This window comes from Cornus florida, unplaced genomic scaffold (assembly GCF_030987335.1).
Source record: "Cornus florida cultivar Cherokee Brave unplaced genomic scaffold, ASM3098733v1 CherokeeBrave_3.0.0_Hap2_Chr08, whole genome shotgun sequence".
In the NCBI taxonomy this organism is placed as follows: Eukaryota; Viridiplantae; Streptophyta; class Magnoliopsida; order Cornales; family Cornaceae; genus Cornus; species Cornus florida.
In genome coordinates this window covers 39,452,270-39,569,932 of record NW_026775578.1, presented here as the reverse complement: position 1 = coordinate 39,569,932, position 117,663 = coordinate 39,452,270, and the positions used below count along the sequence as shown (strand labels likewise).

The 117,663-nt window shown below is 34.8% G+C and overlaps 8 protein-coding genes across 14 annotated transcripts; 3 read left to right on the top strand and 5 right to left on the bottom strand.

Moving 5' to 3' along the window:
- Positions 1–13,868: 13,868 nt before the first annotated feature.
- On the bottom strand, positions 13,869–14,610 carry LOC132271412 (uncharacterized). The gene has a single exon (XM_059772777.1). The coding sequence runs from the start codon at positions 14,367–14,369 to the stop codon at positions 14,088–14,090; it is 282 nt and encodes a 93-aa protein (XP_059628760.1). The 5' UTR covers positions 14,370–14,610; the 3' UTR covers positions 13,869–14,087.
- Positions 14,611–18,069: 3,459 nt separating this feature from the next.
- LOC132270091 (uncharacterized) lies at positions 18,070–21,206 on the bottom strand. The gene is made up of 6 exons (XM_059771296.1): positions 20,492–21,206; positions 20,127–20,371; positions 19,460–20,042; positions 18,867–19,049; positions 18,187–18,344; positions 18,070–18,102 (listed from the first exon to the last, which is right to left on the bottom strand). The coding sequence occupies exons 1-6, from the start codon at positions 21,204–21,206 to the stop codon at positions 18,070–18,072; spliced, it is 1,917 nt and encodes a 638-aa protein (XP_059627279.1).
- A 13,396-nt stretch (positions 21,207–34,602) lies between these two features.
- On the top strand, positions 34,603–53,221 carry LOC132271411 (lysine--tRNA ligase, chloroplastic/mitochondrial). The gene is made up of 14 exons (XM_059772776.1): positions 34,603–34,916; positions 36,149–36,367; positions 37,123–37,234; positions 38,680–38,788; positions 43,162–43,219; positions 43,870–43,938; positions 47,102–47,209; positions 47,486–47,578; positions 47,735–47,839; positions 48,480–48,686; positions 48,909–49,003; positions 50,764–50,854; positions 52,193–52,369; positions 52,767–53,221. Exons 1-14 carry the CDS (start codon positions 34,641–34,643, stop codon positions 52,857–52,859), a joined length of 1,812 nt encoding a protein of 603 aa, XP_059628759.1. The 5' UTR covers positions 34,603–34,640; the 3' UTR covers positions 52,860–53,221.
- A 1,591-nt stretch (positions 53,222–54,812) lies between these two features.
- Positions 54,813–65,787, top strand: LOC132271410 (uncharacterized). The gene is made up of 3 exons (XM_059772775.1): positions 54,813–55,485; positions 64,897–64,977; positions 65,301–65,787. The coding sequence occupies exons 1-3, from the start codon at positions 55,327–55,329 to the stop codon at positions 65,493–65,495; spliced, it is 435 nt and encodes a 144-aa protein (XP_059628758.1). The 5' UTR covers positions 54,813–55,326; the 3' UTR covers positions 65,496–65,787.
- A 2,482-nt stretch (positions 65,788–68,269) lies between these two features.
- Positions 68,270–72,339, top strand: LOC132271408 (uncharacterized). The gene is made up of 2 exons (XM_059772774.1): positions 68,270–69,238; positions 71,964–72,339. Exons 1-2 carry the CDS (start codon positions 68,871–68,873, stop codon positions 72,022–72,024), a joined length of 429 nt encoding a protein of 142 aa, XP_059628757.1. The 5' UTR covers positions 68,270–68,870; the 3' UTR covers positions 72,025–72,339.
- Positions 72,340–74,444: 2,105 nt separating this feature from the next.
- LOC132271407 (protein MET1, chloroplastic) lies at positions 74,445–81,095 on the bottom strand. Its single transcript, XM_059772773.1, has 7 exons — positions 80,559–81,095; positions 79,993–80,099; positions 79,666–79,760; positions 79,461–79,537; positions 78,780–78,900; positions 74,971–75,030; positions 74,445–74,879 (listed from the first exon to the last, which is right to left on the bottom strand). Exons 1-7 carry the CDS (start codon positions 80,960–80,962, stop codon positions 74,739–74,741), a joined length of 1,005 nt encoding a protein of 334 aa, XP_059628756.1. The 5' UTR covers positions 80,963–81,095; the 3' UTR covers positions 74,445–74,738.
- Positions 81,096–81,823: 728 nt separating this feature from the next.
- LOC132271406 (pumilio homolog 12-like) lies at positions 81,824–95,514 on the bottom strand. Its single transcript, XM_059772772.1, has 7 exons — positions 94,855–95,514; positions 92,442–94,187; positions 92,158–92,320; positions 86,324–86,487; positions 83,214–83,472; positions 82,511–82,625; positions 81,824–82,422 (listed from the first exon to the last, which is right to left on the bottom strand). The coding sequence occupies exons 2-6, from the start codon at positions 94,100–94,102 to the stop codon at positions 82,518–82,520; spliced, it is 2,355 nt and encodes a 784-aa protein (XP_059628755.1). The 5' UTR covers positions 94,103–94,187; positions 94,855–95,514; the 3' UTR covers positions 81,824–82,422; positions 82,511–82,517.
- Positions 95,515–99,992: 4,478 nt separating this feature from the next.
- On the bottom strand, positions 99,993–105,886 carry LOC132271405 (ruBisCO large subunit-binding protein subunit beta, chloroplastic-like). Of its 7 annotated transcripts, none has more exons than XM_059772768.1 (16): positions 105,770–105,886; positions 104,549–104,797; positions 104,331–104,456; positions 104,008–104,145; positions 103,806–103,901; positions 103,452–103,694; positions 103,131–103,365; positions 102,750–102,919; positions 102,598–102,675; positions 102,425–102,496; positions 102,218–102,322; positions 101,909–102,001; positions 101,738–101,830; positions 101,193–101,316; positions 101,023–101,083; positions 99,993–100,477 (listed from the first exon to the last, which is right to left on the bottom strand). In XM_059772768.1, exons 2-15 carry the CDS (start codon positions 104,783–104,785, stop codon positions 101,070–101,072), a joined length of 1,824 nt encoding a protein of 607 aa, XP_059628751.1. In that variant the 5' UTR covers positions 104,786–104,797; positions 105,770–105,886; the 3' UTR covers positions 99,993–100,477; positions 101,023–101,069. The 7 variants fall into 7 exon arrangements, with proteins under 7 accessions (XP_059628751.1, XP_059628754.1, XP_059628752.1 ...); XM_059772771.1 differs by having other exon boundaries at positions 99,993–100,423; XM_059772769.1 differs by having other exon boundaries at positions 99,993–100,420.
- Between the last annotated feature and the right edge of the window lie 11,777 nt (positions 105,887–117,663).

The following is a 117,663-nucleotide window of genomic DNA, read 5'->3' as shown; positions in this document are numbered from 1 at the left end:
ATCTTTTTATGTAGGGTGAGCGGATCGTGAAAAATGGTATCAGAGCCCATCCTCAGCCAAAAATAGGGAGAACATGCACAAGCCCGTGGAGATCAGGCTAGCGAGAAAGCTGGGTCCAATAGGGGTTGATTGTGACGTCCCACATCGCTCCTAATTGTGTAGACATATTTTGAAAATCGTAAGTACGGAAAACGTGCAAATCGAATAATATCTAAACAGCGAGCTGAGGCGTGATAGATGTATTAGAGCTAATTCCTAGTTGAAAACGGGGGAACGTTCATTAGCCCATGAGGGTCAGACCAGCAAGAATGCTAGGTCCTGAGGGGGGATGATTATAACGTCCCACGTCGCATGGGGGAGAGGTTGTTGGCACTTACATGTGTTAGATGCCTCATAGTTGTGTAGACGCGTTTGGAAAATTGTGAGTATGAAGAGTGCGCAAAGCATTCTTTTAGAGGTCATGTTAGACAGTGATGTTTAAAATTTTCATAAATTCAAATACATTTTACATCTAAGAAGCACAGACACTTTACTAGGTATTACATTCATGTTGGATACTGACACTTCATAGACATTTCTGGACACGTTTTCGACACTTAATGATTGCGCCCATAATTTACAAATAATTTTTATTATTTGGCACTTGGTTAACACATTCCGTACACTTGACATCATATCCTATGCTCTTTGTTGTGTATAAACAAACATATGACAGTCCTATAAACAATATTACGAACATATATCAAAGTGATTAACATTAAACACATATTGGATAGTATGTAATACAAACAAAACCATAACTACAATAACAAAATAGATAGTAATATCATATATAATATAATATAATACATGCTTTTTAGTATTCAAATAGTGTCACTTTCTAACTTATGTAACTTTAGTATACAAATTATAAAATAATTAATAAATATATAAATATATATTTATATTTATATTTGGATATGATTAATATAAATATAAATATAAATATATTATTTATATTTATATTTATATTTATATTAGTCATATCCATGTTCATATCGTATCATGTTTAAAAAAAAAATTAACCTGTCAAAGTATCCATATTATATTATGTTGGAGTCTAAGTATATGTATGAATGCTTTTTAGTTTTACATTAAACTCTCAAATTCATACTTTCAAATATAAGAGTGTTGATTCTAGCTTGAGAATTACCATTGGGGTGTAGAAATCTTTCTTTCTTTGGGAACATTTTTCTCATAGATATTTTACTCTCACTTCACCTATTTACGAGTAATAGTCATTTTCATGCCTGCAATCATGTCTATGTGTCCAATTTAATATTTTGAAACCTGAACCACAGAGTTTGTGGTTAAATAGGGTCTAGTTCATTTACTCCAATTTAAAATAGTTGAGACTCTTGGCGGTAACATTAGATTGAAGGAAAAAGGGTACTGTTCTGTCTTTTTGGAGTTATTGGCAAGCATAATAGAGACTCAACTGGGAAGAAGGTTTTTCTCCAAAGCTGTGATTAAAGAAAATTGGGCTGAAGGGGCTCAAATTTCTCCACATATGGTAGTACCAAATCGACGCCTTGACAACATGAGATTCCAACCCTTTGTGACACTAATTCTTTTGCTCATAGAGATGCATGATCCCAAGTCATGGAAGGACTGGCAGATGGGAGTGTTTGGATTGGTTTGGGTAAAGTGGGTTGAGTGAAAAACGAAACCATGCACGAATGGTCGTAGGCGCACACATTCAAAAGCATCTCTATGCATACAAGTCTCAACAACTTCAACATCACCCCCTGGGATGGCAATTTGCCCCATCCCGTCCCCTTTTTGGCAGTTTTAGAAAACCTTTAGCTTATTTGGGCGGAAATGATTTGATGTGATAAAAACCCGCGCGGGTTTGGTGTGGGGACGGGAGGAGGTCGTCCCGTTTTTGGCGATTTTGGAGAACCTTTTAGCTTATTTGGGCGGAAATGGTTTGATATGATAAAAACCCGTGCGGGTTTGGTGCGGGGACTAAGGGGGTCGTCCCGTCCCGCTCCGTTTAGATAGGCAAATTACTTAATACACTTATTTCATTAATATATATTTTATTAAAGTAATAAATGAATTTGATTAAAATGAAAGTTGCAATGGTAAAGAACTGAAGATGAGGGGGAAAAAAAAGAACAAATCTATTTCAATAATAAATAAATTATGATCTTAAACGGGACAGTGCGAGTACCCACGAGGTAAAAATGTTAAACGGTTACGGGAATGGGGTGAAAAGTTCCCCGTTTTTGCGATTTTGGGCGAAGACGGGGACGGAGTTTTTAAAAGGTTACGGGGGTGGGGAAGGGTACACCCGCCCAAACCCGCCCCCCCGTTGCCATCCTTAAATTCACCCCTCTTGGGACTTAGCATCAGCGTTTGAACCTAGCATCCTCGTTTGCTGAATACTCATGGATTTGTTTCTGGCTAGGATTGCCAACTCTAATATCATTTGTCTCGCTCCTCCTTGTTCACGTAGATATCGTCTGCCTTACACACACCGGCCTTACACACACGGCTCTTACTGTTCACGATTTTTTTTCTCAAAACACATATGCATAACTAAGGGTCCACACATATAAGTTTTCGTTTGGAAATCTTAAGTAAGCCGCAGAAAATGCCTTACTAGCTTCCAAAGCTAGTGTGAATAACTTATGGCCTGTTTTTAACTTAATAGATGTGGTGGGAGGACTTAAAAAAAGAAAAAAGAAAAAAAAAACGACTAGTATATGCAACGCACTGATTTGGCAATTGTATGAAAATTATGACTTCCCAAATTGACTCCGTGAAAAGTTGAAAACTAATTGAAGCATAATTGTTGCGTCATCTTCCAAAATGGCATTAAAAAAAAAAAAGGACCAAACAACCTAAAATTGTTAAGACGCAAGACTTCTTTGAAAGGCCAACTGCATAGTGAAAAAGTAAAGAATTTAATGAAGTGCTTTCAAAGATCACAGTACACATGTTCAAAAGTCTTCTATTATATCACCCAAATGGTCTGTATCAGACAATGAAGCATTATTTAATTCTTCAACTTTATTGGCAACAAGGAGAGAGAAAAGTCAGCATAACTTTAGTACTACATACCCCACCAATTAAAAAAAAAAAAGAAAAAGAAAAAAAAGAAATTGTAAAGCCAAGGTCACAAAGAAAAAGTCTATATCAAAATTCTTTTTATAACATAAGGTGGTCTATGTACACATTTGATAAATGTTTCCAACCTTTAGGTATGGGATTGATGGAACCCTTTTTTTCCTTCCATGATTGTGCTATATGATTCTTAGAAAAACATAGAGCTCTTAGTCTTGGCCAACCATGAGCACTGAACTACCCTTTGATTGAACCGAAGGGATGTGGGTCCCACCCAACTGGCATCCACAGCCCGTGATTGGTGTGTGGGGCCAGGTCTCAAATGTTCTCTAATCTACAATGTTCGACTTATATATTATATTATCCTGGTGGGTTGTTAAATTTATGCAACTCATTATTGTTTTTGCATTATTTTAGTCAATTGAGTTATGCACTGTCTTGACTTCCTAGAGTAACCTAATGAGACAAGTTGCAACGTAACCGTTCAAATTACGCGTATCATTTAAGTTCAAGTCTCAAATTTGGTAAGTTTCAAATCGAAGACATTATAAGAGTGTGTTCAATGATCCTGCCATAAAAGAGTCGTGATTGATAGCAGACTCGCACACATCAAATCAAAATCAATCAAGCTTTTACCTTTCTATTCCACGGAGAATTATTCATTAGTTGGATCCACCTTCTAGATCTGTTTTGATGTGTGCGGATCTACTATCAATCGCGACTTATAGACAATGGCAAAAGTCTACCCAACACCATGAAATAGGTTCAACCTATGTCACACAATTCTTTAATTTCTTTTCAACCAGTGTTGCTCCCACGCTCTGCCCACTCTTGCTCCCGCTCCCACGTTGTGTCCCACTCTGGCTCTTTGTGACTGGGGGTTTAACTCCGCCACCATCATTCCCCCTCCCAAAAAGAAAAAAACTTTCTAAAAGCTAAGAAAAAGCCTAGACAGGGTAGGAAGTGGCCCTAATTTGTGTAAAGTATCAGTTCTCATTATTTTCATTGCGGGGCAATTAATAAGTCCTTCACTGCCTTTATATTGTTGCAATATCTTTTGCCATAAGTAGTTATATTTCATATCAATTTGTGTGGATCTAAAACTAAGTGAACCCTGGATGCACTAAACTTTGCAGCTCAATTAATATAACAGAATTCACGGTTTTAATCACTTTTCTGTCCTCTCATGAGAGACTGAAGACTCTTCATCTTTGGTGGGGATGGGTAGTCAGAGATAGTACATTTTAGAGTTTCAGAAGTGTCCCTTTGAAATGAAATTGGTCCATAGACAGCGTGTGGTTCTATAATCATTTGTCAGTTCGCTCGAGATATTATTACATGATCCGGGACTATATTATTCCAGCCAATCACAACCCAACACGCGATTATAAAACTGACACATTTGTTTAGGTGTCGGATTGTGATTGGCCAGGACCATATATGTAGTCCGAGACCACGTAATAATTTCTCCAAACTGAATTCGTGGCCTGGACCAGCATGCCTGTGTGTGTGACCATCCATAATTGACCATTTCCTATATCACATGCACATTTTGTCAGAGATGCATTCCAAAATGGAGTGACTTGACAAGAGCACATACCTTTGTTTTAAGATCTGCCATTGTATTGCCAGAGTGCTATACAAGAACATAATGGTGCTGCTACTAGTACAACCACCACCAATTTGGTAATATTCTCTTTACATCGATTAAATAATTCAATAATTAGTATCCATGCAGTATATAATCAGAATCAGATACAAAAAAAAAATTCGATAATTAGTATCAATGCATTATATAAACAGAATCGGATACAAAAATATCGCAACGAATTTCAAAAAGTAGCAGGCATTATGCAGAAGGCAAAAGCAGTACCTTAATTTAAGGGAATTGATTCAGATTTAGAGCCATATGAGTGGCAATGAAATCCAAAGCACCAAAGTAAAACAAAGATGTAGCCTTTAAAGTTTAAACCAATGAGTACAATGCAGAAAAACACACACACACACACACACACACAACCCTCAAAAATTTAAGTTATAATGTCTTCTAACTAAACTCAAATGTGTTATAAACCAACAATATTTGCAAGTTCTTGAACAAAAAATAATTAAACTCAGACCAAAATATTACGAACATCAAAATAAAGCCTCGTGAGAGTCAATACCTTAAAAGTTGGAAGAATCAAGAATCCTTATGCTAACAGATTATATGTATATGATACTTTTAAATATTCCAAAGCCATCATAATGGTACAACAATCATAGAGAAACAAAGCCAATTCTAAGTGCTGACAATAATAGAATAGACTGTGATAATGTAGAAACAACAAACATGCACAAAAAAACGTCTGGAGGGCAGTCTGGAATCAGAATTGTCCGTATTATGGCTGATTAGTTCAGTAGACATGCCAGTCATCATTTTGTGAAGCATGCCAGTGTGTAAAACATGGAGTCTGATACATACTCGTTGAAACATCATAGACAAACAAAATGAAAAATGTACCTTCTAAATGCTAAGGGTTTATGCATCTTTGCTGGTGATCAAACAAAAGGAAAAATTTTACAAGACAAACAAAATAACTGATATGGAGACAAAACAAATCTACTTGGACTGGTGAATAATAAAAGTGAAACAATAGGCCATGAAACGTTTGGACTCAGAAAAATATCAATTGATATGGACAATAACTGCATAGAAAACTCATATTATTATAATGGAATTTGCAAATGCTCAATGAGCCAATAACAACAAGCAAAGCTTATTTCCATTCTGCTCTATCAAAGGCCATAACCTCAGTCAAATGACATATCATTCTTTCCTTACTAACTCTATCCATTGATTTTCGGTCTTCCCCATTCCCTCACATTACCCTCAACGTGGACCATGTCACTCTTCATTACTGGCACACATGAACCAAAAAAGGAAAAATAATAAATAGGAGCATATACTACTTTAGAATAAAAATAGACCGAAAGAATTTCTTCTTTTACAATTCGGTAGTCATGCCACTTAGTTAAAATGGAAAATAAGATAAAATGAAGAACAAGTGCGAGAAACACATGGTTCAAGGCTAAGGGAATTCACTTCATGTAAGCAATGTCAAAGATATTTATGTGCGCAGCCAAATTTTCCCGGCACACTGTGGTGGCAAAACAAACACTGGGAAATGTCTTCTTTATATAGATAATGCCTCATAAGGAAAACCTTATATGAAATCTAATTTCATGCTCTATATAATTTGGAAACATAACTGAATAAATTGAAGTGATAATATTAGATAGTGAGCAACTGGCAGAACACAGCTGTAAGGATTGATCAAATTCATGAACATCAAATCGTGTATACAACATTCCTTAATCTCAACTACTTAGTGTTGATTACATGGATCTATCTGGAGAGCAAACCAAGTGGCAGCTCTACCTATTTCAACTTTTACTGCCTAATGAGGACAGCGTAGATAGAAGGCACCATGGTAATGAAGTGTGGGGAAGTGATTAAGGGTACATAAGTGACATACCCACAATCCTTCCACCTGGCTAATAGATAACATCCTGGATGTGTGTTTTAAATCCCACATTGGGTGTGCATTGGGTGGTCTTAGCTTCTTATATGGGTGCAGTGAACTCCACAAGTGACTAGCCCTTTTAGGTCTGGAACTGACCATAGTGACAGTGGTCTCAGAGCAAGTCTGGATGTGTTTTGAATCCCAAATTGAGTGTGTATTGGGCGGTCTTACGTTTCTTAAATGAGTGCAGGAAACTCCACAAGTAACTAATCCTTTTGGGTGTAACAGGCCCATCGTGAAAACTAGCTCAGAAGTTACGTTAGTATTCTTGTAGAATGTCTATTTTTGTCCTTCGCATCTGATGAAATGTAGTTATGTTGCAACTTGCAAGCAGTAAGCTCAAATTTTTTTTTCTTCCATAGAATCTACAAATATTTTGATCTAACAGGATCTAATCTGCCAACATTCTTATGAATTTTTTAAAAGAAGAATAATGTGGTTTTCTTCATAAAAGGAAGAACAGCCACATATTCTCTTTTATTTATCAGCAACACCTCAACATAGTTCAATGTCTGGAAATGATAATGAGAACTAAAATACACACACGCGCGCGCGCGCGCTTAAGGTGAGACACTTTGGTTTAGTTGGTCTAACTCTAATTTAAACTAAGAGCCCCCTGGGCACATGCTAACCCTAATTTTGGTTTCAACCCCATGTCTGTTATCTATCATCTCATCAATTTCAATAAGAACCGCTTCAATGTCAAAATCACACTAGATTCAGTGTAAAGAGAAGAGAAATCATCAATTCGGTCTGTAAAGAGAAGCACTTCATTTTGTTGTCAATTTTCACACTAGATTCAGTTTCAATCATTTTAAACAGACGACAAATCATCAGTAGTTTGCATGTGGCCGACCCCATTCATTTGGGGAAAAAAGGCAAGGAGGATGATGATGATGATGTTGAGAAATCATGAGTAGGTTATTGATAGGGCATAAGCATAGGCATGAGAAAGTAAGTAAGCCCTCAACATCGGAAAAGGGAAGACTTTACGGATGTTGGTGAGGAACGCAGCTCACAATTGAACATTTACTGAGCCATTGGACAAGGCAACAAAGAAAATTTTGGTAGCAAATAAGCAATATGATCATTGATGAAGGTCACAACTGAAATGCGATAGAAGTGGTTGAAATAAAAAATAATGTACAAATGACATAAAATACAATAGCCTGATTGTAAACCATTCAACATGGAAATTTGAAAATATAGACATTTGATGTTTGACAAGGTTGCAACTAAGATATTTAAAATGTGGCTGTAGAAGATAGATGGAAAAGAAAAAGGAAAAAAAGAAAAAGAAAAGATACTGCTTGAAATTACAATATTCTATAGGTTCAGATTTCATGCAATATTTTCTTCACAAATTTTTGTTCAGATTTGGTAGGCAAGAGAGTTTATCTCAGGTTGTACTACCTTATTGTATGGTTAAAACTATAAGCTGCTGACGGTGAATTTAGGTTGTAAGATGAGAAATTCTTAGATTTATTTATTTCATATTTCTTTCTTTCTTTCTTGCTCTCTCTCTCTCTCTCTCTCTCACTCTTTTCTTTTTTTTCTTTTTTTGTTTTTTTTTGGGGTGGGGGGTGGGGGGGGAGGTTGGGTTGTAGAAGGACTCTCCTGAGGTTGTTGCTAGAGGACAGGTGCACCTTTTTTTCTTTTCCTTTTCATGTTTATAAGCATTTGCCTCTGGCAATTTATAAATTTGAAGGTTGATCCAACTGTATGAAAATTGAGATCTTCTCATGTCAAGTACTTAATTCTATCTTGATAAATGGCATGATGCAATTGCAAATTTTCTGTAATTCAATTGTGCATACAGCCCTTCTACATGTCAAACATATACTCCTACTAAAAAGTGGTCATTACCCACTGTGTTCCCCGTTAGTCAAAGGGCGTTGGGTGCTGGAAGGGGCAGACTGGATATAGACCTACATTTGGCATTATTTGCACAAAGTGACTTCGCTCAAGATTCAAACACGTGTTCTCACGCTTGACAGCTGAGAATTTTACCACTGCACCAGGCAATGATCCTCATATACTCCTACAACCCCTCCCATATAAATTATTAACAAATAAAATGAAATAAAAATCAGAGAGAAAAAAAGTAATGAATGACTTATATGAGTTGCACCCTAAGCCTCATAATTATTAGAGTCACAGAAGCCAGTCCATCTGATAAAATACTTCCCAAGTTGGTGGAAACTCAACAACAAAGAGTCTTAAAAATCCAAGATAAGAAAGTGCCTGGAATTAATTTATTTAGCATTTAATACCCTCATTTTTCCCTTGTGTTTCAATAAAATTAGAAAGTAAAGTCCAAAACTAAACAAGGTATAATGGTATCCTTCACATTGATTTTCGTTCCCCCTCACAAAATCAACAAACCAAACATAGTCCTAGAGTGGAAGTAAGAGATAAACCAACAGAGTTTAAATGTTGAAACTGTTGACATTTCATATCTTCTTTTTTTTCCCCTGGTAAGTAGACATTTCATATCCTTTTCCTTTTTTGGGGGGCAAGTAGACATTTTATATTCATTCCAAGAGAATTCAATTTTCAATTAATTTCCAAATTTTCCAGTTTTAAATTCATTTTTTTTTTTTTTTTTTCAGCAAGAAAATGGAAGCTTGAATCCTCACCTTCCACTTGAGGAGGTTGAGGAGATACCACTAAATTTTCACTTTTCATTAGCGTAGGATTGAATTAGAACCAAAATATATAACCTGCTCTGAAATTTTGAGATAGATGTTAAAAATGGGAACAGCGAATTCAAGTATATAACTTGTTTAATCAAGTCCAAAACACAGTACAGTATGGTACAGATTTCAGCATTCTAAACGTGAAGTAAAAAACTATCGATGACTCCATGCTTAGTCCATGAAAATCAGAAAACTCTGACTTTTGAATATGGGATGTGAAAGTCTCACGATCAAGAGTATCAGTTTGCCAGTAGAATCCCACATTTTCTATATTTAAGAAAACTAAATTTTCTATTTAAGTTTCACTGTTTCAGCATTCCCTTCTTGGCACTTATATTTACTATCTCTTTTTTTTTTGGTCTATTAATGCAGTCATGGAATCTTCCTATCACCCTTAAACGGCATATGATCTGTGCAGGTGATCTTTGAGTCATGAAACCATAAGGTCCATAAGTTCTTACATTCTCGCGTATATGATTTGTGCAGGTGATCTTTGAGTCATGAAACCATGAGGTCCATAAGTTCTTACATTCTCGCGGTGTATGCTTACGCGAAGTTTATAAAGAAGCCTGAGCACATCTCCAAGACTTTTAACTACCTATCCTAATTATCTCATATATTTCTTAGTTTAGGATTATATTCTATTTAATCTCTTTTGAAAATTAACATTGTTTTATATACTCTAAGATCCTTATTGAAGATTAAGCATTGCGGTGTTCTCATCACAGTCGAGTATTTCAAAAGAAACAAAGCCCAACTGAACGCTCTTCCTGGAAAACAAGATAATTTTGCCTCAATATTTAAGCTAACGAAGATAATTTAGGGTTTTGAACCATTCAAATGCAAATCTATTTCACGTACTCCACTTACAAACAAGTAACCAAGTTTTAAAGTAACTTATAAAGAATACAATTTCCCAACGAAGAAATCCTAATGCAATGCATGTTGTGTGGAAAATATAGTAGTGGCCATAATGTATTCTTAAAATGCAAAGGGCCCGAACCGGTTATAATGTACTTTTTTCTTTTTGCTATGAGCTTGTGATGTACCTGGGGCATCATGGATAAGTACTGTATGAGACACCTAGAGTTAAGGTATGAAATGGAGCAGGTTGGACTCAATATTGATCCGAAAACCAATTTTACTATGTTTGGGTTGTAATGTTAATTTAAACTAAAATGAGAAGGAATCTCAGATATGGATGTTCTTTTAAAGATATCCTCAGACCTGGGTTCATTTTGGATATAACTGTGCAAGTAGGCCATAAAATAGACCAGGTTGAACTTGAGATCCAATTAAATCCAAGTCCCATTTTTTCCGAATTAGGACTTATTTGGATTATCCAGGGATACATGGGCTGGATATGATTACTCCACAAGATCGGGCATGGGCTGGATATGATTACTCCACAAGATCGGGCACAGATTCAATCATATGCGGACCCTGACATTGAGAAATAAATCTGAAATTCGATCTACATGGATGTATTTCAAATCCACTCCATTTTGAGGATATAGGGAGTTCTTTGAAGATGAGGTTCCCAGATTTTTTTTTTTTTAATTGAATGGGTAAAAATGCAATGGTCACTGATATGCCTTTTTATCTGGAAATGGCAAGGTACGGGATCCTTGTTTTGGTAATACGTTTAAGGATTGGAAAGCGATACACAACGAATATCTTGGTTAGGTTGTTATATGTGGTTCTGATAGGGGTTTAGAGGCGAATCCTGGAAATGTCATGGTATGCGGTCCTCCCTATATGGTTTGACTACTCTCCTATAAACAATAGATAATATGAAGCAAAGAGCTAAGTTTATCCTGAACTGAGTGTGAGGAGCAGAAGAGATAGTGAATCTTGGCATTGTTTGATATTATTTCCTTGGGTCCATTGGGTTCTGCCAAGGGTCAAACCTGAGATGATCGAGACTTGAGGCAGGTTTTGCTGGTGGGAGATTGAAAGAGGTTTGAATGCATGTTGTCGTGCTTTTGATAATCAACTGAGTGGAAGGAAACGAGAAGCTTTTTTAGGGTGGGATCATCAAATGAACATTATGGACTTCTCCCTCAGTGATACCACCCCCTGCCTGGTCTTTTTCAATTCCGACATTTTGGAGAATTCTGAATATCGACTTTCAAGGAATTCCTTTCTTTCTTTATTATCTTGTTGACTTTTTGGAAAATATGGGATTATAGTAGCCTTTTAGCTTCTGTGTTTTGTATTTCTTCCATGTTCCTCGATGTAAAATTTACTGTGTAGATGTGTTGCCCATTTGGTGCTTTTAGTGGATAAATTTGTGCTTTCCCGGAAAAAGGAAAAGCTTAAGCCACAGGTAAATCTCAATATTTACTCAAATCTTCCATGAGATGAAATTGGCGAGAAGTTTCACTAAAGGCTTCCTCATTACCTAGGAAGGTGTGGATTATTTGAAAGAGTATAATTATGAAATATTATTGGATTGATACTATTAGAAAAACAGATAAAAGATTTGTTGAATTTCCCACTAGGATATTTGTTGGGAAACCTATCTCATGTTTGCACCAGATAATATATGTTGACATGGACAATGGGTAGACAAGAAAGGACGGGAGCAATGCTACAGGTTGTTGAAATCAACCATTCTCCATGTGTGTGCCATGATTTTGCTTAGGAAAAAAATGTGTCCATGTGCAAGTGTAATTGGTTGATCTAGAGAAATTGCAGTTTTCTTGCATAATTCCTCCATTTCTTGAACAATAAATGGATCCAACTTTACCTAAAAAAGAAGGTCCCCAGTAATTATTGACATCTGATTTGATATAGGGAACAGGTCAACCAAGCCGGAAGGGTGTGGCAAACAAAATTGTAGAACACTCACTTCAGTAGGAATGGCAAAAGATTTTCTAGGCATCACAACCTAGAGTTATGATAGCAATGTGCTAAAACTGTGGGAAGAAACAATAAGCCCCACATACAACAATTTTTGCCTTTTTTTTTTTTTCTTTTTAACTACGGTATGTAAATACAAAACCTATTGGAATCTATAACTACAGAACCATCATAGAAATGAATGAAATAAGACATATACTCAGATGTAGTATCCATTACACTCAGGACATTTCATTTTTAAACCTATCAAATCCTCCAAAGCCTTAAATACAAATAATACAAATAGTTTTAATGAAGAAGAAAAGGGGGAGGGGAGGATGTTTATGGTGATGTCTCGGAGACTTTGAACCCTATTCTTCCAGACTTGAAATCGTTTATACGTACCTCAATCAATAATTCAATACAAAATGCATGATGGACTTTTAAGGAAATAAAGGCCAGTTCCATCATGTAAAATTAACATGGGCAACCCAAAAGTGGAAATTCTAGAAAAAGGTATTTGCCGACCAAATAAATGACATAGCAAAGGGCTTTTATTCACAAAGTGTGTCTTAAAGAAGACTGTAATATGGCTTCAGGGCTCAGGCTAAACAGTTTACAACTAATTACGCTGCCATGTGTTACTAGAAAATAGAACCATGCTATGAAGGGGGTCAAGAACATAGTTATCAGAACCTTATTTCAAGGTGCATGAGGTGGAACTTTAAAACCCTAACCATCAACAATTATTACATGTACTCCAAACGATCACCAATTTAGATTTTATTTGGCATGCAATAAGCACTTCCCTTGGTTAACACAAGAAAAGATATTCGAGCTCTCAAAATGCTCCAAGAACTTGTATCTTTCCTCTAAGAATCCCCAATTGAATCTTGAGGAAAAGGATAAAAGATATGGGGAAACTTTACAATTTAATCCTCCAGATTATTAAAGTTCTAGGCACCAACTTGTGGAAAAGGATAAAAGATATGTATAGGAATGTGAGAATCATATCAATAAAAAGCTAGGGTATCTGCTTATAGGAGTTGGGAAGGTTGTGTAATAGTAGTCTAAGCATACAAAGTTCTCTAGAAGAATCTTACAACGGAAAAAGTAAATCACAAAATGAGTATGACACGGACATTGTGATCAGGACTCTTGATATGTTTCCTCCCATAATCCAATCTGAAGCCAAACCCTTAAGGAGGAAGAAGAATGAGATGATCCTACACGGTATGGAGAATACTATCTTTAAAAAGACACAAAGAATAAATGGATGTTATAAATGCATAAAATTGTATTCCCACTGTCGATCCAACATTCCCCAACAAAATTTAACTTCTCTTCACGATCAACCAATCCAATATTCTTAGATATAAGACAATAGTACTAATGTTCAATAAAAACCATCAGAAGAACCTAAATAAACCAAACCCAGTACTCAAACATATATCTTTTACACTAATCACACAATTCATAGCATGTTTATATGAAAATCTACTCATTAGCCACTCAATCCATCAATTGAAACAGGTAATTAATTAGTAAACAACAACGCCTCAAAGAATAAATGGATATATCAAATACTTAAAACACAGTTTAATTATTTCATTTCCGATCAACCCAGAGTTCTTCATTAAAACATATATAACACAACAGTAAAAACATATGTAGATTTTCAACCAAACAATAAATTCAACATGAATATTTTACACCAATTTGTAAATTCACCCAATATCAATAACAGTTCATCAATTTTAACGGTTAATTAGTAAACAACAATCAAAGATTTCGAATTAAAATCAACATAAACCATAATAGAGAGAATTGGATTGAAGATTACTGTACATGAAAGCCGAATTACACGTCAATCCGAATGTGAAACGTAATCGTAATCATCGTCGTCATCGAGACTGGTCGAAGACGAATCGGACTCGTAGTAGGCGTACGAATAGAAAGAATCGGGAGGAGGGAGGCAAAGGAATGTCCAAATGCACATCAACAAACGACCTATCTGTTGAATTGGGAAACAACAGACGAGATCTAACAATTGTTCGCTGCTTATAGGATCGGGAAAGCGTGCGAGGTGTTGCCAAACATCGGCTGATCGGTTCGCCACCGATATCACCAGCAAACTGTTGAACACCATGTTTTCTCTCTCTAAAATATCTCTCTTTCTCTCTCTAGGAATCTGTCGTTGATTCAGTTTTCACCTGAATTCTTTCGACAGTTTTGTTGTTTCTTGCTTCACGAGCCAAGCCGAACAGAATTATAGGGCAGCTCGAGTCGACCATTTTAAGAATATACTGTATTAAAAAAGTTTTTTTTTTTTTTTTTGCCCAGAGGCAATCACAGAAGAAACCAAAGCAACAACAAAAAAACAAACTACGATCCAACATCAGCCTCAGCCAAAGGGACTCGAGCCAAAGGGACAGAATTATAAGGTATTAAGAAAGTTCGTGAACCTAATATATATATATATACATATATATATATATATATGGGGTAAAGTGCAAATAACTTCATGGACTTTCAACCAATTGTACAAAACTTTCCTGAATTAACAATTGCCCCCTGAATTATGATAAAGTTGCAGTTAAAGACATCAAGTGAGGTTCGACACCGAAAAAAGAAGATTACAATATTACCCTTAAGTGAAACTACGTCGTATTGGTATTGTCTTAACTCAAATCTTAATAATCTAATAGAATTGTGACAACACATCATTACCTTATCACCTCATCTTTGTTACCGCCAAACACGGCCTTATACGCAAGGCTTTCTCTCTCTAAGCTCTATTTTTCCCATTGTTGACGACGTTTGTCGACCAAAAAGGTTTCGCCTGGTCTATATGATGCTCACCAAAAAGGTTTGTTGACGAAGGTTGACAATGTTGAGAAAGGCGAGGTTGACGAGACCTCGTTGCCTACGGCGGGACCAGTCTCTTAACGGCGTCGCATAATCACTTCTCGCTGTCACTGCCCACTACTTCATCACCATGTTCATTTGACGCCGGTGGGATCCTTCCTTGCCGCTTCCGGAATCGTGACCCATCTAATTGAATACAGTTGATTTAATACATATATCCAAAACTCAAATAACCCATCACTCATTGTTGTGATTCTATAGATACATCCAGAACTTAAATCCATACACAGTGGATTTAATACATACACAGAGGAGAGGAACTGACGGCGCAAATTTTTCAAGTCGCTGTTACTAAGATAAGAGGAACCGAAGGGAACAGTCTCTTCACGGCGTCGCAGAAGGCGATGGGATCGGCGGCGTGCAGACATGTCGGCCGATGCCAATGCCAACGCCAGATCCGTCGCCACTGTGCCAGTCACTGATTTGCGCCGGAATCGCGACTTCTTTAGTCGCTGTTCTGCACCGCCGAGCTCTCCACTGGCCGACATCTCCACAACCGTGCTCTACACCGCCGAGCTCTCTCTCGCTCGCCAGTTGCCATCACCTTCACCCCTCACTCTCTCGCTCTGCGGCGATGATGATGATCGATGCAATTTTCGGCTGATTTGGGTTTTGAGGCGCTGAAACCGCATTATCGAAACCATTGGTAGAGTTTTCAGAAATTGAATTGATTATTTTTGGATCCAAATCGCTTGAATTGAGGGCAATTTTAGGGTTGTGAGGTACTGAAATTGAATGGTGAGAGTGAGTGGTCAAAAAAAGATGAGCAAAGTGGACTTGAATGGTGTCTGAAAGGCCAGAGTTTTGGCTGTTTTCCTTGGCTATGAGCTTTGGTGGTGTTTGGTGATGAAGATGAGAAATGGGTTTGCTTTTTGGTCCTGTTGAGGGAGTTCTTTGCTGATGGTGATTCCATGGTGTTGATGCCGGCCGCAAGAAAGAGAGAAGACAGAGATGACAGAGAAGTGAGAGAAACCAAAACAATGAGACTGAGACCCAGTCACGGTGACCATCCAGTGAGCTCCAAGACATGCGTGTGACTCCGGTGAACAAACGACGAGCTCTGTTCATCTTCTTTCGGTAAGCTTGGTTTGACTTAGCAGTGAGTTCCGGTCCGGCAGTCGAACACTTTGTTCGCCGTCCTACTCCTTTCTCTCTCGAGTTTTTACCCCTTCTCTATATTACTATATACATACATCGACCCACCCACCACCACCGTCTATTCACTTTGGATGTGCTCAGGATGGTGACACTGTACTGCAGTGACCCACCCACCACCGCCGTCAATTTGGGAATGGAGAGAGAAGCCAAGGGTATTGTTCTGATCGATGAGTAGATATATGAATGTGCTTAGGAAGACTACACTGTGCGGCAATGAGTGCCGGCGGCTATGCAAGATTTTTTTTTATTTTTTATACCTTTATAATCATAAAGGGCTGTTTTGTCATTTTTTATTTTCTGTAATCGCGCGTGAATAACACACCCCCATTTAATGGTGAGAAATAGCCGAAACTTCGCCGGTGGGCATTTTTTGCAAAAAAATTGATAGTCCAGGGGGTTAATTGTAAAAAAATAGTTTAGGGGGGGTTTTTAGGGAGAGAGAGTAAAGTTCAGGGGGGTTATTTGCACTTTACCCATATATATATATATATATATATATATATATATATACTGTATTAAATACTTTTTTTTTTTTTTTTTTTGGCAAAAGTGCAAACAATCCTGAACTATTAGAAATCGGCAATTTACTTCTTTGGACTACAAAAATGAACACTTCAGTACCACAACTATTATAAATCGTACAAATTAACCCCTGAAACGCAATTTCGGCCACTTTCTAGCCCACAAGGTCAGCACGTGACTGTACTTTTCTCTTAATTCCGAAATTGCCCTGCAATATGACCGTTGTAGCCCTTTGCCTATAAATTAACCATTTCAGCATTTTCCTCCTTCCATCTCATCATTTGCCTTCTTCCATCCTGCTGCTCCACCTTTGCACCAAATACTAAAGACTAATTTGAAGAACAAAGTTGAAGGTAAAATATACATACATATATATATGTATATATGTAAATATACATATATGTGTGTGGGTGTGTTTTCTCTATTTTATGTATATATATACACACGTGAATGTGTGTGGGTGTGTATTTCTGTATTTTATATATATATATATATATTATCATATATAATGTACTATATTTTACTGGGCAATCCTCTGTATAATGTAGTATATTTTAGTCTTTATTTTATTTTTTTTAAATTTATATAGCGAGTATGAATTTATGAAGTTGTATAAATTGTTTGTAGGCATATAGAGCCATCCATGACCTCAAGAAGTTCGAATAATGTACCATATCGTGGTAGAATGCATGAAGATTTGTATTGCTACTGTGGAGTAAAATCTCCTTTGAGAAGAGCAACAACTACTGCGAATTTAGGGCGAAGGTTCTATAGATGTGGAAGCTATCTGATACGGTCCTGTGGGATCTTGAGATGGATAGATCCCCAACATAATGAAGATGAAAGAGAACTTAATTGAAGTAGAATGGAAAGAGGGGTAGCTATGAGGACAATATCATGTTTGAGAGCAGAAGGTACAATGAGAACTTATATATGAACTTGGAAGTGGAACAACCTATAGCAAGTAGAATAACTAAAAGCACTGTAATTACAAATTTAAATGTTTTCATATTAGGATTTATATCATGTGGTATTATGATGTTAATTGTGTGGCTAGTTAATAGAGTGTAATGTAATAAATATAATTGGAAGTTATTATTATTTTTTCAACATGTGCACATTGCTAACAGTATGATATTTTAACACACAGACAAAATATATATGCACATTGTCAATTATTACACCAACCAAGCAACATAATAAAGTTCTCATTGCACCAACATAGCAATATTATAAAGTTCTCACTGTAACACAAGTGCAATAATAGAACACAACTGCACCAAGTTTATAAAAATAATAAAAGCCACACAACTGCAATAAAAGAACACAACTACACAGACCTGTTATAATTAAAAAACCATTATAGCATAAGCAATATAAACCATTGTACCATTACAGACATCAACCATTGTACAATCACAGACATCAACCATTGTACCATCACAGACATAAACCGTTGTACCATCAAAGAAATAAACCATACGAAAATACAAAAGGTGTGTGCTGCCATCTACAGCTAACAAAGCAAACCAAAACACAGAAAAAACAAAACACAGCAAAAGTTGTGTGCTGCCATCTACCAAAATACAACAAAAACACAACATTTGGATTAAAAGCTGTATGTTGCCATCTACCAAAAGTTGTATGATGTCATCTGCCAAAACGTACCAAAACATAGCAAAAAAACATCAGTTGCATACACTAATCCCAATGGTGCCTAGAGTCTTGGATCCATTGTAGTGGGTCTGCCATAAGAAAAGATTCACAACATTGGAATTACAGTGAGATAATGAACTTCACTACTATAGAAATCAATTTAAATATATATACCTTCCTGATGATGATGATGATGCTTAACTGCTCCACAAGACATCAAGTCAACTAATGATGATAATGCTTGGCTACTCCTCAAATTGTTTAGCATAGTCCCATACATTGATGGTAATGTAATGACCTAAGTAAATATATATATATATATATATATATATATATATATATTACTACAATGGTGAAATCATAATAAACTATGAGAACATACAGTAATTTAAACAATATACTTTCTGTAGTTGCCTTTTAGTGATAGCTATAACCCTTCCAGCCCCTCTTCCTCTTGCACCACCTCTGGCTCCTCTTCCTCTTGTATCAGCTTCATTACCTCCAGCTCCTCTTGCTCTTGCATCAGCTTCATTTTGTATATCTATATGGTCCGGCAGTACACTAGCTACACCAGAAACAATAAGCAGATGAGGTCTACATCCTTTACCTTTTACTTGACCTTTTTTCTTAGGTATTGCCTCAGTTGCCTTGCAAGTCCTAGTGTTGTGGGCTGTCTCCCTACATCTTCCACACCTTAGATGTTTTTTTTTTTTTTTTTTGCTAGCAACACCAGGTTTACTAACCTCACCAATTGCCTTTTTTCTTACCTTTTTAGGCCTACCAGTTACAGGCTTAACAATAGGTGGGTGTATAGGATCAGTGTCAACTTCTCGTTGCAAGTTCCTAAGGGGCATAGGGTATATAATATGGTTATATGTCCTGAAATAAGTCTCTCTATGATAACAACTGTCCACATAATTCTCAGGCTGCCCCTTTCAGATATTATACATGCAATGGCATGAATGCATGGTATACCTTTCACATCCCATTCTCGACAGCTACATGTTCTATTTGCTAAGTTAACACCCTCATTAACACCTTTATAGTAATCCTTAAAAATATCAGCACCTGCCTTTCTGGTAGTACAATGTCCACAGTCATCTATTAGGTTCTTTAAGTCAGTTGCTATGGTAGGGCACAAAAACCCAGTCTGATTCTGAATCCACTGCCTTTTAGACTGATTGCGATGCATCAAATAACCATGAATCCACTCCAACATAGTAATGAGTGGTTTGTCCCTAGCATCACCAATTTTGTCATTCCATGTCTCAGCGAGATTGTTGACAACTAAATCACACTCTGAATTATCCTCAAATTTATGCCTTGACCATAACCTAGGAGGCACATTTGCAAGCCACTCATAGGCTCCCTTATCAATGTCCTTTATAATCTGCACGTGATACTTAAATACACTCTCAGTAAGTGCACGTGATTCATTCCACATCTCATTTCTCAACTTCACCCCTTTAAACTTCTTTTTAAAATTTTCATACATGTGTTTTACACAATATCTATGATGACAACCATGCAACATGTCTTCAAAAGTGTCAACTAATCCCTATCAAAAAAAGAAACATATAAACATTAATTAAATGAACATGCAAACAAACATATATTAAAAAAACATAAATTAAATTATTACCTTCTGTCTATCAAACATAAATGTAAACCGATGTAATAAACCCAAAGCCTTCTCTAGTTGTTCCATGAACCACTTCCATGACTGCTTTGTTTTAGATCCTACCACAGCAAAAGCAATAGGAAAAATCCCATTGTCTCCATCCCTTCCAAGTGTACTTAAGAGTTGGCCTTTGTAAGGACCTTTCAAAAAACATCCATCCACTCCAATGAATGGTCTGCACCCTTCTAAAAAACTTTTGCTCATTGCTTCAAAACAAATGAATAACCCTTCAAATCTTGCAGGGTCTTCAAGTGTTGGTCTGTCAATAGTGGTGACTGCAATGCTACCAGGGTTTGTAGATTGAACTAGATGGCAGTAGTCTCAACCTCTTCTGAATTGTGACCCATGGTTCCCCTCAATGTGTGAGACTGCTTTCTTCTTTGCTCTATAAACCTTGGAGCCAGAAACAATCACATCCAAATCCCTCAAAACAGCCTTTTTCATTGCATCAGTCTTCCATGCAGGTTCATCCCTCAAGGTCTCTATGTATTTTTTTGCCAAGAAAGAAGACGATGCTTGCTTGTTAATTTTAGTATAAGAGCAATGATGAGTTGAATTGAATGTCTTTATCTCAAAACTGCCATCTTCAGTGTTGATTGATGCATGTATCCTCCACCCATAATCAGAAGCACATTTGGCAGTAATTCTTTCTCGTTTATTCTTCACAAATCTAATGTCATACTTCTCACTAATAGCATGAGCCCTCAAGTCTACTCTGAACTTTTCTGCTGATTCATATTTTTTTCCCACTTCAAAGCCATTAACCCTTGGATTCTGCCGGCCTCCATCATTATTCTCTTCCTCATCTTCATCTTCAGATGAGCCCTTTAAACTTTGAAATTCATCACTTGGAGCATATGTTGATTCAATGTCAGAAAAATTGTATTCCCTTTCATGTAGATCAAGGTCATCAAGATCCACCCCAGAATTGGCATGTTCATTGTTCTCAGCAACAGTAGGCTCCACCTCACCATCTTCATATGCCATTTTATCTTCCATCTCAGCAACAATAGCCTCCACCTCAACAAATTGATGTGCCATGTCACCTTATATGTCAGCACCTTCCATCTCAGCATCTTCCATCTCAGCATCATACCCAAACTCTATCTTAGTTTCTTCTATTTCAGTATCATACCCATGCTCTATCTCACCATCTTCTATCTCAGCATCAATTAAACCTTGTTCCCCATCACCATTGTTCATTGACAACTCAACATTACCATTTGCCACCTTAGTAGCCCATTCTAGGATTTCATCTTCCCACTCAGCATGCTCTGATCCATCCCCCTCCCCATCAACCACTTCAATATTAGGTGAGATGATGAACATTTTAATTAAACTAAACCTCTGATGACAACTAATGTAGCCCAAAACATCTTCATCCTTTAATATTTGTTTAATCCCTTCATCACTGCTCACCATCGGATTCCTATAATATAATTCACTTCTCTTATCATCATACCCAAGCTTCTTCACCACACGATTTAGATCAAAAGAATTTAAGTAATCCAGATCTATATTATGAATCAAGGTTACAGTGCCACCTGTATAATTAAGGGGTGTGCCCTTAAAAGATCCTCCATGGTGTACCTCCAAACTAACTAACCTAGACATGATCTGTTAACAAAAAATAAAATTAATTAATTAGCATTGCAATTAAAATTAACAAAACAGAATGCAATGGCCTACTATGCAATAAACTATGTAGATGACAAATACAAGACAAAGACAACAACTACAACACATGGACAAAAAGCAAGAACCAAACCCCAAAAGCACAATACAATGACACACAGTAGGGTCAATACACTTTAAGAAATATAAAGGTAGTACCAAAAAATTTCAATTATTGTGCTGACAGTACCAAAAAAATCATTAAAATCCAAAAGAATTCATGCATTATAATGACCCATGTATATTATATAGACAAAAAATATGCACATGCTTGTCAATATCTCAATTATTGTGCTGATAGTACCAAATATATATATATATATATATATATATATATATATATATTCATGCATTATAAAAGGTTGAAATCAAGATTTCGAAAACCCTACCAACAATCACAATATAAAATAACGCCCATACGCATGCAAAAATATCTACTACAAACCATTTATAGAAAAAATGTCAGAAACCCTAGAAATTTAGTGACACTTAGTATTCAGTAACCCTAACATACAATAACATCAAAATAACATGAAAATAAAACATAAAGTAGCGATTTTGAAATTAAAATCAGCTTTTGGAATAGTAAGCACACTTACGATTCAACCCTCTTTCTTGCACGATCGATTCTAAGACTTCAGATTTCTTCAATCTTCAATACAAAACACCAAAACCACACAATAACTCCTTCAAATCGTAGTTTAGAGACCCTCAGTCTTCATTGCACTTAGAAGCCCTAGATTCGCGACCTTGCATCTTCTATTCTCTAAGCACTCAATAGACAGGGTTACAACTTCAACACTTAGGCAACGTTTGGGAAAACTAAGTGTATATCCATGAAGGGCATTCACAGTATTTCACTCTTATTATTTATTTTTGTATTTTTTTTTTCTTAATTACGATGGGTAGTTTTGTAAATTTACAATGAGGTCGACCGGAATTACGTTTCAGGGGTTAATTTGAACGATTTGGATAATTGTGGTACTGGCTTGTTCATTTTTGTAGTCCAGGGGGGTAAATTGTCGATTTCTAATAGTTCAGGGGGGTTGTTTGCACTTTTGCCTTTCTTTTTTCACTGAATACTCCGTGTCGGACTTGTTAATGCATCTCATAATTTAACGTCGAATAAATGCAAACCTGTCATTCTACATAATTACCGAAAAAATATTCTCTATAAAAGTGATTTCAAACACATTTTAATGCAAGGGATTTTATCCCCAACTCCATTCATGCTTGTCCAAAATTGTTTATTAAACTAAGTGATCTGAAGGATTTAGAAGTGTATTTTTTTTAGTTATATTATGAATTTAACAAAAGTAAATAATGAAACTATTTTTCAACCATGTAACAATATATTTTCTCTTCTCTTATGCGTATAGAAACAAGATTTAAATCCTCAATTATAACTTGAGATTTAATATTATTGTAGAAACATCGTAATAAAACATAAAAGGATCTCAAATAAGAATAATATAAAATGATATCTACTGATGGAATAGGCAAATCTAAAGTTTGCTTAATATATATCTAATATTTTATAATATAAAATAATTTTTAAGGGAAAATTCATAATTTATTAGGATAAATGGGGTGGGGTGTGGTAATCTTTCCCCATTCTCGTTCCGTAACTACGCGGTTTTAAATTTCAACCCAATTATTGCCTCAAAACCATTTAGCCATTCATATAATCCTTCTAAACGTGACGGGGTAGGCATGTACCCAATGGGCCATGGTGTTTTTCGATCTCTATTGAGGTTGTTTATGCTGGACAAAATTACATAAAACCCTTACCAATTAAACTGAAAGAAAATGTAAAATAAAAAGGAAATTTAAATGACCTTTTAACCTCAAATATCAAACAATATTTAGACCATCTCCAATGCTAAAAGTCATTTTCGCATGCCAAATCTATATTTTGACAGGTGTTGCAATGTCAAAATGCTACATTTTAACAATTCTGCTTCAATGATACATTTTATGCAAAATGCTATTTTTTGACATAACCACCATTCTTTTTCAACTACCATTCCCAGCATTCACAAATTACTATATTGCTATATATTTTTGTTTTATTTTTACTAAGAACTAAGAAAGATCCAAAGAGAGTAGTAGCATAGAAGAGCCAAGGTTTAGCATTAAGCCATTGATTTGTTTGTTTTTCTTTGTATAAATAATAACTCGGCAGGGCAGTTATGTACAATTTGAGAGTTCGAAATGCTTTGTAGAGAGCCTCAATAATAATGTAACTGCTCACAATTATATTTTGGTGCAAATAATGAGAAAAAAAAATGGTCTTAATCACTCTGTTCTTGCTAGTATTCTAGATTAATATCAACATGAACATACACTGAGCATGATTATTTTTTTCAATTTCATATTATTGAAAATGTCTGATAAACAAAGGGTATTACCAAAGTAGTGCCACTAGTGCCTTTTTCTAAATAGATCGAACTAACAATTATCCATACACCAGATACTTCAAAGTACTTTATATATAAAAAAGACTCCATTAAAGAATCTGAAATCCATCAATCCAATAATTGACTGAAAATATTTAGTTTCAAAATCAAAATCTTTTGTAAAGAAGGATGGTAGCAGTACTAGCAGGCACAACTTCCATATAGCATTCAAAGTCTAAGGGTTGTTTAGTTAATTTATCCTACTTTAGTGTTAATGTGTGTAATCTTTGTATTTTGGATAAGCAAAATATAAGGTCATATTTGCACTATTTGTTGAATAATATGTGTTACATTCTGCAGTGGCCTTTTTAGATGAAGATGATGTAGTAACATACACAATCAAACAAGGAGACACTTAATGTTCCATTTGATTACTGATTTACTAATTACTAATGCTCCAGAATAAAGAAAAAAAGAAAAAAGTAGCCCACCAATCATTTGATGAATCAGAAATTCAGAATATTCTAATGTTTTGGGATTAAATTAATGCTCCATTTGATAATTTTGATTGCTGAAAAGGAGAAACAGAAGAAACGAAGACATAGCTGAAACTTTAAAAATTTGTGTGATTTCAACCAAGTAGATTCCGGAGACTGAAACAAGAAAAATACATAAAACATGTTTTAGAACTAGTGAAGCAATCCCCTTGATTGAATTGAAGCCTTTGAGGGAGATGGTGGAACCGTGGAGGCCTAATCAGAAACTTTCATCAGAATTCAAAAAGTTTCATTTTTATCTGCAAACCCTTTTCCCTTTTCCCTGCGACATTTACACTGAATGGAGGAAATATTGACTTAAGTTTTAAACATAGATAAAATGGGAAAAAGAAGAAGAAGAAGAAAAGAATCAGAGGAGTTTAAGAGAACTACAAATCCAGACTAATCAACGGATAGAACTCAACAAATAATTTAAAACAATAATAAAAAAAGGAAATCAACAAATTGAGTTTTAAGACGATAAAAAGGCAAGAGTTTCCTATTACCTGTGTTCATAAAAGTCTTTGATAAATCTCATTTGATATAAAAATAATCACCAAAAAAAAAATTAAGAAGAAGAAGAAATTAATATACAATCATATATGAGGCAACATGAACAGAAGAAGAGGAGTTAAAGAACACCGAAACAAAACTCGAGCGAAGGGAAAGAGAAAATACAGATCCGATAAGAAAGAATTTACCGATCGTTTAAGTGTCGGTCGTTGTCGATAATTGCCGATCGTTGCAAATGGGAGGGAGAAAGAGACGACAGGGCAACTCAAAGGGACAAATAGAATGCAACGAAAGGTATAGAAAAAAAGGCTGATAGGATTGAGGGAGAGAGAGATTAAACTACGTCGTATAGAGAAATAAAAGGCTTGCCAAAAAAAATTGGCAGCTGTTATATTTGAGAATGTCAAAATTTGAGAGCCCAAATGAGAGCCCTTTTTTCACCCCCTCTCATATTTTGAATTTAGCAGCCCAATATGAAAGAGCATTGGAATTGCTCTTAGAGAGAGAAATATAGAATTCCAACGTATTTTGCTTTAACTTTATAATGTGTGTGTGTGTGTGTGTGAAGATGGGTTTCAATAACTTTTCAATTGCCTTCATGTTGAGATTATGTGCCTAAATGGATTGTAATAGACATTTTGATTATTGAATCTGCGATTTTAATGCTTTATATACATATGGTGAATGTTGTGCATTGATTAGTTTAGAAATGGATTGAGGTGTCTTTTGACTATTCGGGTTGATTCATTTGTATATTGTGTGTTCATGCACATACCACAATGAATTAGGGATGCAACGTATTATCATAATTATATTCTAATTCGGTAAAATAAAATGGATTCTCCATCAGTGAAGAATTTGAGTGAGATCGATGATAAGTTAAAGATTCTGATATATGTCATAGCAATATTGTTCTTATCAGTATTATGGCAATTTGACTCTTAAGTATGAAAGTTACGAAATCTTGCCTTAGTTAGTGGATGGATTGATTTATTCGGTGGGCTTTGGGACTAAAAATTCGAGTACCATGGGTATCTATTGATCGTTGATTTTGAAACCTACTTTTCAGATTATATCTATGCTTCACATTTATTTTACGATGATTAATTCATTTTGATCACGGTAAATCCAAACGCTTGGTGTGGATTTTGATAAAATTATTTTTTGGATATATATATATATATATATATATATATATATATATTATTTTATTAAAAGAAGTTTCCGCGTGATTAAGCAGAAATAATCAAATAGTAAGAATAAATGTTTTATTGTGCAATTGGATCAATGACAATATTTATTTAATCCATTAGTCAATAATGCGTGGAGGGGTTATTTTGTAAATTAGCCCGATGATTTTACCATTCACGATTTAGAGTGGAATTATTCTTATATAATGGTGTGTTAAGTACAATTAAATGAGTTTATTTGAATTATGGGATTGTCGGGCCAATTAATGAAGCCCATTTCAGCTAATGAGGTTCTAATCCAATTTCCCTTCTCTTCCTTCTAAATCCACCAACTCAACAACTATCAAGTTATTACCAAGGGACCTGACCCACTATTATCATAATATGAATACAATAAAATAAAGTAGCCACCAATGGATGGCTTTGGAATGTTGGCAAAATAAAAAATTATTAGATAGTTCTGGACCATTAATACTTAATGAATCAGTTAAATACAGACTTTCGGATTTAGAAAATGGCCCCACAAGATTGTATTAATAAATTACAAAGTTTCATGATCGGAGGGTTTTCATTGAATTAGTCCACCAAGTGTCAAATAGACCAGAACTATCTAATAATTTATTTGGCCAAATACTTCGGGGTCTGATGAGTACTGAAAAGTGCGCATTTAAACCCGTTAAACTTAAGCATTCTAGTACCTTTATCTATCTTACTTTACCGTTTTAGACTTATTACGTGTTATTTATATTTTCAGGCACTAATCCCAAAATTGAGCTAACTCAGCCAAATAAGAGCTTAATTGAAGCAATCCTGAGATAAACCAAAGGAGGGAGCAAAGTGGAGAAAGTAAGGAGCAAAAAGGAATCAAAGTTGTGTAGCTGAAAAGTTAGATCGATCGAACATCTATGATCGATCACAGTACTTCTCGATAGATCCAACCTTGGCCTTTGCTGAAATTCCAAGTTCGATCGATCCAACATCACCTTCGATCGATCGAACCCTATTTTGTCCTATTCAAATGATTGATCTTATCCACAGCTGTACGCCTACCAACCACTTTTGTCATTTTCCCCATAAATATCTTCGAAATATCTCAGCCTTGTCCTTATCCGGAGGAGTCAGACCACTTCGATCGATCCAAAATGCAGTTCGATCGATCGAACCCATCTTCGATCGATCCAAGTTAAGGTTCGATCGATCGAACTTCCTCCAGCGAGAAAAAGTTAAAGTCCAGCTCATTTATTCCGTTCTTCACCCAATCATTGGAGAATATGTCTTGCACGACCACAGCTCATCATAGGGTGTATTTGATCTACCTATATAAGGAATATGATACACTTTTTGGAGAGGAGTCTAGAGTCTCTTGTCACACATTGAAAATCATTCTTGGAGGCTCTTTTTGGAGAGGAGGAAGGAGGGAAGCTAGAGCACCATTGGAGGAGATCTTCTCTAACAAGGAGCAGCCATGGAGTTAGCCCTTGAGGGTTGGATCATCACTACCATGAGTGTCTAGACATCCTCTTGGGGCTAGAGTTAGCCCCAAGCATGCTTTCTATACTCTAATCTTGTGTATTATTGAGGGATTAGTGTTGTATGATACATCTTGATATTCATGTATATATAAATCTTGATTATTTCATGGTTTGTATGATTTAATGCTTCCAATTGACTATTCTATTCTACCCATATGTCTATGTATGCTAGAGTAGGATATTCATGTGCTTATCTCTAGATTTAGTGTTTTTGATGCATGTCTATGTGTATTGATGCTATACATCTAGAGATTATCAAGATGATATGCTTAATGAATGCTATTTTGGTTCATTTGATGGTTTATGCCTATTCTTGATGGTTTGTGCCTATCCCCTAGTCTAGATAGCTTTATTTTCATGCTAGTAGTGTAGATTTAGTGTAGTGGTAGTATAATGTTAGATGGGAGGACAATCTACTCTTGATGTTTGATGTTCCATGCTTGTGAGTCCAAATGGCATATTCCTCTAATATTGTGTTGTATGTGGATTGTGAGCTTAATGAAGGATTAATGACTAGTTATGATATGTTGTATCTTTCACATGTGTTTAGACAATTTATTCCTCTCCCAATAGATAAATTGTGGCCTCTCACATGATGTTTAAATAATGCATGTTTAACTAAGTCATCCTTATGGATTGCTTGGATTATGAGCTTAATGAAAGGTTCAATGACATGATTTGATATTTTGTTCTCTTCACATGATGTCTAGACAATATATTCCTCTACCAATAGATGTATTGTGGCCTCACACACGTTGATTGAGACAATTTGCACTTGTTGAGTCACCCTTACCAATTGAATGTCTTTTATACACACAACATTGTTGCAACACATTCATTTCCCTCATTAGTCACTTGATTATGGTTTGGAATAGTATTGTTTGGTGGTGATCTCTACACCCCAAGACCTTTCCTTCTTACTTACTCTTTATCTTATTGCATTTTAATTAATTCTTTTCTAGAAGTAATCAACCAACCCAATTCTCTTTTGCAATCATTTGGTACGCTAGAGTCAAAGTTGAAATTCCAACACGTATAATCCCTTGGGACGATCCCTACTCACTCTTGCTACGTTAGTAGTAGTGTTGGTAGTGGTTTTTATAAATTTAAATTTGACATAAAAGGCTTTTCTTGAACCACACATTCACTACATTCAGTTTGGCGTATTGGAACGGCCGTCGTCAGGGTCGCTAACATGGTCATGGGATTGGTTAGTAGGTGGAGAAGGGATTTGAACCTAGCATCAATAGGGTGGGGCACTTTAGGCCCGATTTTTTTCCCACTCGAGCAATACCGCCACACTTGCTGACATTTGATAGTTGGGTCATGTACGTTGCAACAACTTATGGTTAAGGAGCGTTTAAAACGCACTTTTGTTTAATGATAAATTTAAGAACACGTTTTAAAAATAAATAATAAAAAAATTAAGGCTTAATGTATTTCGCAATTTGACTAAAAAGTTTAAGTTGTTGAGTAGAGCTAATATCTAACTCATATAGACCCATTTTTCTTCCCATCTGGTTCCGATGTGGGACACTTTTGACATTCTCCCTCACCTAAACTCGCAATGCCCTCGTTGAAAGGAAGGCACCCTACCTACCTGGGAGGCACTCTCGGACTCCTCCCGTTCGGGCGCTTCCCCGAATCAAGAATTGAGTCTGCCTATGGTACCAATTGTAATAAGTCGAGTGTTTCGCGGTTTGATAAAAAAAATTAAGCAATTGGGTGGAGCTAACATCGAATCTATATAGACCCATTTTCCTTCTCATCCGAATTCGATGTGAACACGTATAACACTAAACCTGTACCAAGTCTATTTCAAATAAAATTTGAAAGGTCGTTCCAAGCTTGTAACCGGGGCTTTTCCCAGCCCTTTAGAACGACTGCAGCTTGCAGTTCCAAAGCCCACAGGAATTAGTCTTGGATTTCTATAAAATTTATTAGAACCTTTTTTTACACCTTTGATCTTGGTTTCCATCTTTGTAGAGCATAGCTGCTGGGAAGAAGGCGAACCTTCTACTGAAAATCAAGTCCGGCCAAGCTAGGGCTTAGACGGGTCTTAACTCCCAATTGCAGCACCGGCTAAAGCTCATCTCGTTGTGACACACTTACTACCAAACTCTTGGTTAAACAATGATATTAGTTTAATTGGTACACTGTAATTATTGCTGAAATTAAAGATCATATGTACCATTATAATACTAAAACACTAAACTATAATCCAATCACAACTTCATATTCTCCTATGTAGGATAATGAAGTTAAAGATGACATTTTTGTCAAAATACTAGAATTTGTACATGTCATTGCACTTTAAATCCAAGCCTAATAAATCTCGTTATCATTGTATATTCTTTAATATTTTAGATTGATCATTTTATTTTATTTTTTTTCCAAGCAAGAAGTGTTAGAAGAGAGATTAGTAATGATTAATCATTCATTAATAATAAATTTACAATTAGGCTACTCCCACTCAATTAATCAAATCAATATTATAGGCCTAGTGATTTTTTCATCCAAGTGTAATACAAACCTGCATCTTATGTAATCGTAACATTTTTTATCTTCCCATACTTTTAACGTTCCACGACACCGGATCAAGGACTGAGTTTGGCTCTGATACCAATTATAACGGGTGGACGCTTGTTTATTTACCCAAAAGCTCGAACTGTTAGGTAAGGCTGCATACCCATCCATTTATACCCAATCTCTTTTTCATCCGATTCCGATGTGGGACAAGATGACCCTCGTTGCAAAATCCCTCACTAACACTTACTTGATAATGTTTTTGCAAATCCATCACTCAGCTCGCAGTTTTCTGATACAGGGATAGTAAAATGAATCATTAATTTTGATTAATGGCATAAAAAAACATTTTAGTTACTAGTTCTTGGTACATATTTGGTGTCCTATTTCACTCATTCCTCTATATAAATGGAACTCTCGTCCTCTATATAGACACGCGTTGATGCACTTTCAAAAATTCTCCACCCAAATAAGCTAGATATTTATAAACTCTAAAAATATCCCTCTACAAACTCAACATGTTCTGAAATTTTCTATTCTAAAATTTTCATACTTTTACAAAACTCCACAACTCTCTACATAAACAAGGAAGATTCAAGAATTCTCTACATAAATAGGGAAGATTTTAGAATTCAACTCTGCGAAGAGCCTTCTTGGTAAAAAGAAACTCACAAACTCATGGTAATAAAAAACATTCAACTTTAAAATGGAAGTATCATTAGATTATAGTCTGGACCGTTATGATGTACTTACTCTATCCAAACTCACGGTTAGATTACGATATTATTTGACTCTTGCTTCATAATTTTCAACATAAATTCTATGGAGATTCTAGAATTTTCTACATAAATAAGAAAGATTTTAGAATTCAACTCTCAACAAGAAACTCACGTATTCATTGTACCCTATTGAGTAATTAAAGACATTTAACTTTAAAATGTGAGAAAATATCTTTAGACTAGGCCGTTATTATGTATTTACATTTTACACTATCCAAACTCACGGTTAGATTATGATATTATTTGACTTGTGCTTTATAATTTTCTACATAAATTATAAGAAGATTATATAATTCAATTCTTCACTAAACGAGTCGATCATCTCAGCAAGAAACTCATATACTCATTATACATACCCTACGAGTAATTAAAGACATTTAACCTGAGAAAATAATATTTGTACAATTAGACTATAGTCCGACCATTATGATGCACTTGCTCTATCCACAAAGTTAGATTATGATATTATTTGACTCTTGCTCCATAATAATTATTATTGTTTTTTGGGCTTCATAATTATTGCTGAAATTCAAGATCAAACTTGACATTGTAGAATTAAAACACTAAGCTATAATTCAATCACAAATTTACATTTTCATTAGGATTTTAAAGACAAATATTCTCATGGAATTTTAAACTGGACTTAATAAATCCTCCTTGTCGCGAAGTTAAATATTTTAGACTGATTAATACTAATCATTCAAATAACATCAAATATGATGTAGAAAGTCCCAAGTCAAAAATTCACTATAATTTTTTTTTTTTTTAACTTCACTATAATTTGATATAGTCTTGTTTTTGTTATCAATTAAGAAAGATTATAATTTTTCAAAATTTACAGTTATCCACAATCAATTCGATAAGTATTTCATTTCCCAAATAATTAAGCTCATTTCAATCAATCATTTTCTTAAGATGCTTAAACCCTTTTTCAAAATAAAAAAATCTAATAATTTTCTCATACACACATCTATGCATTCTAGATTTTGATTGAGACGATAACTTGAATATGAAAAAAGAAAAGAAAAAAGAATTCAAGCAGTCCGACTCCAAATAACTATAAAAACTTTGTTTATTAATTATAGTTGTCATTTATTCTTGATTATTTTTTCTTTTACATGTATGTAGTATGTATATTTAAATATTGTACATGAATATGTGTGTATATATATAGAGAGAAAGAGTCCATAATGTGCTCTATCCTTCGCCAAAAAAAGAAATATATATATATATATATATATATATATATATATATATAATTGAAATATAAAAAAGGATAATAGGTTTGACTTTGTCAAGTATTGAAGCAACCACCCATTTGAAGCAACCTCCATATTTGTCACTGCAACCAAATAGATGATGACAGAGAAGGAGGTGGTGATCGGAAAGGGAAGATGGCCGGTTCTTCAAAATCAGCGGCCGTGGGGACGCTGCTGCTGGTGGTGCTGATGTGCATGACGACGGTCGTGACAGCATCAAAAGAGTCGGAGGCGTTCGAGCATTGCATAGAAACTTGCAAGGCTATTTGCATTAAACTAAAGGATGTCGACGACGATCAATGTCAGCAAGCTTGTGGTCTTGGATGCCAACAGTTGCTAGGTAGGGGGAGAGTGGTTGTCCCTGATAAGGATACTTTGTTTTAACACCTTTTATGTATAAATTATTGTAACAAAAACATATATATTAGTGAATCATTACAATATATATATATATATATATATATATATATATATATATATATGCATGTTTTAATTTGTTGGTTTTGTTCTTCTCATTTATCAGATTCAATTTCATTGTAGAAGACAAATTATTATTATTATTATTATTATTTTGAAGAATTCATAATGACATATCTGATCCATGCGTAATATCATAAAAAAAAAAAAAAAAAAAAAATTAGATACAAATTCATGTAGAACATATGATAATGTAATGATAGTCTCTCTTCTTCAAACAAAAAACAGTTGTTCGTGGGGTGTATATTTGTTTGAAGTATTGAAAAAACAAAAAATGAGAAAAGAATCACTCGATTTGATAGGAACTATATTTTGCAATGAGATTTCGAAAGGAGAATTGTAATGAAATTGGGGTCGAAGTGATTTCAAATAACAAAATATGATGGGTCAATATTCGATGAAAAATTGTCAAATTTCAAAGCTTTGGAAATTGGTCTATTTTGTATCTTGAATTCCCCTATGGAATAAAAATGAGATTTCATTTTGAATTTTTTGTTTATTTTATTATTATTATTTTGATATCCAATTATCAAAAGATTTGATTTCAAACACAGTTTTGTTCATATGTAATTTGAAATTTATAGATAATAACTTGGTATATAACCAATCCAAACATAAAGACCGTGGTAATCATATCGAAAAACTTCATTTGTGTAAGCAATACAAAATAATTTTTATTTTATTTTTTTAGATTTGTTTCTTTCAGAACTTGCACATTTGTGCATAATTGATTATTTAGGTGTCGCAAAAAATAACAGTGCTCTTTTTATAAAATAGTAGTTACATATATTTTTTTCCAACATAACAAACCATTAACCTGAGCTTTTATAATTTCAGTTAATAAACTTTATGGTGTGATAAATGCTGTTGGCAAATAATTTAATGGTACGACTTTATATATATATTTTTCAAGGAAAAAAATTAAATTTAAATAAATTTAAGATAAATTTTATAATTTTTTTAATATAGTCAAATATTATTAAAATTTAAATTTTTATAAGAAATAAAGATAAAAAGAAAATTATAACTAATAAAAAAAATATTTATTTATATATTAATTATTAATAAAATTTTGCATATTTTAAACTCTCTCCTCAAACTCGCCCAATAAGAACGGACGAAACCAATTATTTATTTTTTTATTTTTCACCACGAAATGGAATAAATAAGTTACCAAACCCACCCTCCATGACTTCGAATATATAAAGTTATGTACCTTGATACAATTCTACATATATTCCAGTTGGATTTAGAAAAAAAAAAAAAAAGAATTTCAATATAATAAAATATTTAACAACTATAATCATCAAATTTATTAACTTTATGATTAAAAGATAAAAATATTATGAGGGTAATGAAAAAGGATTTACAAAGAAATTATCTCTATTTTCCTTTTAGAGAAGTGACATCATAAAACTATCATTTTATATATAAAAAAAAACACAAATATTTCATAAAAACAAAACATTTGTATGCATGTAGTAATTTTGGCACTTTAAATTTATCATTCAAATATTATTTTATCTTTTAAAAATATTCCATATTATAATGTGGATATAGTAGGTAAAACAGCACACAAAAGAATCAGAAATGGAGGCGATGAAGGTGCTTAGCGCATCCTCACAGCCTCTGAAGCACCTCTTCCATTTCGCTTCTTCAAGCCCTATCAGACGAACCACTTCTAGGGTTTTCATAGTTAGATGTTGCTCTTCTTCTTCCTCCTCTCCGCCCTCCCCCTCTTCCGCTACCGCCACCACCGGCGGCGGCAACAGACTCCCCGGCCGGAACCGCAGATCCTCTTCCACTACAGCGACGCAGTCTTCCACCTCTGACAGAGACGCCGTTCGCGCCATCCGTCTCAAGAAAGTAACTGACAGCATTCTTCTTTCAATCTCACTTCTTGTATTTTTTTTTCACGAAGAACCAATGCAATTGCTAATATACGAATTATATATATATATATATATTTGTTTTGAAAGCAACAGTTGATTTGAGTTTTTTCAGATTTGCCACTCCACTAACCTCAAAGAACTATAATTACCAAAGACGTTTGCCCTCTACAATAACTACCGCTGGATATATAATTTTTCCATATGTTAATGATTAAAATAGTTAAGGGTTAGACTTTGATTGGAATTCAAGTCTTTTTCCAACTAGAGTTCAGAGGGCAAGGATAATAACTTGAATTTTTAATCTGAAAATGTTGCAGAAAATACATTGGAATCAGTAGAGGAAGCAATTACCATTAACGGACATACCACTGTGTACATTTCTGTTATTAAATTTAATATAATAGGTTAAAGAAAATTGAAAATCATGAGATAACATTGTGTATATTTTGATGGGTTTATAAATGTGCAAAAGTGGAAAAGAATATATAGTTACAAGAGGCAAGGTCTCTTCTTTTAGGAAGAGGAAAGTAATAATGTGGTACTTAGTTGAACTATATTGAAGGGTACTTGGGACTATCGCTTCCGAAGTGGTGCAATGGTGCATTGCTAAAAAATATTATGTGCCACCTCTTCAAAGATGTTAAGTTCCAAGTTCAAGGAATCAAGGTTGTGAAAAAGGTCTTTGTTGCTTGTGACATTCTCCAATGCTACATTCTGACACATATTATGCTCACAAAAATTCACAATGCTGATTTACCAAGTACTCTGTAAATTGTAGCTTCATTCTGAGTTCTGCATATTGAATTAATATTTGCCTTCGTATTTTATGGTGAATGTACTACATAGCACCACTATTACTTGGTTCCTTGTCTTTTGTAATTACAGAAGTATCAGAAAATTGTAAAGTTGGAGTGAGTATGCCTGAAGTAGGTCATTAGAGTCACGGTTTTTAATATGGGGCTTACCTAAATTATTTTAGAATATCATTAACACTGGAAGTCATAATTTTGTTTTGGTGCTACTTACTTTTTTTCTTTAGTTGGAAAAAATGAAGACATTGCACACATTATTGTACAATTCTTTTTTCTCTTATAAAATATGATACGCAGAATTATTTATGTGGAATTATGTTTTCATATGAATTGTTGTGAGAATTGATACAATATAGAATCTGGTGTAATGGAAGGTAGCATGCTTGTCTTACAGGTGGAAGAATTGAGGAGCAAGGGTTTTGAGCCCTATGCATATAAGTGGGATAGGACTCATACTGCTAATCAGCTGCAAGATATATATAGGCATCTGGGCAACGGTGAAGAGTCCAACAACGAGAGTGATCATGTATCAGTAGCAGGAAGAATTGTGGCTCGTAGAGCTTTTGGAAAGCTTGCTTTTTTGACTTTGAGGGATGATTCAGGGACAATTCAGGTGAGTCCCCTTCTTTTTTTTTTTTTTTTCGATTATGCCTCCTCCCTTCCTCCTCCACCTCCTCCACCAACACAAGATGTGATGTGAGATTGATTTAGTGGTATTGTGCTTGTTCGTAGCAGTACTATGTATGTGTTTTCTTGGTGAAAATCAATTTGCTAAGATCCTTCATGCCACTAAACCACTGAATACTGGTGCTATTCTTTAGCAAAGCAAGCAATAACCACCACATACCTTTATTTGAAAGCTGATTTTCTTCTTCTTTCAGTGGCTACTAATCAGATTGGTAATGAGCCTGTTGGTTCTGGTTATAGTTTACTTTTTCTCTGTCTAATATGGCTGAAGAAAGTTTGATAAATTCAATGGTTTTTATGATGCATAGCAGTTGGGGTTAATTCATACAACTTTGACTTTGAAGATGGTCATTTGAAGATAGTCATTTGGTTGATTTTATTCTAATGAATTCTTTTTATTTGTTTATTATTTATTATATTTTATTTTAAATTTTGTGGGTCCTTCAGTTTCAAGTTCCTTGATCTTATGACAAGGGCTTGAAGGAGCCAAGATTAGGCAAACTGATTTAATAATCATCAACTGACATTTTTTGAATGCAAATCACTCAGCCGTGATGTTTTATATTTTCTAACTTATATTCATTGTGGATTTTTTTTTTGGTTCTCTTTTTTAGCGTGGCTTTCTTGTCTAATTCTCATAGAGCAAGGCAATATGCTGACATTATTTATTTTTGGTTTTAGCTTTACTGTGAGAAGGAAAGGCTTATAAATGATCAATTTGAGAAGTTAAAGACACTTGTTGATATAGGTGATATACTGGGTGCAAGTGGCTCGGTGAAGCGGACAGAGAAGGGTAAGCTATACTGATCCTTCATTATATTTATTTATCAAGATTATCTTGGTGGGATATGGGTTTATATAGGTACTCTCATATTTCCTTTTATTTTATAGTTTGGGAGAATACAAAAGAATCAAAAGATAGATATAATAATGTTTCTTTGTTTTCGTAGTATTCCTTGGCTTTGGTTGCTTATCGTGGAAAAGAAAGATGCAAGTGTATCTATGAAATTTTATCCCTTAAAATATTTTTGAAATGCATATCTGGATGTGTGCATCATCTTCTAATTGTGGAGATACATGGTTCTTCTATCAGTCCGTGAGCTGAAAGTTTAAAACCTTTTTCATTCTGATTAATCAGAACACATGAAGTTTGTTGTGAAATATTATGCATATCACTAGAATCCTTAATCCACCTGCTGTAGATTCTTACATGCTCCAACCAAAGCAACTTTCAGTGTTCGGACACCCAATGATTTTTTGTATTTATTTATTTTGGTAGTGAGAAAAAATTGAAAATAGTGATAAATGTGCAAGTTGTGAAGGGAACAAACTCAGTAACAGAGGGAGAAAAAAAAGAACTTGGAGTCTGATGATGCACTAAACAGTTGGGTCCTCACACTTCCTATTTTGCAGTCATGGAAAACTGGGAAAGAAGAAGTGAATCTTCTCTTTATGAATTGTATGAATCAATATTATTACATTCCAATTCCTTTCAGATACCTCCCAAGGAAAATCTCGAATTGGATCCCAAACTGATGGGTTAGTTTGATCCCTCTGTGCACCTCATAAATCCGTTGATATGACCTGTGGTGGGGATAAGCCTCCTGGTTTCAAGGTTCACCATGATGGATTGTGGTTCATGCAGGGCCATCAAATCAGTTTAACTATTTAGAACTGGAGTTTTGGTCGTGGCATTGTGCCATAAACAAGGAGGTTTAAGATCTTGCCATTTTTGTAAATTAGGAACTCCGAACTCCTCTTCCAGATTTGCCCAAATAAAATAAAAAAAAAAATGAAGAAAAAAATAAAAAGAGAAAAAGAGGAACTCTTCCTTCCCCAAACTTGTCTCTCTCAAGGAAGAGTCCGCCAACATAATCTGACTTCATTAATTGCAATTAAATTATTAATATTCTATTAGGTAAGGCTGGTAGTTTAGTAATAATGCAATATAATGGTTATAGGATTTGGTATCTCTAACTGCAACATAATATTCATGTCTTAAAGCCATTCCTTTTATTACTCAAACAAGTAAGAAACCTTAGTGTGGCTTGCAAGCTTGATAAATTTGTCCTTGAAATATTTTAGCATGAACAGCTGCATAATTCCAAATGATGAGGATTTCTTTTTAGGTGGCGTTTGTGGACCTTCCTGGCGAGATTTTTAATGAAAAAGAATGATGTCGCGATGAGTGCATATAGATGCTGATTAGACAATCTTTCTACCTGATTTGTTTTGCAGGGGAGCTTTCTGTTAACTTGAATTCATTTGCAATTCTTACAAAATCTCTACTCCCACTTCCGGATAAATATCATGGTCTAACTGACGTGGATAAGCGCTATCGCCAACGGTGATCTTTTGTTATTCTTTTCTTCTTTGTTGGATATGCATGTGTCTGCATAATGTTATGAGATGACTAGACATTGCAATTATTTTGTTACAGGAATTCACTGGTCTAGATAATGACAGATAACCCATTTGAATCTTGAAACAGTTTCATTATTGTTCTAACTATAACATATGCATCTTATTTTTCATGGATGCAAATTCTTCTTGTAGAAGCATTGTTTACCTTGTATCTGTTGGGAGGACCAACACTTTAGGCTTTGAGATGTCAAAGTATGCTAAAGTCCCTAACAACGTAGAGAGGTTGGGTTTGGAGGTTGGGTTTGGGGGTTGGTTGAATGGGTCTTCCAAAACTTTAATTAACAGTACTGAATTTTAAATTCTATAGTTATAAGCAATAATAAGTAGCTTAATGAACATAAATTTAAACGAACACAATGACACACAAAACGCCAAAATTTACATAGAAAACTGAATAGGGAAACACTATTAGACCCTAGGCCAGACAGTTCAAATCCACTATAAGAAAAAGGTAATACAGATCTAATAGATTTTAAACCCATAAAATCACCTAAGCTACCGTATATCCAATCTTACACCGGATGTTCTAGCTCAGGGTGGCCTATGTCTCTTTCCTATGATTGATCTCCTCTACGAGTTGTCCGGCTCCTTAATCTTTGTTCGTGTGATTTCAGTGTTGATCTCCTTTGCAGCTCTTCAGGTTTGATGAATCAATACTTGCAAATACTCCTCACCATCCTCACCATCCACAATATACTGAGATGCCGAAAAGAAAGAAAAGCTGATCTAGATTGCTTATATGCTTTATATGCATTCTAGAATTCTCTTGTATCTTGTTTTTGAATTGTAGGAGTGTGTATTGACTCTAACTTACAGGCTCTTGCCTTATTCTATAAGAAACTGACCCCATCAGACTTCTCCGTGGCTGAAAATAAAGAGTTAAGGGACTGAGTTTCCGAACCAGCCATCTAACAATGCTAAAGAAGCCTCCTCTTCACTTGGCATAATGGGGATGTCTGTCTGAGTGAACATGGCTTGAAACTCGAGTTTGTTTCGACTTTGGTAAAGGGCTCCCTTTTTGGTGCTCCAACCAAATAGGAAAAAAACAATTTCAAGAAGATTGTCTGATAGGAGATACATAATTTAGAAAATATGGATTTTATGCTTAGTATGGACCGGCCTTTCTTTTTTAGGTATAGGCTTTTGATACTAGACAACTAGGTATAAAACAACATAGGAACTTAGTTTCGCAGGGTTCATTCGCAGAGTGGGACGATTAATGGATCAATTATTCATAGTCCCTGCATTCTATATGTCTGATGCTTTTTAGCCGTGATAATGATATGAATGTATAAATTAAAACCATAATTGTTGAGTTAGGTTCTTGAAAGGTGAATATACCTTGTTACCCTTACCACAATCTTCAAATTTTCATCTTAAAAATCCTTGGATCATGAGGTGACATAACCTAACTACCTTAACCAACATTGAAAAATAAAAAATAAAACTAAGGACAACAATCAAACTTTTGTTACAAAATTTGTCAGTGCTAATGAGGTAACAATATCTGCCTTTATATTTGTTGAAGTGGTGCAACTAACCAGTGAGGGTTATTTAAAATGGCATTGTGGGTTTTTGTGGTCAATTGCATTTTATTTGAGGGTTAGGAGACTGGTTCTTGACAGTTTGTTTGCTTCAACTGGGAAGGAGGATAGGGAAAGGCTTGAAAGGCTTTTTCTAAAGATGATGTATTGGGGGAGTAAGAAGATTTGTAATAATGATAAGGCGTCATGCCCTGACAACATGACCGGTTTTCTTTCAGCAACCATGGTCAGTGGTTTGAGGGGCTTTTATGGCATTGTTGTATGCTTTGTTTGAGGTTGGAGGTTTTAAAAGGTTTTTAATTACTTCATTTCTTGCATTGATCCCTAAAAATGGGACACCGTGGATATTGAGGATTTCAAACCAACCAATTTGATGGGCAGTTCTTTGGAAGTTGATTACTGAGGTCTTATTCTTATGACCTCAAAGGTGATTGGAGGTATTTTTCCGGATATTCTTACTTTGTTAGAGTTATTTTAGATGTGCTGTTGATCGCTAGTGAGTGTGTTGACGTTTGGTGTAGAAGTGGCAAACAGGGGACTTTATGAAGGCTAAATATTGAGCAGCCTACGATCTGTTCATAGGGGTTTCTTACTACATCTTCTGGACAAGATTATTTTTGATGGGAGATGGAGGATGTGGATTCAGGTATGTATTTTGACAGTTAGATTTTATATTTTGGTGAAGTTTTCTCAGGAGGCATTCTTTCTTAGGAGTAGAGGTTCAAGGTAGAGAAACCTTTTTTCACCTCTTCTGTCCTTTTGTTATGGAGCCTCTAAGCAAGACTATACATAGGGCTCCGGGCTCCGGGCATGTTAGAGGCGTTATGATTGGTTAGTGGGGCACCTTTATTCTGTTTCTCACTTGCTCTTTGTAGATGACATGATTATTTTCTGTGTCAAGGATGAGGATCAGCCGAGGTGTCACTGGTGTCTGCTTTTGCACTTTGAGGGGCTATTTATGCTTATGTGTTGACCTGGAAAAGTGAGATCATTCTGGTTGGGGAAGTGGTGGATATGATGGATTTTTGACTGCTAATTGGGGTGGAAGGGGTTCCTTATCTTTGATCCATTTGGGGTTGTCTAAGAAGCACAATCACTTCTACAGAGGCATTCAGTCCTTGTTAGACACTTCTAAGGCTGGCACTTTACAAGCACTCCTAAACATTTTTAGGTACCTCGTGGATGCATTCACAATCCAAAAATAAATTTTGTTAGGACACTTGGTTGACACATCCCTAACATGCCCGACACAAGTTTTAATAAGGTCTTTTAGGGAAAATGGTTGTGGAGATATGGGGCTGAGAGTGTCTCATTGTGGAAGAGGGTGATTGAAACTAATGTCTGCTTGGGATTGATATTCCGATGCAGTGAGTTTGTCTTATGGGCCTAGGGTTTGGATATCATGAAATGTTGCGAAATCTTTATTCAGTGTGAGGAATGGTCAAAGGATTAGATTTTGGCATGATGTGTAACTTGGTGGTGAACAGAGATGCTTTATTAGTTGCCTGATTACATGATTCTCTGAAAGGCTGTTGTTGTGTGGAATTCAAGGTTTTCAGCGATTTCTAAGGCTGCGAAGTGGAGAATGTGCTCGTTTTGTTTGCATTGTTATATGCAGCTGCTGTGGATGGGAGGTAGAGATTCGATAAGGTGAGAAATTGATTGTCATGGGAGATTCATACTTAGGTTTTGCTGTAGGAATATTGATTGGAGGAAATTATGTGATGTTACAATGGAAAGTGGTTTCACACATTAATGCCTCTTGAAGGCGGGGTTCTTTGTGTAAGCGCGGTTAGGAAGCCATCCTAACCATGAAGAAGAGAGAGCATGCCTTTATGATGTGGATATGCAAAAGGATGGGGAAGAGTGTTGATCATCTTCTCCTCCATTGCGACTTTTTTCTGGGATGTAAGGAACCTTTTATTCTCCTTGTTGAGGTTTTGATACAGGATCGTTGGAAAGAATGTTGGTTGCTTGGAGTAGCTTTTGTGTCTTTGGAGTACTAGGAAGCTGTGAGTTATGGCTCGCATTTGTATATGTGGAGCACTTTATGTAAAATAAGGCAAAAGGTTAGGTTTGTCTCTGGTCTTCCACTCCCAGCAGCCTGAGTGGGTGGACCACACATCGGGCAATGCACTTCCATTTTTATTTTATTTTTTCTTAGTAAGGCTGTTTTGATGTCCAAATGTTCTATTACTGAATTTTTCGGAGATTTATACGTAACTATTTATGCATACCTCTTGTATACATGGGTTGAACACTGACTTTGGTGCTTACTGCTTTCTATAAAATTTCATTTACTTATAAAAAATTAAATTAAATGTTATAATTTAATGATGATGGGAAATGTCTAATTTTGGAGAGATATCATGGTCTTCGAGATGCTATATCCACATATAGGATCACCATATTATTGTAGTTAATAGTCAAATTACTAGTGGGATTTGTGTTAGTAACTTTATATCCATGAAATTATCTCTATTTTCATCGTACACATCATAAATGTGGCATCGTAAAATGACCAAACAATTACTGAGTGGATCTTATAGTTGAGCAATATAAATTAACTGTGGCATCGATATTATAAACAGATCTTTGCCTTATATTCTGTTGCTACTGGCTCCTAATATCTCCTTCTGTTCTCTATGTTTTGCAACTCTAGATCTGTATTTGGATGCCAGATAATTTTGGAGGCTGCAAACTGGTTTTTTGCTGATATCCACTGCATCTGTACTTGAATTTTCTTTGGTAGGTATATAGATATGATTGCAAATCCTGAGGTGGCTGATATATTCCGGAAAAGAGCAAAGGTGGGTCATCATCATTATTATTTTTGGTTCTGAAAAGTTTATAATTTTTTTCTTTCTAATATAATATTTTTTTATGGAATTAGGACTGAATAATCCTAGAGTCTTGGAATTAATTAGGTAACAATGGCATGTTTTGGCTAACAAAACTGTTTAATATGACCATAATATTTGGTGAGTGGCAAAAAAAAATATTTTATAACTACACATAAAGATAAGACAAGATTTAAAACTCCACAAATTGTCCTATTATTTTGTTAACGAGTCATATTATGAATCTTTGGAGAGACTGATTGACAGTGACTAATAATTGAAACAACAGTGGTGGCAAAATTGATTTGGGGTTTTGCTGGGATCCCCGGTCGCCGGGGGGGGGGGGGGGTGGTGTAAACAATGATGCTATCCACTTACTAAAGGACTAATGAGGAATGACGGAGAGAACAGAAAGATTTGTATGGAGAAGAAGTACCATTTTAAAATGTTTTGATATGAACCTTTGACCTTGTCAGTTTACTGCATGCGTATATTGATTCTTTTTTCCTTTAATTCCGCGCCCTGCCCCCCCCCCCCCCCCCCCCCCCCCCCCCCCCCCCCCCCCGGGTGCGTGCGCCTCTTCTAAGATCACTGTGCTAAATTGCCCTTGTTTTCAGTAGATCGTATCGAAGATTCGCAACACAGTGGAATCTTTTGGCTTTATTGAGGTTGAAACACCAGTCCTACAGGTTCGCATAAATCTTTTAATTTTATGGAATTTCCATTTTGAATATTTGTTTAATTAATAATCTGTCATGTTTCATCAAATGGGGGTCAGAAAAATAAAAATAGAATGTTCTGTTATGCTTTTAGCTGGACTGTTCTCTTCTTGAAGTCAGACTACTACGAAGCTTCGCAACAGTGCTCAACTAACATGTTTTGATAATATGTTTTTGGATTTTTTAATGACCGATTAGTATTACTAAAGTAAAAATAACTTATCAAAAAAAAAAAAAGTATTAATAAAGTAACAATTAATTGTGTTCTACATATTATTAGTATAAGAAATCAATGTTAATAATCTAATATTTTATGAAAATTCATAAACTCAAAATATGGCTTTTCAGGTTTGTATGATAGAAGAGAGATATAATTGGTGTGCCTTACAAAGAAAATGAATTCCTTAAATTTTGTTGAAATTATCTATAAGCTATGTATAAAGTTGATGGAGTAGAATTATATGCTTACATGCATTATTGCATTGTGTGGAGATATTAATGATGTTCCTGAAAAAGCAGGACTTTAATAAGGATTTACTCTTAAGCACATAATTGTTGACGTGGGTAGAGTTAGTATGGAAGAATATGATAATATGTGGGTTGACTCAGGTTATGGCCTTAGCTAAATCGGAATGGAAGAATAGGATTCATGTAGCTGACTCCAAATAGTTGGAAAATGGTTTTGAACGCCTTTTTATACAATCTTAGTCTTATAAAAAAAATAGTTGTAAAAGGCTTTGTTTGTTGTGGTAGCAATCACATACTTGTAAACAATATTTTTAGATGGTTATAAGGAAAGATGTTCAAGGAGACATTTCATGATGCATGTTGTTTGTTGATGATGTTGTTCACACTTGAGAAAACCCTACCAATAAAAATAAAAGGGGAAAATTACACAAACCTCCCCTGAGGTAAGGCCTTATTATACATGGTTCCCCTAATTTTACAAAGGGCTAGAATGGTCATTTGCCACATCAATTTGACAAATAGGAACTGTGTGTAATTAGACCTTACCTCATGGGAGGTTTGCTTGATTTGCCCAAAATAAACATTTAGATAAATACATTAGACCAAGAAGTTTCAAAATGGGTAGGACTAAACTAGAATATATGGAATGTAAATTCAATAAATAATAATAAAATGACAATATAATGATAATAATTTTTAAGATCAAAGGATTACTTAAAATATTCTTTTTGATATGTAGGATCAATAATACAAAAGGATGGAGAGATCGATGATGATGTAGGATTAGAATAGGTTAGGAATAGGTTAGGTAAATGACGAGAGACTAGTGGCATCTCACATGATAAAAGATATCAAGTAATGTCAAAGAGAAGTCTTACAGGATGATCATCAGGCTAGCTATCTTATATGAGGTAAAATCCTAGGTATTAGAAAAGAAATAAAACAATGCATCCATGTTATTGGAATGAGAATGATGAGATGGATAATAGGATTAATCAGAAGAAACTTAATAATTTACATGTTAGGAAAAAAAAATTAGGAGTGACACTTATTAGTGATAAAATAGGAGAAAGTGGACTTAGGTGGCATGGACATATACATGTAGACTAGTTGATGGGGAAAAAATAGTTAAAATATAATATAAGAGGCAAAGAAGCGGACTAGAACTAACATGAAGTAAAAAGAAATGAACTCAAGAAATTAGATAAATAGGACGCATAGCTCATAAAGTGTGGAAGAAGAGGAGATTTCAATTGCCTAATTCTGTTTGAATTGGATCAAGGCAAACATGATGATGATGATAATGGTGACATTGTCAAACCTAGAAACATCTACATGATATGCGCTGTTCCTCAAATGTGTGCTTGTTTGAAACTCAACTTACTAAGAGCCAATGCTTGCTATTTTTCCTAAACCTAGCAAACACTTATGCCGCCTCTAGTAAAGATGAATAAAGGAGCATGTAAGATCTTTGTAAGCCTAAGATGGGCATTGAAGTTTGTTTCATTTCTTCATTGATTTATATTTTATCTTAAATGTGTATCATTTGGAAATTATAAAAAATTAGATCGTTTAGATGAAAATAACCTTGTAGTTCTAAGTGCAGTTTTTTGATAAGAAGCAAAGAGAAATAGAAGACATATTTTTTTTACTTTGTACTTTTTAAGTTCAATTTAGAAAAGGAAAAATAATGATAAAAGGATGTGACTTTTCAATATAAATTGGATTTGGCTTGCGAGGAGATATGAAATAAAAACAACACACTCCATTATTTTGTGAAATGAGAAAGTTATTGGGTGATGTGAACTTGAATTGAATGCAGGCAGGCAGCAGGCTTGGATTTTGAGCTACTCTGAACTTTGTTGTCAAACGGATTAGTTTCCAATTCCGGAAACGAATTGATTGGCTGAAGGACAATTGCTCAGTGTTGGCCACTTGGACATTGAAGTTGTTTTTATTGAGGATGGGAGATAAAACTTATCAATTACTGCATGTAGCTTTTTCAAAAGGAATATTTTATAGATTCACCAAAAAAATAAAGGAATACTTTATAGCGAATTTGGCTTTTTTCTGATCCCTAGGTACTGTATTATTTCATGTAACTGGCATGCATACTTTACCAATTTGGCTCATTACGTCTTTAATGACATTGTTTTAGTAGATATCTCACTTGGCTCAGGATTATCTTTCCAAATTGTAATAAATTGCAGTATGTCGAGTTACCTAAACATAGTAGCTTGACTCTGTAAATAATTGCCATCTTGAAAAAAAAAAAGATGAAAAATACGTTGTGGTGCGGGATATGGGAATCTTACAGGTAAAGCTGCTGAATTATACAAGTTGTAAACATGATGATGGATAACTCAAGTGAAAATGACAGCGATTTGATGGATTGACTGTATGATTAACTGAGCTGAATATCAGGCATTTTTATTCTTCACATGTCTTTTTAGTAAAACTAATAAAGTTTTCTCATTCTGTTTCTTAATCAGGCTGCTACAGATAATATTATTAATACTATCTTTTGCCTGAAATACCTGATCTGTTCTTTGCTGATGTAATGCATGTCTTGCATATCTTCTTTGTTTTGTGAAACATCTGATATTTGGAACGCTGAAGATTGTCTTTCATTGCTATTTGGTTTTTAATTGGTTTGGTCTTCTAGGGAGCAGCTGGTGGAGCAGAAGCTAGACCTTTTGTTACTTACCATAATTCACTTGGAAGGGATCTTTATTTGAGAATTGCAACTGAACTCCATTTGAAGAGAATGCTGGTGAGAATTCACACACTCTAGCTTCAGTTTAGGCTTTGGCTTGAACATATATCATTGTAATTTTTGGTCCTTCAACCATCTTATGGAAGCTTTGTTTTTATATCCAAATAGAAAGGTTCTGAGACTTGAAGCTGTATTTGCACGCTTGGTAGCCTGAGTTTTAACAACTGCACCAAGCAATGTATATCAAAATAGCAATTATAAATAGATTTTGTTGCCCTGTTGTGCATGATTTCTTTTCCTTTTTCAAATAAGACCTCTCATTTCAAATGACAGGTTGGGGGATTTGAAAAAGTATATGAGATGGGCCGAATATTCAGAAATGAAGGCATTTCAACGCGCCATAATCCTGAATTTACCACTATAGAGGTAACATCCCTCTTTATTTTGCTTTCATTTAATCTAGTACACAGGTTAAGCAAGTGTCAATTGACATGATTCATGCAGTTGATGCACTCTCCTTTGCAGGATTTTTTATTTCTATTTAAAAATGGTATTGATTAGTATTAGTCTTGCTTGATTTAGATGTATGAAGCATATTCAGACTACGAAAGCATGATCAACATGGCGGAGGAAATTGTGACTCAATGTGCTCTTGCAGTTCAAGGGAAGCTTACAATTGATTATCGGGTAAAATTTGTTCTCTCCAAGGATGGTGGATACCACTGTTTGACCCCATAATATCTCCTAGTTAGGATGGATTTAAACATTGGACTAAGGAACCAAGTGGTAATTTGTTCTCTCTGATCTATTTAAAATTTTAGTAGTGTTAGTATGGTTCACTTAAGATTATGTAGCATTTAACACATTCACTTGTTTTCAATGAACAAAACTTCTAGAGTTAACCCAAGGGGTTGGCTCAAGTGGGTAAGCATCAGGTCTAACTAGGAAAAAAAAAAAAAAAACCCTCTGGAGTTGCAATTACCGTATTGTGCATAGTGAGCAATAAATGAGTAGACCTTAGTGCTATTTGTTACCTTTTTTTAATTGACTTGCTGCGTGCTTGACAATATATGATTTTCTAATGTTGAAGTTGCTTCGCAAATTGGCTGAAATTTATATTCTCTAAAAGGATAAACATTTGGGTATTCATTTTAAGATGCTTTTGAAATATGGTAGCTAGTTATGACATGTACCTCAAATGAGTAATGTTCTTTCTTGTAATTTAGTTATTTTTTATTAAATGTTTAACAATTATAATTGTATCAGATTTACCATTATTTGACGAGGATTAGGAATCTGTCAATGCTGTTGTAATGCTTCCGTGTAGGGAGAGGAGATATGTCTAGCACGGCCTTGGAGGAGGGAAACCATGCACAATCTTGTAAAAGAAGACACTGGGATTGATTTTGTTGAGTTGGGCAATGATCTTAATGCTGCTAAAGAAGTTGCTGTTAGAGCGCTTGGTACTAGCCTTGATAATAAAGATAAATCTTCTATTGAAGCATGCCCCTCTGTTGGCCATGTGCTTAATGAGGTTGATCTGTTTTTCTTTCTTCGGAAATACTAGTTTTGATTTTATATATGTAATTTGAATATAATGCACTTGGTTATTGTCCACTTGGAGGCAGATTGCTCCAAAATATTAGAATGCTTACTGAGCAATTCCTTTTGATATATTTTTTTTCCCCGACCTTTATGATTGAACATCTCTTCTATCTGCTCCTGCTAAAGTATTACTTCTGTAACATTTATCCAGATTTTTGAGATAGTGGTAGAACCCAAGCTGCTGCAACCCACATTTGTCATGGACTATCCTGTTGAGATATCTCCTCTGGCAAAACCACATCGAAGGTACTGAATCTGTTCCAAGTAATGGTTTGGCTGTAATACCCTTGCCCAGTAGTGACGTTTTCACTTTATATACAATTGTTATTTCTAAGAATGTCTTGAAACATATATTCATAGCAAGTAGAAAGAACTTAATTGAAACTCGAATCAAGGAGGATTTTGAATAGAAAATTTGGAATTTCTATATGCTCTTGTCCTAATGTTTTTAGAACTAAATACAAATTACAATTCATTAACTTGAACATTTGGTGTTTTAGCACCAGATAATAAGTACACTTCTACTGCCAACGAATAAAGTACATAAATTCTCTCTAATTAAATCAAGAGATATGGTGCAATGTTGCAGGTAGTTTGCATGCTATTTATGTATGAATGATTAGATTAAATCCAAGCTTCCATATAATTTCATTTAAGAATAAGATCCTATGTAACTTCAGAACTTCTGTGTTTTGTCTCTATCCATGCATCACAACTATATTTCTGGCATCTTAGAGCCCCCTTTGACTGGTGGTGCCTGTTCTATATTCCATGCAGCAACATGTTTTGTAGTTGGCTTTCCATTTATTGTCCATTTGGCTATGCCTAGATTTGATTTAATACATGGGGTTCTAAGCATCATTCTTCAAACAACGATCACATGGAAATTTTGAAGGAACTATCTTGTCTGAGTGGGATGGTCTTTTGTAGTCTCAGATAATTTATTGTGAATATCAACAATTTCATTTACATGTAGTGGAAGTTCATGGTATGCGGAGATTGACATTCCTCCTAAAATTAAGAATGCTGCAATACAAAAATATATAGTAGTTGTATAATTTGAGTGTAAAGAGCAAATCAAGGTTATGACAAAAGGCTGGACCTCATAATTATATGTAATTTCAGTTACACAACTCAATTCTCGGTTGATTTGCTTCCTAGAATGCTAATGTAGCATATGTAGCTACCCAAAGAGTGTTTTTTTTTTTTTTTTGTGATTAGTCCCTTTATTTCTCATTTTGTATGACTAATAGATAAAGAGAAGAATATGTGATCCATGAAATTCTTGTTATTTTCCCTTAATTTGTTTTTTTTTTTTTTTTTTTTTTATATATACAAATACAAAAATTTCTAGTTATTTTACCATTTATTCTTAAGCTCCTTTTTGGGTATGCATAATAATGAATCTAGTAAGGATCGTTGCATAGTGAAAGCTATATATATATATAGGAAACAAGTCGTGCTATGTTCTTTTTAGGTTGATTCATGTCTAAGGGGATTTGGAAGGTAAAGAGGGAAGTGGGAACTTGTTCATTATAAAGATAATGATTTATTAATGTTTTAATTGAGAAAGGCTGAAGATCAGTCTCCATATGAATTAGCTAATAATGCTCCAACTATTTTGGCATGTTACAAGTGTGTAAATGTTTATCTCTGCCCCATTCCCACCTTTTTTTTTTGGGTAGGTAAGTTACACACAGACCTAACTCACAGAGTCACCAACTATTGCCTCCAAGGGGACTTGACCCCTTAACCTTCCATTTGGAAGGAGGAGATACCACATGAGGTAAAGGCTCGGTGGTAATACTACTACTATCTAAAGATTAAATGTGGATTTTGTTCTTATCAGTTTAATGTCACTGCTAGTTCTTTGGTGATAAAATTTCAAATATTCTGTTATGACATGCATTTTCTGTGCTTGTGAAGAATTGTGTGAAGTAAAGAAATTGGGTATTTTTTTTTTTTTTTCTCTTCCATTAATCTTACCTTTACTCCTTCCACTTTAGGCTTGCTGGCTTGACTGAGAGATTTGAATTATTCATATGCGGTCGTGAACTAGCCAATGCATTCTCTGAATTGACTGACCCTGTGGATCAGGTAAGCATCACTACAAAATTTAAATTTGGTTACTGTCAGCATGTATTGCTTCATAATTAAAGAGCCTAATTTCATAAATCTGTCCTTAATTAGGGATTGTCTTATCAGTGCAATGATGAATCCCTTTGGCTGAGGTTGGTATTCTAGTTGAAGTACTAATATTTTCAAAATGGTCTTCCCCTGAAGCATAATAGAACTAACCCATTCAGAAGATTTCTCTTCCTCATTTCGCTCATTGTTCAACGCCTTTTTCCACTGTGATGGGGGAGGATTCATGTTGTGTGTTCACTCTCAATTGTCTATATATTGATATATATTTTTATTTTGCAATATGCATTACCCAGTATATATACCTCTTGCCTATGTAGGGCATAGGGAAGGAAAGCTGGAGACAAATCTAACATTTAAAAATATTTTACACAAAGTGATTAGTTTGCAAAATTACAAGATTTTCTATTTGTGTTTAGGTCTCATTGCAAACTTACAAAAATTACCAAAACACGCGGGCATCTTAGGTTACAGTATTGATAGAGTTGTGAATCTTTATGCCCCTCCTCCTCCTCCTCCTCCTCCTCCTCCTCCTCCTCCTCCTCCTTCTCTCTCTCTTGTTGATTAAACATGAATTTCGATGAAGCTTCATGGTATAAAATTTATTGTCTTAAATGGGGAGCAAAATATAAATAATTCCTGAAAAATATGTCAGAGTTATTTTTTTATAGAAATAATGGATACCTGTTACAGTGTTTCATAGAGAACAATCAGTAATTGTGCCAAGTTGATTTCTTAATGAGAAAGTTCAAATAACTGGAAATTGAAGTACTCTGGAAATTCTGTTGTTTATTTTGGTCATAGTCTTTCCATATACTGAAATAGATACAGCTGTTGCATATAATAATATATATAAAAAAGAAGCAACATCAAAAGAAAAGCAGGTTTATATAATCAGGGAGGGAATGTTTTGTAACTTTAAACTGCCAATATGAAGTAGTTGTTCTTGTTTCCTACTCAGCAGTCAGTGTGAATCTCGTATGTAAATGCTTGTTGTAAGTGAAGAATCTGGGTGTGGGCTGGAATATTGAACAATATACTTTTTCCTAGAAAAACCTTGGAAGGAAAATTAATATTAAAATCAATACAGCATAAATTTAATTTTGTTAACTAGGAAATTTTTTTAAAAAATAAACTAAATTTTGTTGTAGCACCAGTACCAGGTTGACCACCTATTGTCTTTTATTCTTAGCATGATCCTCTTACAATGCATCTTGAAAAACTGCTAGTATGTTGGTTTTAATTCAAAAGCATAAAAAACACTAACTCTCTTAATTTGAGTGATGTCAGAGAGGACGCTTGGAAGAACAAGTGAGACAGCATAATGAGAGGAGAGCCAAAGCAGTTTCAAGTACGGACTCTGCAGAAGAGGAAGGAAAGAGAGGTGATGATGTTTTGTATGAAGTGTCTCTTGATGATGATTTCATAACAGCTTTGGAATATGGAATGCCTCCCGCTTCAGGAATGGTACGGTCATTTAGTTTCTTCTTTTACAAATAGTATAGCAGAGGACATCCTTGATAATTATTAAGAAATTAGACCAACACCAAGTACTTGGTTTGTCTGAGTTGATTTCTTCTTGTTTAGATACTGCATTCTTAATTTGTATATGATTATACTTGAATTTGCACACACTATTTTTGGGTTTTCTATTTGTAATAATACCTCGATGTTATGTTGTTAATATCAAATAATCCACAAATTATATCAGATCATACAAATTGCTAATGATTCTTAAATTATTTGCAACTTTCTAGTACTCTTGATAGTTGTGGTATTGCATTAAATTAATCTTTTTATGCACATTTGATATTGTGATATATATTCCTAAACAAAAACTAATGAAAAAAGACTTGATTTGCAGGGTATTGGAATCGACAGGCTAGTAATGCTTCTCACAAATTCTGCCAGTATTCGTGATGTTATTGCTTTCCCGGTGCTCAAACTTCAGCAGTAGGTGTACAACAAATGTATATTGGATCGTATTGAAGTAAAGAGAGTTTTAGTGCCACAATTATGCGTCCAATTTTTTCGAAGAGGATTTTACTGCCGGCAGGAGTCGTTGCATTTTTTTTTTTTTAAGGTGGCTGTTTCCACCAATGTCTTGTTTGATACAAAGATGCAACCAGAAGATGGCCAAGTTTGACCACTGCTGCATTTTTACATTTTTAAGATCATATTTAGAAGTGCAAATTTTTGTCCATTTGTTTACATATATTTTTATTTATGAAAGGCACTTTTGTTAAGAGATCATTATTGTAAAATGTACTATGTTGAGGAAAACACGCACACATAATATTTATTTATTTGCTTGGAGATTTTTTTTTTTTGATACATTCAGCCAAATGAGAATTCAAAATGGTTGAATTATCAAATTTGTGTAATGATTTTACCTATTTTGGAAATCCTTCCTCCAGTATTTCACTTTATTTTAATTTAATATTTTTGGTTTTGCTAAAAAATAAATAACTTTTTATTAATATATGATCTGTATTATGAATGGCGTACCATTTATGCAATAGAACACCAAATGTTGCCTTTACCATTTTTCTCCTAAATCACTCTCAGCCTATTAAAAGTGTCCATTTCAAAGTGAGCAATTTTCAAGGGCTTGTGAGGATATGATTTTATTTGTGGTGACATCCAGTGCACTTTAGATAGTGAAGCACACTACATCATTGTAGCCTACATCACAGATGCAACATCTATGGACTCATGATGTCACAAAGGATTTGAGAATTATTACATCTTCTTGTCGCGCTGCAGCATTATTAAATTGAATTTTACGGATTGTTATGCTGTTGATTTAAAATTATTGCATTAACGATTATTTTATACATTGTTGTGTTGTCGATTTAAAATTGTCACATTATCGATTTACATTTAGCGCATGACCTAAAATATCACTCAAAGAAGATCTTGATTCAACAATCATCTGCACCCAAACCATGCACTCAATAAAATAAACTTTTAATTTTCCTTCTGTTTTCAATTTCTCCTTCCTTCTCCTCTTCCTCCATTATTTTCACTGGTTAACATTTATTAGGGTTCCTAAAGAAGTGCTTTTCGGTTGGATGGTTTTAGTAAAAAAAAAATGCAATATTCAAGGCATTTTCCGTGAATTTCCTTATTGAATTTAAACCAAAAGTTTTGTGATGTAAAAAAAAATATATTAAAATTGAATACTACTGTATTTTTTTAATAGGAAGTGAAGAGTTAAAATCCCAATGAGACAGTAACGTGTAATGACTACATCTGTTCCTTTAATTTTAAAAAATATATATCAAAATTGAGCTAAAAGTTTTGCAACAACAAAATATCTACAGCCAATATAATAGTATTTATTTGTGCTATCAAACAAAAGTACAACTGTGCTTTTGAAACCATGAATAACTTTTGAACCCCCAACGCTACTCAAACATTGAAGTCTGAATTGGCTGGAAAACGGGACTCCACGAATGTTCTTATGCCGAAAATACATCATTCATGCCATAATATTTTATCTTCAATATAAATATTACAAGAGGGTGTTTAATTTTTTATTAAACTTTTATCTATTTTTTATTTTTTTAATAAATTAAAAGAAAGGGAATTTGAATATAAACAACACAATCTCATAGAGCTGATCAACTAAGTCGGGTAATACTGAATTAAAATCCTCCGATTAAAATGTATTTGTCTCAATCGATGAAAGAGAATTAGTGATACATATTATAAAAATGTAAGTAACAATATGTATCCCAACACATTTTCAACGTGTATCCCAACAATTTCTTATGAATTAGAACAGATACACTATATTGTAGAAGATTTTGATCCGGTAATGCCCTACCCTTTTTTTTTTGGCAAAGTAATGCCCTACCTAAAAGATGAACTTTCATTGCATATTAAAGTGCATTTTAGTGCTAAGGTGCGGTTCACACCCACCCTTCCGCATTAACAGTTGAAAACGTTTTCATTAACCAGCGTCAGTGCTACTGAGAGTCCTCTCTGTCAGCGAATCCTATATATTAAGGACACTGACATACTTGACTCTGATCTCCATCCATTTTCCAGACAGATCCCAACCCTCTTTCTCTCTCCTGACAGATGAGAGAGGAGAGAGAGAGAGGTTTTTAATTTTTATGGGTGTTTTTGTTGCTCTCCAAATCATCACTCCACAACCCTTTCCCCCATCTGGACCAAAACACTGCACCTCTCATCTAAAACAAAATTCTGTTCTTATTAACTCCTTTATTTATAATTATTAACTTATAGGTATAGTTTTTTTTTTTTTTACTTCTCTCTCTCTCTCTCTCTCTCTCTCTCTCTCTATATGCACCATGAACCATGGTGGGGATTTTGTGGGCCAGTGAGAAGAGTTGGTGACTTCAAAGATAGAGAGAGAGCATCTGTGTGAGTGAAAGGAATATAAGAGAGAAGAAATGGCACAGAAGAGGAAGATGGAGGTCAGTGTTGTTGATGAGAATGATAGAGTGTTGTATACCAATTTCAGGAAAGTAGCCAATCATCTCTCTCAGCTATACTCTCAAGCTCTCAGTTATCAGAAGCTTGTTTTTGGTGCTGGACAAAGACATGCCCTTGTGAGACTTCCATATCTTGAATTCCCCTACTTTTCAATTTGGTTTCAATTTTTGATCATTTGAGGCTTTTCTGTGATGCTGATTCAATTTATTTAGTACCCATTTGTGATTGATTGTCTTTCTTGTTTAAATTTGATCATTTGAGTCTCCTCTATGATGCTGATTGAATTTATTTAGTACCCATTTGGGGATTCACTTTCTTTCTTGTTTAATTAGGTCATCTGAGGCTTGTCTTTTTGTGCTGATTGAATATTTTTAGTACCCATTTCTGATCATTGTCTTTCTTGTTTAATTTGATCATTTGAGGCTCCTCTATGATGCTGATTGAATTTATTTAGTACCCATTTGTGATTCATTGTCTTTATTGTTCAATTATATCAATTGAATTCAATCAATACCTGTTTGTCATTTTGTAGTTCAGTTTGTTCAATTGCTGACATGATTTATGATAATGATTGAATTTATAAAGTGCCCCTTTGTTATTATTTATTTTTATTTTTTCAAATTGGTTACTTGAGGCATTGTCTATAAATGTTGGTTTTTTTTTTTTTTTCAATTTTTTTTTAATTTTTTTTTATGTTTATTTTTCAAGTGCTGTCTATAAATGTTGATTGAAGAGGTAAATCGCTCTTTTTGTGCTTGCATGCTTTAATTTCATGTCATGATAAACTTGTTTAATGCTAATGATTTTATTTTACATTTCTGCTTTAATTTATCCCAGGGGTTAGTTTAGGATGCATTTATTGGAACCGGTGAATTTCAATTTTCTAGTTAAAATAGTTTCATACTAAAACTTCTTTGTTCTAACATTAAAATTAAGTCTGGGAATGGTGATATTATTTGATGCAAATTGTATATTGTAATTAGGCACTACAAACTTGCATGCGGGTTCAGTGTGGATTCCTAACGATTTATTGTCGGAGTTACTGGTTGTTTTTTTCTTGTAACTAGGACACCCCAACTCTAATGCATACACCTTGCCAATATTATCAAGAAGAGGTTTAGTGAAGCTGTTATAATCGGAGCTACTAATGAGTGATTTTTGATAGTGATGATTTTTTCCAAGTATGTGGTTGTATTTTGTTGTGATTATGAAGCCTAAAACTTTGTTATTTGTCAGTGTTATGGTAATAGGGTTAGATGATCTCATTATCAGGATGCCATTGGAATTAGTTATTGACTATTGTTATAATAATACTCTGAAAAATGAAATGATGTTCTTTCATTAAAAGCTGAAAACGGTGGTTTCTCTTATGTGGTAGTATTTTGTTGTGATTATGAAGCCTAAAGGCTAAAACTTTGTTCTCTTTACCTTGTCAATATTATGGTAATGGCGGTACATGATCACATTATTAGAAAGCCGTTGAAATTAGTTATCGTATTTGTGAATGATGGATCTTTCATTAAAAGCTGAAAACAGTGGTTTCTCCTATGAATTCCCCACCGAGAAGGTCAAAAAGGATGAGCAGAGGATGATGTTTATTGGTGATGTAAGTAATCAAAAGTCCCTGAATTCTTTGTTATGGTGACAAAAGCAATAAGTGCTGAATATCAGAGTCAAGTCAACTGATATAGTAAAGTTCTTTTGGGTTTATTTTGTTCACTACACCATACCATGCAATTCAATGATCATGGAATTACTTGATGATAAACTATCCTTACTCAAAGCTAGCCCGAGGTGAGGTGCCATTAATTGAGCTTGGGCGAGTCGGCTTTTAACACTCTCTTAGGAGAGGAGATTGACCCCTTAGTTAGAACAGGCGGGAGAAGCCATAATAGATAGGAAGAAGTGACATTTAATCGGTACCCAACAAGTAGTCCCTAAGCCGATGTTCTTTCGTTTTTAAAAGATGTAGGATTCTATTATGTTGCCTGTGACAAAGATGCCGAGTAGGCTAGTGTTCTTTCTATAGATACTATGGAAGCCTGCCTCTGTTTCCGGGCTTGGATGAAAAAAGAAAATGAACCAACAAAAGTCTTAAGACTTGAAAACTCTACAGCAAATCGAGATGAAAAAAGTTTCAATAAACACATAGCTTAGGAGCTAAGAAAAACCTCAATTTCACTTTTTTAGACGAATATATTGATGAGGTAGAAGTCAATAGGAACCTAAGGCGAGGATAGAAGACCGAAAGGATCTAGAAATAGAGACAAGCAACTACTAGATAGGTATTGCTGCAGACAGCTCCATATGGTTTACTGAAGCTGGTGCTCTGAGAAGGTAGGCAAGCTAGCCATCACCTATCGTTTTAGTTGATACAAGGAGCTCGCAACCTAGACAATTGACTTTCTCCCCACCACGTAAGATATGCCCAGATACCTACCCATAAGCCCCTCACATAAGCCTTATTCTACCAATTGAGTCAAAGGAAATAGCTTGCAAGAAGCGGTTCTCAAGCATGCCCTGGGAGTATAGTATGAAATAGATGAGCTGGGTGAGAAAGACATCGTTCTACACTGGTTAGAGTGCCAATATCTATGGCACCGATCTAACCAGACCAAACAGCTCTTCAAGTTCCTCTTTGTGCGGTTGTGTATACTAGTCGCTTTCAATCCAACGCTCCCCGGCACGTGGTAGCCCCGATGGTATCTCGTCCCAAACATTTGCTTGGCTGGTAGATCTGTATGGGTGGGAACGTCCACTCTTATGTCTTCCTGTTTAAAGAGCGGAACGGAAGATAGGGTGTTAGTTTGCTGGCGAATAGGACCAAGTGGGATCCTAGTTTTGATGAACCTGATGATGAACCTTCTTTGATCAAAATGGCTATCTTGGTGGGTTTGGACTATCTCCTAATGGGTGACACGACCTAGACAGCCCATGCAAGAGTAAGCGCCTACATGTCAAGACTCCATCTGAAATACAGTAAACTAAAGTCAATAGTGAAATTCTTGAGACCTACTAGGCAAGTCTAATCAACCAGCGACCGGTATCAGAGTATTGTCCTCTTATCTTAAGAACGCGGGGAATCTTGATCAAATCTGTAATATAACTCCAAAGAGGGCAAGGCAAGTGAAGATCTGGGCAAGGTAGAGTGCGGCAAGGAATGGAATTGAATGAACCCCATAGCATTGTTAAAGAGTTTAAACTTTTCTCTAGGACAAAATTAAAACTTGAGCCTTTTCTTTACTCACGGTTTGTGCTTTTTTTCGTAATGCAAAACTTGACCCTTTTCTTTCCTGAGTAGTAGTGCTTTTTGGTCATGAACCTTAATTAAATATGGAACTGCATACGAACAGAATATAAAAATATAATTTCAATAATAAAAATTAGAAAAATTAAAAAAAGAAGAATATATGTGGTTACATTGAAGGCTCACTTTATTTACTGACTTGAATTTAACAATAGCATTAAATTTCCTTAACTCCTAAGCCCATCATTTTAATGAAGTTTTACCTCCTTTGTAATGGACTCGTGGATGAATTTAAGTGTCATTTATGGATTGAAATTCTGTTTGCAAGCATAACTAGTGAATTATGCACCATTTAACTTGTGTGTGAACTTTTTCCTATTAGATGATAATTTATTCTTAATATTGATTAATATGGAGGCTAAGGCACAACTCTCACAACTAGTTGTTTACCAATGAGGCTCCAACCCTTAATATAGGCATCTCCTCCCTAATGGATGGTTAAGATGCATTACAATAAACGGTTAGGATCTACCTACTAGAATACTGCTCTAAAATATCTAGATATTTACAACTCTACATTACTCTCTAATTCTCTAGCATGTTTGATATTTACAACTCTACATTACTCTCCTTTTGTTAGAAAATGTTCTCTATTCTACACATTACTACAACTTTCTAGAATCCTTTAATATTCCACAATTCTCTACCCAGCTCTGGAAGACTTTAGAATCATATTCTTTACACATGTCATGCAGAGTCCTCCTTAGCGCTTGCGTGGCGCAACCTCCTTTGTCGTGGTGGGGCATTAAGCTTGCATGACAGAAGTTTGCCCCATGAGCTTTGGGGGCATTGCCCTTTTTTTCTTATTGAACAGAGTCATGCCTTATTTAGAAAAAATAAAAAATAAACGTGGCTATAGGTTTACACCCATGATTAGTAATTATAAGTTCCAGAGTAGTTATAAGTGTTAGGCAATCTGAACACAATTGAGATGAGGATGCTGAGATAAATGAGTACAATGACAAGAAAAGATAGAATTTGAAGCGTTGCGTTTTGCAGAAAACTAGAAGTGACAATGTAGGGGGAATAGCTATGATGGTTAGTCCATGTGCTACATAGACGTATGATTTACCAACAAAAAGGGAGAATATGTTTGTAGTTGAAGGATTTCCTAGGACAAGGGAAGGGCAAAAAATGAAGTACATTGATGGATCCCAAACTGTTATTTAAACTACGCCAAATAGTTGGAATGGAATTTGGTTAGTCTCTCACTCACTCTCATTTATTTATTTTGATTTTAATTTTTTTTTTTTTTGGGGGGGGGGGGGGGGAGGGAGGGGGACATGTTGTTCCTGCTTCTCTTTGGAATATTTTTAGACTAGTTGATGTGGACCACTATTTTTCAGCTGATGCAGTAGTTAAATTTATTTACTTCTCAAAGAGTTTAATTTTTTTTTTTTTGATAAGTCTTCTCGAAGAGTTTAATTAGGGTAGGCTTTCAACTTGTCTCTCAAACAACTGCATGTTAAAGAACAGATATCACAGAAAGGGTGATCAAAGAGAAGGATGAATATGAAAATTTATGGGGATTAGTGTTGCCAAATTGCCTTGGCGTGTGTGGGTAGGTCTGCCTCTCCATATGCTACCTTTTGCCACAATTTGTTTTTAATTTAAGTTATAAAGCATATGACTATATAAATCAATTAAAAGAACTTATTGAGTAGCATGTAACTGTTCTCCTGCTGGAAACATCAACTTGGAATGAAAAAGGGGATTTGAGAAACTAATTAATAAGTATCAGCAGTCCCTTATAATGTTAAATTACCGGGAATACATTTGATGACATGAACTTAGTTATGTCCTTCCATCAAAGACTATATACGTGTTGAAACATTAACTTGGAATGGAGAAGAAGGAAAATAATCCATGTCTAACTGGTGCACAAAAGTGAAGCGGACTCTTCCTCTTTATTCCCCTCTTCTCTTGTAGGGCAAACCGAAGGATGGACTAGAATTATGGACCGAACAAACATATGCAACCCTCTCTATCCATGAAAGAAAAAGAAAAAGAAAAAAAGAAAAAATTGAGATTCCTCTTTACTGACCATTCCAATCTTATCATTCATAGCTAATGATATCATGGGCATTCTTGCATCATCGGGGCCCAGCTGCTAGAAAACAAAGATATTTCCAGCTCTATATTTGAGTGTCTGCCTATTCTTTTAGCTTTTCCATGCATTAAGCAAGCATCTTGTAGAGAGGGTGATGGCAAGTTTCTCTCAACTCTTTTTATATTATACACACATGCACACAGAGTGCTTTGGGCATGCACTGCCTTGATTAGTTTGATAGAGTTTTTCATCTCTTCTAACAAAACGACTCCCCAACCAAACATCACACAAATGGTAAATTAGTTTAATCTTGTATGTGATAATGCAACGTATACCTAACACATACTGTGCACCTGTATGCATATACCAGTCATATCTATTAGCAATAAAAAGTTTTAGAACTTTGTCGAGATGAGTTCTATGGGGTTTCTATTGTGTGTAAACTATTTATGAATATGGTAATAGTGAGTGACCTCTTGACCTTTTAGTTGGTAGTTCCAAAAATTAAAAAAGGACGTTGCATGAAAGATTATATTTATGTAGTATTTGGATAAGGAAGGGATATTTGGCTTTTTTAAGTGCTTTTTGTTACGGATATTGTTTTTAAGTTGAGCTATTAGTTAAGCTGTTTATGAAGCATCGGTTGTTAATTTTTTATAAAAAAATTAAATAAGAATGGTTAATGCTAAGGCTTATTAGTAACATTGGTTGCATATTGAGACCTCCAAGTATAACACCTACTACCCAGTATTGATAAGATGGTTTAGGCACAGGGCCTCTCTTACAACACATCACAATTTGCTTATTTACCCGTGGCTCCCCTGAAAGTCTCAACGTGACAACTGTTCCTTGACTCATGTGGCACAACATTTTCCTGACATGTGGATCAACTATGGAATCTCTTTAAGGTTTACTATATCGTTCCTTTATTAGAGGACAATACATGTTGTTTCTTGTCAATGGGCATAGACTTGGAGGAATTCCCTAGATTTTCCTATGCATATGGTCTTCATCATCTTGCCCCATTTACTGAAATTGCATCCAGAAGCACATGCCTTCAAACATTGATGCTTGCATGAGTTGGAAATACTTATGCTTTCTTAGTGTAACTTCTTACAACAAGGGTTTGAAATACTTGGATTTTCTTAAAAAATGTTGAGATGTAATGGGACATATCTTGTACAATTTAGTCCGAAGTTTATTTTGATGCAATAAACTGCAACCTGCTTGTCATTATTATTTTTAGGGTAAAGTGCACTAAACCCCCCTCAACTATACCCCAAGTGCAACTAACCCCCTTGTACTACAAATAACTCCCTTCAACTATGGTTTTGGTTTAGTCTTGGGACACAGAGTGTTATTCCGTTTCCCTTCCTTCACCGGAAATTCATAAAGTCCGTTTTGCCCTTTAAGTGAAAGTGTGGCGTTTTAGGCTGAGATATAAGTTTTAAATGGTGAAATTATGTGGGACCCCTTTATCACAACATCCAGTAAAATGTCGACACCTAGCCAACCTTACCAAAATAACTGACACCCAACCTTATCTCTCCCCTCACCACACACACACACACACACACACACACATATTGTAATACTGTTCATCTTCTTCACAAGAAGTGACCCACGATAAATATAAAAACAAAATACCTTGCCCCAAATAAACGCCTCTCTCTCCCTCACTGGCTATATATATGTATGTATATAGATCTATATCACTCGTTAGCTTGTATAATTATTCAATTACAGATTGTTGGGACAATTGAAGAATTTTCAGAGTTTGCATAACAATGACAGATGACCGCATTAGATTCAGCAACAGTGATGGTATTTTATTGTGGATTGAGATTGAGCTTCAAGATTGGGCAACTGTATTATTTTTTTTTTTTAGAGACCCACTCTTACTATACGTCTCTCTCTCTCTCTCTGAAATTGTTTGGTGAGGGCTAACCTGAAACTTGCAGAAGAAGAGAATGTTGGGGAAGATTGAGCTTCAGAATGTTGTTTCGGCGAAGAGACCCACCGACGTGGCTGTTGTAGCAGCGATGTTGTCAATTAAATTTCTGTTATATTGGTTTGGTGATGGGTGGAGAATTTTGCGATGGGTTTGCTTGATGATCGGTGATAAAATATTCATGGGGTTTTCTGATTGAGTTGTTTGTGATTGTGTTTTCGATTCGGTTTTGCAAAGAGTTTGGCGATGGGTTTAGAATTTTGCGATTGGGTTTGGTGATCGGTGATAAAATATTCATGGCGGTTTTCCGATTGGGTTTACTTTTGATTGGGTTTTGCGAATCAGTTCTTTGCGAGTGGGTTTGGTGATGGTTGAGAATTTTGCGATTGGGGTTAAAATTTGCGATTGGGTTTGCTTGTGATTGGGGTTGAGAATCAGTTATGTTACTGTTGAAATCAAATTTCTCATATTCCAGATGAAAACTTGCCATGAATATGGACTGGCATGTGCACACGACCTATATATATATAGAGAGAAAGAGGTTCCATTAAACAAAATTAAATGATGTATACATATATAGGCAGCTACAGAGGAACTCATTCTCTGTAAAACATACAACATATATATATATGTGTGTGTGTGTGTATATAGGCAGATACAGATATACTCTACAGATTGACGAGGAAGAAGGACGAAACATTTGGGCTTGTTTGGATACTAGTTGGGTTCAAATGTCTTTAAAGGTTATTATGGTCTTTTACATTTCATAAGGGCTCTATATGGTCATTTAGAGAAATTTGGACTATCACGTGCAAGGCATATGTTGAAAATCCATCGTCCGGTTGCCGGATTGGGTAAAGTGCAACCAAACAACATAGTTTAGGGGGGGTTATCGTTTATGCTACTTTAGAAATTCAGGGTTTTTTTTTGCTTATTGGGGTATAATTGAGGGGGGTTTATTGCACTTTACCGAACTATAATAGAATGTTGGTAGTATATAGCACGGCAAAGCATTATTTTTTAAATTTATAAATAGGCACATGCATATTTACTTTTTATACATCTCTTTATAACCACCATATATATATATATATATATATATATATATATATATATTATCATGTCCATCCATATTCTATCTTTTAAGTACCTGTTGTATCGTTGTACCCGTATCGTGTTAGTGTCTATATCCAATGTCCGTGTCCATGCTTCATAGCCTTTGGAAGAAGTCTGAACCTACAATCCGTGAATAGCATGCTTTTAGGGCAATTATCTATTTCTTACATTACATAATTTTTCATTCCTCTCGTAGTCTGCAAACTTTGTGGGTTATATCACTTCTGAAAACACATCAATACTGGAAGGCAATTGTTCTTCCAATTTTTATAGGTCCCTGCAAGGAAATCACAGTTTTTTTTGCATCTGTTTAGCTTTTGCTATATTTGTTGGCAAGTTCTTCACTGTTTGCCTGTCAAAAGAAACATTTACCATTCCAACATTCAAAGTTGATGCATTTTGCCACCGAGTTCCCCAATTCTTAAACAGGCTTGCGGGTGTATTGAGATAATTAATTATAGAATCTCCTTCTCCAGCATAAAGGAAGAGTAGGAGTTACTCATTTAGAAGCACTTTTCTGTGCTTCATGCTTTGTCATGCACGTAGTTTATGCAAAAGTACATCTTAACTGTATACTGATACTTTTATTACAAATTTCTAATATATATATATATGTGTGTGTGTGTATATATATATATATATATAATGTATCGAAGTATATATGATCAACATAACTTTGAGGTCAAAAGTTTATCCAGCTTATCTACTTAATGTTGCCTAGGCAGTTCAAAAATGCAATCTGTAGATTTTTTTTTTTTTAATTTTTTATTGTTCATGTAGATCGGCATATTGTCTTGGTTTCCTTTGAGGTTCACTCATGGTGATCATGTTGATAAATTAGATTCACAAAAATATAAATAAATAAAAAATAAGAAAAATAAGCTACTGCTGGTGGTAAAGGTATTGCTTGATAGGATTTAGTCAGACTGCTTTATTAAAATTTTACTTTATCAAGTTAATGCAATCAATTATTATTATTCTTTATTTGTTTAAGTTGCAGTTTGATTGGTAACTTATAAATTGGCCTTTTTATTCTGTTTAAAAATAAAAATTTGGAATATAATTATCACAAAGGTTGCCCTTTTGTACTCTGATTGTTGTAGGAAAAAATGAATGACTGGATGGCAATGAAGCAGCAAGAAGGAAAGATTGTCACTGTGGCTGATATTTGCACCTATCTGCAGGTTTTTTGCATAATGTTTAGCTTTTCTTTTTTCGACACATCTGTTCCTGCTAAGGTTGGTTGTCTTCTTATAGGAGGAAAGCTAGAGATGTTAACCGCATCAAGAGTGAGGATTCTAGTGTTTTAGTAAAAGATGATGGTACTAGAGCAACGTGAAAAACTTAGTCGAGAGGTTGCTAAATGAATATAGGAAGCTTAGATCTAGAAAAATATGCTAACTTACGGGTTAACATGTCTCTTTTGCACCACCTTGACCCTGGTTCTTTTAATTTGATAAATTATCATGATTAAGCTTAATAATGCTCTGTGTAATTTTGTTCACAGGAGCAGCTGAATAACAGCGTGCCCAATTCTCAGCTGCAAGAGCAAAGTGATGCACCCCAAAAGGGGCAGATGGACCTAGGGTTAGGGTTATCTTCTTCTGCTCCTCTCATGCAGAGCCCGGTCACAGATGGACACACATTTTCCTCTCAAGATATCGAAATGGAGATAAATGCCGAGGACCCCATTCATCCATAGTCAGAAGCTTCATCTCTCTCCATGTATATATCCCATAGACCAATACCTTGTCGTCGAATTTTAATAAAGTTGTCAGTGTGTCATTTTGTCTCGTGTCAGTCGAGAGTCTAGAATAGTTTGTGTATGTCATTTCTTCTTCCAATTTCATCGGTCTTGTTGACTCTGTCAAGCTCTCCCCCCTAGTCTTGTATCTTTGTTGCTTAAATTTGTGGTAATTAGGTGGAGTCATTGTCATTCCTTAGGTAACACCTATGGATGGTTATATAATCATAATTTTTCATTTTCTATTGAATGTCAAGAGTAGCTTTATATATATATATATATTTGGTTTAGTATTCTGCTTACTATAGTGTAACAAAGTAATTGCGTGAGTGTGATTATGTTATCAGTATATGCCTTGTACATACAGCATATTTTGTTGTTGCATTGTCTTTCTTTTCCTAGGGCCACCTTATTATAGTGTTGCGATAGATGGGCAACACTTCTACAGCAAAGATCAAGTTTTAAGAGGGATAGTGTGTATCTTTTTTCTCAGTTAATCAAAGAAATCTTCTGCTCATGATCAATGAAAAATCCTGAGATTTGGAATTTTTTTTTTTGGTTGGCACCGGAACTCCCCTGGGTAGGGCCGCTTAGGGACCCACCCCAGGCTGCAAATCAGGGATGCTGTCGATGGTCCCACACTTTAGCAACAATTTCAGTCGAGGATATAAAGGAGGGGGAGAGACTCGAACCTGGACCAGTGATATCCCAATCCAAGAACTCTCCCATCTCATCCAAGCCCCCGGGGGCCTGAGATTTGGAATTTTCTTGGGCACTCTCTCCCCATTTATGGCTGGGAATTGGTTCTGATACAGACTCTGTGTAGATGTAGATGCTGTCCGGGTTGCACACTCTCCATTCCTATGGTTTTCAAAATGTGTTTATACTGTTGGGAGATGTGTCTGCATAGAAATGCCAACAACTTCTTCCTCCAGTCCGGGCAATGTGAGACGTCACGAAAATTAAGAAAACTTATGGGGTTAGATTGAAACACTTGGTTATGTCATTCTTGATACTCGATTGGTCATCACTTTAAAATGACTCAGTTGCTCCTATTAATTCATAAGTTTGATTTTTAGACATGAACTCTACAAAGTGATATTTGATAAACCAATTCAGCAATTTAAACTGAATTTGTTAACTTTTAATGAATAATTTCACTTAAATACGCCATTGATAGCCATTGATAATTTACTTAAAATTTTTATTGAACTCCAGCTCCTGAACTTTTAAGTGTCAGTTTCATTTTTTTAAATGTTTTTTTTTTTTTTTTTAACCAAATTTTTCAATGGTTTCAAGAAGCCTCAAAAGGGAAAGAAAAGGGAAGATGCTCAACTTCTATTTTATAATGTTGTTGGTCAATTGTGCTTTTCATGGCTGTATCACAAATTGATAATTATCAAAAGATAGTGGTAAACCATATAATAATAAACCAATAGTGTGCATTATATGTTACCATTTAAAAAAAAAAAAAAAATCAATATTGCTTGTGAGAAAAAGGTGTGTCATTTACCAAAGAATGGAAAATAAAAAGTTCATGCCCTTCTAAATCTTTCAAGAAAGGCTTCCATTTGAGGAAAAAACAGCTAATTCCCCAATTTAGAAGGGTTGGTATAAACCCTAAAATCAATTAGGGTTGGTATAAACCCTAAAATCAACAGTTTTGCTTTGCCCTCAAACATCAGAAATTCCACGAGTAACTTGACACATGATCATAAGAATAAACACACATGCAACACAACTTGAAAGCTTTGATGACTAATCATTATAAATATAAAGGTACCACTTGAAAACAATCCAGTAAAACAAAACAAAAAAAAAAAGTATTAAATTAGCAATATATGTGTCACATACTTTTTTAGGATCCATCATTAATTGAACTCTCAAACCCATATTAGACCATTTGCCAATAAAATAAAAACAATTATAATCCTTAAAACAAGCATTTATTTCACTAGGTACGATATCAATTCCTATTGGTAAATATATACATTTTAAATATGTAATAAAATATGTGGCGATGTGTACCCCATTATTTTTGTTGGATTAAAAAAAGGAAAAAAAGCTGAGTTTGCTTTTGGGTTGGTGTTCATCAATATATACAGGTACCTTTTTAAAAACTCTATTCAAAAACTGTACAAAATTTTAGTATCTGCATATATGTTCTTTTCTAATTATCAGTTTGACTCAATCTTTGGTGATCTTTTTAAAGATTTTCTTCTGGGTTTTATTCCAAACTCAAAATAAAACCATATATATTAAATACAAACATATATAAATAATCCACTTCACCTAGTCCCGTTGAATGTTTTTTGTAATTAGCTTTCGCTACTCCTGCACTGACTTATCCGATCCGGGTGGGGAAGTACCCTTCCGGGTCTTCAAAAATTAGTCGGGTTCTTGAGGGGCTCTAAGAATTCGTGTGCTCAAATTTCGAGTGTGCTCCCACTCTCACGCTCCGCGCGCTCTTGCTCAAATTCTCAATATTTATAACTTAATTTTACTGTTCCCACTTTATGTGACTTCCTTCTTGCCTTTTTTCAGACACCCGGTTTTAACTAATATATTTCCTTTTAACTAATATATATATATATATAAAGAAATGTCAGATGCTAATTGGTAAAGAAAACAACTTTTCAATTTCAAAAGGTAAATAAAGGATAAAATACTTATGGCAGTTACTGTTGAGTATTGGACGATGGCTACGGTTACAATAATAGAATATTGGGACAGTTGGGTTTGTCTCGCTCTTCCTCTCCTGTCTATCTCTCTCTCTCTCTCTCTCACACACACACAGACAAACACGCACAGAGGTGTGTCTCCTGTAGTCTAAAGCTTTCCCTTTTTTTTTTTCTTTCTGGAATTCATCATCAGAAACAACTCAAACAAGGTCTTTTTTGGGTTTTACTTGCTTTCTTCTAAAACAACTGATTAATCACTTATCTTTGACGAAATTTTTCCCAATTTGGTTCTTTGTCTAAGATTTGAGAGTTGTTGTTATTCAGTGGAATTTTTTTGGTTTTTTATGTTTCTCAATGGGTTTTGTATATATATGTATATCTTTTAGATGGATATAGAACCACAGGTATTAAACCTAACAAAAAATTTCACAATCTAGTATAATTTTCTTCTAAATTCCTTTTGTTGGGTATTTTGTTAATTCCTCTGTTTTATTACACTCACGACTCAACAATTTCACAATCTAGTAGAATTTTCTTCTAAATTCCTTTGTTGGGTGTTTCTAATTCCTCTGTTTATAAGTGATGGTTTTAGATTTATGTTGATTGATTGATGCTATGAAAATGGAGTTGTGGTGTTTGATATGAGTTGTGAATGAAGCAAAGTATTTTCATGAGGGTTTTGTTTTGCAAGATCCACTGTCCTCCATTCATTTGCTTCTGCAAGCCCTCTTCTGCTCATCTGTACACGCCTGGGCCATTGAAATTGGGGAACAGCCCACATGTCCCTTCAACAGTTGTGTCTTCTGTTGATGACACCTCTGGTGCTCAGATATCTGGTGAGACCACAGAGGTCAAAGAAGAGAGCTTAGATGGGAAGCAAGAGAGTCAGAGAGTTCTCAAAAGCTGTATCAGGAAGAGGATTGTGGAATTGGGTGGTCCAAAAGAGGCTGAAAAGAAGAGAGTGCAATGGATGGACAATTTAGGGAAAGAGCTTGTTGAGGTCAAAGAATTTGAGTCCAGGTGGGTGCCCTCTTTCTCTCTCTAGACTATTGTTCCTTTATTTTTATTTATTTATTTTAAAATTTTTGGGATTGCTTATTTATTTATTTTGGCACAAAGTTTTATAGATCCTGGAAATAGTGATTTGACAATTAAAGTGATTTGAATTCACTATTGTTGTTTTTGAATTGCATATCAACTTTATGAAGTATGGGAAATGAGGAAAGAGTTAAATTGAGCATTTCTTGTATCCATCTTGCTTACTGGTTGATTTTCTGTTCTGGGGTTCTTTTTTTGGTTCAAAATTTTATAGATCCTGGCATTAGTGATTTGATAATTGAAGTGATTTTAATTCACTATTGTTGTTTTTGAATTGAGTATCATATTTATGAAGTAGAGGAAATGAGGAAAGAGTTAAATTGTACATTTTTTGTATTCACTATTTATTTATTTATGAAAGTAATGCATTGAGGAGTAGATAATGTGATCTGCTGAGATGACAATTCTCTGCACCTAAGAGAGAATGAGATAATCTATAAGTGAGGCAAGAGGGTACTAGATCTGGTTGTTAATTGATTCATAGAGGTTCAAGAAATATTATTCTAGCTACCCTTTTTGCACGTAATAGGTCATCCTTGGAATCCTAGATTTTAATCCATATGTAGCATGTTAATGAAACATTGTGCTGCGTGTGCTTTATTTTGAGAAATGAATACTTTTTTATCCCCTGATAAGCAGTTTTATGATAACCGAAGCACCTTAGAGGGAGCACTTCATAAATGTGAGGTATGCCGGATCTCAAAAAGTAGTCTCCATCCAAAAAGAATCCAAATCGCCTATAAATCTACAAAAGCATATATAGTATCAGGAACCTTCCTTGATATTTAAATTTGCAAGATGCCTATGTCATCTGCTCGGTATAGCACCAGGATAACTTTCTCCTCAAAAATGCCACTGACTGGTATATTGATACTGTTGATTTCATTTCCACATGCCAAGAATGCCCAAGCATTACTTTTGTCTTGGTGTTTTCTTTAGGGAGTTTGTGACATAATTGTAACACATTGATATAGTAATTTTCTCAAATCCTATATTATTTTTGTTATCAAATAAATAAAGATAGAATAGTTGCTGCAGTTGGTGAATATATTTGATATTACAGCATACTAGAATACCTGTTTTCCCAATTTTTGTGCAATCAATACTAAGTGATTTTCCTCTTCTAGTTCGTCAACCTATTGGTATTACTTCGTGAAAGATGTCCTTGCAAGGATGAAGAAAGCAAAGATCCATTAGGCAGTTGGTCCTCTTTAATTGTGGATGCTCAAATGGGTGAACTAAGTAGAGACCTTAACCTTTGGGAAAATAGCTGCTGTCGGACTCGAATCCATTCTCACATGTAGTAACTCAAGCTTTAACGACTCCACCGAGTAATGGCCTTTGAGCAAAGGTGTTTAGCCTAAATGGTATTCATATAAAAGAAAATTGTGGATATACGTGCGAAGAACAATTTGGATCTACATTTTTCAAGATTTTTGAGATGGGGGAAATAGGTGAGGCTTGGAGAAGTGTTGGAGAGGTAACCCTTTTTAATAGAAGAAAGAAGCCATCTATCATTCGTACACACTATGAAAGATATAAGTTCGAACATTTAAGCTATAATATGAAGTGATGAGAAAGATTGATGTAGCAAAGGTTAAGTAAAAGTACTTACATTGTGGAAATTCATTTTGGCGTTATTCCAGGATGGTCTGTAATTATGTAATATTCTGAGACATATAATGATGAAGTAAGAAGGAAATGGATTAAAATTCCTGTGGTTCTTTACTTCTTGATTTGGAGAAAGCACGCGATAGAGCTCAAATATGTTTTGGGTCAGAGACACTTGAGAAATATCTATATTATTTGTGATGATTTTTCTTGTTATCTTTCACACTCCCAGTACTAAATGATGGATTTTTACCTCCAAATGTTACGCAAAATATAACACTGCCATCTGTTGTTTATGGGACGTCAAAACATGTATTTATGGGATGTTAAAACGTGCCCTCAGTGAACTTACAGTCCAATGCACCTTTCTTCCTGCTCATAACCTACAGTTCGGAATTTTGGACGGCCTTTAAAACTGCAATGAATAGTGAGAATGGCTGATTTTCTCTAAATCCCAAGTAGTGTTCACTTCTTTGTTTCAATGATATACAAATTAAAAACTTGAGATTGATAGTCTTACATTCCAGTTTTTGGGAACTGAATAACTTGAAAGATTATTGGTGAGACATTTTTCCTGATGTAGCTTAGTGGTATGTGAGCATCAGTGGAATTATAATTTAATGATTTGTTTTTTTGTACTGATGTTCACTAAGAAACAATTCAGATCCCATTTACACCTGTCATAGTGTGCAAGTGGTAAGCAATGTCATGAAGTGTCAGGTATACTGTGCACAAATAGGTTGTTTTATTCTTTTATTTATTTATTTATTTTGGCAAGTACGTTGCAGAAGCACCCTTTGTTTTTTAGTGCTTGGTTCTAAATTTTTGTTTCCAATTTTATTCTCTTCAACTAAATAATAATAAGCAACATAATTGTCATTCACATATTTTAGGCAGAGGAAAGTATCTTACAAATATGTCAAGGAGAGTGCATTACTGTATTTTGAAAATCGATTCTCATTTTCTTCTGAAAATGTGTATATGTTACAAATGTAGCCTGATATTATTCTTTCATTTGCCATAATTTTGTTGACAGTGAAACAGGAGATACTGACAATGAAGAAGACAATAGAGGCTGTGTTTGTATCATTCTTTGATGCTGCTTTACCAGCTTCCTTCTGCAAATCCCTATATTGGTTATCACACCGACGAAAAAAATTGACTAGAAAAGGCTTTGTGGTCCCAATTACATTCCGTTAGACTCGGGACCGGATTTAGAAAGAAGCTGCATCAGAATCAAATTCCATTTCTTGTTAACATGCTGGCTCTTCTGCACTCAAAAGTTTAGAATTTTCTATTGAGAATTCAGTTTAGCTGACAATTCTTATGTAACAATGTGAAACTATTGTTTCTTTATACTACTATGTTTTTATTCTTCTACTGATAATGAAATCCTACACAAGTTCTTAGTATTCTTTCATTCTTTCTCAATCAACTGCATGATTCTAATACGGAAAGGTTATGGATTCTACTAGCGGAAATTGGCGCCAAAACATCTTTATGCCTAATGCTACACCAAATCAAGCTAATGTTTGCTTTTGGAAGTATCGAATTGGAATTTGAGAAAATTTAATTCAAACTTTGAACTAAATTTTATCGGATTTCAATTCCTTGGCGCCAATCCGATGCTCTCAACCATAGCTTAAGGAAAAAGAATGTGGATTAAGGTAGCAAGGACATATATGGTAGGATGTGGTTTAGGGTTACAAAGCTTGAAAAAGGGTAAAGAGAAAAGAAGAGAAAGTTTCCAAACCTTGAAAAAGTTGAAGACATGATAGAACAAAAGATCTTTACCAAAGAATTGGATGGTGGGGGTCCATCAGCAGGCAATTCTCTCTTTTGTTAACAATTTACATCTCCAACTTTAACCAAAAGCTAAAGAAAATGGAGTTGCTTTCTAATTTTCAGCTTTAAAAAAGTTGAAGATGTAGAATATATTAAAACAAATAATTGTCGAGAAGCATTTGCGGAATAACATAACTTATGTGGTGTGCACTTGCACGTGTGAACATTCATATGAGTTGAAATCTGAAGCTGGACTCCGTTTGAAGCGTTGCGGCACGTGTTTTATCGCTTCGGACGAATTTCGATATTTAAATGTGCGAACATTCATACATGTATCCACACACATATGAGTTGGAGTCTGAAGCTGGGATTCGTCTGAAGCAATACATCACGTGCTGTACTGCATCGGACAAATCTCAACACTTGTATATGTGACACAATCTCAAGTACGTGTATAAGCTGAGATCTCACACGTATATGAGTAAGAATCTGAAGCCGGATCTGTCCAATGTGATACATCATGTACCATACACCCAACTAATGATTCCAGCTCCTCAAAGAGATTAGTTGTGTATCACTAAAAAATTATTAATATGTCAAACATACCAAGTTATTAGTATACCCAAACCAACACTCTGCATTCAATAAATTTAGTCCCACTTAGATTAAGAAACTATTCTTAACAAGCTAGAATGAAATATGTTGAAATATTAGGGCATTACAAAGATTTGAGTAGGGAACATAATAATGTGCTCTGATTACTTTTTGGGTTCTATATAATGCAATTGTCTGCTCATTTAATGCTCCTCATTGATGGGCAATGTCCCAATGGAATAACATAGAGAAAAACAAACAACAAACATAAATGATTGGTTTCAAATGGCTTACTACTACACTATCACAACTTAACTAGAAAAAATATCAGGCTGTTCAGCAACAATATTTTAGGACATGTGGCACTCAGCAGACATCCACTTCTAAGCATGCCCATCTACCTTTTTGACTTCAACATATGAAAATGACCAAATTTTTACAACTGATAATATATGATGTTCATTCACATTTCTTAGAAGTGATTATTTTCAATAAATGAAGAAAATGGTGAGTATTTATTGAAAGAAACCACTATATCCTATAATTTTTCAAAAAATGACAATGAGATTCAATGACCCATTGAATACATGGGGAGCTAATGTTTTATATGGTCCAATTTTGATGGAATAGGCTTTTTATACTCTCCTAAACTTCCTGAGAAACCCAATGGAATGTGGCCAAATTCAAAGATGAAGATGAGAGCAACCATCTCCACCACCAAGAATGAACTCCACTGTTCATCTACCTCCATTTTCTTCTCTCTAGTTATTCATTGTTGTGCTTCACATGTGTCACTCTTGAGGGAGGGGAGACCACAACTCTTCAAAAGTTTTTTGTTTTTTTACTATCCGAAAGTTCAAACAAACGTGTAAACACTCACAATATTTGCCTCTATCAGGGCTCAAACACTCGAAGAGATCATACCATCAAGGCTAATGCCCGAGAGAAGGTGAGGGAAAGCATTACAGCAATGTTTGTACCATTACTTACAGTAGCTAAACTTTATTTTTTCTCCTATATTGAATGTAATCTAGCAATGTTAATCTATATACATCATCACTTGTTATTTTCCCACTAAATTATTTAGTATGTGAAACTGAAGCATGGCATATGCAGGCACAAAAAATACACCAGTTGATGATCAAGGTAACTGCAATGAACATTATTCTATTTCTTCAATTTTTTTTTTTTTCTGTCCAGATAATTACATATGAGAGACCCTAGATGGAGAAACAATTGAAATAGGCAATCACTGGGTAAAAAAATATTTTGAACTTCTCTCAGAACTCATCCTGAGCTAAATCTACAAACAAAATAAAAGGAAAAGCTGATTCTATGAGACTCAAGATAGCTTGGTCAATTCTTGTGCCAATTCTGGTATACTAGTTCAAATCAATGAATTTCCCAAGTTGGGTCTTTCAACTGTGTGGCTCTACTTCTTGTTGAAGCCGAACAGAGATTTAATGGCGTTGATGGCATTCTCATTGATAAATGATTCGTCGAACCTTTTCAGAAGAGGTTCGAATTCTTCAGATGTTCTAATGTTGGCTAGGTCAGGGTCCGTCCTGATTCTCTGTCATACCGGCAACAATTTTAGATATTTTATGGAATTGCTATTCAAAATAAACCAGAGAAAGTTCTTTTCCTTTTCTTCTCTTTATTACCTTGAAATCTTCAAATCCTGATTCCATGGCATCCTTAAGTGCAGAGAGTCCAGCTTGTATCTGAAACAAGAAGAAGAAAAAAAAAGGCAATAAATTGCTTCTAGGGAAATAAAATTTAACAAGAACATCCCTCTTTTATCAACTGCTCTTTTCTGTACCACAAGTAATGGTTAAATTTTCTAGGTCAGCTAAGTGGGATATTGATCAAGTTTGGGTCATGTTAGAGATGGAGTATTAAGAAAACTAATATCGTCAACTTTGACTCAAGAAAAATTCAAAGAAATTGTTTATTTGGACAAAACTATTAGCAAATGTATGATTTTTATTTTATTTTATTTTATTTTTTGTGAAATGTTGATGTGGAATGGAAAAGATCTTGACATCAGATGCAGCAGCAGTAGAAAATAAAGAGAAGAAGATGAGAAAAGAAAGAGAAGAGGAATTAGGGCAAACCCAATCTGTACTAATCTCAATCAATTAAAATGTAATAATTTCAGTGTATCAATCTATATGCATAAGCAAACCTGAGCTACAAATTAGGAAAAAGGTAAATTCAACAGTTATCTTTTTCTGTTCGGTAGACTTTATTTAGGAATATACTTTGGTTACTTATATAAATAAAGGTTGATGTAAAAGGTTCTTCTTATAGTAGTACTTTATGATTGATTACTGAATTATTAAAATATTGAGAATTTTTGTCCTTGATCTTTCTTTGTTTTCTTCCTCTCATGTAGGTCTAAATCATGTGCAACACACGTGACTGGGTCCCATTTTGATCCCCATCAGTTGTGTATGTTGTTGCATGATTGTGTAGTTTTACTTCTTATAAACTATTATTATCTGTATTGTGATACTAGAGTTCTACGCCAGATATTTAGGACCAGAACCTGAGGCTCTGATATAGATTTGCTTAAGGCCTGTGATCTAGACCTAGATAGTTGGGGGAGGGGTGGCGGTGGTGAATAGGTCTTGTAAGTTAGAGTAGTAAATTTTACTGACTTTTTGAATTTAAACAAAATTACTATAGTATGTTTTGAAAAAATTCAAGGAATGAAAGAAGATTATATCAAGTAAAACTTAGAAACCCTAAATATGAATGCATGAATCCTAATTTTGGTGAGTGCATCTATGTGTTAAATTCCCCTTGTAGAAGAAGATTAGGCATATTCCCTTGAAAGGAGCTTGAAATTCCTTCTGCAACCAAGTGTAGGAGGTAACAACTAACACTAACTTTTGATTTTCTAATTTAAGTTAGAAATAAAAATCAGAAGTTACTGACTCCAGTTTTGTTCTATGAAATTTTCCAACTTCCTATTGACCTAACAGGACCAATTGCCATTACCTTTTTTTTTTTTCTCTTCTTTTTTTGCCTAGTACCAATTGTCATTACCTAAAGATAATTCCCATTGTCTTCTTGGTGCAAAAAGGATTTTTGTAAGAAAAGGCCAGTCGTATTGCTCCAACAATATTGTAATCATTCATGCCCTTGGCAGAAACAATACATTCCAAGTTAAACCATCGTACCTTCAGTTATAAGGGAGCAGGTGACAGTACTGTGGTGGGAAAGTTTGGTGGTTGAACAGTTGGTATCAGCATATGGCTACTACTGTAAAAAGTTCATCTAAACAGCTAAAAAATTCATTGTATTGTGAACTTCTCTTTATACTTGTGTGATAGCCATTTAGTTAAATCCAATGCTAATTTCAGGAATGTTCCTGTAGGAACATTGTTGCTTCAGATTTGGGGGTAAAGTACCATCCGAATGCTTTGAGAGAGTTTTAATATACAAGAGCATTTTTCCTCATTGGTGTCTTATAGAGTTCTAGAAGATTGCTAGCCTGCATTGGTGCTAGACTGGCTTTAAATGCTAATTTTATCTGTTGCTATAATTTTATATAGGAAATAGCTACTTTGGTCTTTTATGATGAACCACGATTAGTTGAAGCTAGGAATTTTTTAACATATAGAAAATTCCATTATTTAGAGTCAAAACCACCAATATGATATTATACTAGGATGGGTAAATTTGACACAAACCTAAACTTTTGCAATCTCTTTGACTTGAACATGCATTTTTCAAACTTGGTTGCGCAGTACTTTTCAAAATAAAAGAATAAAAAAAGAATATATCATGATAAATTCAAGAAAGCTAATGGGTTTTAAATTTAAGCAATTGAAAAGTGATGTTCATTAGCAGCATTTATAAAACTAGTTAATAATGTTCACAAATATCTTCTTGGCAGTGAGACTGCGACTTAGCCGTACTCCCAATACAAGGATAAAAACATAATGATGGATCTGAAACCCACCTTTGTGCCGGAGATCCCATACATGCAGGTAAAATAAATTATGTACTCTTTTGAAAGAAGCATGAAGATGAACAAAAGTGTTCAAAATGTAGTGTGTAGATACAAGTATGATCAAGGCAAGGTTAAAAAGATCTTTTCAAATGTCATGCCATACTTTCCACTAAACAGAAACTGCAGAAGTTGTTTATGTCAAGAAATATGGCTGCAGTGCATAGAAGATATAAATTTATTTCTTAAATAGAACCTCAGTCAGACTTCTCAAGGGAAAAGTGTCCAAATATACGCTTGAATAGTCAAACATCATGTGATCACCAACAACACCCAACTTATGCCTAAACAAACTTGTAGAAAAATCAAATTGACAAAAGACCATCATATTACAAAATGTGGGAACTATATGAAGTTAGGAACTTGGTTTCTAAATAGAACTCCACTTGGACTTCACATGGGTGAAAGTGCCAAATTTAGGTTTGAACATTCCAAAATAGCAAAAGCACCTTTGTTGGCAAATAAACATGCAAGAAAACGGATTGATAAAGAATCCCTAGATTAAAAAATGCATGAAAGTTTATGGAATTACAAATTTAATTTTCAAGATGGAACCCCACTTGGATTTATTGGGAGCAGAATTGTTCAATATAGGTTTTCACACAGTAAAACCACCACCAGCACCTAGCTTGTGCCAAAACATTTAGCATTTTTTATTTTTTTATTAAAAAATGATTACTAGATTGCAAAACATGCAACTGTATATTTTCTTACAAATAAAACTTTTTATTGTCCAAGTGATATATGCATGTAACATATATTATATTATATTATCAAACAAAAAACCAAATATAGTTCATTTTGTTTTATTTCACATAACTGATATGAATGCTGGTTTGGTTTCTCTGTTGCATGCATGGACTTCTTTTTGGTTTTTATTATGTTGGTTTCATTTTTTTGCTTTGGATATTTGATGGACATTGACACGTACAATTAAATTTGTAATAATGTGTATCGTAATTTAATTTATATATTGAAGTTTTATTTATTGTCTTATGGATGACTGTAGATTGTGTGGAATAAATGGGTGGATGATATGATTTATTTTTATTAGCAGGTCATTTTTACAGGAAGTTGATGGAAAGATTTTTTCATTTTAGATATAAATTTATCACGATGAAATAAATTGTAGCAAAAATGGCATATTACGAGACACTTTTCTGCATTGAAGGTTGTCTCATCACAAAAGCATGTAGTACTTCTTATCTTCTTAAAATAAAAATAAAAAATAAAATATTGGCAATGATAACCAGTACATCCTACAAACCCAGGGTTTGTTCTTTTGGCAATCAATTCTATTAAGGGTTTTAACAAGAAATTCTTTCATCACAGAACAGTCTTCTTGTTGCATAAGTAGGTAGGCACGAGGATGTTAGCAGCAGCTGATATCTTGAAAATGGATAGAACGGTAACACAAGGAAAAAGAACATTGTTTTGAAACTAGAATATTACCTGATTAAGCTTAGAATAACAACATGCAACATTGTAGCTTGCTACTGAAGCTTCGTTAAAGTCTGGTTTTGATCCCAACACTGACTCAAATTTCAACAGCGCCTCTTCATATTTGGCATTCCTTCATCAATTATCAAAGTGAGCGAGTATTGTTAGTTGAATAAAAAATTATGACATCAATTCATCAAAGGTATTTCAGATATGACAACGACCCCCAAAGGCATCTCAGGTCACCACGCATCAGAAAGTTTTTTTGTTGTGGAGAAAATTGGGAAATGCATCCTATGACAACCTATGATAAATTTGAAAAGTAGATCCCTTGACATGACAAAGAGGAACCAAGAGTTGTAGCCTAGTGGTAACCCCTTTACCTTCCAAAGTGGAAGGTTGGGGGTTCAAGTCCCCATAGGGACAAAGTCGGTGTGTGAGTTTCTTGCCAAGACAAAAAAAAGAAAAGAAAATGCATGACCACTCACTGAACATCACAGACATGAATAGAACAAGAGAAGGCAGCTTTAGATTTAAAACTGTGCAAAATGGGGGTTTCTCCATCCCGCTAGTATATTATGTAAACACAGATTTGAAACTTTGGAATGGAAGGATATGGACTGAGGTGTTGTTGACGAAAAGAAAACTATACCGAAAAGGAAAAAAGAAGAAGATCAAGTTAATAGGGCATACTTGTAAAGCTGCAACCCTTCACGAAGGTCCGTTTCTCTGAGTTCTTTCTGTTCCTTTTTCCTCAAATAATTTTGCATCTGAAATTTATTGCAAGTTTAAGATACTAAATTGATGCTGAGCCACTAAAAAGTTGCTCTCACATTAGGGGAAGAAAAGAAAGTAATGGTGACACGATGCAAGTTCAGCATGGCTTGGATAAACTTACTTGGATTTCTCTCACTTTGTTAGAAATTACACCAGAGTTCCTCTCAGCTCTGATAATTTCCTTCTCTGTTAACTCACCTGGTTCGTCTATCTTCCCTGGCAACGATGTAATAGGATACACTCTTATAATGCGATCCAAAATGTATAAGATCAATGGAATATCAATCAGATATGAAAAAGCTGTGAATTTCATGGTCATTTCAAGTTATTTTGTCTTTAAAAGTTCAACGTCTTTATGTGTTTGTGCATTTGCAAGTGAGCATGTGCCTCATTATTGAAGTTTGATGTAACAATGAAGGGTAAATGCCAGAACGGTCAATGAACAAACCATATCTCTTCTGCATTTTCATGAGTAGTGGGCCAATTCTTTGGCGGATGGTATACATTGTTCTCCCATATTCAGCAGCAGGCCATATTTCTGTTCCGAACACTGCACTGCATATATTTGAAAACTGCTTAGTCACATTCTCAACCATGAATACAGTAGATAATCAAAACCAAAAGAAGATTATACTCCAAAGGAGTTATTAGATATTCCTGAAATCGTCTACATGTTCAAGTTGTTGGTACTTCAAATTCGTGGAAAGCACCAGTAAATCGTCCCTGTGCCACATGGAGCAGCCAATTACAGGGAAAAATTCCCTGGGGGTGACACCCAATAATCATTCTATATAATTAAAATTCTTACCAGGGTAAATTATTTATACATTTAAACCTTCCAACAATAAATAACACTAAATTAACCAAGTATATATTTCCTGAAAAATGTGCATAGATTCAAGCTTTTCTTAATATACAGATATATCAATGAATACATATACAAGTAAGTGTTTGAATAACTAACAAGACAGACATTCAACAAAATGAAAGTAACTGAGACAATGAAACAAATACCTGGTGGCCAGTACTTTATCCCCAACAGTAAACTTGCCAGACTTATCAGCTGATCCCCCAGTTGCAATGGCATCAATGTAAGTCCCACCGTCTCTGCCCTTTACAAACTTCAACCCATATGGCTGGTCCAATTCCACCTCATACTCTTCTTTTTCTTCTTTTTCGCCTTCGATCTCCGATTTCGCTGTCTTGGACTCAGTTTCTGATGCTTTAACGACCAAAATAGAAGGTCTAACCAAATGGGTACTGCAAAAATTGATTGAAGTGGTCAAAAAGGGATGATTCTTGCACAAAGGTTGCTTGAATTGAGAAGACTGAAATGGGTTTTGCTTGGTTGTTAGGGTTGTTCTTGGCAATGGTGGTGAAGAACAGAGAGAAGGGTAGCTACTTGGAGCTATAGACATGGTTGAACGACCTCTCTCTCTTCTCTCTCTCTAAGTTTATTGTTTGTTTTGAGTTCAGAGGTGAGAGAAGAAGATCATTGGAATGAATTAGTGTCCACTGGGTTAGAATTGTCTTCGGAGAGAGAGATTGTGGTGTTGCAAAAGATTACAGTTAAGTAGTGGCTCTAATAGGTCGTTGAGTTCAGTGCAATTATGTGCAGCCACGTGTCACTATCCGTTGGTTTTAGATTGAGGTGTGGGAAAACTACAGTACTGTTATACGTAGTAATATAGAAGATATATTATAACAGTATATCCGCATATACTTTTATATTCTATATAACATTATATTATATATATAATTGTATATTGTGAATTTGTGACGATAGTATAACTCTTAGTATGAGAAATGTTAATTCACACACCATTCGCTTGACCTCTACCGGTCTTTTTCTAGAAGTTACTCCACTTTGTAGTGGCAAATTTAACATTTTATTTATTATTCTGTATTAACAAAAAGTGGACTGTGAATATAATAATATTATATTTTACTTAAATGAAAGTTGATTGGTTACTTTTTTATGATATCATTATATAGATATAATAAGATGTGACCCATTTTCAAACTTTCCAACACAATTCTTAAAAAAAAAACCTTCGTACTCTGCTTTTGAGAAGTAATGATATTAATTTGATTTATTACAAAATTGCAAAAATTAAAGTGTGAATATACATCATTCACAAATACTGGTTTTGAATTTATTGGAGTTGAATCGTGCATAATATTACAAAGTGTACTAAATCATATTACATTGTGTGTGTGAGAGAGAGAGAGAGTATTGAATTGCCCATTTTCTTATGTATTAATTTTGGCAAATAACTTATTCAATGCAGTAATAAATACATATAGATTTCAGCCACTTTCTAATGAATTACATAAAAAAGAAGAATCAAAAGGGATGATACAAGATTAAATAACAGAACCATAAAAGAGAGAACATAAACCAGGCTTTATCATTGATATTTATAGACAATGGATGTACATCATCACAAATTGAATGCCTGGGATGAAAACAAAGCAACTTAGAATATTTCCCACCCTCCAAACACCCCTAAGCCAAGAGATTTGATGAGAAAGCACAGATGGAGTACAATTTCCCCCACATTCTTGACACTCTCTCTACACCTTCAAAATTCATTTATTTCTATGCGAAAAAACAAAAAAACAAAAAAAATATCTACAAAATCTAGAGTAAATTCCTCTAAGATAATAAGAACGGGATTAAATTTGAAAGACTGCAAAGAACTGAATTAAAGTCAGATTAGCTGTTTAAGGCAGCTCTGGCTTTTCTTCTCCTCCTGATTTCCATACCTTCAAAAGCTTAAATACTCAAGCATTAGAAGAACATTAGAACCCAATCTCAAAGCTTCCTTTGATCTGTTTATTACAGAATTTACACGATCCTCCGTAAATAAAAGACCTGCAGTTAAAGAGAGACTTAGCTGCAGTATCCCAACAAATTTGATAAACTAAAAAACTGAGATATATATATTTATATGATTCAATACCCATAAGTTATTTCTTAAGACTGTTGCTAGAGAGGACTTTCTTCCCATATGGGCTGGTGCGAAGTGCAGGAACATGGGGTCTTATGGCCTCCACCAACGCACAATGGAGGGCTCCCTGCTTAAAAGAGAACATAAAACTCAGCTGCATTACATGTATAGACGTTCTCCTCGACATATTATATTCATGTTCACGTTCTGAAAGACGGGAAACCAGCAAAAACTAATATGTTGAGACTTGTTCAAACACATTATTTCATATTTTACCAAACAGATGCGAGATGAGGTTCTGAAGGTTTTTAAAAGATCCAATACAAGGTTTGCTTTGCATCCAGAGCTGCTAGCCACGACACTCAAAAAATCACTTAAAATCTTGACATTAATTGCCTATTTATAGTAAATGTGCCGTTGAGTCCCACATCACACACATTTTAAAGTGAAATTCTGCTTTTGTCTCTCTTAACTGCTTCACACAACAGTCACCCTGCTTCAAACTCGCATCCAAGCCTCAAAGGAAGACATAGGTTCTTAAGAACTATAAGTAGACCATGATGGGGGACCACTGTATGCAGCACATCACGAGATTTCCCAATGCAATAAATAAATAAAATTAAAATGATAAATGACTAGGGACTACTTAAAATTTAAGATCCTTTTTCACACATTCCCAAAAAACCATGGTAAGTTTGAGGAGGATTTCTCTAACCTTTGAATGACCCAATGCTGCTTGAATAACATAATTGCCATAAGGGTCCTGCATGATTTGCTCTAAATGGGGATTATTTATCAGCTCCTGGATAATACAAGAACGGCGTTCTTCCCCTGCATATTTCAGGCATTTCTCAACCACATTACTGCTATATTTCTGCATGGATAAATCCCCATAGCTACCCTCCAGCTGGTGAAGAATATCCAGTATCGCCCAAGGAACATTAATCTCAAAGACAAATTGCACGACATAATTCCTACAAGAATAAAATTCAAAATTTAAGCACAAGTTCGATGCATAGATAGACAAGAAAGGTGGTTCCCGGAAGCCTCATCATAACACATCAAAGGCCATTCAGATCTCTGTAATAAACTCTGTTTGGTCCTTTCATTCTTATAATGCATTCATTACCAAAACATTTCAAAACACTTTATTGGACTCAATTGCAGTTGAGACCTCAGACCGCATATGTTCTCAAGCACTTAAAAAAACAAATAATGCATGTATTGGCGTGTTAGACCCAGAACAAGTTGGGAACACGTAGTAGGTTGTCAGTGAAGACGACATAGAACTTGTGACAATTAAAAACTACAGCACGGTATAACACTTGGTGATGACTAGACATTTCTTAGTATGAAGTGTCAATGTATAGCGTTGGCAAATTCTGTAAACAAAATAAAGGTTGTAATGGGTTGAATAAAATGTCCTCCATTAATGTTGATCACTTGCCAAAAGGTCGGTTCAATATACAATATGAAGATTGGGAGTTGAAGATGGAACTCTGTCTAAGATCATGTTAACATGTTCAATGAGATCCAATCACATCTTAGGTAAAGGTAAGTGTGACTTTATAGGACCTGGGGTCTAAATTAATCAATGAATAGATAGAGGGACCATCTTTGAACTTAATTTGATGAGTTAATTGAGATTTGAGGCTTTAGTATACACTACAAAATTAATTTGGAGGTGCAGGGCAAAAAAAGTTCTGCAATGGTACACTCTAATCCTGCAGCAGTACACTGCTGAAACTGTCCAGGATTGAATTTCAGATAGACGAGGGCAATTTTTTTAGAATTGGATACCAGAAACAACTTCACCAATAAACCCTTTCAGAAGAAGTGAAATTTTCGATTGTTACTAATTCAATATCAAATTCTAAATCAAAATTTAATGGATTTATTCAACTACTTAAATAGGATTCTAAATCAAATTTTCAAATTGAATTTATAATGGATTTATTTAACGACTTGGAATAGGATTCTAAGGTAGATTTTGAATGATCATGAGAGGAATTGTGTGGCTTAACAAGGCTAAAGAGGTGCTACCTAGTTTATGCTTTCCTCTTTCACATCATTAGGAACACATCACAGACCTAAATGGTGAATTAAGAGCATGGAGTTTCAACATTCAAACTGAATTTGTTTTAACTGTTATCATCAGAATCTACTTTACTTGGGGAGATCAAGGTTGGGTTGGGCAAAAATAACTACTAAAGAATGCGAGTCATCGGGGAGATGATTGCATTGACAGATCCATGGCTGGACTTGGGAATTTTAGGCATAAAACTGAGGCTTTGGCAACAGCTGGCCACAAAGGCAGTGACTTGTAAAACAGGCATAAATTTGAGGAGATTAACAACTAGGCACAAAGGCAGTGATTGAGTCGAGAGTTAAGATGTAACTTTTTCTGGATTTATTTCTTTTGATTAGGTCCGGAGGTTTTTCCCAACTTAGGGTTATCCAAAAATTCCCAAGTACAAATCTAAGTCCTGTTCCTTTTGCTCCTTATTTTTATTTTTTAACCACATGATTTTGAATGATCGATTGTTAAATTGGATTCAAAATTGAATGAGGTAATTGTTTCAGTTAAAAAATTCATCTCCCCTGTAGGTCCATATATGAACTCACAAAGCATCTAAATTGCATCCACAATGCAACTCTCATGAAGAGTACTGAAAAAATATTTTACTACGATAAAAACATGAAAAGTGTTGAAAATCACAAAAGGTATTTAAAATACATCCTTAAAAATAAAAGAAACAACAAGATGATGGAAAGTGTTTTGCTAATGTTTAAGAAAATATGGAAACAAAGAAGTGATAAAAATGTATTTTGTTAATATTTTAGAAAACAATATAAAATAAGTGATGGTAATTGCTTTGCTAATGTTTCAGAAAATATGGAGAAGAGAAGTGTTGGAAATACATTTTGTTAATTTTCTGAAAATAAGGAAACCATAAAAGTTATAGAAAGCATTTTTTTAATTTATTTTATTTAGAAAATTCTTTAGAAAAATAAGAACAATGTTATAAATATGTTTCTGGAAATGTTCTAAAATGCATGGGATTAACAAAAATATTGGAAATAAGTCATTTTTGAAAGCATGAAAACAAGAAAAGTAACATAAACAAAGCATCAAAACAAGAAAAATAATATGAACATAATTTTGAAAGAACTTGAAAAACAAGTCCTACGACCAATTTTTGGTCTCACTCGGGTTAATCTTTATTCTTGAGCATGCATTAGAAACTTTAACATTGGGACACGTAGTGGGTCCTAGAGCCATATTATAAGTTTTCAAAGTGAAATCAAATATTATGGTGTATCTCAAATGAGGTTAAAATTGGTTTGGACATCAATTTGTAGTACAAAGGGTAGGAGTAAAAACGAGCTTCTAAAAAAGAAAATGATATAATAACATCTTTTAAGTATTCGCCGCTTCAAGTACTCAACTTAACCAAACAAATGTCACATACCAACGGGCCAGTGGCCTAGCGGTATCAGCCTCTTACTTCCCAAAGAGAGGTCAGGGGTTCAAGTCTCAGAAGAGATGTGTGAGTACCAACTAGGAAAAAATAAATAAATAAAGAACAAATGTCACATTATTCATTTGAATTGGCCACATTATCTTTCTTCTTCCATGCTGCTAATACATGGCCATATTGCTTGTTAAAAAGTACACCACCATATCAACACATTTTCTTAAGATGAAGTGTTCAAGAAATTGGATCCAAACTTCATCACAGAAAGTAAAGAGGAAAAGCAATAACATATTATTTTTTAAATTTGAAAAATGAGTTTATAAAGAAGATGGAAGAAGTCATGTACCCATATGGATCTTGGGAAAGAATTAGAGCATTTGAAGTGATTTCACGGACCAAATGACATCTTTGTTCACCATCGTAATGGCTAAGACATTTTTGAAGCACACAACAGCCATGACGGTCTGTTGCAAGTTCAAGACAATTAGCCGTTGCAGCTTCAAAAAGGAACTGCAGAGAAACCAACATGTATTTCTTTGTTACAAAATTGCTTGAAATCCAATGATATCATAATGAAAGTAACTCCATAGGAAGATTCAACATGAATGCAATAAGTATACAGTAGAACACGAGAAGTGGCTTAAGAGGTGTTTAGAGATAAAAAAGGAAGCTTCGTGTTTTCATGACGCTAAAGCACAAATAAATACTACAAAGTGAAATCATTATGGGGAGAAAAAATTGGGCTGTCACTTAACAACAGAGACATTACTAAATATCAAAATTGCTGAATTAGAATGTTTATCTCTTGGAAGTCTAGAAAATCTAGGCAATGCAATACAATTATTTTTTATTTTTTATTTTTGGTAGGTAAGTTACTCACTCAGCACACCCCCACTGTTGTCCCCATGGGAATTTGAGCCCTCAGCCTTCCATTTGGAAGGAGAACAAGATAACAAGCTGAAGACTTGATGGTAATAGTTTTCTTTCAATGCCATTAAAAATATAAATCAAATGATTTTCAATTACTATGTTTAAATCACTTGCCTGAATTGTATTTTACTACTCTCCATTTGGTAGTAACTAGAGTACGGTTCGAAATTGACATATTTTCTTTAATGCAAATGCAAAAATATTATCCAATCCCAAATGGTTCAAAAAAGGCTTTGTTGAGTTGAGTTTGCACTAGCTACATTGATATGTAAAATTAGACGGTCAACATTTCAAAAAAAAAAACTCTTCCAAGCACACATCAAATAAAAACAGCAACCATGATGGTTTGAGAAAAAAAGAAAGAAAAACAAAACAAATGAAGCAGGGCATTCTAACAATATAAAGAATTTCACATGGAATATGCTTGGGACGTTATGTAATCAGGTTTAGTTTATTGTTAAATTATATTCTGTCTTATATTAATAGGTTACTATGCTTCTGTTATAGTATTTCCTCATTTTTTTCTTGTATTTTAGAGTCAAAGTTATTCTGGTAATTTCAAAATTTGTTGGATATGGCTGTAGTAGTGGTTCATGATGGTTAACCCAAATATGGTTGTTGGTCCAGAAGAAAAAGAAAATGGCAAGGACGCTAGTAAGGGTATGGGATATTGATTGGAAGCAAGTATTCATGTCTCGGATATGGAAGGATGAATAATAAAGAAGAAGAAAATAGCACTTGCTGGAGCTCTTCAAGGTTAGGGCTTTTAATTGTCATAGTAAATCATACTGCTGGAGGTCAACGATCAATCACAACAATAGATAGGAGTAGAGGCAGCTGAAAAATATTTTCTAACAATACTACAGGAGCTTCCATTTGGGGTCATTATTTGATGGAATGACAAAAGCTCAAGCTGACAACGACACAGGTCAGAGTCTAAGAACAACCATTTTGTGCAAAATTAATGTATAAGGTTAGATTTGTCTATACTCTTGCCCTCCTAAAACCATACATAGGTGAGAGCTGCATGGGGTAGCCTTACTACAGGAGCTTCGATTCTTGGAAACTTTTACTACACATACTCGCAGAGAGGAGAAAGTGATCAGTGATCACATGATTCACACAACAAAATAAATCCTTTGAAACCCCTAACTAATACTAAAATATCATTCAGAACATCTCATGTTGAATAAAACTGAGTCAAGTTTAAATTCCGAGTTCTCATCATGCTAGTAAAATTTATTTTGTTTTCTTGTATTGTGCAGTGAGGGTATTTTAATCATCTCAAAATTCGCTGGACATCAGCCGCAGTACCATGAGTCTTATGTGGTATGAGTTATGCTACTGAATCTTTTTACGTATTCTTTAACAATTCTAGATTAGTCTTAATAGTCAAAATTTTCAACTTTCCTATTATTGAGCTATAGTCATAAATAAGGTACGAAATGCCCAGCAGCCTATAAATATCCATGTGACTTTTCTATTCAGTATAGTTGACTTCTAGAAAGCTGAAAATTGTTTGATGTGCGAATGTGATGAAACCTTACTTTATGATGTGTACCATGGAATTCTAGTTGGGATTCCTAGATTATTCTTATCGTACTCTTCTACTTCTCAGTAGTTAAACAAAACAACAGAATGTGCTCTATCTCCAAAACCCTTCCCTACCAAGTACTGATCAACTCAACCCTTCCCCCTTACTTTTTGGCCTTCAATTCAACACCCATATAAAATAATTAGCGCTGTACAAAATTTATTGCAACATTCTCTAGAATTCCTGCAATCAATCACCTTAAGAAACCAAGCAAAATACCACTTCTTTCCTATTAACACCTTTTAAAAAGCCCCAATTAATACCTCTTAAAACCATAAAATAAACTTCCAATGACCAAAGCCCACCATAAATCTAAGAGCAGATAGCACTGGTATAAGTTCCCTAACTAGCTAGCATCAAAATCAAAACCACGAGACAAAAAAATTTGCAAACAGCAGACATGCCATCTACACACTCAAAACTTGTATGTCGGACCAAATAATAAACAAAGAAACAAATAATGAGCGCATGAAAGGAAACAAATGATTGAATATGCGCATTCAGATTTCAAGATAAACCACACAGATGAAGAACTATATAATGCAATTTTGAATTTGAAGATCTAAAGAATTGGCATTGAAGAACTTAGAAGATATATATGGCTCTATTATGTAATATTTTATATAAGATTTGGAGATGTTTCAAGTAGTGACTGCAAGACATAATGATTCTGAAAATTTATCAAAAATAAACCCTCATCAACAATGATGCAGAAGGCACACAAAATAATTAGTTTCTTGGCCAAATAAGACAACTGTCCTTCTGGCAACTTCACTGAAGCAGTTCCCTTTTTTTTTTTTTTTTTTTTGATAAGTAAGATTTCACTAAAAGGTGCTCAAAGGGGAGCACAGCCCAAAGAAGAGCAAGACCAAGAGGGTCTGCTATACAATCAAGGAATCCACAAAAGACACTATATCCCCTATTGACACTAAAGCAGTAGTTCTTACTGACATTCTTACACGTTTGATGGAAGTACTTGAATATATATACTTAATATGCCATTGCTGGTATTAGTTATATAAGAAATCACGTTGATAGTGGTTTTCAGACAAATTGCAAGATCATCCATTAGTATTTTTTTGTTTAATCTTGAGTGCATTAATCCTGATCTTTTGGAACTTCTTACCACTGCCAACTCTCCAAGACAAATTCTTCTCACTTGACCAGAATTGATGGAGATCAGGAAGGGAACCACATGTACGCTGCACATGATCCACAGCTATAGAGTTTAGTAGTTATTTTCATGTTTTATTTTTAGGGATAGGAATTGATTATTTGGTATTTATCTTTTTGGTAGCATCTATCTTTTAGACTAGTAGCAACCTCTTACTTGGAGTTTCGCTTAGGATTTTCCCATGTATATAAGGCATTATGTGACGGACAAATTACTATTGCTTGGAGAATTAATAGAATTATAGTTTCTTCCTTTACATGCTCCTCTCTCTCTACTTCTACAAAATAAATTCTAGCGATTTAAAAAGTTTTTCCCAGTGATTGATTGAGCAACAAATAGCTTAAAATGGTCTTCTCTAGTGAATAGGAATACTTTTTCCAGTGGGCAAGGTGAGGGACTTCCATAAGATGCCATGAACGGAAGAGATTGAAACATGGTAAACTAAGTTTCTTTGTGCTGTACAATTTATTATGTCCATAGCATTCCATACAAAATTAGGGAGGAGGGGGGAGAGAGAGAGAGAGAGAGAGAGAGAGAGACCTAGACGTAGCTTAGCCTTTTAAAAATCCAACTCAGAGCTTGGATTGCCTCTCTTCCTTACTTAGTATAAAGTCAGTTCCGGTGCTGGGCCGAGACCATAGTCAGAGGATCATTTTTCAGAAATGCTTACTCGAATCTAGCTACTTCTATTAAAAGGAAGTTTGCATTATGGCTAAAGAGATGCAACTTCTCAAGACCGTTAAAAGCACATAAATATAAGAAAGAAAAAAATACACATAACCTAAGTTAGAGGACACGTAAATTGACATGTCAGTTACAAACTCGCAATCATTCATTATTGGCTAGCCCTGAAAGTGATCAAATGTGTTCTAACTTCAAAATTGATTAAGAGCACACCTCAGGCAGCTGATACGGGTAAAATCTATGGTCTGACCATATACAATAGGAAGTTCACTTCATCTGCTGCTGTGTTGGGTTGCTACTCTATTACAATAGACAATATATTCAGCTCTTCTAAGAGTATTCAAACTGAAAACAGAAGCTAAGCATAACCTATCCTTCTCCATTAAAAATTTTGGTCAACTATATATTCTCAGTTGTTCCTTCTTTTTATTCCTTACTACTGCTAAAGACAAATAATTCAAGTTTTTTTGTTTCATAATAATATAACAGACTATGTGGATCTGTCATTTGTTAGCCAACACAAAATGGTACCAGCAATATACATACTCCGAAATGTCAAAGTATTCTAAGATTTTTATTTTTTGAGATGTGTTAAGAATTATATCTGAAATAGACCCCATTCACACACGTAGACAGAGCTCACAAGTCACATCATAAAAGAAGTTGACACATTGGCCTTGAATAGTTTGACATCCAAAATGCTTTTACTACGACTGTCTAGAAGCCAATTCTCCTATCACTTCTTTCTTCTGTAACTAGAAGTCGATCAACTTCCATCCCAAAAATCACCCTGACACTTCGGAAGTTGACTTCCTCTGAAATTTGCTCTGGTAAAATAGGTTGCATAGTTCTGATTTTCCAATCCATGCTCTAACAGTGCACTGGATATTATCTCTCTCCTATGGCTCAAAGAATTAGTTAATATGGAAAAATAATGAAGATTTCAAAAGTTTTTTTTGCATATCAGACTCCAATAAATTAGATTTAAGGCCCAATTGTTGTCCTTGTTGCGTATAAGATTGTCAGGTGTAGCTTTGATGAAATTATAATGCAGCAAAATTGCAAATGAATTTCCCAACATTTAAACATGGTATAATTGGTTGGAAATGACAGAACGGGAAAAAAAATCCCAATAGATTCTAGGCATACGTCCTTGGTACGGTTTTCCTTTTTCGGGTAAAGCAAAAATTCCATAACCAAAATAATGTGGATAAAAACATGAACACATAAATATTTGGAACATAGTAATCATTCCCTATCTGAGATAGAAAGGTGAAAAACCATCTAAATCTACCCCATGGTTTTCCAAATTGATATTTGAACATATTCATAGAAATTAGAATATTGGCATTGTGGAGCTCTGTCCTCACATTGTTGTTTTAGCTCGCAACCTAAGTCCGAGGACTATGGCAGGTTAAGCTTTTTCAATAGCACCAAGCAATGACTCCTAAAGTTATATGTATACGGACTTATTCTGTAGCACCAAGTAATGACCCCTTATACAGACTTATATTTGAGTTGATTGTATAGGTGCTATACACTTGACAGACAAGGTGTCACAGTTAAATAACCATAACTATGAAGGCTCCACAAAAACTCCAAGCTTTAGCAGAACTCAAGCAACTCTCAACCAAACAAGACTAAATCAAGATAGCTAAAGCTAAGACACCAAGCAACTTCAATTGTTTACAATCTGGTGAACAAGAAGTTAGACCTCTTTTTAACATAAGCAATAACTATCATACTTAAAACTTCAATGAAAGAAAAAATATGAAGATTGTGTTTATGTGTTGCTTACCACACTATATTCAGGTGTTAAGTACTGCAAACACCGTTGTGCAACATGGTTGCCATTCATGTTTTTTATCAAGGTCACTATACCAGGCTTCAGCGAGGAAACAACCATGGAAAACTGATCTGGAGTCTTAATGGTTTCAATAACCTTCTGAACAGCCCGAGTCCTGTGTTTTGGAAAAAAAGACTAATCAGTTGTCTGGAAGTATAAAAAAAAAGAACAGCAGCTGGTAGTAACAACATTGGAAGAGATACAAAGAGAAAAAAAGGAAAGGAGAGAGAGCAAACCCATGTATGTCGCATGAAATCCTAACAAGATCACCAGCTTTGCCAGTGATTGCATGGAGAATCTGCATCCTCTGATCCTCATCACACACTTCAAGCATCTTTTGGACAAGGTAATTCCCAAAAGGATCTGTCATGAGCTCAACAATGTGAACTATAATTTCAAGAAAAATCTTTTTGACATCTTCGCGGGTTCCCTCAGTAAATTTCCTTTGTAAGAAACGGCACCCATGTTGATCCTTTGCCATGAGATATATACTACCAGAAAGTTCATCTACAGAGTTGTATTTTGGAAGTGGCAGCCTCAAATTTACATTTTTAAGATCATTGGTATCAGGGGTTGAACCTCGCAAGCTCGCGCTATCTAACTGGAATCCAGCAGCATGAGTGGGTAATCTTTGGTGGAAGTGACCATTTGAGAGAACTCTTCCACTATGGTTAACATCAGCATGCAATTCATTTCCTCCAAAGGAGCCAAACTTGACAGGTCTAAGCGAGTTCAATCCGTTTGATCTTGTTAGAATCTTTGTGGGCTGTTTCCCCACTTTGTCCAAAACTTGCACTGTGTTAAAATCAGTAGAGTCGAGGATAGGGTTGGATTGGTTTACGTTCCTCGAAATTGTAGCCTTGTTCCAAAATGGCTCTTGATTAGATTGCTCAAGATGGTGAGAGATTGACATATCATTACATGGTTGCCGCAAGTTCCGGCTCATTAGCCTAGTTGCCACATTGCCATTTGCCTGAACTGAATGCTGAGCTTCCAACTGCTGATCCCGAAACTGCTGCAAATACAGGTACTGCTGATGCATTCTAAAATAATGTTCCTCTTCCATTTGCCTCCATGTAATATGAGGCTGGCTGAGTTGCTGTGAATGTAAGTAAGGATTTGGAGTCCGGGGATCCATGAAGTACTGCTGTTGATTGGAAATTATAGGAAACTCTACGCCATGGACCGGGACATTTGAGATAAACTGAAAACCTTGCACTCCATGAGGTAGTGGCACGGCGCCAGAAAAGTTCTCAATTGGCTGGCAATAACCAATTTGCTGCTTCTTCAGTTCTTGAACATTAAATTTAAAAGGATTTGAACTTTCTTGGCTATGCCTTTTCACATCAAACCCATTGAAGCCACCGGATGGATTATTTAGTGATCGGGGAGAGGAAACAACCATCAAACCGGAATCCATATTGGAAGGGAGTTTCTTTAAGTTATTTTGGAATTGTCCATCCAATAAAACAGTATGATTCTGGTGGAAGGATTTATAATTTACCAAAGGAGGATATGCAGCTTCCATTGTTGCCCCTTCATTGAAACTCAATCCTGTAAAAGCATATGTCAAGGACTGGTCGTCGGGTAGATTTGGTTCTTCGTGTCGAACACCATGGATGGGTGATTGCTGAATTGTATTGACAGATAACTTTTCTTCAACCGGACTCCCATTTTTCTGATGTTTCTCACTGATTGTCCCCTTCAAGGGATTTACACCAATAGGCCTGGCTCGTTGCGAAAACAACCTATCACCCAAAGACACCCTTTTCAATTCCTTTGAGGACTTGGTGACTCCGGATTCCTCAGAATTCCGATTCTCAGAAGTAGCATTCGGAATCTCACCAAGGAGCTTCTCGAATTCATCACACTCTAATTCACTTATTCCCTTCCCCATTTCGTGAAGTTAAATGGAATCCCTCTTCACCAAACAGAGCAAGCTAATAAAATCCCCAGAAAAGTCCTTCAATTGTTACAACAATCTACATCATAAAAAAAATATACCCATCATGTGAATATTCAAGAACTGAACCCCTTTAACCAAAACACCATCAAGTCCTTTTAAATTAAACCATAATTTGATCATTTCTACAAGAATTGACACTCACATTGTCAAATCACATCATCAAACCGAAAAATAAAATAATAAAATTCAATTTGATGAAAACCATATAATCAAATCCATTCACCATTACAACCTATCACTAAGAATCTCTCCAACCCAGAATCATAAAAAAATATACACATATATATATACACACACTTATATTTATAACAGGACAGCAATAAGTCTTCAAACAGCCCAGTTGATACTTAGAAGAATTGTCATCAAACGTGACTCAGAACCACTTCCTCGATTTTCACGTTCCCAACAGAAGAAAACAAAAACAGCTTTTAACTAGTAAAATACAGGCTAATCAGGATATATCAACACAACCCCTAACAAACTTTCATCAAAATGTGTCAGACCCAGAAAAACCCATATCATCAAAATCAAAATCAAAATTAAATTAAATTAAATTCACAAAATATTCAATCTTTCCAAAGGTATAACAAAAACAACAAATACCCAATACTAAGAACACAAATTGATAAGAAAATAGGCAACTATAAATTATAATGTGTGAAAAACAAACCAAAGTCACGCACCAGAGACAAAATCGCCAGCATTAGAGACAACACCCATATAGCTACAGTGAAAATGATTGGGAAAAACAAGAAAGGATTTTTCAAGAAAAATAGAGAAAAAATGGGGGATTCCGAAATTGAAGAGGGAGTGGAAGAGTTCTTGTTAAATGTCAGGAAGAGGCGGCGTGGAGATGGAGAGGTTTAGAAATGAGGAGAGAGAGAGTTTAGAGTGAGAGAGAGATGGCATTGGGGGATTGGCAGTTTGGCACATTTACATTACTACAAACAAATGCCAAACAACACATCACCAACTACAAAGCAATTACTATACCCATGCATGCTTCTCTTTCTTCTCTTCCTCGTTTGGTACGTTTTTGGTTTTTTGGTCATCCCATTTGAATGTTCTTTTAGGAGTAAATTACTAAAAAAACTCACTTCTTAGATGGGATTTTAAACTTTCTCTTTTGGTGGTGAATTACATCCTTCTCCTCGAGAATAATTCATCTGATTTTCAGGTTTTTTTTTTTTGGGAAATTTTTTTCATTTGAACAAGACAATTCTCTAACAAATAACAACTACCGGTATTTATTTACAAAATATAATTGAAAAGACAAACCTTGTATCCTTCAAATTTTGTCTCACTTTTCTGCTGTCCTTCGTTATCTGGCAATATTTTATTCAAAATTATATTTTTATAAATTTTGCTTACACTCATCAAACTCATTTTTTTGTTTGATAATTTTACAAAAAAAAAAATTATCTTAAGTAATTATGTTTTGCTACTCTAGAGAAGATAGAAGAGATTTAGGATTGAGAAATTGAACAATAGTAGAAAATGAAGGTCTTGTAGTTTTTGGAGCATTTGCTCTCCATCTAGCTTCCTAGCTTGGTTTCATAGCCAACTCTTTCCTCTATTTATAACTCACTTCCACATGGTTACTTTCTCTAAAGATTTTATTTTACAATAAAACCTAAAATTTATTCGACATTTATTTTCTTACATCTTCTAGATTTTTAGTACAAAATTAACCATATAATAACTAGAAATCTCTATCATTGGACATCTTTGCAAAAGCCTGGATTTTTCTCACTTCCTCTTTGAAATTATTTAGAATAAGGGTATTAATTTTTTATCAATATTCACGCTTCTTCACGAACATAGTCAAACTTGCTTTAACATTTTCTTATTCTTTAAGATCTTACAAAAATTATTTGTAACATTTTGATTACAAAAGGTGAAAAAACCAAAGTATATTTTTACTTCAGTAAGAACTAGAACTATAAATTAGAATTCAATGGAATATGCTAGTATCTAGTTCTTTATATCCATGTGTTGATAGTTTGAATTTTTATATTATGTCTTTATACAATCAAGGTCGACTCTATTTATATGCAATTTTAAGGTATTGATGATGATGATTATTCTTTACATGGTAATAAGTTGGTTGTACTGTCCGATTTTTACGTTTTCCTTTAAAAATTAATGCATTTTTTTTTCCTCTCCGTCCAACAAGTAATCTTCAAAAATCTTAAGCCTCCACCTTTTATTTAAGAAAATAGATGAAATATATGCCAGTACAATTGCCATAACTATGACCTATCCCCCAAAGCATATATGTATATTATCCACAAGAAGTCTCTTCGAATGCATGCACTGTGGAGAAACTAATGTATTTGGGCAAACTTCGATCTCAAGAAAATTTAAGGGCACAAATGAGTGTACGTGGCAAAAGCTTAGCCCTTGTGGACTTTGCAAGTCTTCTCAAACGATATTAGCAATGGTTAAACAACAAACCCCTACAATTTGGCAATTTTCTCTAACCTAAGTTTGTTGTGAAACCATTCAAATAGCTTTGTCAATGTAATATTTGCACTTGTTAGTATACCTTCAAAATTAACAATTGCTTTGACTAACAATTACGTTAAACATAGTGTTAACTCTCAACCTAAGTTCGTGTCATTGGTCAATTTAACCACTCATTTTTTTATAGTAAGAGTACAAATTTATCATATATACGTGTATATATGCAATTTTTGTTTTTTGGTATGTGTTTACATCGCGGTAGCAAATCATCATCCAATTACACATTGAAAAGCAAGTTGATATGTATCAAAACAATATGACCTTTAGTAGGAAGGGTAATTTAGTGAGTTGGCTGGAATTGATTCGTTATATCGGTTGATATACAACGTATCGGTTGGTTCATAATTTTTTTTCAAGACTTTGGTAGCGTTACACATCTCTATAAACAGGTCGGTTTAACTGATTTATATTGATATTCGTCCGAATTCATTGCCTTTATGAACAAGTTAGTTCGACTAATTTATAATGATATCCGTCTAAATTTATTACACCACGATCGCGATCGGTAATACTGCCAACATAATCATAAGTAGACTCTTCAATTTTGTTTTATTGGCTGACATTTATTTAGGCCAAACTGTGCATGGCATGCCTACAAACTAGCCAGCTGTATTTTAGACGAATCAATACTCACATAGTGCCACACACAAAATTATTTCTTCTATACGTTTTTTGCTGAATGCAGGAAACAACTTTGGCCATTCTCAATTATTTTTATTTACTAGTATTTATTTATTATTTTTAAGACTTGATTGCACTTTGACCTTTGTATATGTCATTTTGTGATACATAACCCAACAAACTCTGTTTTTGGCATGTAACACTTTGGAACTAACAAAAATCTGCACCTTAACCCTTAATGTTACGTGTCTATTAAATAGAGAGGTGAAATGACTTTATTGTCTATTTTCATATATTTTCTATTAATAACATATTTCTTTTAATAATGGCAAAACGACATAACCCTCCCAACTATGTTTTTGGCATATAACCCCCTTAAATTAATAATAGTAATATCGATATTTTACTTTTTTATTTAAAGCATCTCCAATGGTCTGTTAGAACATCTCTAGCAGTCTGTTAAAATATTCTATTATATAAAATATACACTGCTACGTTACCACATATGATGTATAAATTTTTTTAATCTCCAGCAGGTACCACATATTAAGCCTCTATGTTTACACATATTAAGCCTATAGGTTTGTAAAAGTTATGTGAGGTTCTGGCATGACACGTAATTGGTTATTATTGGACAATATATTTTTACAAAAGTATAAAACAACTGTTGGAGCTAAAAATAAATAATCCAATTTTTTGTGTAATTTTATCATGACACATCATATTTACAAATATATATATATATACACAACAATTTGATATGCTTTTAAAACACTCTTTTTTGTGTAAACTATACATGGATATGTAAATTTTATTTTATTTTATTTATTTATTTTTTATCTCCAGCAGTCTATTAATATACATTGTCCACTAATATGTAAAATTATTGTGTATTTTACACAACCTTTTTATATAGTCACATCAATATATTTCATTTCTCCACTCTCTTCTTATTCTATTAACAAATTAACCATATATTAAGTAGGTTTGTAAAAAAATGACACTGGTTGGTTATTATTGAAAGATATATTTTTACACAAAATGTATAAAACAATCACTAGCTAAAAATAAATAATTCCAACTTTTTGTATAAATCTATTATGACACATCAAATTTACACAAATATATACACACACACACACATAATGGTTGGAGATGCCCTTAGTGGATAAAGAATGAAAACAAAGTAAGATGTTTAATAACTTATAATCTAATTCAACGTTTAATTCTAAATGAATTAAACATTTATCTAATTAATTGTGTTTGATAATGCACTCATAAAAATGGAATAAAATTATAAGTGATAAAACATCAGTTATCTAAAAATTCAAAAAGATATCAAATCATATTTATACTTTAATTATCACTTCAAAACTTCAGCACCTAAAATTCAACTCTTAAAATTTTTAATACTTAATTTTCAATTTTATCAACCAGCATCTAAATAATAAAATAATAATAATAGTCGTACAAAAGAATTATTTGTCAAAAAAGAATTAGGAGTAATTCAGGAGTGTTGTGTTTAAAAAATAATAGTACATGAGTTTTAACTACCAATTAAGCTTCTTTTTTATTCCTCCTCTCTCTATCAGTACTCAGCTTCTACTTCCTTTGCCCATAATGAGAAAAAACTAGAAATAAACTTATTAAAAATATAACAATAAAAACATATTACCAAAATACCAGTTTGTGGAGGTAAGCACTCTATTAATTAGGTCACTAGGAATAGCATTTTTGTTTAAAAAAATGTAAAAGAGAAAATAAAAAATATATCTTAAATAATTTACTTTCATACCCTAATATTAAGATGAGACCCAGATGTCTTTTAAATTTCCTTAACAAAAATAAATGTTATAGGTTATCTTTGATACTCCTAATGTTAAGATGAGACCTTCCTTAACAAAAATAAAATGTTAAAGGTTATCTTTGATAGTATCACTTATCCAATCACTATCCTCACCTTTCTTTTCCTTCCAATTCATTAATCCAAAGGAAGCCTTAAAAGATTGTTTGCATTTGTACCGTGGGATAAATGTGTGAATCTCTTAACTGTGTAAATACATTTTAAAAACCGACTACGAAGAAAAGTGTACAAAACAAACAACATGAAATGGGGTGTACCAAGGATAGAATGTAAAGATAATTTCATGGTCAATAGACCTGTGGCTTCCCTTTGTGCGTGAACACAATCCTTCCATTACAACTGTTAGAAATAAGTTATAAGCTATTCACATAATCCTTCTCAATTACGAGCTATTTACACAATCCTTCTCAACAGGTGTCAATCCTTCTCAACAGGTGTCGCTCTCCGCGCGTGCTCTCGCTCAAATTCCCACTACTTATGACATAATTTTGCCGCTCTCATACTCCCGCTCTCACTTTATTTGACTTAGGTTATGAGTCAGACCAGCAAATATGGATTGGGACATTTACACCAGAAGGGTATAGAGAATGGAGACATTTGTACAGGGATGTCCAAACAGACTCTATATGGGGTTCTTCTACCCACACCTTGTTTTTTTAATTTTTCCACAGAACTACATAAAAATTCCAGATTAGCCTCAATAGTTTGACACATAGCCAGACTCTACTACATCAATACATAGCACAAAATATTATCACTCCGAATTTTTGCCAAAATTATTCAACCACAAAATATCCATTACCCCAAATATAGTTTAAGAATCTTTAAAAAATAACTAATACACCATCATATTGAGACGATTCGAACAAGAATTATTACAAAACGGGCACATTTTCTCTCATAGATACACAAGTTTTAATGCTAAAAGATGATGCATCCTCCAAGTGGTCACATAACATCACCCGGACATCATGTGGTGGGTCCACACACCCCTCACATATATCATTGCTCATGCTGAAAACCTATCATATGGTGACCTAATTCCAGTTCATGTTATCATCATCAAGTACCACTAATTACCTTCAAAAGCTCCCGGTAAACAAAAACAAAACCCTAACTATAAAAAACCCGGAGAACTTGTAAAAGTCACAAAGCCTACACTGAAGGATGTGCCAAGACAATTTCTTCGGAAGCAAGAAGGATCACAGTAAGGTGACATAATCATTGGCTTCAAAAGACTGCTGAATCCAATTGGAATTGAATCATTCCAAAATCCAGTTTCAGATACAAATCATCTGAATTAAAGCAAATATAAAAAATATATATTTATATGTGGCTAACACTACATAACATCATATTCTTCCTAGATAACTAAATTTAGAATATAAATTATAACACATAAATAACATATTGCAGCATCAAAATTTAATCAAACTACTTGCTATTAAAATTTTAAACTGTTGCCAAGGCAAGACCATAAGCAGAGAGCAATTGTGGCTTCAGCATGCTATCACATGGATTAGACTATAGCTTTATTTCTGATTCCTAAAGCTTGGTTTAGTCTTCATTTGATCACCCAGATTGACGAGAACTATAAAAATAAATGAAAAATGTACCTAGGGCAAAAATCTTGATCAGATTGTATCAGGCAAGATTAAATTTATTAACTCAAATGATAATCAATATCACAGCAATTAGACATTGAATTGCCAGTTCATAGTCGCCGTACTCAAGCGAGCTAATCTCACCAAAATTTAAACGCCCTACCACCTCAATTATAAAATTTACAAAAAGAAAACTCAGTGCCTCTGTAGACGAGACAAAAATTATGGGTCATTACCATCATCAAGGTCAGATCATTTGGACTTTCTCCTGTCACCACCTTCTTTAGTAGCCATATCCTGACAGACATTAGAAAACGAAAGAGTTTAATAATCAAGTGTATTTAAGATAAGAGAAGAGACGAGCAGTAAGACAAGGGTTACTATGCTTCAAGTCAACATCTAATACCTGAGTTGTCCATTGGGTTCCCAGCAACCACTGGCTCAGGCTCCTTGATTTCAACAACTACGCAGTCTGACATCAAGAATGTCTTTGCGACGGATGATGCGTGCTCCAAGCAACATCTGACCACCTGAACCAAAAACGTAGGATTTTTAAGTGCCTAATGCAAACTTCGCAAATTCAACTGACTTTAAATGCACAAGTGTCCACTCATTCAATCAGTTTTCTATTTTTTACTTTTTATTTTATTTTATCTAAGAATGCTAGTAACTTCCAAAATATCTACTCAAACCAAGCCAACTCGGAATAAAAGGAATCAGTAGCACCATTTCGACGACAGCTGAGTAATAGTCAAAATCATAGTTAATTTAAAAAATAATGCAAAGACTTCACAGGTCCGGGTTGGCTAATTCAATGTTGTATCATAACACAGCAGGGGATCCATCAGATCCATCAAAATGTCTCATGAGAAGCCTTTCTTTGGCGACAAGAACTGACAATTGCCATGAATGGCTGTCCGGAGTTGGTATTTACTATTTACAACAACTCACCTTGGTTGGATCAATAATTCCAGAAGCCATTAAATCTTCATATTTTCCAGTTGCAGCGTTGTATCCAAATTTTGGATTCTCACTGGATAGCACCTGAAGTAAAATCATAGAATGTCAGAAAAAATTAAAAACCAACATGTTGTCATAATAATAATGATACCATTTGCATACCTTCTCGCAGACGACACTTCCATTAACACCAGCATTTTTGGCAATTAACTTCAGAGGATAACTTAAAGCTCTCTTGACTATATCGGCTCCAACCTGTAATCAGTCAAGGTTACTTAGCTAGAAGTGCACAATCATACAACTAGATACAGTACTAGTCATCAAAGGTCTTCAAGTTTACCAAGTTTAACAAAATGCCGTTTAAAAACCACATTGTGAATTCAATTTCTACCATAAACCATATATTGTGAATGAAACATATATTTATTTGGACATTAGAACAAAATAATGTAAAATCCAACATGAAATCACCTTTTCTTCATCATTATCAAGGCTGTTCTTGATGGAATCAACTTTTGATGCTAGCCTCAGGAGAGCACATCCTCCACCAACAACAATACCTTCCTCAACAGCAGCCTGAAAATCATTTAAATTGCTGTAATCTTTCCCCAGGTAATAAATGGAGCTATAATTTTCCCCAGAAACCAATTTAAATCAATAATTTGATTGAGAACTTACCTTTGTTGCATTAAGGGCATCCTCAACTCTTAGTTTCTTTTCTTTTAGTTCTGTCTCCGTTTGTGCACCAACCTTAAAATTTTAATCACAAAATCAGTATATATAACATAAAACTAAAAATACTTCATATATCATTAAGCTGAAGTTAATTGACAAACATGACGAAAAGTTACCTGAATGACAGCGACTCCTCCTGACAGTTTTGCAATTCTTTCACTAAGTTTCTCTTTCTCGTATTCCTGCTCTGCAGCCTGATTGAGGAAACAAATGTAATCAGCATTGAAGTTCTAATAAGAGAGACAGACACAGACACAGAGAGACTGACCTCTACAAGGTTTTTAATCTGTGCAACACGTTTATTTACAGCTTCCTGAGTGCTTCCATCACCAACAATTGTGGTCGCATCCTTGGTGAGAACCACCTTGGCAGCATGGCCCAGGACTTCCTTGTCAGCTTTGTCTAAAGAGAGCCCTACCTCATCTCTGATAACAGTTCCTGTATGTCAAGCAGAGAAAATTTGTCAACAACATGAAGATAAATATGGTAAGAGCACACCTTATATTAAATAGGAAACCTATTTAGTTAAAATAAAGAAAATTTGTTGGAATGGGGAAAAAATGCAATGACAATCCACTGGAACCAACAAGCATTGGAGTGCTGCAATAGACATTATATAGGGCAAGGAAGGAGAAAGGATGATGATGACCTCCAGTGAGGATCGCAATGTCATCGAGGTACTGGCTCTTTCTTTCTCCAAATCCAGGAGCTTTGAGAGCAGCAATCTTCAAAGCCCCTCTAAGCTTGTTCACAACAAGAGTTGCTAAGGCTTCCTGTTCAATATCTTCTGCAATTATTAAAATTGGGTATCCACCTCTAATGGCATCTTCCAAGACGTTAACAAGATCCCTTGCATTTGTTATTTTCTTGTCAACCAGCAGCAACTGCATGAACAAAATCATCAATCAGAAGGAAATCCAAAACTATAGAATTCCAACCATATATCAAGAATTAGAAACAGTTGACCAACCTTGCAGTTCTCATATTCAACTGCCATTTTCTCACTATCGGTAACAAAGTAGGGCGAGATATAACCACGATCAAATTGCATTCCTTCAACAATGTAAAGACTGTTTTCAGCACTTTTTCCCTCTTCAAGAGTTACCACACCCTTACGACCAACTTTACTCATGGCTTCAGCTATCATATTCCCTACTTCATAGTTGTTTCCAGCACTAACAGCAGCTACATCCGCTAATTCACTGTCTTCAACCTGTAGTCACATAGTACAATGGATAAATCAAGAACAATATACAATAAAACAGACACAAATGAAAATTTTAGCCAAGCCTAATTAAATAAATTACTAGTTTTCCCAGCTCACCTCTTTCGACATCAACTTTAGCTCAGCCACTAAACCTTTCGTTGTCTTCTCAATGCCTCTGGTAATCAGAACAGGGTTTGCACCAGCTGCTACCACCTGAATAAGCAATACCAATTAATAACGTCAATAAAGCCAGAAATGCTTTGATTATTATGCTCTTTGGATTTCTAATAAAATCAAGGGCATAAAAGGCCACACAAACCTTGACACCTTCAGAGATGAGACCTTGCGCAAGAACAACAGATGTAGTTGTCCCATCCCCAGCTAAGTCATTGGTCTTGGCAGCTGCTTGTCTAACCAATTTAGCACCACAATTCTCTACTGCGTCCTCCAACTCAACCTAGAGAGAGACAATATTAGCTTCACTCATTTTTCAATTAGTGCCTCCATAACAAGTTTAGTCAAATGTCCGATGGGGAAGAATAAATTAATCATTAACCAACAGGAAAAATAGAAAATATTCACATCAACACGGCTAGCGATGAACACAATCTCCATCACAAAAGGGCATTGCAGAATATATACCTCTTTGGTCACAGTCACTCCATCATTAACAATTTTTGGAGGACCATACTTGCTCTCGAGAACCACATTCCTTCCCTTTGGACCAAGAGTAACCCCAACAAGATCAGCAAGCTTGTTCACACCAGTCTGATGCAAAAACAAACGAACAAGTATGGTCAGAAAGCATGCACAATGGCTTTGGTGCAAAATGAATAGGCCTCCCCAATACAGATACTCACCTGTAGCTTCTTCATTGCAGAACCATCCGTGTTGAAATACAACTCCTTCGCTGCGCAAATCTTGAGAGAACGTCTTCTTTGTAGGACTACATTTCGTCCCCTACCAAATGATCTCAAAGATAGGGAAGTACCAGAAGATAACTTCTCTGAAGAAATTGCAAGCTTTTTATCTAAGGCAGGGCTGCTGGGAGCAGCCAAGGAGCCGACAGAGGACATGGCAGCAAAAACTGATGCCATTTACTCCTAAAACTGACAAATTCAAACAAAATTATTCCTAATAGGTAAATTCAACAACTTAAAATAGATAAAAATAAAAAATGAACCAATAAAGAAAACAGGAAAAAAATAAAGAAACAAACAAAAATAAATTCAATTATGATAATAACATGAAGAAAAAGGTTGGAGAGAATTCGAAAAAAAAAATAATAATAAATAACAATTTTAGTTATTTATTAATTGATCAATATTATCTGACTGCATCAATTTTATTTTATTTTATTTTTTTATTTTTTCCAAGGAAAGCATAAGCAATTGAATGATATTGGGTCACCAAATAACTATTCTACCAAATTTGAAGAGGCATAGCAAACATAAGCCAACAATCTGTCATATTCAGCAAACAAAAGTTCAATCTTTGAAGGACCAAAATAAAATTCAGTTTGCCGTTCACAAAGCAAATAATAGCTTGAGCTTTCAAGTACAGAACCAGATTTATATCAAACAATACCTTCACCTTCATTAAATTACACTAGAAAACAACTTAGTTACAGTAAGCACTCCAATAATTTACGGTTAATATCATCACCATGAACATTGCAGCATAAAAATCCACGAGTTTCAGCAATTAAAGAGAGCAGATACTGGTCAACCCAATTAGTAGAAAACAAGGAACAACATTCAGAAAAATAAAAAAAATCATAATTATCTTCAATTGCGAATCCACAAAATCCCAGTTAAAACCCCCAATTCCAAGAAAGCAAAATCAATAGTATTCTGCTATGAATTCTGTTTGTTTTCAACGAAGTTCCAATCAAGCTCTAAATTTTCTTTCCACGAGATAAAAGAAAAGATCACTTAATACCTCAAGTTCATCCTTCATTTTCTCCAAGAAACAATTCTAACTATAAACAGAACCACACACATACATAGCATCTTCGTAAACATAAATACTCACACACGTATATAAGCAAAGAAAAAGAAGTGTTTAAGCGAATGGAATACCTGAAGCTCAGAGCTTTACCAGAAACGGGAATGGATAGGTTAGGGTTTAGGAGAGAGAAGCGGAGAGAGTGGGTGAGAGAAACACTGCGTTTGGTAGAGCGATTAGGTTTTAAGAAGTGAAGCGTAAATAAACGGTCCCATTTGCTCTTGAAGCTTCCTGTTAATCTCAGCCGTTGGATCCTATCAAATGCCGTTTTGTTTGTCCTACATTGGAACACTCTAGAAGATCTTATTAGTGAAATACTTGTTGTAGTAGACTTTTTTTTCGAAAGATAATACTTCTTGCAGTAGTTGCTAGAACATTACTAGCATGGCACTCTTTTGGATTTTTTTTCCTTCTGTGAATTAATTGCTGTATTTTTTAATGTGAATATAATCTACCCTTTATCATTTTTTCTTATTGTTAGTAGTTCATTTAATTAGATAAAAAATTATGAAAAATAAGAAATGCACTATTTTCCCTTTAAACCAAATGATGTACTGGTATAGACACTAAAATTTTAGTGGGTTTTGGTTTTGACAAATGAGCCCATTAAATATGAGCCTAATGTTTAATTAAGTTATTTAATTGGTCTAAGATTGGTTCACTTAATTATTTAATTAGCCCAACTCAGATGGTTAAATAAATAGATAATTATTCATAATAAAATATATTTGGAATAATTATTTTTAAGGATAATTATCATAATATAACCGGTCCAGCCAAGTTATAATTTTATCCTTATCAGGAGATGACACGTGTCATCATCCTATCAATCCAAGAAGCCTATAAATAGAGGCCTGGAGGAAGAAGGAAGACACAAATTCAGAGTTCAAAAATCCAGAGACTCAGAAATCCAGAAAGTCCAGAAATTGAGAGAATCAGAAATCCAGAAGGCAAACTTGAAGGCGAAGAACACCAAGCACATCCAAAGTCGTGCCGTTCTTCACCAAATTTAACAAATCCTCTTTGAAGACGAAGAACACAAGCACATCAAATCGTGCCGTTCTTCATCCAAATTCCACAGTGATTCAAGATTAAGTTCGTGCAGCCCTTGGATCCAACCAACCAAAAAGGAGATCGAATCAGAGGACCTTATTCTTTGTAAAGATTATTATAGAGGATTTTATTCCATCTTTATAAATTAATAAAAAATTATTTGCTCCCAATTTTGTTTCTTATTTGCAGATTACAAAATTTGTGTGTACAAATTTCTGGCACGCACGGTGGGATATCCCCTGCCTCTCATCTCTTTCTCCTACATCAAATCCTTAACAAATTCATTGTCGGATTCTATGACTTCCAATAAGATTCAGACGAAGAGTAAGAATACCACCAAAGATATCACGGTCATGACAGACAACATCAATACCATCACAAAAGGTGGTAAGAATGTTGCAACTTCGTCAAGTGGTACAAACACCTTTGCAAGTTCAATGATGTAGAGCATGGCCAAATCATCCGTTCCTGCCAAAAGACAGCACGATGCGATGAGAGTCAATTCTGCCAAATCTGTCAAAGTAACAACTCAAACTCATACCGACTTCACCTTGCTGGGGGCAAGAAGGAAGGTTTTTACAACCTCAAAGGTTGCTCCAGTCACAAGTTCAAGTTCCACCTCGCTGGGTGCAAGGAGGAAGGTTCCTACAACCTCAAAGGTTGCTCTAGTCATAAGTTCAAGTTCAAGTTCAAGGCTGGTCTACCTAAGGCCAAAGATTTTTTTCTGACTCCATCACTATGCCAGTTATAATGACGAGTACTACCTCGTACAAAGAGCAATTGATGACTATGACCCATGTAATTGAAAGATTACAACACTCTCTCAAGGAGTAAGATCTGAAAATTGCTTCGCTAACAGAAAAGTTAAAATTGTATGATGACAATGCTGAGTTAAGCAAAGGCCAAATTTCTCATTCTAATTCCATGTCAGAGAACACTCCAATTGATGATCAAGATGATGTGTCCGCTAATCCAACAATTGATGCTGCCTCTGTCACCTCACTTTCTGTCCAACAACTTTAAGACATGATAGTGAATTGCATAAGAGAACAATACAGTGGTGTTCGTCAAAATGATCGCATGTACTCAAAGCCTTACACAGAAATAATTGATATCTTAAAAATGCTGGTTGGGTTTTAACCTCCAAAGCTTCAATAAATCCCAAGCAACATGTTGCACACTTTGTGGAAACTTGCAACAATTCTGGTACAAACGGAGATCTCCTTGTCAAGCAATTCGTTTGTTCCCTCAAATGGAATGTATTTGATTGGTACACAGACCTCAAAGCTAGAGGTATTGACAGTTGGGAGCAGATGGAATGAGAATTTCTCAACCGTTTCTACAGCACTCGTCGTACTGTAAGTATGCTGAAGCTTACAAACATAAAACAGATGAAGGGTGAACCCGTGGTTAACTACATCAACCGTTGGCGAGCTCTAAGTCTTAACTATAAGGATCGTTTGTCTGAAATTTCTGCAGTTGAAGCATATATGCAAGGCATGCGCTGGGAGCTTCTTTACATCTTACAAGGGATTAAGCCTTGCACATTTGAAGAGCTTGTTACTCAAGCCCATGACATAGAGCTTAGCATGGAAAATCATGGTGCTAGAGAAGATGTTCCTGATATATCCAATAACCTTCAAGAAGATGAGAGAAGTGAGTCCGAAAAAGAAGACAATATACTTCGTAACTCGGATGACGAAATAGCTTCATCTTTTATTATAAGCATCATCTTGAAAGACTTATATCAAGAAATGCACCATGCTACAATAATGACTTCAAACGAAAGTGCAAAATTACAGGGGGCATTAAGTAAAGGAAACCAAGAAGAAAATCCTCAAAGTGATGACGAGATAGTCCGTGCCCTCTAGTATAAGCTTGGATTGTCGTCTGATTCTTGCAAAGTTGAAGAAAATTATTAAAGTTAAAGTGCTCCCAGATACGAGTCTAAACTGTCGATGATACTCCTTGACACAAGTTTAAACTATCTACCTGAAAAGAAAAAAAAAAGATGACACTTCTTGACACGAGTTTAAACTGTCTACCTGGAAAAAAAAATGACACTCCTTGACACGAGTTTAAACTGTATATTTGAAAAAAAAATCAAGAACTCCTTGATATGAGTTTAAACTGTCTCTTGCAAAAAAAAATGACACTCCTTAACACAAGTTTAAACTGTCTACCTGAAAAAAAAATCAAGAACTCCTTGATACGAGTTTAAACTGTCTCCCAAAATAAATAAATAAGAACTCTTTGATACGAGTATAAACTGTCTAGAAGAAGAAAAAAAATTGAACTACGTGATGACTTGATCCCTGTTCAGGGTACATAGGTATCTTGAAGGCCTGTTCCAAGTTCAGTTCACCATCAAAAAAAAAAAAACTCCTCAAAGTTGCAAAATGGAAAAGTCACTCATCATACGATATCAAAAAGTGCTCGTCGCACCTGTCAACTTGGCATGCCACCAAAGTATAGCTGCAAGGAAGAAATTTGGCCCGCCGCTAAAGTGTAGCTGCAAAGAAGAATTTTGATCTGTCGTCATAGTTGTAACTACAAAAGAAATTTTGATCCAGCAAAATGTAGCCGCGAAGAAATAAATTGGCTCGTTGCCAAACTGTAGCTGCCTAGAAAATTTCTGCTCATCGCCGAGGTATTGCCTGAAAGAGAAATTTTGTTTGCTGCCAAGGCGTCACTGAAGAATCCGGTTCATCATTAAGGTGTTGTTGCAACAAAATTTTGACTCACCACTGAAGTGTCGTTGAAAGAAAAAAATTCTGCTCGCCACCGAGGTGTTGCTGAAAGGAAATTTTGGCTTTCCGTCGAGGTATTGCTAAAAAATATTTGCTCACCACCAATGTATTGTTGAAAGAGAAATTTGGCTTTCCGTTGAGGTGTCATTGAGGAAAAAAATAATTCTGCTCGCCGCCGAGGTATTGCTGAAAGAGAAATTTGGCTTTCAGTTGAGATATCGTTGAAGAAAAATTTTGCTTGCCGCCGAGGTATTGCTGAAAAAGATCTTTGGCTTTCTGCTGAAGTGTCGAAGAAAAAATTTCGCTCGCCGATAGAACCATGAAGAATATTACTGGCTGGGCACCGACATTCGAGGAATGCTATGAATACATCTCCATGGGGATCATATGAAGACAGCTCACCGATAGAACCATGAAGAATATTAGTGGTTGGGCACCAATATTCGAGGAATGCTTTGAATACATCTCCATAGTGCTCATATGAAGACAACTCGCCGATAGAACCACGAAGAATATTAATGGCTGGGCACCAACATTCAAGGAATGCTTTGAATGCATCTTCATGGCGATCATATGAAAATAGGGAGGCAAATAGAGCACCATATAATTGTTGTTTTGATAGAAAGTCGTGGAAACGCGTCAAAACATCTGTTAACCACTCCCAATATAGTTCGGTGTGTGGCAATTCAGCAGAAAATATACAGGGAATACTCTATGATACTTCTTTCGCCTGAACATTGAGACCCAAGAGTGAAAATTGGTTTTCCTCAACAACTCTCTCATGAAGTGAAGAATTTAATATCAAGACTTCCGAGACAATGGATTCTTCATTAATCTGATCAAGACCAAAGTTGGTGAGGTCGCCTGTAGCCTTGCGTGTCCAATGAGAAGAATAATGTTCATTGTCGGGATCAGGCATTTGAATGCGTGTCCAATGAGAAGAACAATATTCATTGTTAGGATCAGGCATATGAATGGCATTGCGACTGAGAAGTGAGTCAGATACGCTTAATGTGGTTCCTTGGCTTTTTCGACTATTTTCACTCTATAAGATAGTCATCTTTTGCTTCATAAAACACTTGAATACCACCATGATGGAACAACAAACAAATTTGAAGCTCGATTGGTGTTGTCTAGAAGGACGATTTCAATTTCTGCTACGGCTGGCAAAATCAAGTTGCTATACCTAATCAAGCCCTTAAAAAAAAAAAAAAGGTTAGAGGAACATGAAAAAAAAAAAAGGGGGGGGGGGGGTAGAAAAAAAAGAAGAAAAAAAAGAGAAAAAAAAAGGAAAGAAAAAAAAAGAGGAAGGAAAAAAAAATCGTGAAAAAAAAGAAAGGAAAAAAAAAGTCAAAAAAAAAACGTGGGAAAAAAAAAGAGAGAAAAAGGAAAGGAAAAAAAAAAAAAAGAGAGAAGAAAAAAAAAAGGAAGGAAAAAAAAAAAAAGAGAAGAAAAAAATTGTGTGTGAAAAAAAGAGGAAAAAAATTACGTGAAAAAAAAAAAAGAGGAAAAAAAAATTACGTGAAAAAAACAAAAAGAGAGAAAAATTGCGTGAAAAAAAAAAGTAAGGAGAGAAAAAAAAAAAAAAAAACAAAACAAAACAAAGAAAGGAAAAAATATCATACCAATTATTCAAGCAGAGACCGCAATCTAACAAGTCTTCAGAAACTTTAGAATAGATAGCAAAACCTATAACATTGGTGGTATGTATAGGCAACAAAATATCTCCTGTTTGTATTGGGATTTGTATAATTCAGTTCAAATAAGAAAGTAAAATTCCAATCCAAAGTTAAATAGAAAAGCAAAATAGGAAATCTTACAATCCAAAGTTGGATTAAAAAAAAAAAAAAAAAAAAAAAAAAAAAAAAAAAAAAAAGAAAGAAAGAAAGAAAGAAAGAAAGAAAGAGGGAAAGTTGGATATTTCAAGTCCCATTTGAAAAAGGAAACAAGTTCTGTCAAACTTGGGACTCGAAGTGGGGGCAATTTGTAGACACTGAAATTTTAGTGGGCTTTGGTTTTGACAAATGAACCCATTAAGTATGGGCCTAATGTTTAATTAAGTTATTTAATTGGCTCAAGTTTGATCCACTTAAATTATTTAATTAGCCCAGCCCAGATGGTTAAATAAACAGATAATATTCCTAATAAAATATATTTGGAATAATTATTTTATTTTTAAGGATAATTATCACAATTTAACCGGCCTGGCCAAGTTATAATTTTATCCTTATCAGGAGATGACACGTGTCATCATCCTATCAACCAAGAAGCCTATAAATAGAGGCCTGGAGAAAGAAGGAAGACATAAATTCAGAATCCAAAAATTCAGAGACTCAGAAATCCAGAAGGTCTAGAAATTGAGAGAATCAGAAATCCAGAGGGCAAACCTGGAGGCGAAGAACACCAACAACATCCAAAGTCGTGCCGTTCTTCACCAAATTCAACAAATCCTCTCTGAAGACGAAGAACAATAAGCACATCAAATTGTGCCGTTCTTCATCCAAATTCTACGGTGATCAACAAAAAGCACATCAAATCGTGCTATTCTTCATCCAAAATCTACTGTGATTCATGATCAAGTTCGTGCAGCCCTTGGATCCAACCAACCAAAAAGGAGATCGAATCAGAGGACCTTATTCTTTGTAAAGATTATTACAGAGGATTGTACTCTATCTTTATAAATTAATAAAAATCTATTTGCTTTCTTATTTGTAGATTACAAAATTTGTGTGTACAACCGGAAACACATATGAATGTACAACAACTTAAGTGTGTTACTTGTCAATAAAAATTATAGTAGTAATAATAAAATACAAATGCATACTCCAATATAAAAAAATAAATCAAAGACAATAACTTTATATTGGGTCAAGTATTGAGTCAAAGGGAATCTTGACAAAACGAAAATGCAAAAAATTTAATTAGTCCATGTGCTTTGCTAATGACTTTATTCTTTATTGTGAATTTGGGACCAAGCATTAGCTCTTGTCCAAAATTTAAAATCTGGAACAATGTTGCCAACCTAAAGAATACCTGGAATATCTTCAATGACATTGGAAAAAATGGTTGGGTTGATTTTTTATTTTTTTTACCCTCGCAAACATTTAACATTTTATAAAAATATAAAAACAATACATGAGTCATTCCTCGCTTTACCTCGCTTTGCAAACTTATCAAAAGTATTGTAATACCCCTAATTTAACAAGGATAGTTCTGGAATTTATTTAATTATTTAAATTGTGTTTTTATTTATTTAGTTGTGAATTTGTTGATTAAGTGTGACTTTATTTGTTTTTATTTATTTCGTAGTGGTTTGTGAATTAATTAATTAGTTTTTATTTATTTAGTGGTGGTTTGTGAATTAATTAATTAGTTATTAAATTGTATTTTATTTTTTTTCTATTTTTCGTTAATTGAACTTAGGATTTTGTTTTATTTTTCTTTAGCCAACTTAGTTGCCTGTCTAGTATTAGGACTAGAATTAGGGTAACCTTAATCCTATAAATATATACATTAAGGTTTACCTAGGGTTTTAGAACTTAAACACGTCGGTGGAGGCAGAGGGAGAGAACAGAGGAAGGCTTACAGTAGTCGGAGTTCGCCGGAGAATTTAGGAAGCAACGGTGCAAGGTTTCAAACTGAGACCTAAAGGCAAGTTCTAATCCTCACTCCTTCCCGTTGCCTCGTGTTCTTTGCATGTCTAACACAACTCCAGGGAACTGTTAAGGATTAAAATTAAACTGGATTTCTTGTACCTCTGTTGTTTTAAAACTGATTGTAGTTGAAACGTGTGTATTGTTTGTTTTAATTTCTTCCTTGTGTAACCTCTATTTAATTCGTGTAAACTGATGAGTAATGATTTTAATTAGTTCTATAACATGTTGGGAAGCACTAGAATTAATTTAGGTTGCAAGTTTGATTTGCTACAACATTCGATGCTCCGGAATGCTTAAACTGCTCGTATTAAACTCTTGATGCAAAATTCATGTTTTAATTAATTTTAGTAACTGAAAAATGAATTTAGTGGATTCTAGTATAAGTTGGAACCTGATTTAAACACTTAGGAACCCTAGGTATGAAGGTCAGTTCATCAGAAACTCACCGGAATTGAAAACGATGAAGAACAGAGAGAGAGACGGCTTACTGTTTTAAAAAGCAGGCTCTTTCGGACGAAGTGCAGGCTCTACTTTTAAGTAGAGCCGGCTCTAGGGGTCTTGGAGCAGGCTCTTCTTCTAGTAGAGCCGGCTCCAAGATGGGAAGAGCAGGCTCTTCTTTTGGTGGAGCAGGCTCTTCCCTCGGGTGTGCGTTTTTTTAATTTTTCTGCGACTGTGTGGGCTACAGAACTTGGATTTTGGGATTTTCAGTTTCTGTTGGAAGCTATACTGAGGTGTTTATAGGTGGTCTAAGCTTGATTAAAATCCTTGAGAGAAGATTTATGCAAAATAAAATAACTTTGTTTTAATGCGACAGTGGACAATGCTTAATTAATCAGTTTACTGGGTTTTTGTTATGAAATGATATAGAATTGCTTAACACTTAGAATAACAATTCTTAGCAATAAAATTCTCAATTAAACCTATCCCAATGTTATAAAATAAGCGTGTGGATTTAAATGGTTTAGTATGCTTATTTGGGCCTAAGTTGGTTTACAGTTTGGATGGGAGGAACTGCAAGATGTTTAAGCTTTAGTATTAAAATTCTTAGTGATGATTTGCAGTTAGTCATGTTCCAGAATTACTAAAAATAAACCTGTGAACATTTATATTCTATTATGGTTGATTAGAATTAATTGGTTTACATGTATAAACTGTAATATCAATTAGTGGACCTTGCAGAGTAGTATGGATTAAGCTTGTTAATTGACAATTATTTTATCATGCTTAATATGGAACAATTGATATTTGTACTTAGTGTTTTATTGTCAATTGTGGAATGTATGGATTGGTTGATAGTTATATTTTTATTTATTCTATTAACTGCCGGATGGATTAGATTGTATGCACCGGTATGGGACGGTGACATACTAGGTTTGGATTTGGCTCAAAATTGCTATATCCTACCTATACGGAATAAGGGAATGGATTAAAAATAAATCCTACATATATTTAGGCTAAGTCAAAGAAGCTGCACAAGCTGAATGACTAGCTGGATTACTGGTTATCTATGTTAAGTCTGTGCAGTTGAATAAGCTGAACGACTTACTAGATTTATTATGGATTGTTATGAACGGATTTTAAATATATGTTTATGGTACCACGAGAGGAGCTTGAGTCTCAGACTCGTTGGTTAGGGTGCGTATATACAGTGAATGCGTAGCTGGTTATAGTAGATTGAGGTGTACCCTGTTAGGTCTAGGTACTCATGCCCACCTTTGGGTGCGTTTTCGCATGTTACCTTCTATTCAGGTTGAGACCCCTATTGTAGTCCAGTGAATGTCCCTTAGTATGGATATATATATATATATACACGACTTATATAGTTATTGTTGAGTTGGTTAGAGTGTATATGCGTATCGAGTCTCTGCTTAGATTGTAGTAGGTTAGAACTTGTTCGTGGGCCTGACCCACTCCTATTTTCTAGGTGTACGTTAGTTCCAGGCTTGAGCTTGTTCGTGATGGGCAGAGAAGATCTTCCATTCTACCGACGATGTAGGACTTCTTTCCAGATATTTGATTTGGATTTTATCTTTAGTTTACTTTCATTCAGTTTGGTTTTTAGGGGTCCACTGGAGATGGATTCCCGAGTTATTAACTTATGGAGGTTTTGGATTATTGGGATTTAAGTATATTTAATATTAAAGGTTTTTATATTTAGTTTTCTTCCAGCTTAAACTTTATTTATTAAATTCATTTTGTCATCTGTGTTCGTATTACATATTAATTGTTTGATATTTCCCTCGGGTTTGGGCTTGGGCCTGATCAACCCGTGTCTCGGATCCGAGGGGTATCACAAGTATCACTAAGCAGGCCACACAACATAACATGAAAAGGCAATCCTTCATATTGGTGCACTGACCAAGTAGACTGCCAAAGCCAGTAAAGGCAGAGAGCTAGGGCCACGTGAACTAATAATAGCCCTAAAAGCAAAGCTTGTCCTTCACGCTCAAGTGACCAATTCCTAATTGTCTTTGACAAGTGTACAGTAGTCCTCATTGATAGAATATAAAAAATGATTGCCGGAATCCAAGATGACAATGACATGTTCGTCGGCGATACCTGAGCAGCAGAGACACCTATGGCCATAACAAACCAACACCAATCCCAGAAAGCATCAGAAATTCCATGAACCAAAAGCTGGCCCATCGTTAAAAGGTATCTTAGAACACCCATCTGTGGTTCAAACTTGATGATTTGGTAAGGAGGCTTATCACTACTGAGCCGTAGATCCATTATGGAAACCATAGAGAGGAAACACTTGAATGGAAAGAAATAAAGCAAGTCCAGTACAGAGTGCATAACCCAAAACAACACAAAGTGCAATTTAGCACCAAAAAGGAGAATAAAACAACCAGAACAATACCTGGATTAAAAGGAAATAGAGGCAAAGATAAACCTGCTGGAATTGCCGATGCTAAAAACTGAGTAACGACACAACCCCTAGTAGAAAGTCGGTACCAGTGTATCTAAGCCGGCAAACCGATTTGATCTTCTATAGGAATAGCGATGAGAATAGGAGAAAACATGGAACCTAAATCAGAGAACTTGAGACCAGAAGAGGATGGAAAAACAACCATGAGGTCCCAAAGTAAGATGTGAGGCCACACCCAAATTAAGATGTATATAGCAAGCCCCATAAAAGAAACCCACAGGATCCCGTGGATAAAGAGGACCATAAACCTAGAGACTACCCCTATGATCCCATAGCTGAAGAACGCCGACAGCTTGAAGCTTAGCCCAGAGGACATTGAAAACATCTGGCATGCCTATGTGTGATATGAGAACACCAACCTAAATGGTTGGGTTTATTGAATGTAGTGTTTCCGTAAAGTTTCTAGGAGTTTGGTACAAAAACTATGCAGCTTTGAAGTCTAGATTCTCTGCAATACACAACATTGTGTTATCGTGCACAATTCATCACTATTATTGTGGCGATCTTGTGGTTGAGTGTGTGTAAGCGTGTGCAGGTGGCACCGGTAGGCTACTACACTGAGCGAGCTATAGGTGCAGAATCCCACATCGCATGGGAGTAAATGGGGCAAGTGCTATATGTAGATTTAACACATTTTTATGACACAACGCTTTTTAAAGCCGTGATAGTTGTGAACCCACTAGAACTCTAAAATTAAGAGTATTTAACCTATAGTTAGGGACATAATTGTTAAAGGCTCAAGGCGCACAAAAGCACAAATGCCTTCTGGAGTTCGAGGCGCAAGGCGCAAGGTGAAGCGCGCGCCCGACTGAAGCAAGGCGCACGTTGGAAAAAAAAAAAAAAACAAAACCCACCCAATAAAGTATTAAAGATGCAATAGTATATATAAAGATGTAAAAGTCAACTAAATGAATTACTTAAGTTAAATATTCAACATAAAGATACCAAAACCAAGTAAATTAAGTACTTGAGTTCAAAACAGTGAATAATCAAACATATTAACATAAAGATGCAAAAGTCAACTAAGGAGAAGTATAAGATAAAACTAAAACAAACATAAACATCATTTCTTCCTAAGAAGACAACACCAATGAATCTAAATATTATCCTCGTCATCAATAAGCATAACATCATTTTGATCATCACTAAATGATTCATAATTCTTAGGATCCTCTTCTATCTCATCTGAATCATCCTCATCCACAAGTCGAACTGAAGAACTTCTTGCTCCTTTTGTTGGTAACCGTGAATTAGAACTAGATTTTGATCTAGTAGACCGTTGCTGCCTGTTAGCCTCTCCAATACTAGCAAAATTAGCAACATCACCCCATGTCAAGGAATCATCTTCATAGACTAAATCATCATCTGCATTAGAATCATCCATCATCCTCGTCAACCACTCGTTGCCCTCATCAATGTCATCGAGTAAAATGGGATCAAGAGTGTCACGCATATTATATCGACGCCTCAATGCTCTACTATATTTGATGAACACTAAATCATTCAAAGTTGTTTAAGCGAGCCTATTTCTTTTCTTGTTATGAAGCTGCAATAAATTCAACTTTAACTAGTAAGTA

Bases quoted from the DNA above. Each gene is read 5' to 3' on its own strand.
- LOC132271412 (XM_059772777.1), bottom strand. From the start codon at position 14,369: ATGGTGTTCAACAGTTTGCTGGTGATATCGGTGGCGAACCGATCAGCC.
- LOC132270091 (XM_059771296.1), bottom strand. From the start codon at position 21,206: ATGGCACATCAATTTGTTGAGGTGGAGGCTATTGTTGCTGAGATGGAA. The intron at 20,043-20,126 runs GTAATAATTTAA...TTTTTTTGATAG, and splicing joins TTATGTTTGATAGACAGAAG to GGATTAGTTGACACTTTTGA. The intron at 18,345-18,866 runs GTATGTTCTCAT...TTGCTTTGTTAG, and splicing joins AGTATATTGTTTAAATTACT to CTGTAGATGGCAGCACACAC.
- LOC132271411 (XM_059772776.1), top strand. From the start codon at position 34,641: ATGGAGGCGATGAAGGTGCTTAGCGCATCCTCACAGCCTCTGAAGCAC. The intron at 43,220-43,869 runs GTGGGTCATCAT...TGTTTTCAGTAG, and splicing joins TATTCCGGAAAAGAGCAAAG to ATCGTATCGAAGATTCGCAA. The intron at 49,004-50,763 runs GTACTGAATCTG...CTTCCACTTTAG, and splicing joins CTGGCAAAACCACATCGAAG to GCTTGCTGGCTTGACTGAGA.
- LOC132271410 (XM_059772775.1), top strand. From the start codon at position 55,327: ATGGCACAGAAGAGGAAGATGGAGGTCAGTGTTGTTGATGAGAATGAT. The intron at 55,486-64,896 runs GTGAGACTTCCA...TGATTGTTGTAG, and splicing joins CTGGACAAAGACATGCCCTT to GAAAAAATGAATGACTGGAT. The intron at 64,978-65,300 runs GTTTTTTGCATA...TTTTGTTCACAG, and splicing joins ATATTTGCACCTATCTGCAG to GAGCAGCTGAATAACAGCGT.
- LOC132271408 (XM_059772774.1), top strand. From the start codon at position 68,871: ATGAAGCAAAGTATTTTCATGAGGGTTTTGTTTTGCAAGATCCACTGT. The intron at 69,239-71,963 runs GTGGGTGCCCTC...TTTTGTTGACAG, and splicing joins GTCAAAGAATTTGAGTCCAG to TGAAACAGGAGATACTGACA.
- LOC132271407 (XM_059772773.1), bottom strand. From the start codon at position 80,962: ATGTCTATAGCTCCAAGTAGCTACCCTTCTCTCTGTTCTTCACCACCA. The intron at 79,761-79,992 runs GTTTGTTCATTG...CATCGTTGCCAG, and splicing joins GAAAATGCAGAAGAGATATG to GGAAGATAGACGAACCAGGT. The intron at 78,901-79,460 runs GTATGCCCTATT...TAATTGATGAAG, and splicing joins GAAGGGTTGCAGCTTTACAA to GAATGCCAAATATGAAGAGG.
- LOC132271406 (XM_059772772.1), bottom strand. From the start codon at position 94,102: ATGGGGAAGGGAATAAGTGAATTAGAGTGTGATGAATTCGAGAAGCTC. The intron at 86,488-92,157 runs GTAAGCAACACA...GTTTCTCTGCAG, and splicing joins TAACACCTGAATATAGTGTG to TTCCTTTTTGAAGCTGCAAC. The intron at 82,626-83,213 runs GTTAGAGAAATC...TCTTTTAAGCAG, and splicing joins CAGCATTGGGTCATTCAAAG to GGAGCCCTCCATTGTGCGTT.
- LOC132271405 (XM_059772768.1), bottom strand. From the start codon at position 104,785: ATGGCATCAGTTTTTGCTGCCATGTCCTCTGTCGGCTCCTTGGCTGCT. The intron at 104,457-104,548 runs GTGAGTATCTGT...TTTTTGCATCAG, and splicing joins CTGCAATGAAGAAGCTACAG to ACTGGTGTGAACAAGCTTGC. The intron at 102,920-103,130 runs GTCATCATCATC...CTTGACATACAG, and splicing joins CATTGCGATCCTCACTGGAG to GAACTGTTATCAGAGATGAG.